The sequence below is a fragment of the Acomys russatus genome, chromosome 20 (genome assembly GCF_903995435.1).
Source record: "Acomys russatus chromosome 20, mAcoRus1.1, whole genome shotgun sequence".
Taxonomy (NCBI): domain Eukaryota; kingdom Metazoa; phylum Chordata; class Mammalia; order Rodentia; family Muridae; genus Acomys; species Acomys russatus.
The window spans coordinates 13390859-13535037 of record NC_067156.1 but is presented as its reverse complement, the minus strand read 5'-3'; the positions used below and the strand labels follow the sequence as shown (position 1 = coordinate 13535037).

At 42.2% G+C, this 144179-nt stretch overlaps 2 protein-coding genes across 2 annotated transcripts; both read right to left on the bottom strand.

Annotated features, from left to right (window-relative positions):
- Nucleotides 1-39745: 39745 nt before the first annotated feature.
- Galnt1 (polypeptide N-acetylgalactosaminyltransferase 1) lies at nt 39746-119502 on the bottom strand. The gene is made up of 13 exons (XM_051163091.1): nt 119486-119502; nt 91203-91257; nt 84796-85035; nt 76270-76444; nt 66729-66895; nt 62332-62539; nt 59281-59451; nt 57495-57612; nt 54995-55175; nt 53390-53529; nt 45605-45703; nt 44235-44369; nt 39746-40357 (listed from the first exon to the last, which is right to left on the bottom strand). Exons 3-13 carry the CDS (start codon nt 84932-84934, stop codon nt 40211-40213), a joined length of 1680 nt encoding a protein of 559 aa, XP_051019048.1. The 5' UTR covers nt 84935-85035; nt 91203-91257; nt 119486-119502; the 3' UTR covers nt 39746-40210.
- Nucleotides 103301-104001, bottom strand: LOC127204753 (40S ribosomal protein S2-like). Its single transcript, XM_051163976.1, has 2 exons — nt 103959-104001; nt 103301-103830 (listed from the first exon to the last, which is right to left on the bottom strand). The coding sequence occupies exons 1-2, from the start codon at nt 103999-104001 to the stop codon at nt 103301-103303; spliced, it is 573 nt and encodes a 190-aa protein (XP_051019933.1).
- Nucleotides 119503-144179: the final 24677 nt, after the last annotated feature.

Genomic DNA, 144179 nt, shown 5'->3' with positions numbered 1-144179 from the left:
GCCAGGCTTCTTGGTGAGGAAAATCAGCAGTTATTCTGTTTCGCCCATTGTTGACGGTGTGCATATGGTGGTAAACTATGAATAACTAGTCCTTTGAGTTAAAAAATAATAATAATAATAAAAAAGGAGGCTACTGCCTTGCAAATTCTGCCTCTGTAACGTGTCCAAAGCATAAGCTCACTGAGTACCATCATATAGTCCTTTCATTAGAGCCACGTTAGCGTGAATGACCTCGTGGTCACACATGGTAAAGTAAGGACAATAGTGAGCTTTGAATGTTCACTTTCATTTTAATACAACTTTGCTTACTCACAGGCTCACACCATCTACTCTGTGTTGGTGACTGTTGAGGAAGTGGCTTGCAAAATGCCTGGAAATGTACAAACCAGCCCCAGCAAGCACCGGCTGGTCCAGGACAGACTGACCTGCTGGCAGCCCTGGCCACAGAACAACCCCACAAGACAGAGGACAGTTCCGTGGAGAGACACTTAGAGGTAGGACAGGAAAGACAGCAGGCCAGGGAGCTGCAGGAGTTTTAACCAAAAATAAAAAATGAAATAATATACAAATAAAAGCTCATTTAAAGCCTTTCATTTGCAAGTGTCCCCTGAGCTAGGATGGCCAGACTAAGACAACAGTTAAAAGTAAAAACTGAGCAGCGCTGCCACCCAGTTAGTCAGCACTTTGAAGGAGATGCTATTGTGAAGTTCAGAAAAAGAGCTCAAGAGCCTATTTAAATGCAAATGTGTCACAGAACCCACACAAAGTGATACATCTCCCAAAAGCTACCAGCCAGCCGGCCTTTCAGCAGCCTCTGCTCATAATAGAGTTGTTATTTTTCCAATCTCTGAAGGGCTCTGTGTTACTTGAGTACAGTTGGGGTGGTTTACCTGGGGTAGGAGAGGATCTGAGGGAAATTTTGGGCTCTTGTAGGGCAGAGCAGGCATGAGTGCCCTATGCTGGCAACTAGCACCCCCGGGGCAGCACTTGGACTGAGGAACTCCTGGAGGTGACTCTGCATCCCTGTGTTACTTCTTTGGTCACAGTGCAGAGGAGAGCGGACTTACCCAGACACTCCCAGCGGGAGGCTCAGATTCCCCGACCTCACTGACTGGCCACCCACAGTCTCTAAGGCTGAGGGTCTGGGATCCACAAAGGACTAAGCCTGCTCCGAGAAGGGACAGGAAATACCCAAGTCTGTGCCCTAGGTTAAGAGAACACTGCACTGCACGTCAAAATCCCAAGAACCCACAGAAAACTCAAAGAAACACTTGACTAATGCAAAGGGGACTGTGTCTGAGACCAAGCAAAGCCACCTAGCACAGTTTACCCACAGGGATGGAGTTATAGGGTGCAAGCAAGCGTGATGGGTTGAGGTTTTAGAATCTGTTCAACAGTGTTCAAGTCTGGATAGAAATGTTGCCCAAAGGACTATGTGTTAAAGGCTTGGTCCCCGCTTGCATTGCTGACTGGGGATGGGATTGCTAGGACAAAGGCTTATGGGAAGTTTGAGACCTTTGGGAACATGTGTCCTTGAAGGGACGAACAGGGTCTGAGTCCCACTGTCTTCTGATTTTTTGTTTTGTTTCATTTTCTCCTGGGATGGGGTGAGCAGCTTGCTCCATTATGCAATACATCCTTTGTGGGGTGTATTGACTCCCCAGAGAACCAATAGCAAAGGGCCAAGGGAGCATGCACCAGGACCTTCAATGCCATGAGCCACCTCCACCTTTTCACTCTATAAGCTAGTTATGTAGTTATGGCCGGGAGTGAGGTGAGGTGGGGGGGTGGGGGGAGGCATATGATTTGTAACAGCAACAGAAATGCAACAAAACAGTATGTGGTCAATCCTGGTGTAGAGTTTCCCAAATACAATTAGCATTGGCATGGCTTCTTTAAAATATGTTATTTATTTGTGTGGGGTGGGATATATGGAGGTCAGAAGACAGTGTTGGTTCTCCCCTCTGTCAAGAACGCTCTGTCATCTTGCCTGCTCTGTGTGACTTCACAGGGTAGCCATGGGAGAGTAAGTAATTTGCCCTAGCACAGTACCCTTCACACCTAACTCTGAAGACTCCATTTACCTCCATGGTTTCTGGCCAAGATCCTAACTTGGGAGGAAGAGTCAAAGAATAGCAAAACCTTCACCATCCATTTGTTGCGGTTCATTTAAAGGTATGGCCTAATAAATGTGTATTATTAGGCTCAAAACTCCCCCAACTTGCTCTCACAATCAGTAAAGACACAGACACCTGATGTATTTGAGAATAGCCTATTTCCACCTGGGGCAAGGCAGATAGTAACCCCCTAAACTCCCTTCTATCATCTTTCACCCTCTATCCCATGCCATCTATTCTAACAGTTTTGATCTGAGCTGCTTCCCATCCATAATCCCAAAATACTTGCTATTTTTCCTCCTTTGGACCCACGTGGATGTTTCCTATCTCATGGCAATCCTCTTTTTTCGTCCTCCTTTCTGTACCTGTCTGCTTTTCCCAAGATCCTTCTCTCCCAAAGCCCACTTTGACCACACCTACCCCCCATTCTGCTCTGCCCAGGTTTAGGCTTTTTTTTTTTTTTTTTTTTTTTGGTTTTTCCAGACAGGGTTTCTCTGTGTAGCCTTGACTGTCCTGGACTCACTTTGTAGACCAGGCTGGCCTCGAACTCACAGAGATCCACCTGCCTCTGCCTCCCAAGTGCTGGGATTAAAGGCGTGCGCCACCACACCCGGCTCAGGTTTAGGCTTTTTAATCAGCCAATCAGGAACAACTTTTTAGGCAAGGTTACAAATGTCATTTTGAGGTGCATGCTCATAAAAGAAAGCAAGCAGATTTGGAGGTAGGGGTAGGGGTGGAGGTGGGGGAGATAATTAACAATAAAATGCAAAGCACCGGACCATGCCCCAACACTATTCATTTTTCTCTGTTTTAGGGCATGCCACAGAGGGTGGACACAGTTCAGGCCTGGAGTTGCTTTCTGTCAAAGAGTGGAGCCAGATTCAGGGTCCAACACTGGGCTTAGGTTGGTATTCAGGGACAAGAGTGAGCAGTTGCAGACAAGAGCAGCTTCCATGAAGCTCATCTCTTTGAAGGTTCAGCCTGCAGTGATGGTAAAGGGCTGACTGCTGAGGACAGAACCCTTCTGGAGGATGAACAGAGGTAACACTCAGCAAGGATGCCCAGAGCAAGCTGTTTCTACTGAGCTCTCCACATCAACACACACACACACACACACACACACAGTCTCATGACTAGGGATATATAGAATACTGAATGGACCAGAAAGATGGTTTAGTGAATAAAGATTCTGCCACACAACCATGAGGACCTGAATTTTGATTCCTAGCACCCATGTGATGGTCCAAATAGGAACATCCCTCATAATCTCATGTATTTGAATGCTTAGTCACCAAGGAGTGGAGCCATTTGAATGGATTAGAAGGATTAGGAGGTGTGGCCTTGCTGGAGGAGGTGTATCACTGGTGGTGGACTTTGAAGTTTCAAAAACCCATGCTAGGCCCAGGTTCTGCCTCTCTGTCTGGGAACATAACATAAAGTTCTCAGCTACTGCTCCAGCACTTGCCTGCGTCTTCCATGCTTCCTGCCATGACAATAATAGACGAAACCTCTGAAACTGTAAACCAGCCCCAGTTAAATTTTGTTCTTTATAACAGTTGCCTTGGTCAAGGTGTCTATTCACAGCAACAGAAACCATAACTAAGGCATGGTTTGATTGCTGTTAAGAGACACCATGACCACAGCAACTCATATAAAACAAAACATTTACTTGAGGATGGATTACAGTTTCAGAGTGTTAATCCATTATCATCATGGTGGGAAGCATGGCAGCATGTAGGCAGACATGGTGCTGGAGAAGGAGCTGAGTTCTACACTTTAATCCAAAGGCAGAAGGAGACTTTGTGACACACTAGGCATATCTTGAGCGTGGGAGACCTCAAAGCCCACCCCCACGGTGACAACTTCCTCCAAGAAGGCCACACCTACTCCAACAAGGCCATACCTCCTGTTAGGGCCAAGCATTCAAACACATGAATTTATGGGGCCTATGCCTATTCAAACCACCACAGCTTGCAATCAACAATCCAAAAATAAAATTAAGAAAGCAATTACACGTGTATTGTAAGAGAGAGAAAGCTCTTTGGAAGCTCAATAGCTGATCCTATAGAGTTGTAGTACCAGAGACTGGGGTATTGCTGTGACAGGCCTGGCCATGCTACTTATTAGAGGAATGTGGACTTGGGGACATTGGGTTAGGAAAGCCGTTGAAGCTGTAAGCAGGGCTTAATGGGCCACCCTAGTAGGAGCATAGAAGACAGCAATGTCGGGAGCAATATGGACAAGGGATGCTCAGCTCAAGAGGTTTCAGAGGAGAACAATGTTAGCAACTGGCCTAGAAGAGCATTCTGGTGATTTTGGCAAAGAATGTGGCCGGTTTCTATCTTTCTTCTAAGAATCTGCAGGAAGCTAAATTGAAGTGTTTTGGCAGAAGAGATTTCAAGACAGACATTGACTGTGCCTCGTGGTTACTACCATTCTTGGTCAGGTCTATAGTTTAAAAAGCAAGGGAAGCAAACAAACAAACAAACAAAACAAAACAGTACAAAATGTATAGTTTAAAGATTAAAAAAAAAAAAAAAAAGCACCATGAGGTTTAATGTTGGAGCCTTGGTTTGTGCTGAAAGCAATAAGGAAAAAAATGAAACAAGGGGAGTGGTGCCATCAGGGCGCTACCCAACCCTGCTAACCTTGCAACGTGTGAAAAAAACAGGCCCAAGGGCTTACTGTTCCCAAAGAGCAACAACAAAGGAAAACCTGAGCAGATGTAATTTAAGGATGGGGCCAGACTCTATCCCAAGCAGGCAGAGCTTGGCAGGCTTGGCCGTGTGGTTCTGGAGTTAGGAGTTCAGAAGGGTGTAGGAGTCTTAAGGGGTTGTGGGGTTTTCCTCTGAAGTCAAGGAAAGCAAGGTGTCTGTCAGCAGTGTCCCTGCGTGGAGTCCTGGAGAGGCCACTGTGCGAAGCTGCGAAGGCAAAGCCCGGACTTCCTTGAAGACCCCAAGATGTTAAAGAGTCCAGAGACTAGAGGGATGTCTGCTGAGGAGAGCTGCATATAAGGTGTGTGGTGGAGTGAATAAACATGCCTCTCCCCCATAGATTCATGTGCTTGAATGCTCAGCCACTATGAGGAGGAGTGGCCTTATTGAGGAGGTGTGGCCTTGTTAGAGGAAGTGTGTCACTCACTTTCCTGGTCATAAATGTTCCAGCTCTGCCCGGTGTGACACACAGTCTCCTTCTGCTGCTTTTGGATCCAGATATAGATAGAACTTACTGTGAGTTCGAGGCCAGCCTGGTCTACAAAGCAAGTCCAGGACAGCCAAGGCTACACAGAGAAACCCTGTCTTGAAAAACCAAAAAAAAAAAAAAAGGAAGAAAGAAGAAAGAAAGAAATCTCGTCTCCTCCAGCACCATGTTTGCCTGCACACTGCCATGCTTCCTGCCGTGATGATAATGGATTAAACCTCTGAAACTGTAAGCCAGCCTGTTGTGAAAATAATGTTTATTATTAGGCCTATAATTATTATTACCACAATATTTTCTAACTTGCTAGCAATCAATCAAGACACAGACATCTGTTATATTTTAAAATAGCCTTAGTTAACCTGGGGCAGGACAGATATTAATCCCCTAAACTACTTCCCATAGTGGGGCAGATATGGGATCCCTGTCTCAATCCCATGCCATCTGCTTCTAATAATTTCTATCAAGCTACCTCCCATCCATAATCCCAAATGCTTGCTAATTATCATTATCTGGGTCAAATCTCCATCCACGCTGGCCATGTGCTTCTCTTCCACCTATCCCATGGTGCAGCCTTCTCCTCTCTCTTCTCCTTTGGTCTGTCCTCCCAAGATTCCCTCTGTCTCTCCAAGCCCTGGAACCTTAGTCATGCCTATCCCATTTGCCCTGCCCAGGTGTGATGGCCTTTTTTTGGTTAAATAGGTTAAGTTCTTAGGCAAGGTACAGGTGGGGCAGAGACAGTAAGGAATACTTAGCATCAAAACACATCAGGCCAACGTCCAACACCAGCCCCAGTTAAATGTTTTGTTTTATAAGGGTTGCTGTGGTCATGGTTTCTTTTCACACACTATGGAAATCCTAACTTAGACAAGGTGGAACCAACCCAAGAGAAAAGTCCTTTGCAGTGAGCAAAGATGAGAGGACAGAGCCATATAAGGCCTTTGACATTAGACGTAAGGGTAGAGGATTTTGAATTTGCCCTATTAAATTTTGGACTTGCTCTGGTCCAGTATTTCCTCATTATGTCTTCTTTTCTCCCTTTGGGAATGATAATGTTTGGGGGTTAAGAGTTTCAAGATTGCATGTGGTCTCAGAAGAGACTTTTGGACTTTTAAATAGTGTTGAGACTGTGAAGGACTATGGGGACTTTTGTTTATAACGAGTTTATGGGAGGGGGCAGGTAATGGAATGTGGTGGTTTCAATGAGGAGGGCCCACATAGGCTCCTACACTTGGATTCTTGGTCAGTAGTTGGTTGAGCTGTTTGAAAAGGATTAGGGGTGTGGCCTAAATGAAAGAGGTGTGGCCTTATTGGAGGAAGTGTGTTACTGCAGTGGGCTTTGAGGTTTCAAAATCCCACGCCCACAACCAATCCCTCTCATTCTTCCTCTAACTTAATAAGATGTAAACTCTCAGTTCCTGTCCCACAGCATGCCTGCCTGCTGCCATGGCCCCCCACCATGATGACAATGGACTCGTCCTCTGAGACTGTGAGCAAGCCCCCAATTAAATCTTTCTTTTACAAGTTGCCTTAGTCTTGTGCCTCTTCACAGCAATAGGAAAGGATTTAAGATAGAAGTGTATTTACAGTAGTTTGAGAGGAGATAAACATACTAGTTAACTACCTGAGAGAGGTACCATGTTAAAAAAAAAAAAAAAGTCCACTAACACCAAGAAGTCACATAGCATCTTCATGTGGGAGAATGAGGCAGGATGTAGGCCCTATGAGGAGTAGCTTCTGGAAGGGAAAGGCTCGTGGCTGTGGTAGAGTGTGGAGAAATCTGCACAGGTGTGCTCCATACTGCAGCAGCTCATCTGTCCCGAGTGATGAGACGCCGGAGAGGAGACTCGTGGCCACTGGCCTCACTTTTGGAGACTCTATCTTCAGGCAGATGAAGGAACATCAGAGGAACCTCCTCGCTGCACTTTAGAGAGGCACACGGAAGAGACCTGAGGCGGGGAAAGCCAGGAAGAGCCTCCTTCTGAAAGCACAAAATACTCAGCATGACAAAGCACCAGATATGGGGGCACTGGAGCAAGAAATAGGAATACATTTAGCTAAAGAAATATAAGCCTTAAATATGAAAAATTACAAACCTTGCTGGAAGAAATTGAATAAGAGATTGAATAAGCCTGTGATTGTTGAGAGACAATTCTTTTTCAAGGGAGGGGAGTGCTACTTTAGGTCAGTCTCAGAAGGCTCTGCCCAGCAGAGCAGGGAAGGTGGTGGGACCTTCCTCACGCTGGCAGATCCACAGCAGAGAGCAGGTGGGAAGTAGGAGCCAGGCTCACAGCCTTTCAGGAGCTGCCTTAGTAACCTGCTTCTGTTCGCCTGGCTCCCAACTCCTGACAGTTCCACAGCCTCCTAAAGTCACCACCTGTCAGGGAAATGTGCTCACAACATAAGCATCTGGGTAGCATTTCAGATTCAAGCCACAGTGTTCCCAGACACCAAAGGCTCGTGGCATTCTCATGATGCAAAATGCATTTAGTCCAACTTCAAGATTCTTCCAAGACTTTCAACAGCTCCAACAGTGCTCAAAATCCCCACTCTCCTCTGAGACTCAAGGCAACTTCTTAATTGTGAGCCCTTGTGTATTAATCAGGGTTCTCTAGAGCAGAAACTCATAGATTGAATATATATATGTATATATGTGTATGTATATATATGTATATAGATACATATATACACACATGTATAAATAATTTATTAGAATCACTTACAGACTAAGGTCCAACTAATCCAACAATGGCAGGCTATGAACAGATAATCCAAGAATCCAGAAGTTCTACAATCCAGTAGGCTGGATGTGTCAGCTGGTCTTCAGTAGATGCTGGAATTCCAAAGAAGTGGGCTCTCAATGCCAGCGTGAAAGAATGGACTTGTTAGCAAGGTGAGGGCAAGCAGGAAAAGAGTAGAAACTTCCTTCCTCTATGTTCTTATATAAGCTGCCAGCAGAAGGTACCGAGGCCCAGATGAAAGGCATGTTTTCCAGTCTCAAGATCTGCATCAAAGGATTGTGACTTCCTACCTCAAAAGTCTGGACCAGAAGTGGATCCACCCACTTCAAACCACGCAACAATAATCGCTCGCAGGTGTGCCCTCCACATCTAGGTAGTGGTTCATTCCAGATACAGGCAAGTTGACAACCAAGAAAAACCATCGCACCTTGTAAAATACTAAAGCCAGTTACATATTTCCAGTACAGTGACACAGAGTACACACCCCTCCACTAGGAGAGCAAGACTGGACCAAAGCGCAGCCAAAATCCAGCAGGGAAAAACAAACGTTAAGTCTCGTAGCTCTGTATCTGGCACAGATACAGGGTGTAGGGCGGCATCATTTGAGCTGCGGTGACCTTGGTGCGGCTCCTCTGCATGTGGTACACAGGGACTCAGCCTTGGGCTAGCTCTACTCAATTCCTGCAGCTTTCCTGAGCAGGTGTCTCATGTTTCTAATGCCATGTTGGAGACATCCCGTGGTCTCTACTGTGATGTACACCTCACCTCAGCTTCGCAGATAACCCACTTAGATTTGAGGAGAGCCCACTTAGCTTTGCTGAATCTCGGGAGTTTGTCAGGCCTTCACGTTTTGTTTGTTTGTTTTGTGTGTGTGTGTGTGTGTGTAGGTTTTCTACTTTCTTTTTTAAGACTTTATTTTTTATGTACATGTGTTTTGCCTGCTGCCATGTATGTGCACCACACGTGTCACCGGTGCCCATGGAGGTCAGAAGAGGGGATTATATTTCTTAGAAGTGGAATTACAGATGGCTGTGTGCCACTATATGGGTGCTTGGAATCGGACCCGGGTTCTCTGTAAGAGTAGCCAGTGCTCTTGACCACTGAGCCATCTCTCCTGAACCCCTGTGTAAAGCCTCTGTCAGCCCCCCAACCTCAAGCTGTTGTCTATTCATATCGTTTCCCCTTTTTCAGAGTCATAGACTATTAACTCGACAATAGTTTAATATGAAAGGCATTAGCAGAACTTGAGCATATGATGTAGCCATACAACAGAATGCTGTTTGACAGCAGAAGGCGATGAAGTTCATCCTGTCGCATATGACAACTCGGGGAAACCCTGGCAACATCCTGACTAGTGAAGAAAGTTACGAGCTCCACACGCATCGTGATTCTTTGTATGAAATGCCTGAAATAGTCAAGTCCACGAGTAAAGCATGTTAGTGGCCACGTAGGGTGGAAATTTGGAGGGAAATGGGGAATGACCAATATTGGATACCGGGTCTTTGGGGGGAGTAATGAAATGCTCTAAAATTCATCATCGAGACAGTTGTACAACAACTCTGAATACATGCAAAGGATGTTCACTGTAGGCCTGTGAACCTTGTAGTGTGTGAGATATCCCACAATAAAATTGTATGGCAGTCCAGCTTTGACATCAAGTGGGGGAAACTGAGGCAGGGCATAGATATGGCTACTGGCTGGTGACCCTGCAGACTTTCTCTGAGGGCAATTTTGCAGGCTGGAACTGATTGCTACCGGCAACTGCTTCCACTGATAGTGGTGGACTGAGGGATCAGAATTAAATTGCTGATGATGGGCCAATGCTGATAGCTTCTTGGCAAAGCTTACAGCTACCATCTAAGTGGGGGCTAGGGCTGATGGCTCCTAGTGTGGGCTTTCCACTGGTAGTGACAAAGTGCCTAAAAATGAAAGAAAAAGGAGAGAAAAGAAAACACACACACACACACACACACACACACACACACACACTTGATGATGTAAGACAGATCCAGCAGGTAGGTTCCAACAAACTTCTTTCAAGTTTCTCTTACTTTACACACACACACACACACACACACACACACACACACACACACACCTTGGTGGATGGAACAAAGTCCGAAAATCGAGTTCCAACCCAAGCAGTCATTGTACATATGCACACATGTACATTTGGTAGGTAGGTGGAGCAAACTCTGAAGAGAGGGTTCCAACAACGTGTTTATCTCTCCCACATCTTATACATCCTAGCAAGATCTTTCAAGCAGTACAAAAATCACAATGCAGTCACATCCCATTTTTCTATAAACAAATGATTACAATGAATATACGTAAGAAAACCATGTTCCCCAATACCTTCACGTGGTCAAATGTTTTACGTATTATGGGTGAGAAACAGACATGAAAAACAACTTATTTCCAAGGACTAACATACATTTGTAACTAAGCTATTTGTTACATATTAACAGAGTATAAACAAGCAAGGGAATTTCTCAGCCAGCTTTTCTTTACTGGCAGGCTCCAATTTGCAGTTACAAAAAAAGAGTCAATTATCTTTGAAAAATAATCTTATAAAAACCTTAAAGGAGCTGGGAGTGGTGGCGCACGCCTTTAATCCCAGCACTCGGGAGGCAGAGGCAGGCAGATCGCTGTGAGTTCGAGGCCAGCCTGGTCTACAAAGTGAGTCCAGGATGGCCAAGGCTACACAGAGAAACCCTGTCTCAAAAAAACAAAACAAAACAAAAACAAAACAAGAACAACAAAAAAAAAACCTTAAAGGAATCACAAATCTAAACTCCTATATAAAAACACAAGCAGCCATTTCTACTTTAAGTCCTCAAAGTGCTCATCTACTCATCAGTATATATATATATATATTTTTGTTTGTTTGTTTGTTTGTTTGTTTTTGTTTTTGTTTTTGTTTTTCGAGACAGGGTCTCTCTGTGTAGCCTTGGCCATCCTGGACTCACTTTGTAGACCAGGCTGGCCTTGAACTCACAGCGATCTGCCTGCCTCTGCCTCCCGAGTGCTGGGATTAAAGGCATGCGCCACCACGCCCGGCTCATCAGTATATTTTTATTAAGTCATATCAGGAAGCTGAGGGCAAAAATAAGGATGAGAAATTAGTCACCTTGCCATCTGGCTTCAGGGAGAGAGTCACATCAGCTATGCTAATTGGGGTATTGTCTTTGCTCATCAACCTCAAAAAGCCCCTAGCTTTACTACTGAGAGTGTATGTTTTCTGTTTCTGTTAAAAATAAAAACAAGATTTTCTTTTAATACACAGTTGATAAAAATGTATTTTTTTTCTTAACTTCAAATTGTTTCCCAAGATTTCCTGCATCAGGACCAATAGCAAAAACATCTTTACCTTACCTTGCTGAACAATCTATTTTTTCAAATTCTTTCTAAGGGTAGTGACCACTCCTAATAATCTACACCTGCAGGTTCTTTTCAAGGGTGGTGGTTGAATCATTAATCTGCTCCAGCAGCAATGCCTGAAAGAGATTAAGCATTGTTATTAAGTTATATTGAGTTATATAATGATATTGCCGAGTGAGGGGCTGGAAGCCCCCTATATAGTACACACAGTTTCATATATTGGGAGGATTCTGAGGACTGCAAGAATAACAAGCAGAGCCATGCTCCATAACAGCATGAAGTCCTTAGGACGTGCAGTGTAAGTGCCTCACCGAGACACACCTATTGTGGGTATGCTAACACGTGGGCTGCATTCCACGAGTTCTAGAGCCCTTTGCTGTTCTTCTTGCATGGACCCTGGCAAAATTGTTATACTGAAACATGATGAATGTATGAGGGTTTGGAGATTCTACAAATATAGCTTTAGATCACAAATCCAGTGCTTAAAGTAATCATCGGACTAGGTGAGTAATGGCTTTATTATAGAAGAGCTTTGATGCTTTGTGACTTTTGGGGCCTTAGTAGTTTAGTACTGTCGTAGCATCTGTGGGGTCTGTTATTGTGGGATTCCTTTTTTTGTCCTTGATTTGGCAATTTATTCCTTTAAAAAATTTAATCAGTTGAAGCCCAGCATGGCAGTCAGTGTATGCCTCTAATCAGTCCCAGCACTGGGTGACAGAGGCAGGGGGATTGCTGTGAGTTCAAGGCCAGCATAGTCTACAAAGTGAGTCCAGAACAGCCAAGGCTACACAGAAAAATCCTGTCTCAAAAAACAAAAACAAACAAAATCAGTCTACTCAGAGATACATCAGTTTTATTACTCTGTTGTTTCCTACTAATTTTGAACATTTTTTGTTTTTAATTTCATTGAAGTCACTGCTCTGCTCATTTCTACAATCTCTCTCTCTCTCTCTCTCTCTCTCTCTCTCTCTCTCTGTGTGTGTGTGTGTGTGTGTGTGTGTGTGTGTGTGTGTATTTGTGTTTGTTTGTATGTATGTGCAATGTATGTGGAGGTGTAGGCAGAGGCCAGAGGTTGACACCGGGTGTTTTCCTCAATGACTCTCCACTTTATTTATTTATTTATTTATTTATTTATTTATTTATTTATTTATTTATTTATTTATACACGGTGTCCCTGAACCCAGAGATGGCTGATTTGGCTGCCTGCCGAGCCGCTGAGATCTGCCTGTCTGCACCTCTCAGGTTGCAGACTGTACCTCTATGGTCAGCTTCCACACAGGTGCTGGGGATCCAAACCCAGGTGCTCCTGTTTGCTCCGCAAGCACTTCCCCCCAAGTCATCCTCCCAGCACCCTCTCCTTTAATTTTTAAGACAGTACTTTGTTATGTAGTCGCAGCTTGCTTCAAACTTGTGATCCTCCAGCCTGCCCCTCCCAAGTGCTGGGATTATAGACATTAGCGAGCTTTCAATACGTTTGTTTGTATGGTATGTGCGTATGTATGTATGCAGGTACACGCTTGTGTGCGGAGGCCAGCGGTCAGCGTCAGGTGTCTTTCTCAATCACTGTCCATCTTTTTGTTGAGACAAGGCCTTCTATCGGACCTGGAGCTTATCAATTTGGTTAGGCTGTCTGGCCAATGTCATACGTACCCAGCCACTTGCTGTTTTATAGCACTCCACACCTTTCCAAGATCCCTAAGTAACCCCAGAGGGTCTAGTAGAGGCGATAAGGAACCAGAGCTACTAAGGACTACCGGCAGCTACACGTCTCAGCCGCTATTTCCTGGTGTACCGACGCCACCTGCTGGAAGAAGTTACCAAACACTTAAACATTTTTTTCCCACTTAAACATTTTTAATGGTAAGGACCCGATACTATTTTTTATTTGATTTTATTTTTTTTCCTGGCCTTTTGGGTAAAACGTATTTGCCAGGATGGAGGGGATATCCCGGCGTGCTTCAGTGCACGGCCTCCTCTCTGCTGCTTGTGTTGTTCGGTGCCAGCACAGCCCGTGCAGCGCGTCTTGCTGTGATGCTGAAACCTGCCATACTCAGCGCCACACAGAAGCCTAAAGCCGCCCATCCTACCCCCTCCCCCTCCCCCGGGCCGTAGATCCCAAAGCCGGCCCCAGGGACATTCTTTGTCCAGCAAGGCTGCACCACCTGAACCTCTCCAAGGAGAACATCTAATGAGGACCAAGTGTCCACATGACGGAGACTATGGGGCCATTTCTCATTCAAAAACCGCAGGATAGAAAGAGGGGGCGGGGCCTGGGCAATGGGTCCCGCCTCCAGGTTCCTGTCCTGACTTCTTCCTCAGAGGACCTCTTTCCTCCCAAGTAGCCGTTAGTCACAATGTTTCCTATCACAGTAACCGAGGAGTAAGTGTAAGTGTAAGTGCAAGTGTAAGTGTAAGTTACTAGTTTAGTTCCGGCCAGTCACCATGAGAAGGGTTCTGCTACATGCTCCTGCAGCCAGGGTTCCATCATGACGCTGCTGCCACGGCGCCATCATGCCGCTGCTGCCACGGCGCCATCATGCCGCTGCAGCTCCCGAGCCCCGACAAACCATCCCTCCCTTAAATTATTTCTCAAGCGTTTGCCACCCTGATGAGAAAAGTGACTAATGTTAGGTGCTCCGAGCCCAGGCAGGACATCCTATGAAACAGGAATGGTAGAGTCAGGCCTGGGAGATGGCTTCCTGGGCGAACCACTTGTTGGGATGCCCAGAGCTCACAGTAGTGTGTGCAACTGTTGGTCCCAGTGTCCCAAGGCCAAGATGGAGGGTGGACACAGGAAAAGTCTCAGGCTTGCCCCCCAGCTAGCCTGGTGCACATGGAGAGCAAGGGACTCAAACAAGGCGGAAGGCAAAGACAGACATAAGGTTGTCATGTGATCTCCACACTATACTGTAATGCCAGCACGCGTGCGCGCGCGTTCTCTCTCTCTCTCTCTCTCTCTCTCTCTCTCTCTCTCTCTCTCTCTCTCTCTCTCTGTCTCTCTCTCTCTCTCTCTCATACACATCATAAATATACACATTGGGAAAAAAAAGCAAACAAACAAACAAAAATCCCTCAGAATCTTTTAAGATCTGTATTGGGTGTCATCAGAGCTAGCCTGGGCACATGCCAGAACTTTATTCACTGCTGAGGGAAGTGTGGTTTCAGCCACCTGGTCAGCGACCTTGTAGAGATAGCATGCTTCATGTCCACCACTGTGGGGCCCTAGCATTCCCCAGATCGGGTGTGTGGACACATCTTCTGTTGTTCGCCGGAAGCCAGTGTTTTAGCTGCCTGCCTGGGGTTTCTGGTAATGGAGAGAAAGAGAGGGAAGATGAGCAGACAGCAGACACCCATAAACAGGTCTCAGCCAGCTGACAGCTAGAGAGAGCAGTGGGCCTGAAGACTCTGAGGCAAAACCCACTGAGGCCCCTGCTATATAGGATCAGGAAGTTCCACCTTTTGGGGCTCCAGTGAGCTAGGCTGCCCGGCTTTCTTGGCAGTCCAGGCACTGCATCGGGGGTGGTGAGAGGAAGGGGGCTGGATTCATCACCAGTGAGCCAGGCCTGAACACGCCTGAACACTGTTCTCAATAGCTCTCGGCAAAAGCCGGCGCTTCGGCTCTGGGTTACTGACTCAGGAAGGAGCAGGATTGGAGCAGGGCCTGTCTGCTTTAAAGTCCTTACTAAGGGGATGTTATGGATGCCGCCGCCGCCGCCGCCGCCGCCGCCGCCGCCTCAGGCAGCTCCTCTATCATCCTCACCCTCCCACACCCCGAATCTGCTCACACTGTGCCCTTGAAGGACAGAGCCTAAGATGCCATGCTGGGCAGCCTGAGGCATCCAAACCTACACGTAGACGGATCCATTGGGACTCTAGCTCCCTCTAGTGGCTCCTCTTGAGAAATCTCTGGGTCCGCAGAGAGGTCTTTGGTGTCTTAGAGACACGGAGAGGATGAGCAGGCAGGAAGGCCTGCTGTGTCTCCCAGGACCACAGCGCTATTTAAAACTCAGCAGGAACAAGTCTCCTCACGCCGCCTCAGAATCTACCTGGAAAGATGGTCCTTGTTCTAGACCAGCACTACTTACACTTTTCCGTTTGTGACTCCTTTCCACTCAAGAAAAAAATTTAAATTCTACTGGAGTTTGTTTGATTTTTGGTTTTTCGAGACAGGGTCTCTCTGTGTAGCCTTGGCTGTCCTGGACTCGCTTTGTAGACCAGGCTGGCCTCGAACTCCCAGCGATCTACCTGCCTCTGCCTCCCGAGTGTTGAGAATAAAGGCATGTGGCCACCATGCCTGGCCTCTGGATTTCTTTTAACCTTAGAGCACTTACTCTTTTTTCTTTTTAAAAAACTTTTTATTGAGTCTTTGTGCATTTCACATAATGCACCCCAATCCCACCCATCTCTCTATCCCTCCATATCTGCCCTCTACCCTTGCAAACCTTTCCCACAAAAGAATATAAATTAAAATGAATTTTTAAAAATTAAAAAATTAAAAGAAAAAGTCACACCGTAGAAGCTGCAGTGTGTCACACAGTATACTATTGCCCAAGCAGCTTTACTTGGAAATGTTTGCAATGAGTCATCAGTCTTGTCTGAGGCCTCTGGTTTCTGCTACACTATTAGCACTGGACTCTCAGGGGGACTCCTGTCAGACATCCTGCCGTTGCCCTGTGTCATGGAGACCCTGCAGCTTTGCTTCTGCAGAACTGGCTCCTTTATGAGCTCCAGCAGTGCGTAGATAGGTAAATGTTGGAGTGGGCCAACTCAAAGCCCTGGATCCAGGCCTGGATAGTAACTCAGTTGGTCGGCCTGCCAGCTCTCCTGTGTCTGGGCCACCAGGGCAAGCTCTCCTGCCTGTGGCAGCTAGCAAGAGGCTCTCCTGTGCCCAAGCCACTGGGGCATCTCCACTGCACTGCCCAGGCAAGTGCTGCGGCCGGTGAGGGGCAGAGCTAGCTCTCCCACACTGCTTAGACAAGAGGCAGGGCCATCTCACCCTTGCTCAGACCACTGCAAGGTCAGTGAGGGTGAGGAGCCAGTTCTCCACCACTCACACCCAGCACCAGGGCCAGCTCTATTGTGGTTCTTGGGCAAGGTGTGTGTGTGTGGGGGGGGGGCCTGCTCTCCTGAGTGCTACAACTGTCGAGCGATGTGGCCAGCTCTTCCACACTCATGCCACCAAGCCAGCACTACCAGAATGTCCTTTCTTCCTTCCTTCCTTCCTTTCTTTCTTCCTTTCTTTCTTGAGACATCTCTTTAGACAAACCCTTGGCTATCCTGGAGGTTGCTATGTAGACCAAGTTAGCCATGAACTCACAGAGACCCTCCTGCATCTGCCTCCTGAGTGCTGGGATAAAAGTCATGTGACACCATGCCCGGCAGAGAACTTATTCTTAATTTAACTTACTATATGTGTATTTTTGTGAACCATGGATGTGCTTTGTGCCCACAGGCCTGAAGAGAGTGTTGGGTTCCCTGGGACTGGAGTAACAAATGATTCTAAGCCACCATGTGGGTGCTGGGAACTGAACCTGGGTCCTCTGCATGAGTAGAGTAGTAAGTGCTCTTAACCACTGTCCCTGATGATTTTTAAAAATTACTTGTTTTATTTATGTGTGTGTGTGTGTGTGTGTGTGAGGAGGAGAGAGAGAGAGAGAGAGAGAGAGAGAGAGGAGAGAGAGAGATGGAGGAGGAGAGAGGAGAGGGAGAGGAGAGAGGAGAGAGAGAGAGAGAGAGAGAGAGAGAGAGAGAGAGAGAGAGAAGAACAGTATGGGCTCCTCACCACTAAGCCCGTCTTTCTGTGCCACGGATGATGACATTTACTCACACAGGAGCTTTGTCTCTTTAGCGGTAAGCCCTCTCTCCATTTTTCAGACAGAACTTTTTAAGACCAAACAAACATTCTCTATCCAGACATAGTGGCACACACCCACACCTTTAATGCCACACTTGAAAGCACAGTCAGACAGATCTCTGTGAGTTCAAAGACAGCCTGGTCTACATGGTGAGCCCAGGACAACCAGAGCTACACAATGAGACCCTGTCTCGAAAAACACCAAAATATATAAATAAGTAAACTGAACGTTTTAATACAATAAACCCAAAGATTTACTAATTTGTCACTTATACACAGAGAAATGGAAGTCAGAAAGTGTTTAAAAAGTTCTGTTTTTCTATAGTTAAGCTTTTGAAAATTTGACATACAATAGTATGTATATATGAGTCAATGTTTCAGACATTTTTTGGTGCTTTGTGGCTACAGGGCAAAGCACATGAGCTGTGTTCTCAGAACCAAGGACGCAGTGAAGCTGCACAACCAAACACTAGCAAACACTGCCAGACACACCTCAGATTTATTATTTGCTTGATTTTGAATTAATATCTTTTAAAAATATTCATTTTATATGTATGAGTGTTTTGTCTGTATGTATGCCTATGAACCGTGTGTGTGTGTGTGTGTGTGTGTGTGTGTGTGTGTGTGTGTGTGTGCCTGGTGTCCACAGAGGCCAGAAGCGGGTGTGGGTTCCCTGGGACTGGAGTTAGAAATGCCTGTGGGCCACCATATGGGTGCTGCGAATAGAACCCAGGTCTTCTGCAAGAACATGCAGTGCATTTAACCATTGGGAAATTTCTCCAATCTTTTGAATTAATTTTATGTTGTTTCCAGTTCAAAAACCATTTAATATTGCCAAATTTCCTGACCCCACCTCCCTCCCCCCCTCCCCCAACCCCCCCCCGGGCTACACACACACACACATGGAATTGCAGCCAATTTTAAGGAAGCTGTGGTCTAAAGGCAGCTAGGTTGCATCTATAGGTATTTCCTCCAGAGGGCGCTCTGCCTTCAGAAGTCTGGCTTCCTCCCCTTGCACCGGAGTCGTTCATCTTTAACAAACCCAGTTTCTGGATCTGAGTCACCAGGGGAGACATCAGTCACAAACAACTTTTAAGAGTTCAACTGAGGGACCTCCTGGATGACTTTTTTGTTTGTTTGTTTGTTTGTTTGCTTGCTTGCTTGCTTATTTGTGTTTGTCTTTCTTTTTCTTCGTAGTTGGCCCGGTATGCAGCAAGTCCAAAGATGGCGGAGATTGCGCCCTCCACTCTACACCCCTCTCCGCCCACAGCCCCTCCCAGTCCCATACTGAGGCTGGCACTCCTCTGGCTCCTACTGCACCTGTGTGCTCCTGTGAGGGTTTGTGCATTCCGTGAACAGAAACTGATTCATCTTGGTGTCTCCTGGGCCGAAGCACACTCCTCCCAGGTAAGGAGCCCAGAAAAGCACAGGAAAAGAAAAAAAAAAAGACAGAGAGCAGTTACTTCAAACAGATGCAGAAGCCTGGTGGGTCAGAGGGCTTTTCTCATGCTGAGGCTTCTCATGCTGAGGCTGGCCTTTGACCTTTTTGTAAGTTGTTATTATTATTATTATTATTATTATTATTATTATTATTATTATTATTATTTTATAAATATGGTGCTCTGTTCATGTGTGTCTGTTCTACTGCGTGAACAGATGTCAGATGAGGACTGGAGTTACAGAAATTGTGAGCTGCCCTGTGGATGCTGGGAATCAAACCCTGGTCCTGGTCCTCTGAAAAAGCAGCCAGTGCTCTCAACCGCTGAGCCACGGCTCCAGCCCTCAGTGTGCTCACAGCAAACATCCACAGGGGAAAGAGTCTAAGGCAGTAAGTGAGGTCCAGACAGGCCGTCATCTGGCCACCCGTGAACCCACTCCTCTTTCTGGAGTCGGCAGCTGTGCCCGAGCTGCTTACACACCCTCCATTCTAGTCTCTCAGGAGAGGATGCAGAACTTGTTCACCATGCTCATTTTTCTTTCATGTGATATCCCTGCGCGCAGTGGTAGACAGTACGTTCACGGTACTGTGTTCTGTCACTTACCAGTTTTCCGACGCTACCATACAAGAAGATTTGCTGATGCTTAGATCAGGTGCTGTGGCTAAACCTCTTCCAGGGGATCCGATCTCCATAAGAGGAGGCACGGTGATGTCTACAACTCTTGAGATGTTTTTAGTGAGTGTCTACTGTGTGCCAGGTGCTGGGGAACTTGAGCAGGTGTTCGACTCTGTGCTTTCCTGCTTTACTGAGGTGAGTTATTCCGCTGAGAAATGAAGCTGACCCAGGAGGCCAAAAGCATCGGATCCCCCTGGAGTTGGAGTTACAGGTGTTTGTGATCATGTACACACACACACACACACACACACACACACACACACACACACACACACATATGCACACACACATACATGCACACGTATACATACACACATACATGCACATACACACACACAACACTAAAAAATAAGTAAAAACAAAACAAAAACCACACTTTGAAGAGGCAAGTTCTAGTTGTTTGGCTGACTTTTCTCTGAAGATTTAAAATAATATCAGTAATTAGAGTGTACTTAGTGAATAAAGCTTCTTTTGGGAATAAAATGATCACAGTCTCCGATGAAAACTGTTTACTCCCAGTGGTTCTAAACATCCCTGAGTGTGTTACTACAAAGCTACGGAATCTGAGCTCGGGTCAGGACTTCCCAGGCCTCTTCTGAACATGGGAAAGCATGATGGAGCTGCAGGCCCCTAGTAACCACCTCATGCTGGGGCTTTTCATCTGAGAGTTCTTTTCCTTTTGAGTGTTTCAGTCTTAAAATTTTACTCTTTGAAAATTCCCTACACGGCTGGGCGTGGTGGTACACGCCTTTGATCCCAGCACTTGGGAAGCAGACTCAGGTGGATCACTGTGAGTTCAAGGCCAGCCTGGTCTACAAAGCGAGTCCAAGACACAGAGAAACCCTGTATCAGAAAAAAAGAAGAAGAAGAAGAAGAAGAAGAAGAAGAAGAAGAAGAAGAAGAAGAAGAAGAAGAAGAAGAGGAGGAGGAGGAGGAGGAGGAGGAGGAGGAGGAGGAGGAGGAGGAGGGGAGGAGGGGAGGAGAAAATCCCGTGCATGTATACAATGTGTCCTGGTCACGCCCACCTGTCACTGGCTCTCGTTTCCCCTGAACCCCCATCACATCTCCTTCCCAACGTCATACTCTCTCTTTTTTTTCTCACGCACTTTTTTAAATTGAAAAATAAAGTCATTCATATTACATCTCAATTGCTATCCCATCCCGTGCATCCTCCCATTCCTCCCTCCCTCCCGCTTTCACCCCACTCCCCTTCCCTATGACTGTGACCGATAGGGACCTCCCCCCCGCCCAGTATGATGCTAGGGTATCAAGTTTCTTCTTGGTAGTCTGCTATCCTTTCTCCGAGTGCCATCGGGCCTCCCCATCAAGGTGACATGGCCAAATAAGGGGCACCAGAGTTCATGTGAAAGTCAGGTCTCCAGTCTCCACTTAACTGTGGAGAATATTCTGTCCCTTGGCTAGGTCTGGGTAGGGGTTTGACGATGACTGCACGTATTGTCCTTGGTTGGTGCCATAGATCGGTCATGCTCTCTCTTTATAACTACTTATCCACCCATGTTAGCCCATGGAGCCCAATTAGTGCAGTTGGTGAACACATGCTATTCACTGTGGCATTTTAAACCAAATTCCCACCCTGGCCCAGGCTGGCCGGTAACTCACTATGTAGCCCATGCTGGCCCGGAATTCATAGTGATTCTTCTTTCTCAGACTCCTGACTACCTGGATTATAACCAAGATGCAGAAGAGGAATGTGCTAGAAACTGTAACCCTATGCTCTTGCTTTGGTGACCCCTTGCGCAAAGCTGGAATGAGTAAGCGAGACGAGAGAGGCTCCACTTGCAGCACTTAAGTACACTAGAGATACTCCGCCAAGCATCTCTGAGAACTCGGAAAGCCTGGTCCCTTCCTTCCGTTCTTTTAAAATCGGGGAAACATTCACACAAGCAAGTCTCAGCATCACATGTGAAAGCGGACATACTTCTGAACGTGCTAAGTTTAACAATGCCTGTTATTTGCTTTAAAAACTGGATAGGAATGAACAGGGTGGGAAATTTAGTGCTGTCAGTGTGGAGACAAGATCCAGCTCTTATGCTGTCACCCCTCAGCAGCCTGAGGCTGCTTCCTTAATCTTTTGGGGGACCTTGACTCAGGTCAAATGTGGATTCATATTCTAGAACCTTGGAGACATCGTTGGAGATTTTATTAAAGATAATTTTTTTAAAAGAGGTTTATTTATTTGTTATTTATACAGTATTCTGCCTGCCAGAAGAGGGAACCAGATCTCATTACAGATCATTGTGAGCCACCATGTGTTTGCTGGGACTTGAACTCAGGACCTTTGGAAGAACAGATAGTGCTCTTAACCTCTGAGCCATCTCTCCAGCTCTATTAAAGATAATTTAATATAGACTTTAAGCATGGGAGTTAAGAGAGAGAGAGGTAGTCACTCAGAAAGAAAGTAAAATACACCCAAGTGTGGTCATGTCTCTCTAGGGGAGGGTCACGGTCTTAGTATTAGCTGCATAAGACATTTTGGTGACTCTCTGGTTATATTTTAAAAGGTTGCTAAGAAACATTGTTTTCCTTTTCTCTAGTGGTATTAGTAGAGCGTGGCTGTGGAGCTTCCATGGGTGCAATTGTCATCTGATAATATAAGCCGGGAGCCTCTAGGGTGCACAAGGAGTTAGGTACTTGCCCCTTCCCTGTAAATAGGGTTCCTGGTGGGATTCCCTGGGACCTGCAGGGTGTGGCTGGGAAAGGGGAAGGCCTTAGTTAGCTAGCTCTCCTGGAATGTTGGTTTCTCAGCTGGAGAGAAGCTTCAACCAGAATCCGAGGTGAGGGGCTCTTTCTCCTCATATTCCCATAGGCTTTCTGGCCTGTCTAGCCAGCCAGCCTCAGTAGTGACACCATGAGTTATTTGTCCTGTGGAGTCATCTTGTTTCAGGGTAGCAAGGGGGAAAGCTCTTGGCTTCGGACATGACCTCAGCTGGAGAGGTGGCTTTGCTCCGAGTTGGGGAGCTGGTTGGGGAGCCCTGTGAAAGTCCCTTGAAATCAACATTGCTGCTGTGTAAAGGCATCTGGGTTTCCTTTCCAGTCTCCGATGCATCCTGTGGGCTCATCTTTCACGAGATGCAAAATGAAATCCTGAGCACTGTTTCGTTTACATGCTCACAAGTTACAGTTCCCCTTTAACACAAACTTCAGTGTCCCCAGAAACTTCAGTGTCCCCAGGTTCTCTGACACACTGGGTCTGGGCGAGGTCCTGAGAGAGCACTCTCTGACAACCTGAGCTCCCAGTGAGAAGTCTGAGCAGTCTCAGAGCGCCCTAGACTGCTCTGGGCTCTGCTATGAGGGAAAATCCTCCTGAGTTAATGGAAGGTCAAATCCCAGGACCCACAGGGCGGCGTCTCCCAGGCACCACCTTCCACAGAGATTCTATTCTTAGTGACTCCAAGGGGCCCAGCTGGAGGAAGCAGAATAGCAGGGCTGTTGAGTCTGGGGACACACAAGCCTCAAAATACAACCACAGGAGACCAGAATGTGCTACCTCAAAATATACTTCTGTGGTGTATTTTGAGTGGGTTATTCTGAGAACTGCAGACACCAAGTAGCTCTAAAAAGCTGTTGTGTGTGTTTTTTTTTTTTTCCTCAAAAGACTTTTACTTGTATGAAGGACAGCTACTTTAGGAAAGCAGTGTGTCAAAAGAGGGCCAAGGCTTATCAAGATAACAAAGCAACCTTTGCTCTCAACCCCCTACACTTCCTCCCTACTCCCATATTTCTTCTGTAGGATTCCATATCCATTCCTGTTCTCGGGGGTGGGGTGGGGGGTACCTCCATTATCTGGACCCTCTTTTGAGTCTGTTTTCTCATTGGAGACTCTCATGGTTAAATATATAATAACACATCAGGAATTTTTGTTAGCATGTTTTATGTCCATTTAATTTGTACCTCAAAGAGCCTAGATGGTGGGGTTGTAGCCAGTCTTTCCTCAACACTCACAATGTGTGAGTTGACTTAGGCTGTGTTCTTTCAACTCAAACAGCTACCACTTGTCCCCTTAAAAAACAGGGACTTTCCCCATGGTGACTGGAGCCTCAGGTGGGCAGGAAAGCTGACTGAACTGATGACTCCTGTGGGCTGTTGGATCCAGGACACTGTTGATAGGGCCAACCACTTTGAGATAGTGGGCGAACAGACCTGCAGATGGTATCTTCCATCCCCAAAGTTTTTGAGTTTCATAAAACTACCCCCTGCATCATGTGACACAGTCTCCGCTCCCTCAGAGAGACTGCAGCCCTTCAGTTGTTCTGATTAAGGAATAGCTTTGCTTCTGAAGAGGTTTGTCTTTCTTTACGTTCCTGTTGCCCAGATCAACCATGCTCAGTGGTCACCACAGTTGTCTAATTAGACTTAAGATTGGCTCAACAAATATGGTGGTGCACGCTTTTAATCCCAGCACTTGGGAGTCTGAATCAGGCAGATCTCTTTGAGTTTGAGGCCAACCTTGTCCACATAGTTCCAGGGCAGCCAGAGCTACAAAGGGAGACCCTGTCTCAAAAAATAAACAAATGAAAAGACCTGCTCAACAAAAGGGAAGCCATGCCAGGTACTGGAAACCTAGCCCAAAACCCAGGACTAGTGAAGTCATGGATCTTGGAGGAAAAGCTACATTCGCAGTTTTACTAAACCTTATAACATTGTTAACTACCCTCTAAATATCAGACCTTAGACCCACAGATAAGTGTAGTCTTCACCACACACCCAGGAAGCCTCTCTCCATAACAGGATAGATCATTACAGAAAACCACAATTGATCAAAATGCAGACATTTGGAGCCCAGTCCTGATGGCTACATCTATGACACAACATTCCAGGTCCTGTGACCATAGGAGAGGTAGGGTATATAATGGCAGAATCCTAATCCTCACTTTAGCCTCTTGACCTTCTTACTACAGCCTGAGATGCAGAGGACAGGATGTCCCAAAGCCATCACCTCAGGCCAGGAGAGGGGACTCCACAGACGGTCAAATGGCTGAGGACTTGTTGAGTTTGCTTGGTCAGATGGACACCTTCAGTGTCTCTTTAGGGAAATTCCTAGGTCCTTTTTGCCTGGTGAATTGTGCTTGGGCTCAAGGGTCTTCATCCTTTGGAGCTGAGGCAGTGGGCTTCATGAATCCTGCTTGCCTTTATTTCTGTTGAGATCCAAGTGAGCCTTACTGGCCCTTATAAGACAGGAGAAGGGGACCTACTTTGCCCTAGGGTATAGGATGAGCGTTATGCATTCCTAAAAGTAATCCAACATGTTTAAATACTATTAGTGTTAGCAGTAAATAGTAGTAGTTGTTGTTGCTATTATTATTATTATTATTATTATTATTATTATTATTATTATTATTATTATTATTATTTTGGTTTGGTTTTTCGAGACAGGGTTTCTCTGTGTAGCCTTGGCTGTCCTGGCCTCACTCTGTAGACCAAGCTGGTCTTGAACTTACAGAGATCTGACTGCCTCTGCCTCCCCGAGTGCTGGGATTACAGGCCTGCACCATCACTGCCCAGACAGTAAGTTATTTTTTTTTAATATATATAAATATTTATATATATTCAAGACTTATTTATTATTATGTATACAGTGTTCTGCCTGCATGTACACCTGCAGGCCAGAAGAGGGGATCAGATCACATTACAGATGGTTGTGAGCCACCATGCGGTTGCTGGGAACTGAACTCAGGACCTTTGGAAGAGCAGGTGGCACTCTTAACCATTGAGGCACCATCTCTCCAGCCCCCCCGACAGTAAGTATGTATTATTTTTTTGTAAATAAGCAAAAAAGACAATTGGACTTCCTAACTGGCAGCGGTTGGACTCTCTGCTGCTGCCCTGATGCCTTGAGCAAAACAAGTGCAGGTAAAATAGCCATGGGATCCCTTCTGGATACTCTACAGACCCTGGGGAACCCACACAACAACCAGAGTGCTCCCTATGGCATCCCATATGGACTTTCCTACAGCCATTTCCACCCAGGCCAGAAGTGAACTTCACCTGGAGACCCAGCAGAAGGACTGTTGTGACTCGTGGCTACAAAGAGACAATGCCATGCTTGGTGAAAGTATAATCCTTCATCTGCATGAAGGTCTACTGAGATCAGTATATCTAACCTGGCTATCTAAGCAGGCTGTTTGCATCTCTTAGAGACCCAGCTGCAGGGGTATGTCTGTGTTGCTACTGCTGGTGTGTGTGTGTGTGTGTGTGTGTGTGTGTGTTTGTTTGGTGTCTGGGTGCGGTTGCTTGTGTGCCTGAGTGGAGGCCAGAAGGCCCCATCAAGTGTCTGCCTCTATTACTCTGAGATGTAGTCTATCATTGAACTCAGAGTTGCCCATTTTGCCTAGATTGGCTCACCACTGAGATCCTGGGGTCTACCTTTCTCCTGTACTGAGGTGATAGACTTGTGGCTTTTATGTAAGTGCTAGAGGTCTGAACTCAGCAAGCCATCTCCCCAGACCTTGAGGGTCAAACAACCCTTTCACAGGGGTCACTTAAGACCATCAGAAAACACAGATATGCACATTATGATCCATAACAGTAGCAAAAATTACAATTATGAAGTAGAAACAGAAATAATTTAATGGTTGGGGGTCACCACAACATGAGGGATGTATTAAAGGGTCGCAGTGTTAGGAAGGCTGAGCACCACAGCCTTAGAAGCACCTCTTGAGTGCTATTTTCTTGTCAGCTTTTGGTGCCCATTACAGAGCAGGCTGAACTGGGAACAGCAAGAAAGAGGCCGTGGATGTTACAGCAGAGCACTGCAGAGGTGGATCTGGGGCTGTGCAGCTGGACAGTCTGCTAAGTCCTGATGAAGGGCAGGTGTTATCTGAAAGCTAAGGGACCAGACACAGAAGCAACTGTGAGACACGAGGATCTCTGCCACCTCTTTATCCAGGGAGCCCACTGTAATCACCAGAAGGGTCCTCAGAGTCAGCGAAGGAGGTCAAAGAGGAAGAGGAAATAATAAATGTGATAATAATGTCAGATAATAGAATGTGAGCTCTGCCCTACCGGTCATTGCTAGCTCCGAGGACAAAAGAATAGCTAAGGGCACAGGCAACCTCTAGAGGAAAGGAAAAGCCAAGGGAAAAGTCCACTCTCCCCCAACACAAAAGACCACGGTGTGGCTAACACCTTACTTTTAGCCCACATCAGACTTCTAGCCCACAGAACTGTTCCATGTTTGTGCTGTTTAGAACTGTGTTGTGTGGGCCTGGTTCACTGCCGTAGAAAGAGAAGGCACGGTGAAGGCAAAGGCCCTGAGAACACAGGTGTGATGTGTACGGGGGTTCTTAAAGGAGGCTCGGCATAGCTTCTAACAGCCACTCTCCCCCAAGCTCGGGAACGCTGCCCTATTTACAAACATTCAATGCAAGACCCCTAGGCAAGATGGAACAGGTACACTCCTCCCTACCTGTCCTGCTTACCCTTAGATCTTCTTCTAATAAAACAAACAGGAAGTCACCGAAAGGTGGTGTGGGGATACAGGGACAATGTGGTGGGGAATCCTCTTGGGATTCTCTGTCCTGTGCTGTTTTTTGCCTTGAGCATGTGGACTGGCTGCTAAAGAAGTCTGCCAGTGAGTACAGCAAAATGCTCCTAGACAAGCTCAGTGGAGGGACCGAGGACCAGGCAGCCGAGCAAGGCAGGCAATAGAAAGTGTTGAAGTAAATGAGGGAACAAAAGGCGTCTGAAAGGCAGTATGAGGGTGAGGTCTATGACCCTACTCTGCTCTTGTCACGTGGGGAGCCTGGGCTTTTTCTCGTAGCCTCAGTGTAACGAGCCGCACTCCCATCTTCATCCAGGGAGGTGAGAGAAAAGCCACATGGCTATCTCAACATTGACTTGAACGCAGCAGGGATCGGTGGAGGCTGAGCACGGAAACTTCTACACTCATTGGTGCAGAGTGAGGGATGCACACTAAGAACAAGCTGAACTAAGAGCCAGAGTCTCCACACGACCCTGTTAGTTACTTCTCCTGTTGCTGTGATCAGATACCCTGACCAAAGCAACTTGGGGGGGAGGGGTGTGGTTATTTGGCTTTGGCTCACTGTTCAAGGATGCGGTCCATGGTGGAGGGAAAGCCACAGCCACAGAAGCTGGAGGAGGCTGGTCACACCGCACCCGCAGTTAGGAAGCACAGAGTAACAAAGACTGATCCGGACACAGCCCATACTCCGGGACTATCTGACACGGCTTTGAGAATATCACTCATAAAACCACTTCGGTGAGCAATTATGAGCACCCTTAAGTGAATAGGAAAATAAGTAATGGGCTTAGCAAGTAACAGAGCATGTGGGAAAAGCAGGAGGTGTAAGGTGGGTGGGATATTTGAACTAAAAGCTGCAAGAATGGTACGGAAAGCTCACGAGATGTGCTTAGCAACATCATGGAGAAGACAGGGGAAATGGCCAGTGAGGCAGGACACGGAGCAATAGGAGTTGCCCAAGGTACGTAGGGGAACAACAACCAAGGCAAAGAGAGCCTGAGGTGCTCCTGACTATAACAAAAGAGCAACACTTGCGTCAGTGGAGGTGTGGGAGGGGAGAACTGTGGGCTGAAAAATGTTCAAAGGGAAAAAAAAAAAATGGCTGAAATAGCTCACATTTAGCAAGAGCCAATCCTACAGCCTTCAGGAGCTGAGCAAACCTCACTCTAGATAAAGGCAAAACAAAATACCTCAACCAACCAACCAAACAAACAAAAATTCATCAAGACATATCAAAATAAAACATTTGAAAAACAGACAAAGGAAACATTTCTTATCGCCAAAAAAAAAAAAAATGGCATCTTGTCTATAAAGGGAAAATGATTCAAAGGATAGCAAATTTCCCATCTGAAACCAGAGGCCGGAGGAAATAGCACAACATTTTTCAAGTGCTAAAAGAAAGAACTGTCAATTCAGAATTCTGTGCCCAATGAAGATACGCCTTAGGAATGCAGGGTGGATAAAAGTTTGTTCAGGCTAAAGAAAAACTAAGGGAGTTTGCGGCTCACATAACTACCCTATGAGACTGGCTATAAGAAGTTACTGGCACACAAAAAAACAACAGACCTTGAGTCCCCCTGACCCCCACCTCCTGATTTCATATATAAAAGTTATCTCAAAGCCAGGTACAGTGGCACCCACCTGTAGTCCCAGCTATTGGCAAGGATGTGTGAGGGCTGCTTGAGCCCAGGTGTTCAAAGCCAGCAGGGTGACAAAGTAAACTCCCATCACAAAAGGCAAACTAAATAATAGCCGAAGATCAGAATTTAAAAACCTAAACATAAAACCCTTCCACGAAAGCACAGGGGAAAATCATTTTGGTTTTGGCAATGGTTTCTGAACTATGACACCAAATGCGCAACAACCAACATTTTATTAAAAGTTAACACTTTTATCTTTGTAAGGATGTCACAAAGAAAGTGAAGACAAAGGCTGGAGAGGAACTGGCTGCCCTTCCAGAGAGCCCAGCTTGATTCCCAGCGCCTACATGGCGGCTCACAGCTGTTTGCAACTCCAGTTCCAACGGATCCAGTGCCCTCTTCTGGCCTCTGTGGGGCATGCAAATGGTGCACAGCCTTATTTGCAGGTAAAACATCCAGACACATAAAATTAAATACACACACACACACACACACACACACACACACACACACACACACACACAAAGAAAAGAAGCCAGCCATATAAAATAGTGCACTGCAACATCATATTGAAATGAAATATCCAGAGCAGGCAACTCACCTGAGGGAGAAATTAGTGGTTTCCTATGACAGAAGAGACAAATGCAGATTAGGGTGTGAGAGCTAATGGGACAGAGTCTCTTGTTCTAAAACTAATTATGTGAATACACAAAGAATTAAAAAAAAAAAAAAAAAAAAAACAGGGCTGGAGATTGGCCCAGGGGTTAAAAGCACATGCTGCTCTCGCCAAGGATGTGGGTTGAGCTCACAGTACCCACACTGGGCGGCTCACAACCACCTGTAACTCATGGTTCAGGACTCAATACTTTCTTCTGGTCTTGGTGTACACCTACACTCACACGCATAAGTGCGTGCCTATGCACATGCACACACACAGGAGCATACAGACAAAAGTTTTAAAAAGAAAGCTGAGAGTCTAAAAGGTCATCACAAGTGGGAGTCTAGAACTAGAAAGTGAAACAGAGACAACATTAAAAGCCGAGGAAACCGCCTGACTATGGTGGCGCACACCTTTAATCCCAGCTCTCGGGAGGCAGAGGCAGGTGGATCTCTCTGAGTTCAAGGCCAGCCTGGTCTACAAATTGAGTTCCAGCACATCCAGGGCTACACAGAGAAACCCTGTCTAGAAAAACTAAACAAACAAAAAAGCAGAGGAAGCCACAAAACTGCCAGGCTTACACCTAACATTGGTAATCACATTCACACTGTAAATAACCTCAACACAGCCATGAAAAGACAAAGACTGGCTTGGTGAATTTCAAATTATCCTAACTGATATAAGAAACCTGCTTCTTTATATGCCACACGAAGGTTCAGAGTTAAGGGATGGGAAATAATACACCACACAGACACTAACTGAACCAAAGGCATAACTGTATTATCAAATGACCGGACATTAGGAAACAGCTGGCTGTGGTCAGGGAGCTGAGTGTGGGCACTTGGGAGGCTGAGCATGAGACTTCAAAGACTTCAGAGCAAAAACAATTTCCAGAGACAGGCTAAACCACGATGGAAGAGAAGAGTCAATGTGGTAGACACAGCGCATGCTCACACAGAGCTGGGTTACAACCTAAGGCATCAACCAACACAGCTGCAGAAGCAAAGCTGACAGACCTGGACACAGAGGCAGACAACCACACATATGCCAGGAGACTCAGCAGCCTTCCTGTGACAAGTCATACAGCAACAAGATGGAAAAGTGACAAGAAGAACTCAACATCCTCCAGCAGATTCTACTGACATTTCTACAGCGCTTTACACAAGAGCATCACAGTGCATATTCTTTCTGAATGCTCATGGAATATTTGCCAATATAGACCAAACAAACCTCAACAAATATAAAGGAATTAAAATCACACAGGCATGCTCTGTAACCATGAGTTCAAATTTGAAATCAATACAGGAAAAAAAGTCTCCAAATACTTGAAACTAGGTGACACATTTGTAAATAATTCACGGACCAGAGGAAATATCAAGGACAAGTGATGAACTGAAAGGCAAGGAGAATAACACAATAAGACATGAGAGAAAAGCACGGCTGACCAGAGTCCCTTGTGAACTACAGGAAAAACATCAAGGGCAATCTACAATAAAAACATTGATCTGAACGACAATACAAACATACTGTGAAAAACCAGGACAGTGCTGAGACACTTATCTCAGCACAGTAATCTATAGAAAAATTCTATACCAGGTCTTAACAGGGTTTATTATAGGGATACAAGGCTGATTCAATCTCTCTCTCACTGTATTAGCTTCATATTGCTGCTATAACAAATTACTATAAAACAGCCACTTTAAAAAGCCGAGAGGCTGCTCAGCAGTTAAGAGCCCCTCCTGCTCTCTCAGAGGACTTGAGTTTGGTTCCCAGCACTCATGTATCAGGTGGCTCACAACAGCCTGTAACTCTAGCTACAGGGGACCCAAAGATTTTCTTCTGATCTGTCCGTGGGCACCTGAATGCACGCACGCACGCACGTGCGCACGCACGCACGCACGCACACGCGCGCACACACACACATCTAGAAAAGACAGTTGTTTATCTTCCAGTTGTGGAGGTCATAAATCCACAATGAGCTTTACTGAGATAAATGAAGGAATCAATAGGGCTATATTCCTTCCCGGAGGTTTTAGAGGATCATTTGCTTTCTTACCTTTTCCCAGTTCTTATGGCAGCTTGTGCTCTTTGGCTGGTTGTCCCCTTTCGTCTTCAAAAGCCGTAATAGCTACTTGACTCATGTCTCTGGCAGATGATATTGCCTCCTTCTTCCACAGGTAAGGACACACTATTATTACACTGGAGCTGCCCAATCTGAGATAACTTTTCCATTCTAAATCAGCTTATTAGTACCCTTACTTCAATCTGGAAGTCCAATCCACTCACTGGTGTGGAAACACTCTTCCTGTACACCCGCTGTCACTGTTCATCCTAACAGAGGTCTTCCACACAAAATGGCCAGAGTTGCAGCATTAAGTTCACCTACTTCCTGCCCACGAGCACGCTTCCTAGTCAGAGTTCTCACCACTGCTGTTAAACTTACCCAGTTTGGCTCCAGCCTGATCCTCAGGCCTCAGATCTTCCCTGACTCCTTACCATGCCTGCCCATACAACCTTGCTGGGCTCCCAGCATGCTCATGAGAGCTACCGCCTTTCCTCCAACTGCCTGCCACGGCTTACCCTTTGGGCTTTGGTCAAATCTCCCTCTTCAAGTAAACTGTCCCCTGCCCTAGGATGGCCCCTCTCCTTGTTTAGTGTCTCCATGGCTCAGTATTACTGTCTTGTTTTTAAAAAGTTTTTTCTTGAGTGCAGTGCCTGCAGAGGCCAGAAGAGGGCACTGGATCCCCTGGAACTGCAGTTATAGACAGTTGTGAGCCCTCATGTAGGTGCTGGGAACTGAACCCACGTCTTCTGGAAGAACAGCAAGTGTTCTTAACTATCGAGCCCTATCTCCAGCCCCTTATTATTTCTTTTTTTTAAACCTAGTTACTCCCCGCCTCAACTGCCAGCAGCTCTATGGGGACAAGGAGTTCAGTGTTCTGAATGGTAGGAGACAGTGTGCATTCTATTTAATAAATGACAGCCACCCACAAACAGCAGGAACAAGTTGCTGGCTTGATATGCTTGCCTCTCCTTTCTGCTTCATGTCCTGCAGGCTGCACTTCCTGAACAGTCACGCCATAATGAAGATCACAGGCATCCTTGCTTTGTTCTTGATTCAAATAGCGAGGTCTCTAGAGGCTGTGATTAAATATAATGCTGGCTCTGGTCTCAAGGAAAGTAACATGGAGTAGTTCTCAAAAGGCATGTTAAATACATGCGTTTCCCATGACTCCTTGGAGCTGTTTTGCCAATCCTCCCACGGCTACCTGACTTCAAGTCCTGTGCTGTCTCTACAAGCCAGACTCACAACTTCTCTCACACATCACTTGTTCACCTGCCAGTTTCAGTTATGAAGACACTGACCCTTTCTGTTCCTGAAATCCCCAGAGGAAACAGTACACAGCGGAGCCTCAAAGCTGAGAACAGAAAGGGAAGTTCTCTACTTTCCCCTCAACCCCCACTTCCCATGTGGAGGTCACAGGGCGACCTTAGTTCTCAGCCTTTAGGTGCCATCTACCTTGACTTTTGAGTCTCTTGTTTGCCTGGAGCTCATCAGCTCCTGGCCAGTGAGTTCTTCACCTCCTCAGTGCTAGAGTTACAAACGCATGTCACCCCATCTGGCATATTTTATTTTCTAAAACACGGTCTCTGGGGACTCAAACTCAGGCCCTTGTGCTTGCATGGCAAGCACTTTTTATCAATGGAGTTATTTTCTCAGCTCAGAAGTGACAAGTTCTTGATGTCAGTGAGGCAAGAGGTCAGGCCTCCCTGAGCTGATCCTAGAGTCAGAACAGCGTGGGGGTGGGGAAGAGCTCTATCCTCTGCAGCCAGCCTTTCCCTTTACTCCTCTTGACAAACAGAATAGTTTCTTGCTGGACGAAGGCCATTGCTCAACTTAGTTGTGGGCTCCCTGAGGTTCCAACACAGCCTTGTTAATACAGGCTTCATTTTTTTTTTAAAGTTAAGCTAATTTTAGGATATTTTTCCCCTGCCAAATCACTTTAAATATACCCAAAACTATGTATGTTATGACTGCTGACAGAAATAAATAGAAGCAACTAGCTGATCAACACGATTCACAGTTCAATCACTTCTAAATGTTGAGTGTTGGTGTTGGAGAGATGGCTTGGTGGTTAAGAACTAAGTGTAAGACTGGGTTGGGTTTCTTCCAGAGACCCAAGGTTGGTCCCCAGCACCCTTGTCAGGCAGCTCACAGCCATCCATTGCCCCAGCTCCAGGGATCCGATGCCTTTGCCCTCTGCATCCACATGCACATACCCACAAGCAGACATATAATTTAAAAAGAAATCTTTAAAATTTTGTTTTATTTATTGTATGAGTGCTTTATCTGCAGAAGAGGGCACCAGACCTCATTACAGATGGTTGTGAGCCACCATGTGGTTGCTGAGAATTGAACTCAGGACCTCTGAGCCATCTCTCCAGCCCTTAAAATGTGAATGTTGACATTTTTAGATAGGGTATTACTCTGTAGCCCTGGAAATCTGTGTGGACCAACTGGCTTTGAACCCACAAGGATCTCAGCCTCTGCCTCCAGAATACTGGGGTTAAAAGACGTCACCATTTTACAACTGAAGAAATTCCCTGTCTAGCTTGCTGTTCACATTGTTGCTGTCCTATCTTACAAATCACAACCAACTCCAAAGTCACACAATGTATTTCCTATACATTCTGGAAGGCCCTTTGCAATTTTAGGTCATACATTTAGAACTCTTGACTTACGATGTAGGATAAAGGTCCTTTCTTCCTACTAAGTGTATGATAAATCTCAAAATGAGGCAATGTTCTCATACTTTATGTGCATGGGTATCTTGCTTCCATGTATGTCTTTGTAACATATGCATGTCTGGTGCCTGCAGTGGCCAGAAGTGAGCATCAGATCCGCTGGAGCTGGAGTTATACAGTTGTGAGGTATCATGTGAATGCTGGGAATTGAACCTGGGTCCTCTTGAAGAGCAGCCATTGCTCACAGCCATTGAGGCAGCTCTCTAGGCACGCCCATTTTAGTTAAAACTGTTTTAGCTACTCTTTTTCTTTTCACATAGACTCAAGGATAATCTTATAAGAAATACTTTTAAAAGATTTTTTAAAAAACTTAGTGTTGATGCCTCCTATATGCAGGTGACCACAGAGACCAGAAGGCGGCATTGGATCCCTTGGGACTGAAGTTATGATAGTTGTGAGCTCCCCAACATGGGTGCTGCAACGTGATGTTGGGTCCTCTGGATGAACAGCAAGTGCTCTGCTAAGCCAGCCCCTCTATAGAAACTCTTTGAGGTCACAGAAATAACTGTACTATTACTATTCCATCTTCCAGTGTATGTGTACTTCTGCATTTATTAAGATATTTTCCATTAGCTGTGTGGTACTATAGTAAAAGTCCTGTGTCTGAGGTTGGGTTAGCATGCAGTACAAGTGGGCATTGGACCTAGAGTTATAGACAGATGAGTGATGCCACGTTGTCTTTCCCAAGAGCAGCAAGTGCTCTTAACCACTAACCCATCTCTCCTGATCCTATTTTTTAAATCTATGATACGGTATTTTCTTTAACATTGGCTACTAATGATGTAAAGTATCTTTAAAAATATTTTATTTAAAAACTTACTTTTTATGTATGGGTGATTTGCCATATGTATCTATGTATGTAGGTGCACCATGCATGTACCTGTTGTTTGAGGACCCAGAACAGAGGGTTAGATCCCCTAAAACTCAAGTTATGGTGGTTATGAACTACTATGTGGGTGCCAGAAATCAAACTTGGGTTCTCTGGAAGAGTATTCAGTGTCCTTACCCTCTCAGCCACATCACCAGTCTGGATTATCTTCTTAGGCCATCACTTGACATTTCATACCTTCTTTGGGAAGAGCCTATGTAAAAATTTTTACCCATCCAAAATAAATGGTCAATCTACTTGCATTCTAGATTTTCTAGTATTTCTGATAGAAACTCCTCCTTATCAGATATACGGCCAACTGGTGTTCTGTCCCATCCAGTGAAATGGTGCCCTTTATGGCCCCTTCCCCCTGTGGTGCTGCTAGGTGTTGACTCCCAGGGCCTCTCCACCCCTGAACCACACACACCGCTGATGGTGTTCTTGAAGCACAACTTTTAAGTTTTTATAGAATTCAATTTATCTTTTCATAAAAACAAAACAAAATCCAAAGGGCACTACCAGCTCTTGTTGGTGCTTTTAGCTTTTTCTCTGTTTCACTGTGTAGCCTTGGCTGTCCTGGACTCACTTTGTAGACCAGGCTGGCTTTGAACTCACAACGATCTGCCTGCCTCTGCCTCCAGAGTACTGAGATTAAAGGCTTTTGCGCCACCACGCCCAGCTTTAGTGCTTTTAGTTTTCTATCAAGAAAACTACTGTCTGTTTCCTTTAGAAAATGTATAGGGATAAGGATGTAGCTCTGTTAGTAGAGTTCTCGCCTTCCATGAATCAAGCTCTAGTATTTATCTATGTAGTCTATGTATATACGTACTTTTTCTGCATGTACATCTACACACCAGAAGACAAGTGTCAGACAGTTGTGAGCTGCCATGTGGGTGCTGGAAATTGAATTTAGGACCTTTGGAAGAACAGTGAATGCTCTTAACCACTGAGCCACCTCCCTAGCACCTCCACGCAACAAGTTAAAAATTCAATTCCCACGCCAGGCGTGATAGTGCATGCCTTTAATTCCAGCACTTTGGAGGCAGAGGTGGGTGGATCGCTGTGAGTTTGAGGCCAGCCTGGTCTACAAAGTGAGTCCAGGGTCCAGGACAGCCATGGCTACATAGAGAAACCTTGTCTCTTAAAAAAAAAGAAAAGAAAAAAATAACCAATACCGAGTACTGTGTAAAACCAGGCATGATGGTACATGCCTGTCAGTCCCTGCATTTAGAAGAGGAAGCAGGAGGATCAGATGCTCAAGGTCGGTATCTCTACTATGGTGCAAACTCATGGCCAGCCTCAGCTTCCTCAGGCCCTGTCTCAAAAGACTGCCATAGATTTAGTTCTTACATTATGTTTTGTTTTTTAATGGTATGATACAGGGAGATTACTTCTTGCTTAGTTGTCTATAAACCAGAAATCTTAAAAATACGATTCCATTAAATTTTCTTGGCAGTCTTGAAAATCAACTGATTGTACTATAGGAGGCTTTCTGGACCATCTATTCTGTTCAGTTAATCTTTATCCTTTAATTTACTCTGGTCCTATGATTTTTCCATAACAATCTTAGGATTTGCTTTCAATTTCTGCAAAAAACAAAAAGGCACTTGGGATATTTTAATAGGGATTACACAGAATCTGTAGAACAATTTGAAAAGTGTTGGCCAATGGAATTCTGTGGTTAGGTCTCTGGTCTGGTCTTGGGGTCTGCTAACAGTATTCAGAAGTAAAGGCAGTGCTGAGAATCTTGGATGGTGGAAAGTTAGATTTAAATGTGTGTCAAGCAAGACACAATGAAGAATGAAACAAAGATTCATCGCAGCAAAGAAACTAATTACAGATCCCAGGAAGTCCAGCGGCAAGAAGAATATCAGTAGAAGAGCTTTGGGAATGGAGTCTGTGAAATGGGTCCCTTCATTCCCTCTGGGCTAGCAGTTTACAAACCAAACACAAAGCTTCACTCCAGCCAGAAGTTAGTGGTAGCACATGCCTTTTTTTTTTTTTTTTTTTTTTAAATCAAAGCCCTTAAGAACTTGTGTATGAGTTCCAGGATAGCCAGGGATATATAGTGAGAGCCTGCCTCAAAACAAACAAACAAACAAACAAAACCAAACAGAACACTACCACCTCAGTTCCAGCAGGAAGATCTTTCTTCCTAAATTAACTGCTTGAAGTTTTTGCTAACCTCCCCCCCCAAGGCTATTTCTATCATTTACCTGTTTCTCCTACTCTATTACCACCCTTGTACTTGTAGAAAGTTCCAGAGCAAACCTTGATGAGAAATGAAAGGCCTCCCAATTTAATTTTTCTTCAACATTATCTTGGCTGTTCTACATTTACACACACACACACACACACACACACACACACACACACACACACACACACACACACACACAATCTCTAAAAAAAAAAAAAGCCTTAGGAAACTTTTGGTCTGTGAATCTAGAGACCAATTTGTTGGCAACTGGCATCTCAGCATTATGAAACCTTTGCATGAGTAAGGTCTATTCACCGTCTGCTCTCTAGTTTTCCTCAGCATGTTTCTACAGTTGTAGAGGGATACTACCTTCTTCCTAGGCATCTTGACCTCCTTAATGGTATTGTAAGTGCATACCTGAAACTCAGAACTACTTTAATGTATACACATACTGTTGAGTCTTGCATATCAGCCTCATACTCTGAAAGAACAATCCTAATTTACCAAGCCAAATGCTCTTTAATACTCAAGAAATCAGAGAACAGAAGATGAGCTAAGCACTTCCAAACATCTTTAGCTTCCAAAAAGAACCAAGCACCTTTCTTCTGTACACCTGCTCTAGGAGCACTCTAGAACCACTGCCTTCTAAATACCATCTCTAAAGAATATGTTAGCTGAGGAGTTCAACTAACTTTGGTGTGATTCTCAGAAGATGAGGGGAGCACCAAGTCCTTACAAAGGACTGTTTTCCAGCTAAAACAACAAGGAAGTGAGTACATGGCAGGATGGTGAACAAAACGGCATTTATCAAGATACCAATTAGGACTGAGAAACATTCAAAAAAGACTGTGAATGGTGTGAGTGAAAAGATCTGTGAGATTCAAATTTATCTTGGCAAGTTCGGAGGTCCGTGCTTCTAACCCCAGTACTTGGATGGAGGCTGAGGCAGGAGGGCTGCTATGAGTCTGAGGCTAGTCTGGCCTGCCGAGTCTTATAAACATAAAAACAAAACACATCTTTAGTTGTTACACTTCTGAATACTTCACTGGTCAAAAGAAGCCAATCTCATCCTTTAATTATTTTTTCCACTGCTTTTCTTCTCAATTTGATTCCGATAGAGATGAACATCTGCCTAATTCACATTCAGGCATGGTGAAAGGATCCATTTACCTTCAAGTAAAACCAATGTAAGGCACAACTACTCAGGAGTACTTTATGTTTTCAAAGTATTTAGGAATATTTTAATTAGAAAAATAAAGGCAATGAGATTATCTAATAGGTTCTAAAAGTACCCATGAATTAAGTCATTCACATCTCCCCACTTCCAAAGTGAGACAAAATCTTAAAATCACAAGGCTGTTAAATTTTTACAATAAGGAATAAGACCATCTATGTTAGGGTACAAACATCTGAAATTCTGAGCGTGAAAATAATTTATTAGACATCTGACTGTTCAAACCTTGTGTCCACTGGAGATAGAATATAGCTCACAGAGGAGAGAAAGTATTCCAGCCAACACCTGCTTCAGTTTGGATTGCACAGGGAGTGTCTGCAGCCATATGTTTGATGCTGAATGGATGAATGATGAAAATGGCGTGTACACAACGGGCAAATGTCACTGGTACTGAGACTGAGTCTTTGATAACCAAAGGAAAGAATACCACTAAATATAACCTGGCAAATAAGGAGCAGAGGGTATGCACTTCGGCCAATGGGTTGCTATGGGCAAATGGCACAATGAAATTTCTGTGAAATCAAAAGTAAACTTTAATCAACAGCAACTTTTAATACTTGATTCTGTTACTAAAAACCAGAGTAAAGAAAATCAATTAACAAAATGGAACGTAGGAAGTGCAGGACTGTAATATGGAATCATAGCTGCACTTCTTTGGCTCTCATTAAAAAATGCCAATTAAACACTTTCGGTCAATTTTTATTTTTTAAAAAAGCAGCAAATCAACATCACAACTCAAGGCTAACCTAAATGTCCACCTGGCAGTGAGGCACACCTGTGTGTGGAGTGGGAAAGATAAAAACAAAAACAAAACCCAACCCAGCCCGTCACATGTATCTGGAGATATCCAAATAACAACCACTCTTCCTTCGTAAGCCTTTTGTTAAGTGACTCACAGGGCTCTGAGAAGTTATTGCTGTGAAAACAAATTTGTAGTACAGTAGCATGAGTCTTGGTATTAAGCATAATCAGTTCAATTGAGTTAAGTTGAAAACATGGTGAGAAACTGTGTGGAGGTGGGAGGGCAGGGTGAGACAGTCTGTAAGCCAGCTGACCCAAGGAGAACTGAGACAACTCTAACTTTTCAGTTGAGACCAGGCATACTAAATCTCCATTTAAAAAAAAAAAAAAAAAAAGAAGACTTAATTAAAACTTGCAATTCCAACAGCGCATTAACCAAATAAAAATATTGTAAAAAGGAATTTGAACTATGTTGGGAGCTCCAACCCACCGTCCATCTCATTTTCAGCACCCCAAGGAAATAGAAGCATCCATGACTATCACAGATGAAAATAAAACAAATGTCACTGGAATCAATTTTTCCCCACTGAGGTATAAAATCTATATAGAAATCTGATACTATACTATTACAAATTGTACTTCTCATAATTCTGTTTTAACTTCCTTTAAACCCTGTTTGACATAAATTTTACTGTAAAAATGTTTTCATGATTCTGAACCTGGTTTCAGTTCTTTTCCACTTACTTTTCTATCAATATTTAATATTCCGGCTACTGATTGTAATTAGAGATCTCTTCTTCATGAGGCACAGTCAGCAGAACGGCTGATGTGCACGCAGCGGTGGAAGGTCATCCATCCAGAGCACTCCTGTGCCTGCTTGGGATCTGACGGCTACTGGCCACTGCTCTTGATGAAGGCTCTTCCAGCCTTGTAAACATCAGTGTGCGCAGTCTCGCTACTTTGCAGTCTCATGTCCTAGGACAGGAAGGCTGGTTCACAGCAAGTGAAAAGCTAGAGTCTGAGTTTTAATGGCTGATAAATCTTACATCCCACAGAAGAGGAAAACACTTTTCCTTTTTTGCTACTTAAGAATGTGGCAGAAATGTATGCTGAGGTAGCCCAGTCAAATCTTTCTTTTTTGTTGTTGTAATTTGGTCTCAGAATATTTCTGGAAGGGTGACATTTCGAAGAAGCCACTGCTGGGACCGGCTTCCAGTGCAGTCTCTAATGCTGGGCACCTGGCTGTCCTCTTCCGTGGCTTTATCCAGGCACTGGTTACTGTTCACATGCTGCAGGGTTAACTTCTGAAAGGGGCAAGGGGATACATATACCTTAACTAGAAAGTGGAGAAACAGCAACCCCCAACAACACCCCCCCCCCCCTCCACACCTTTTTTGGAGATAGCAATGCACTACTTGGCCCTGGCAACTGGCTGGCCTAGAACTTGCTACATAGACCAAGGCAGCCTTGAACTCCTAGAGATCCACCTGCCTCTATCTCCCAAGTGCTGGGACTAAAGCTGTGTGCCACTGCCAGCGCCCCCACCCCCCAAAATACACACACACTTTAGTTTCCTTAAAGTAAAAAGAAAATTCCAGGCCAAGTTAGTGACTAACTACTAATCTAGGTTCCTCCAACACACTTGTAAACAACTGCTGCTGCCATCATTTTTCAGTGATAAGGCTGTTTAACTCTATGATTCCAAACCTTAAACTTTTAGAAACTTGAGTCCTTCTCCAGACTCAAAATTTAAGAATGCTGGAGTGGCCGAGACCCAGTATAGTCAATCAAAACTTAGGTATCAAATCCAGAAGTCAGCCTTGTGGGGGAGGAAGGAGCTGTGGCACACAAAAGCATAGGAGCCTAGATGGGATTCCCAGACTTGGCAACTGGGCCCTTCTCACTTTTAAGATAAATATCACAATACAGCCCATATTCTGAGAGGGCTCTGTGAGGCAGTAACAACAGAGGTAAATTATGTGGTGCCTCGCTTGCGTAATCAGGGCGGGATACCGCCATCTACTCTGATGTTCGCACTTTAGATTTGATACCTTGTGCTCATTTTTAGGGCAATTTCTAAAGAGTGAATTCAAGTGATAATGATTCATGACGACTCTGATAATGTGTTCTCAACCAAAGACCACAGCGTGCTGGTGCAGGGTCCACACTGAGTGGTGCTCTAACAAGTCAAGTAACTGCAATGCTATCAACACACGTTTATCTAATTCCTTACTCATGTCTTGATTTTAATGTGATTCTTAAATCTGTAAGATCTCACTTAAAAATTTGTATTTTACTTTACTTTATATGTGTGGGTATTATACTTCTATGTGCGTCTGTATCCTACTTGTGTGCCTGGTTACTTTGGAGGTGAGAAAAAGGTATCAGATCCCCTAGAGCTGAACCACCATGTGGGTGATAGGTCTTGAACTTGGGTGAGAGCAGCCAGTACTCTTAACCACTGGGTCAACTCTCTAGCCTTGAATTATCTCATTTTCATGATGTCTCTTTTAACAGTGCCCCATCCTCCCCCCAGGAGACAAGGTTTCTCTGTGTAGTTCTGGCTGTCCTGGAACTCACTTGTGTAGACCAGGGGCCTGGAACTCACATAGATCTGTATATTGTAGATGTTATTCTCACATTGACCTGAGGCTCAGTATCATCTACTTTAATTCTCACAGATGCATGGGAACTGAGCCTCGACGAGAGCAGCTGTGGCTGTGACTGTGCTAGCTTTTCTCAGGCCACTCGGTGTGGCTTTGTGTCTGAGGATGGGCTTTGCAGTGTGACACAGCCAAGCAGCCAGAGAGCCAGGCTCTACAAGCATGTCACTTCAGTCTTCCCTTTCAGCTGAGACAAAACCAGTGCACAATTAAGGACCTATCCAGCATTGCACAATGCCCTATAAAGGTTAGGTATCCTTTTTCAGGCTCCTAGTCAGTATTACTAAAAGCAGAAAAAAAAAAAATCAATCACGACAAAACCTGATATTGGTTTTTTACACTGCACCTCAATTTGTAAAAACACACATTTCATTTACTTAGTTTGGTTTTTTGTTTTATTTTGTTTTTGATTTTTGAGGCAAAGCCTTGTTATGAAACCCAGGCCTCTGAGTGCTAGGATTCTAGGCATAAGCCACCAGGTCCAGGTTTTCTAGTTTTTCAATGCTCCATGTTGAGTACTAAAGAGCTCAGCACCCAGACTAAATGGCTATCAGCAGGAGGTACGCCCCCAGGAGGCCTAACACTGGTAACAAACTTTGCTCTAGATATTCTGTGGCATCTTAGAGAAAGGTACAGAGCTCCAAGGCTCCAACACTGTACACTAAGTAACACTGGCAACTCTCCAGAGAGAACATGATTCAGGCACTGGGCAGGCAAGTGACACACTTCTAACAGCAAGCCTTGAAGGGGAGGATAAATGCTTGCATTACTATTGCAAAGGTTACCTACAATATAGAAAAACAGTCATCTACTTCTGCCTCCAGTCTCTAAATGTAAATGGGTCTCAATTCCAGAAGAGACAGCACAAACAATAAAGGCCGAAGAGCTTACTGTCATACTATAAATCTCTACAGCACACATCAGAGACAAAATTTAACATGCATAGAAATGTAAATTTAATTAAAAACAGTAGGGCACTAAATGAAGACCTGGGATCAAGAAGCCCAGGTCTGGGAGGGAGGGAGGGAGGGAGGGAGGGAGGAATGGGAGGAAACAGGGGAAGGGCTACCCAATTGAGACGTAATATGAATGAATTAAAAAAAAAAAAAAAAAAAAAAAAAAGAAGCCCAGGTCTGCTGGGTGTGGTGGCGCATACCTTTAATCCCAGCACTTGGAGCCAGAAGTAGGTGGATCACTGTGAGTTCAAGGCCTGGACTATAAAGCAAGTCCAGGACAGCCAAGGCTACACAGAGAAACCCTGTCTTGAAAAACTAAAAAAAAAAAAAAAAAAAAAAAAAAAAAAAAGGAGAGAGAGAAAACCCAGGTCTGAGATCAAATTTATAGTATCTATCCACTGTGTGGCCAGGGGCAATTAACTTCTACACATGAAACAGAATCCTGGATATCATTTTTAGGGTACTTTTGCAATCTAAATTTTCATGACTTGAGGCTGCTATTGTGGATCACTGACACAAATGTTGCATTCTCTTTCCTATTGTTATGTTTTGATGGATGAAAGCAGGACAATTCTGATGCTCCCCCTCCAGAGTTTGCTCAGGCTACTGGGCTAGCAAGCTCGCTACCCTACGCTTTCCCTTTCCCAGTTATTTATTTAGAAATGCTCGATAGTAAACATCGCAAATAGTCAGCTTTAGCTGGAGTCTGCTTCTGTGAGAAACTAGCCTAAGACATTGTTAGTTTTATCCCAGGAAAAGCAACTTTGCAAGGTGATCTGGAAGTTTTAAATTTTCACATGTTCAACTAGGTTTTTTGTTTGTTTTGTTTTGCTTTGCTTTTTAAAATACTTGAAACCATCTCTAGCCTTCTACATTTCTAACTGAACATCCACTTTTCCCATACTCTCTGTGGCAGGCAGTAGATTGATTAGCCAACACCATTCCCACTCTCTGTGTCTTGGCCACCTCACACTCTGAAGACAAAAAACCCAAGCACTTGCTTTCCCTGTCTTTCTTACAGCTGTGGGTCCACTACAGGAAAAATCTACAACTTCCAAGAAATTAGAACAGCTTAGTAAGAGCATTATTTTCTTGAAAAAGAGTAACATATGTGGCAGTAAACAGTCCATCCTCCTTTCTTTCAGAGCCGAGATTACAGTTATCAGAGTGAACCCAATCCACACCTGAAACCCCTTACCTGGAGACTTACCTACCTAAGAAAAACATCATCTACTCGATGAAGCTACTACCTACCTAATACCCTGTTACATGCCAACACATTGAAAATAAGGAGCTCCTTCATTTAAAACTCCGTTGGTTGTCACAATGGCTGTGCCACTGGCAACTACTGTAAAGAAATAGATATTGTACACACTTCAAGGCAGGGGACAGTTACACCCGTAATAGGAATAGCACACATCTAGAAACAAGAAGAGAAGATGTGGACCACATCTGAAGCTGTATTAACGATGCTAGTTACTATTAACACATTAGCTACAAAATGTCAATGTGCCCAGTGACATGCTGTAGCTTTCCTTCCCATAGGCAACTGGGTAACTCACCACTGGGTCATACTCCCAGAGCTGGTTGCCTTTTAGGTGGTGGCATTTGAGCATGGTAACAGGGCCATTAAGTTTGGAAACGTCTAAACAAAGATCATCTGTTCTAATTTCCTTGTTGGCAGTGTAGGAGAAAACCTGAAAAGCAAACATGAATCAGTGTAAGCCTTAAAACTAAGAAGAAAGTAAGTCAGAATTTTATACGGCAATATTTCTACAGTGTAGCCATGAGACAATGAAAACATCAGGAATTAGCTTCAACAGACACAGGGGAGCACATAAGCAAATAGATACACACCAAAGCTCAAATTTACATTTCCTCTGGGCTACACTGAAATAACCTGGAACTATTTCAAGACACGACTTTTGTACATTGTTAAAGTAATGGAAAGATTCAAAAGCTACACCAATTTTACACAGAGGAAAGTAAAAACCACTTAGCTCTCTGTAGCCTGAGCATATTATTAAGGGTAGTGATTTGTTTTTCTAAAAATAACTAAACAAACTTTGTGCTCAGCAATGTTAATTCAGTTGTCATAGGGGCCTTTACAATCTTTTATTAAGAGAAAAAAAATCATTAAAAGCTGGCTATGTGGTGCGTGCCTGTAACTGCAGCACTCTGGAAGGCAGAGGCAGGTGAATCTCTGTGAGTTCAAGGCCAGCCTGGTTTCAAGAGTGAATTCCAAGGCAGACAGAACTACACGGAGAAACCCTGTCTCCGGGCGTGGGTTATCATTAGAAGGAGCGGGTAGATCTCTTGAGTTCAAGGCCATCCTACTCTATGCTGCAAATTGTAAGCTAGCCAAGGCTACACAGCCTCAATCAATAATCAGATTGAAAGCACCCTTCACCTAATACTCTTGATTATTTTTTCTTTTTCTTTTTTTTTTTTAAGATTTATTTATTATGTATACAATATCCTGCCTGCAAGCCAGAAGAGGACACCAGATCTCATTATAGATGGTTGTGAGCCACCATGTGGGTGCTGGGAATTGAACTCACGACCCTTGGAAGAGCAGTCAGTGCTCTTAACCTCTGAGCCATCTCTCCAGCCCGATTATTTTTTTCTTTAAAGATATAAAAATGTCCCCTGAATAATGTTATGGGATTAAGAGAGCAAAATAAACCAAATTAAAAGCTATCTGTTTTTTTTTAAAAAAGGATTTATTTATTATGTATACAATGCTTTGCCTGCATATATACACCTGCAGGCCAGAAGGCGGCACCGGATTTCATTATAGACGGTTGTGAGGCACCATGCGGTTGCTGGAACTTGAACTCAGGACCTTTGGAAGAGCAGGCAATGCTCTTAATTGCTGAGCCATCTCTCCAGCCCAAGCTATCTGTTTTAAAAGTTTACCTAAGACACTTACCTGATTACCTCCCATACCATGACAATTGAAAATTCCAACCTTTTCATTCTCTTTTCTAGCCATGTTATCTAGACATTGATTTGTTTCCACGTTTCGTATCTGTGGGACAATGACGACATCAGGAGTTAGAATGCTGGAGCTTAACTAGAGGAGAGGTACATACAGATACACTGAAAGTCACTCCTTTATTATTTCTTTAGTGGTATTTATATCCTGGGTGTAAATAACAGCTGTCTAAGTGGACTGCAGGCCCACTTGATAGGAGAGAACGCATCCCTGGTACAGTAAAGACCTAGCCACCCACACACACTCTAGATGAGACGAGAACCTATGACTACCACGTTCCTAACCCAGTGTTATTTCTAACTACATTCCAAATACTTATCTGGGTAGCTCTCAGCTCCCATTAAAGAAATTTCTTTTTGAGCAGATGGCACCATCACAGAAAGGCACAACTGGTCTAAACACCAAAAACACACTGCGATGTTCAGTCCCAATTGATATAACATAAGTCCTACAACAAAGATTCAGGGAACATCATGAAAGGAGCAGAAAGACTTTAATGGCCAGAGGACCAGGGCTCCTGCTCAAGATAGTATCTTCTATATATGAGAGGCAAGTTGCACCAATGACATTTCAACAATATGGTCACCTAAACATGACCTGCATAAAGACAACCAGCTGACGTGCCAATGCAGATGGGGGAAATGTCACAAGGTCCCACTTGTAGATGAAGAGCGATAGAGAGGGAGAATCGGCTTTCTCCAGGGACAAGCCCCTGATAGGTTATCCAATCTCAGCCAGTCAGTCCTAAACACATGATATATGAGCAACACTCAATGGACTCAAGTAGGGTATGTGTGTGTGTGTGTCTGTACTTACATATATGTATGTACAACAATTAAAGGGGGAGAAGTTCATATTTGAGAGTTAAGGGACACAGGAGGAGCTGGGGGGAAGAAAAGTGTGGAAATGATGCAAACACAGTACTTACATATGAAAGGTTTTTAAATTTTATATGAAAACTTTTCTAACTTGTTCTTACTTCTTTTATTCGTTCACTGTTCCTTTAGGGTTTATATTTAGTTCAAAAAACCTCAAATTGGAATAATAAAGCAATTTAATAACTGCTCAAAGACACATCTGACAGTAATACCTCTCGTGATGTCTCAAGAGACTGTGGATAGATATTTTCTGGCCAAAAGTACTTTGGAAAGCTGGCTTGTGTGGAAACAGCCAATGAATAGCACAAATTTACTTTTCCCATTAGACAGGTATCCATTCCACAAAAGCCTTTTGACTGAGTTATCAGAAGAGGAACATCAGAATACTGGTAAGGCACTGAGACTGCTGCTTAACATAAAGTGGATGCTACGTCAATGCTAGAATCATTAGAATAGCCCGAATCAGCGACTGCTCTGCCACACTAGCTAAACCAGGAAATGTCTGGGTTGTATTTCTCTGTGGTTGCTTACAATACTCAAAGGACTAACAACTACTAGCTATTATAATGAAACATTTATTTGGCTCCAAATCCTACAGTACAAACTTTGGAAGGCAGACTTGGTTGAAGACAGACATCCTAACCATATTGCCCCAGAAATGAGATTTTTTCATCTGGATGTGACCTGGTACAAAACGACCAAAGCCTGTGTTTCTAAGGCAATGCCAAGACCAGATGATAAAGTCTATGCCACTTAGCATACTAACAGGCTAGAAAAGGTAAGAGACCACTTTGCCTTGACAACCATCTATCATGGGTTGGACAGGTATCACCTTTTAATTTGCTCAAATTCCAGCCCAGCTAACTGTGTTTATGCATTGTCCAAAATTGGGTCAGCTCAAAGAAAAAGAAACCTTTTATTAGCCAGTCTAAAGGATTGGCTGCTCTAAATCTTCAGCCTAGATTTTCTCACTTGAAGGTACAGGAAAGGGGCCGGGGCTGAGGTTTTACTCAGCATCAGCTCCCTGGGCTCACCTACAGCCTAGGTTTCTGTCTACCCTCTTTCCTCAAACCTCGACCACCAACAGCCCTTGCCTTCACTCTCAATCAAGAATCTGCATTTACCCGAAGTCATTACAAGAGGATTTCTCAAGCATCCCCACAAACCTGCACTCTCATCTGACCTGCACTTGACCCCATCTCTCCTTTCTATTCTAAGGCATGACCTGCCTATGCTCCACCCTTTACATTAAAACAAACCCTCTCATCTGTGCTGGATCCCATCTCCTATCCATTTAAACGCATGATGCCTACAACTAGATCTTTCTCTCAAGTAAAATAACATGTACCACTGGAGCCAGTTTCAAGTAGATGGCTCAGGAGGGTTAAGTACATTCACACTGTTGTGAGACAGATCTCCAGAACTTTCCAGCTTACAAACATGAGCCACTTTACAAACCATCTCTTCGCTGGGAGGTGGTGGCGGCACACACCTTTAATCCCAGCACTTGGGAGGCAGAGTCAGACAGATCTCTGAGTTCGAGGCCAGGCTGGTCTACAAAGCAAGTCCAGGACAGCCAAGGGTACACTGAGAAACTCTGTCTTGAAAAGCAAAACAAAATAAAACAACAACAACAATAAAAAACAAAACAAAAAAACCCCTTTCTACCTCTATCAGTCCCTGGTAGCACTACTTTCTGTTTTCATGCGTATAACTATTGGAGGAACTTCACAGAAGTAGGATTATACATTATTTTTGTTACCAGCTTTCTTCACTTAAGTGAAGTATCTTCAAAGTTTATTATGAAGTAATATATGTCAGAATGCCCATTCTTTTAAAGGCTTAATAATTTGCTACTGTTTGCACATGCAACTTTCTGCTTACCACTCCTCTGTCTGGGGCATCTGAGTTTTCTCTGCTGTCCCTAAAACCCTGCACCCCTGGAGGTCAGGTGACCACACCACAGGACAGCTCTTATTTTCAGGGCTAATTAAGAACACTAGCACCGAGTCAGATGCCAGTCATGTAGTGTTCACTCTCTGAGGAACTGCATGCTATTTTCCAGAGTACCTGTACCATGGTATAGTCCCACCAATGGTGCAGAAGTCCTCATGGTCTCATATCTTGCCTATACTTGCTGTTGTTTTTTGAAAGAAATTTTCCTAAGGGGTAGGAAGCTGGCTTGGTCAAATTCCTTCTCTTAGGTCATTCTCATCAGCAGGCTTCCTTCTTTTTAAAATAGCAAATCCACTTAAATATTTATGAAATACTGGAATCTCAGTCTAAATGCCATCATAGTCTTAGGCAACAAAGGCTATGTCCATCATTCTCCAGGCTTCCTAAGGAAGGCTCTCAGCAAGGCTCTGACAGTGCCTATCGCATACACGGGGCCCCTTCAGGAGACAGACTAGTAGTACCTACAGGTAGAGGTGCATCTTACAAATACAGTTGTTGTAGCACATTCGAAACAGTATCTAGACAGCGTACAGTGGGACTCCATGTTCCCACCTAACACACCCTGCTTAGGTTTATAGACTGGCAGACAATTCATTCTGACTGGACTTAGGAAGCCAGTTAACGATGGCCATCAACAGGTACAAGACTTGAGCCTCTCAGAGCTCTATTTCAATTTTTAAAGCTTTTCTTGCATGTCTGTGCACTATGTGTGTGCCTGCTGCCCATGGAAGTCAGAAGAGGCATCAGATCCCTCGGGGCTAGAGTTACAGATGTTATAAGCCACCATGTGGGCACTAGAAATAAAACCCAGGTCCTCTGCATAGCGAGTGCTTAGAACCATTGAGGGAATCTCCACCCAAAGCTTTACTTCTTTTAGCACTGCTCCCAATTTTTATAAATGATAAAGGTCATCCACACCATTCTTACACAAATTTCCTTGTAACATGGGTATGTAGCATGGCTTCAAGGAGACCCAGACATTCTTAATAAAACTTTGAAGAATCCTGGTACAACTAAGGCCTCAGCCTGTACCAGACTCTGAAAAGTCACTGGGAAAACTCAGCACATAGTTTAACTTCATAAAAATAAAGAAATCATTTCCCTTTTCCCATAGTCTCCTCTAGCTATCATCCATTTCTGTGCAGTGTGAAATGGAGTCTTTCTTTTCTTTTTGCTATTTGCCACTACGTAAACCTGGCTAATTGACCCTGGAACTTTCATTCTCCTGTCTCACTGGGATTACAGAAACACACACCTATGCTCAGCCTTACATGGGTTCTTGGGATCTAACTCAGGTCCTCATGTGTGTGAGGCAAATGCTATGGTCACTGAGCCATCTCCCCAGCTTTCTCTCTTCATGCTTTTGTCCTTATCTTTTATTACCTGCCTACTTGCTCTTTTCTAGACAAGCGACCTTCCTACTACTCTGAAATATGCCAAGTACACCGCAGCAGCCTTTGTACTTACTTTTGCTTGTTCTGAAACTTTAAGCTCAGCAATGTATATGGCTTAGTTATTCTCTATGTTTCTGCCCACAAATTACCTTGGGGTGCCTTCCTCAACTATCCTAGGTAAAATAGCATGATTTTCATGCCCATCAGTCAACCTTTATCTCATCTGCTCTTGTCACTATGTGACATACTTATATTTTTCATTATTTCCCAAAGTAGACTATAGCATCAATAAGAGTGGAATTTTCACTATTTTATGCCATGTAGGCACCAATGATTATAAATCAATGAAGAAATCCCAACCTCCTACAGAGGTTGGACTATATATACCCTGAGTGTCAGGAAGACTGAAGGCAAAGATATGCATGTGGCCCTCTTGACATATACCCCCATGTGCAATTATGGCTTACAAAAGGACATCTAGATCACAAAACAGCTGGATTTCCCTCTTTACTTGGCTTTGTAATTTCTTCTATGTTAAATTTGTAATTAAAAGCACATAAAGATCTGCAGCAAACTGTAGCTGCCCTACATGTTCCACTGCTACAGTGGAGGAATAGTGGGAGAAAGGCAAGAACAAGCAGCACAGACATATTTCTGGGTCTATCAACCCAATGGAAACTGAACATTTTCAGAGGAGGAGGAGAAAGATAAAGCATAGTATTTACACTAACAAGTAAAAAAGAGGAAGTAAAACAAGTTAAAATTTACCAACTTGAAGAAATGCTTCAATAAAGGCTTAAGTAGTCAAAGACTAGCAGGAAGGTGAGGATAAGGAATAGAGCAAAAACTGTGCCTAACTGCATACAGCAGGGGCCAGAGAATGCACACTTTCAGTTTGTGAGTAATCTGGCTTCCAGGACAACTGCTTAGCCCTAGTGCCACAGTATAAAAGTGGTCCAAGGCAGTCAGGGAACACAGGCATAGAAACAGGGTAGATTTTCCCTGTAGGTACAAGTGTCTTATCCCTGCAGAGACAGTCAATGTGCCTATGTGCCTGACAGAACCTTTCCTGAAAATTTTCTGTAAACTCAATGATTACAGAGTCCCCCAAAGGATGTCACATATAAGGCATTTTAACTTCCAAGAGTGTCTCAGAAGAAAATTGAGTCAAATGCCAATCAAAGGGTTTTAGAGGGAGGAAGAGAGGAATGACTGACTACAGTGTGGTAAGGCAGAAGCCCGTGTCCCCTGCAAAAGACGTACAAAGGCAGGCAATGATGAAGGGCCAGTACCCAGAAAACATTTGATGCTAGCACTATAAGCACAGTGCTATCAAAGAGGCTCTTGAGGACAGTAACTTTCAAACTCATCACTGACAATAAAAAAGTCTTTTACCACACAGTCCAGTAAAACAAATTCTTTTAATACACTTTCATACATTTGTTCCTAGATTATTATTTTAAGCAGCTAAACTGATACTAAATCTATATTGGCTGTTGAAAATTACTGCCTTGAGCTAACAAACAGGATCTTGAGCAGTTAGATTACTAAGGAAAAGAGACCTCAAATCTTTATGGTTTACTAGGCTAGAGTATTCTGTTCTAGCGAAGGGCTTCAATGCTTTAGCTTCAAACACTGGGGGGGAGGGGCTTAATTATAGTGTAATGGATTCGTTAAGTGATGCACACAAAAATTTCTACAGTCTAGTAAGAAAGACCCAGCTGTTTTTTTTGGGGGGGTGGGTGGGTTCCTCTATTATATAGTTCAAACTCACAGAGATCTACCTGCCTCTGCCTCCCAGTGCTCAGATTAAGGTATGTGTCACCAAGCCCAGGTCCAATCCAAATTCTTAAACACAGAATAGAGGTTTGGCTAAGAGCCAGAACTGATAGCTAACTACCATCAGGACACAAGAAACCGTTTCCTGTCAGTCATTGTAACAGACAGCAGCATCTTTTTCATACTAGATCCCTGAGTACAGGCATGCACTGAGATAAAAAGTATAACTAATTTGCAAATTTGTCTTATTTATAAGCATTAATAAGCCAATTACTTTAAGAAAAAATAGTGTTGAATTCTAAGAGAATCAATTTAGGGAATCATCAGACACAAACATGATTTTCAGCACTTTCCCTACTTTTTTGTTTAACTCCTGAAGGAAAATAAACATGTACTCCAAACTTTTGTCAATTTATCTTCACTGAAATTTCTTAGGCTTTGATCTGGACTAACTCCCGAGTATTAGATTTAGAAGTACAGGTTCCAAGTAAACAGCTTAGCTTCTTAAAATAAGTCCACTAAAGACACTACTACATTGTAACAAAAGTCTTCTTGGTAAAATTCTTTTTTTAAAGATTTATTTATTATATATTCAGTATCTTGCCCGCATGTGCACCTGCCTGCCACAAGAAAGCACCAGAACTCATTACAGATGGTCGTGAGCCACCATGTGGTTGCTGGGAATTGAATTCAGGACCTTTAGAAGAGCAGACGGTGCTCTTAACCTCTGAGCCATCTCTCTAGCCTGGTAAAATTATTTTTTAAAAGATCTATTTATTTTCATGTACGTGTGTGTTTTACCTGCATGTGTGTATGTATGTGTATATGTATGTGTACCACGTGTATGCCTCATACCCTGAGGGGCCAGAAGAGGGCATTGTATCCTCTGTAACTGGAGTTATATACAGATGCCATGTGAGTACTGTGAACCAAACCCCAGTCTTCTGCAAGAGCAACAAGTGCTCTCAACTGTTGAGCAATTTCTCTAGCCCCAAGCATTTGTATTTTAATAAAACATAATGTGATAAAAAAAAATGTATTAAGATTTTGCTGGGGAAGTGGCTCACACCTGCTTAGCACTGTGGAAATTCTTGGTTTCACTTTCTAGTACGGGTGTGGGTGTGGGTGTGGAATGATGACAAAGACTTACCAAGATTTCATATTATGAGGCAGACTATTAGTTAATAAGAACTTACCCATACTTGAGGTTAGATACTTTTTAATAATGAAGATACTTTAAGAACCTTAGAGGAGTGGGGCACGGTGGCGCATGCATTTAATCTCACTACTCCAGAGGCCTCAGAGGCAAGCAGATCTCTGTGAATTTGAGGCCAACCTGGTCTACAAAGAGTCCAGGACAGCCAGGGCTCTGTGTAACAGAGAAACTCTGTCTCAAAAAACAAACAACCAACCTAAAAAACAACAACAACAAAAACCTTAGAGGTGTGCTGAGTGGTGGTGGCACCTGTACTTGCCTTTGATCTCAGCACTTGGGAGGTGGAGGCAGGTGGATCTCTGTGAGTTTGAGGCCAGCCTGGTCTACAGAATAAGTTCCAGGACAGTCAGGACTACACAGAGAAATGCTGTCTCAAAAAACAAAACCAAACAAAACACAATCTTAGAGGTTAGAAGCTTTACTTCTTAAAGATATAACAACTATATAGAATATGTATGTACATATATATGTATGTATATACATATATTTGTTTTACCTCTCCCAATGAGAAATAGTGACGTGGAATTTGAGAATCTGGGTAAATATTTTCTAGGTACCAAGAGAAAGGTTTGCACTGTAGTTTATGTCTCAGAGCAAGTCTTGATGATATATCTCCATAATCCACCTTTGTAACACCTGTTGAAAGAAATAAGTGATCGATTAGAGTTCTATTTGGCAACACACATCTGCTTACATGCTCATTCTCACAAAGCAGCCGAGTGGGAAATGGGGGATCTTAGGTGATGTATGACATTACAAGTGATATACTATGGAGCCACCTCCCAGACTAGAAAACAACAATAAGGCATGTGTTTTGATTTTTTTCAAAGAAAACTTAAATTCATTTGAGAATGTAATACATACTAATATTAGACAACAATAAACTATATAAGGATCAAAAATTTTAATGTACATTAAGGTAAAAAAATTTAAATTAAAATCTAGTTGGTGCAAATATTAAAACAGCACAACTATTTCCAGTTAGCTTTCTCTCATATAATTCACTAAAATGTGTTTACACCCACTTGAGTCTTGAAGTATTGTACTGAATAACCAAGGTAGAATACTTTCAGACAGACTTACTGCTGAGGAGAAAACAGACACACATAAGCCTGATTAGCAGATTAAAATTCTTGGAGAGAAGCTTCTTGAGGAATGCTATAGTCTCTGCACTAGCTTTGTGACATGAGATGATTTCATTATGTCCCACACAGCAGCATCAAGGGCCTGCTTACAGAGAATGCTCATTACTTGTTCTGAAGCGGTACTGTGTTGTGGGGCAGGGGATGCGGCTCAGCTGCAAGTGCTTATCTAGTGAGTATGCACGGAGCTCTGGCTTCAGTCCTCAGCATCACATAGAACAGATATCGTCATGCAGGCCCCTAATCACAGCACTTGGGAGATGGAGGCAGAGGGATCAGAAAAGCAAAGTCATCCTCAGCTACATAGTGAGTTCAAGGCTAGCCTGGGGTACATCAGAGCTTGTCTACACACACACACAAAGCATTTTTATGTTGGGGGGTGGGGAGCCAATGCCCAAAGAAAGTGCTTTGTGAGCAAGGAAAAGGGCTGAAAATTAAGATGAAATCTCACAGGAATAAATGTCAAATGCTCTAGTGAGGTAAAAAGAAAGAGACAGAGAGACAGACAGACACAAACGCACAACTCTAGGTCAGCAAAATTAACCAAGATATTTAGCATCACTGCTAATATCTCAGGCATACTATAACAAACATTTTCTGAACTATGATTTTTACTAATCTTTACAATAATCTTATCAAATCTTTGCTTCCAATCCTTCTAACTTCTCCTTAGAATCAGGAACAAGAAAGATACAATCTTGGGTCAGTGAGATTGCTCAGTGGATGAAGATTCTTGCTACCAAAACCTAAAGACCTGACCAAGTTCAATCCCTGGCACCCATAATGTGGAAAGAGAATCAACTTCTACAAGTAGAATTTGAACTATACATATGGGCTACGGCACAAGTGCCAATCCCCTCAGATTTGAAATAAATTATATATATATAAATAAAATATGCACATACATACATACAAAAAGAAAGGCACACTCCTGCATATATCACACAAAATACACTAACCTGGAGAAATTATATAGAAGAAATTCTTGAATTCATCCATCCATACTTCTGCAAGCCGCCTGTTATTCTTATTGATAATCTGTCCTGTCCCTCCTGGAAACGTGTAAGGTGTAGCTTTCCGAAACACATGACCGACATGGGAGCATGTCACAATTTCCAAAGTTCCTCCACACTGCCAAATCTGAAAAGGCCAGGACACAGTTTAGTAACAACCTACTAAAGGTTCCTGTAGTATTCGTGTGGTAATTTCTTTTCAATTGAACAGGGCTTTGGCTTTTATTTATAACCTTGAATAGAAAACCTGTAGTTATTGGTAAATTTTTCCCAAAAATGTCTCCAAAGTATCAAATGAAAGAGCAAAATAGACTGCATTGAACACGTACTTTAAAATTCAGAGCACAAGCCTGGCTATGGTGGTCTATGCCTTAAATGCCAGCATTTGAGAGGTAGAGGAAATGATCTTGGTGAGTTAAGGCCAACCTGGTCAACACAGTGAGATCCAAGCGAGCCAGTGTTACACAGTGAGACTGTCTCAAAAAAGAAACAACGAAGTTCAGGTCTCAGAGATCCTGCTTTGGTGTACAGCCAAAACTACCGTAGGATCAAGTGTTTTTTAAAATTTTGGTCAAAATCAGATTAAAATAGAGATTAGACAGGTTACGAATATATATACAGAAGAATGAGATGTATAGTAGCAACTCTCTAAATACAGATGATGCCGCACAGCATCATAAATTCAAACCGCTGAAGTACAATCAGCCTTTGTCAACAAGGGACACTATTTCAGGAAATGTCCCATATTACTATGTTTGTTTTGTATATATAACATGTTTGATGTGGTTTATGATTTAACACTCCACTACACACACACTCATGGTCATGGAGTATCCGGCCACATTCTTTTCTATTTCTGCCACTCCAAATTTGTGCCACTGGACTCATCACATAGAACAGACACCCACAATGGTTTCTTCCACAAGACAAAGACAGCATGTCCTGGTCTATGTGTTCAATCAATAAAACACATGGGAGAAAAGGAAAATGAAGTATCGGCTTATATCCTCCCCCCTTTTTTCTTTCTTGGGACAGGGTTTCTCTGTGTAGCCTTGGCTGTCCTAGACTCGCTATGTAGACCAGGCTGGCCTCGAACTCACAGCAATCCACCTGCCTCTGCCTCCTGAGTGCTGGGATTAAAGGCATGTACCACCACGCCCAGCCTCGGTTTATATTCTTAATTCAGTGCAACTGGTTCAAAATATATTTTACACCATAAAAGAAAATCTCCTAATTGCAATTAAAACTCACATTTCAAAGAACTTTGCCTTTGTTAAATATTCAGCGCAGTGTCAGAGCTAGATGGGTCAAACCTCTTCTTTTACAAGTAGGCAGACATTCTGTGGGAACAAGAGCCTCCTGCACCCACCTACAGCACACTCAGCTTGTCTGCGCTATAGTGCACTGTGTGTTAGAAGCTATTTAGCAGCACACATTACCATCTAACATGCTGATGTGTGAATATGAAATGAAAAGTCAACTAAGCTGAATTAACTGAAGAGTAATTTCAGAACTGCTTTGCTCTTTTCTTCCTTTTTGTGGTCTATGTGCATGCATGTGTGTGTGGTGGCCAGAGGTTCAAGTTGGGTGTCTTTATAAATCACTCTGCACCTTATTTTATTTATTTTTTTTGAGACCGGATCAGTCACTGAAATCGGAGTTCACTGATTTAGCTATGGATTCTGTTGTCCCTGTGTCCCCAGCACTGGGATTACAACATGTATTTGTCATGCCCAGCCTTAAAAAAAAAAAAAAAATTAAGCAGTTACTTTATTTGGTATGTGTATGTCAGAGATCAACTTGAGGGAGTCAGTTCTTTCCTTCTACTATATTGGTCCTGGGGACTGACTCAGACTGCAACAAGTGTCCTTACCTGCTGGGCCGTCTCAGCCTATCTATACCCAGCTTTTCTTAGACGGAAGCTAGGAATCAAACGCAGATCTCCATGCATATACGCATTCACTTTACTGGCTGGCTATCTCCCTAACTGTTGTCGCCTTTTATTGAAAAATATAAAACTGATAAGGTAACCGGATTTAATAAGAGAACAATTTTCAATTAAACAAGAAGTATATAACACAACATGATATTATGTTTTTACAAGAAGTATATAACACAAGGTGAAATTATATTTTTACAGTTCCATACCAGAGCAGCCTGTTTAAATTACAACTATTGCTGTTTGTTGCTATTGAATTACTTTCTTAAAATAACAGAGAACTGAAGGATTATGCATAGGTTTAACAGCTAGACTGTTAAAAGGTAACTGGATTATTTGTTGAAATAGTTTTTAACAATCTTCCACAGTGTCATCAAACTTTCTATAGGCTGAAGGTTCTGGAGTCAGATTAAACTCACTAAATTTTATTTCTTATATAGACAAGAATAATGAACACATATTTGTAGTTAAGTAAAAGATTTTATTTTTTTGTCAGAGGGAACTTACCCTAAAGGAAATTTCTAGGTTTTCTCCTCCCCAAATATCCATTCCAGCATCATATGTTCCAATTTCCTGAAAGTAATCTCTGTCTATTGAAAAAAGGCCTCCGGCCATTGTAGGTGTTCTGAAATTCAATCATAATACTATGCCATTAATTTTAATAATTTAAAATTTATAATCAGTGTTTGTTTTTAAAAGTTCTATAGGTCTACAGCTGTTCATAACTACAGACTAGTGCTTATTCTTGCCCTTTTCAGAAATGTCTATACACTTAAGAGTTTGGTTTTTGATGGCGTGTGTGTGTGTGTGTGTGTGTGTGTGTGTGTGTGTTAGACATGATCTGCACCCTTACTCGTGCTGTGTTAAGTCCTAAGTATCCTTCCTGTCCTTAGCACCTTTCTTGATCCTTGGTACCAATCAACTATCTTAGACTCCTTAAACTGAATGTACTTCTCATAATCTGCATGACTTGGCTCCACAATTCTAGTAAAGATAGTTAACTATTTTATTCAATTAGACTCAGGTTAGGGTTAATATGCCAGTTCTGAAGGGTAGCAAGAACTGAAAAAATGACAGGTTAAAACAGGATGAAAACAAAGAGACCTTCCCTAGATTTACAGAATCTTAAAGAAAAGGAGGAATGCAATACAGAATAACATTAACGTACTCCTAAAGGGACCACCATTCTGACCACCTGCGGTCTGTTTTCTGTCAAAGACAAGTCCAGGCATACACAGGGTGGAATGGAGGAAAAGCGCGTAGAACTAAGCAGAGCGGTGACAATGACGGGAGGGTTTAAATTAATGGGTATCGGTGGTGATTTCTGTTCACCACTAATTTCCATGAAGGATGGATATGAAGAGAAAAAACTGACTCCACCAGGAGAAAATAAAAGGTGTTGGATCCAAGGATAAGGCTCCTAAGTCCAGAAGTCACTGACACTATTCCAGGCCTCTCTAGGGAAGCAGCATTGTCCTTCCGATGAAAGTTGTAATTTCCAAAGTTTTCAAATGTCTAAGAGTCCTTGATTTAACACTGAACTGAACCAAGAGCGTCCTTGTACTGGTAAGAACTCAGGCTGGCTCGGGAAAAGAATATGAGTGAAAAAAACCCTTTGCCTTCTTCAAAACTGTATTTGAATTCATGGGAAAGCAGACCAGAAAAGCTGAGAATAGGAGCAAAGTGGAGAAAAGCGAAGCTGCAGGTGGATGTAATTAGGATAAATACTAGGGTGTCTGGGTACCTCAAAGTCTAGGTCATATCCTTACCAGCATGCTTCTTATACCTTCCTGAATAAAGACACATGGGATCAAGTATAATAAAAGACTATTAATGGGTATTTCTTTATCCCCTGCTAAGTCTAGCTATTTTTTAAAAAACTATATGAAACAAGCTTTTCTAACTTTACTAATCAGTACTACCATCCAGATGGTATGTATGCTAGTAAACACATTACAGTGCAAAACACAACTCTGAGCTAGTACTTTAACGTAAGGATATAACTGAGAAGTAGCTTGATAAGCACAGGTTGAACTTAGAGATCTGTAATGTTTTCATACAGGAAAGAAAATATATTTATGTTACCAGCATTTTTCTTGTGGACTGGGAGTTTACAGAATGAAAAAAAAAATCTAAGTGGAGGGGGAAATCCTTTTTAAAAATATGTGAAATACAGTTCTTGACAACATACAAGGTATACTCTTGCTTTGTGTTTCTCAAAGTATACCTTTAACCCTCCTACAGTGTCACAACTCTCTGCAATATACTATACAGAAAATGTCTGACAATTTACCTGACAGGAAGAGTGCGGTCACCTTTCCTTCTGTCCATCTCTCTTTGGGGAACAGGGTACCAACGAAAATTGAGCTTCCAATTGAACCCACCATAGGTCATGTCAGAGCCTGCCATGTACTCAAAAGTGTCATCGCTGATCACATCAATGATAGGACACACCACTGTTCTCCTGATGTCATAAAAGCAAATTTAAAATCTTCAAATGTTCCTACTTACTATAACAACTATACAATGAAACAATGGTAAAGGATTTTTTTTTTTTGCTATAATCTATACCAAATCAGCATCATAATCATTTGTTGGCTGAAAACCTTCTGTCTTTTTGCCTTTCTTCTTTTACACATACCCTTTACTATTTGCCACATGGAAAATATAAAGTATTTCAAAAATTCATATTTATTGACTACACAGAATCGTTTTTACACAAACATTTTGTTTATAAACAAGTCTATCATTTCTACTCTTCAGCTTTTTTGCCAGTGAGACACTAAGTATGTTCATGTACATAATAGTCTTCTGTTTCCAGGAAAAATGTCCAGCACTGATGCCACTTATTCAAGGCAACCTGCGTCTCTTTTCTAGCCATAGTATAGTTACATACATATTCCTCCCTATAGGTTTACCATAATGGTATTAACTTTGAAGTTGACTTCTTACATTTTTATTAATTCAACTACATTAAATAAATAACAGCTAAGAAATTTTTGTATTTACATATTTTTTGTTTGCTTGTTTGGTTTTTGTTTTTGGAGACAAGGTCTCTTTACATAATCCTGGCTATCTAGGAACTCACTATGTAGATTAGGCTGGCCTAAAAACTCACAGAGATCCTCCTGCCCCTGCCTCCTGAGTTCTGGGATGAAAAGTGTGTACCACTATAACCAGCTGAAATTTAAAATTTTAATTACTAGAAGGGAATTTTTCTCTCTCAAGCTTGTATTTCTCCATACAGACAGTGTGATCATATATTCATATATTTTCCAGTTGACTTTTTTTAAAACTAAAAACACAAGTGACAACAGCACTTTTGAAGGAAAGTGTCCTAAACTTTATAGAATGTGGTACCTTAAGACAGTTTATCAGTGTTTAAAGAACTCTTCCCATGGGCTGATGAGAAGGCTCAGCAGGTAAAGGAACTTGATCCCTTGAGTTCACTTCCTAGGCTCTACATTGTAGAAGGAGAAAACCAGCTTCTGAAAGCTCTCCTTGACTTCTGTGTGAGCACCATGGCTTTTTCCCTTATATTCTTTTCTAGGCCAGCAAGATAGCCCAGGAGCTAAAAGTGCTTGCTTCCAAACATTATCAACCTGAGTTTGATTCCTGGGACTCACACAGTGGAAGAAAAAAATCCAACTCCTGCAAGTTGTTCTCTGACCTCACACACACATACTTTAAAATTAAATCATAGGTCTTCATTTTTTTAAATTAAAATTATTCTAGCCTCATTAAAAATAGTTCATTTTCCTACTTTTTGTATATTCTGCTGAAACAGCTTGGCGGCAGCTGTCCCTCTCTTCCACACAGACGTTGATGTGTGTGATCCTGTTCTCATTCTCACCGGCTATAGATTTCAGCACCCCAGCTTTCCACAGGTATTTGCTGTTAAGATTAATAGCATGCCTCACCATGAGTAAGGCCTAGGCTTTGCTCCTGTTACTCTCAACTTGTATACTTATCAAGGGACAAATAGTACCCCAGGATTCATCACAGACACCACAAATACCAGCTAGCTTCACTAAACAGACGGCTTTTTTGTTTTCACTTTTGTGATTTACATTTTTTTCTACTGTATCAACTGTACAGTGCATTTTTTAAAAAATCTGTTTTTGTACTTATCCAGCACTTTAACTTTATCAGTTGAAAACTATTCAGGATATATAATCCGCCACACAGCCCAAAGTGTAAGTTATTTTGGTTGCCATTTTAGTCAAATCTCTCCTATACATCACACACTGCCTTCTCTGTATGGGTCTAAGATCATGTTTCTAAAGTTTATGCATTACCTTTATGCAAGTATTTCCTAAACCAGTCACTCTTTACTTATAGAAAAATATTTAAGAAGGTGTTTTATCCTTTTGATTCTTCAGGGTCTCTATCCTCTGGTCCAACACTGGTTTGTTTTGTCTATGAGAACAGGCAGCTGTAGTACTGCCCTTTGCTAACAAACAGGGTAAGTGAAGTGGCCTTAACCTCTTCATTCTCCACTGCGCTAATAAAAGTCTACTTTATAAAATCTAAACCTTAATGTTGGTATAGACAGCTTCAAAGTCAAACTGCCATGGCAAACAGAAATCCAAGTAATACAAGTCAAGCAAACTGACGTCACCTCTATCATGACACTTAAGGACCAAGACATTCAGACAATCATTTGAAAAGTACCTAACATGAAAGGCAACGACCCTAGATGCACTGCAGCAATGTTCATTCTATATTAATAGTATTATAGGATTACTTCATACACAACTTAGTATTTCAGGACACAATGTGCCTCTCTTTAGCCTTGTGCTACAAAATGAGAGCTACAGTCCCAGAGAAGATGTCAACGAAGATGAGATGATCTGCATGCCCAGGGGTCACCTTTGATAGCAGCGGCACGCAAACTTTCCCTGAGTTCACTGTCTACCTGTTCTGGTCCTATTTCGTCAGCAGATCACAGAGTAATTATTCTACAACATGCTGCCTAATTCATCCCATTAGGGTAGTTTGTACATTTGTTAACTGCCAGACTTCTAAAATGTGGTCTTGTTTGTATTTGTACTCTTGAAGGCATTCTAAAGGCAATTTGAAAAGATGGTACTTTTGTATTTATTTAAAAACGAATCTTGCAATATACTGCAGAGTTTATGGTTAAGTACTAAGATAGGCGAGGTAGCGCATGCCTGTAAACCCAGCACTTGTGGAGACAGAAGCAGGCGGATTGCTTTGAGTTTGCAGCCAGCCTGGTCTACAAAGTGAGTCCAGGACAGCCAAGGCTACACAGAGAAACCCTGTCTCAGGGGAGGAAAAAAGATTAGGTACTGAAAACAAATCTGTAAGTCCAGAAAATTACCTGTCATGCTTGATGCGGGCTAAGAGAGGCTCCAGCCACCCTGCTGTACACTCACAGTGAGCATCTAAGAAGGTGATCACTTGGCCTTTGGACACAGCAGCTCCTTTTAATCTAGCTCTGATCAACCCGGAACGTTGTTCCATTCGAACTACATGAACTGGCACTTTGAGTTTTTTCACATAACTCTCTAGAGGTCTTTTCAAAAAGTCTAAAAATATAACAAAGCAAAAGAATGAAATGAAAAAGGCATCAATTTTAATCACCCAAATGTAAAGCGAGTCTGATCTGCAGCATTCCTTCAATATATACATATTGAGAGAGCACTCCTAATTAGGCTCCTTTCTCATCAGTGCCCTGTCTAAAGGAAGCTAACCTCACCAAGGTATGAACTAGCTGCCTCTATCTTGCACATGAATACTGACAGTATCCATGGCTCAATTATCGCCCAGTGCAGGCATGTCACCATGCATTATCTACTAGCTTGACAATTCTCTTCCTAATTATGCTGAAGGATCTGCAATAGAAGGAACATAGCTCAGCCAGGTAGGGCAGCACACATTTGCAATCCCAACACCTGGAAGGAAGAAGTGGAGGATTTTAAGAGTTTCAGGCCAGTGCATGCTACACAAGAAGTTCTGAGATCCTGTCTCAAAAAAACAAAACACCAATACCCACCCCAACAGATAGACAGACAGGCAGGCAGGCAGACAGACACAAACACACACAGACAGACACATACACACCAAAGGAAAAAAATATTAAATCTAAATCACAACAGAGAATAGAAATAATATGTCACAGCTATTATAGTTTTAAAAATTGTGAGATTTCTTCCAAGGCAGAAATAAAGTGTCTTACTGATCACTACAGTCTCTGACCATAGATTTAGCAGGAGGCAGAAAGTAAAAAAAAAAAAAAAAAAAAATCTCATAAGGGAAAATGATAGATAGGAACTGAAAGGCAAAGAAAGATCCTTTCCAGGCAAGTGTAAATTACGAACTATTGATGGTGATGGGACCACATGTCTAACTAATGCGTGTTAATAGATATGCATAATCTTTCTAGGTGTAACAGGGCCCCAGATCTTAGCCCACTGACTCCATGATGGAAGTACCATTCAGGGTGTAAAACTCAGCATGTAGACAGCACCATCTACCAAAACTAAAACAAAGATCTAGTCTACTCAGTCCACACAGTTCTAGGAAAGTCTCAAAATATAATAGCCTTGCATTTTGGCTTCTACAGTTTCAATTCTGGCTAACTGTTCTTGTTAACTGAAATATGTCAACCCACAACGTGGATTTTGTGTTTAAAAGCTCACCCTGAAAAAATCTCAGTACTACATTGGCATCTCGAACATGCAGTGTATTAGTTTGCCGGCTAATAAAGACTTAAAGGCTTAAACTCATTCCAAGTAGTCTTCTCTGGTGGATACCACACAACACAGGGAAGGAAATATTGATCTATAGAATTCCTATGACTGGGCTGGAGAGATGACTCAGAGGTTAAGAGCACTGGCTGCTCTTCCAGAGGTCCTGAGTTCAATTCCCAGCAACCACATGGTGGCTCACAACTATCTATAATCAGATCTGGTGCATGTAGACACAACACTATACATAATAAATAAATCTTTCCTCTAAGACTTCTGCAATTCAGAGAAATCATGGTACATGATTAAGGGGCTACTTAAATACTGAAGGAAGGGATCCAAAGTGCTTCCTACAAGATGCGGTGGGAAGGACAAATGAAAGCAAAATTATTCTGTTTGGTAAGATCAGAATGAGATACTAGTAAGTCATCAGAAATCCAAAACCCTCCAAAAAGACAGAGAAATATCAGATTACTCAGCTCTTTTTCTGCTAATTTACTTCCTAATATTTGTGCTAAAAATGCATTTAAAAATAGCACTATGACTTCATTAACTAAGTCACAAGGTAAGAAGAATATAATCAGATTCTGAGTAAAGAGGTATGAACAATGCCAAGCTGAGAAAAACATTTTTTGTAGTAGCGCTGAGTGTGTTTGCAACTATTCCACATACAGTTAAACTTGTAAAGCTGTGTTGCTACACATACTTTAGAAATGATTTTTCTAAGCTCAGAATATTACATGCATTTGATCAAGGTGGCGTTTGTTATGGCCCAGGCTTATCTAAATTCAAGCCTCTCATTTCACAGTGGACAGAGCCTGTATGAGGACTGGCCAAGCAGAGTGGGGAAACCTGTACTTCTGGTACTTGGTGCATGGGGCAGAGGAATACAGATCTCAAGTTTGAGGCCAGGCTGGCCTAGGCTTTGTAGCAAGACACTGTCTCAAAAAAAAAAAACAAAAAAACAAAAAAACAAAAACCAACCAACCAAACAAACAAACAAAAAACCCAATTCCAACAAGCTATCAGAATATAATAGAAGGGCCACTAGAGGAACACTTATTCTGGCACAATTGGATGTCTTGAACTAAGCAGAATCACCTGTTCCTGGAGCATGAGCCATGTTCTTATATTTTAAATCAATCAAAGTTGATTGTTTCATAAACAGGTTTTTCTAAAATTAGTTTAAAATAAGCCTTAAAAACCAAGCAATCTAATCCCAAAGTCCTATATATCTGAAAGTTATTAATACTGTCTTATCTATGAACAATAAGAAAGTTTTTAATGCATGATTCTGTAGCACTGTAACAAATTTCCTTGGCATTTTTGAAATCTTTGTGACTTTTATACAATGCATGCTAAGAATTGTGCATCTTCAGTTCAGACCTCATTTTATAAGAAAAAAAGTCCTTTAAAGGTAAGTGATGATTAGAAACCCCTCCTTAGATAGTCTGCTGACTGCTGTCCTATAAATAGATCCCTAAACATCTCTTCGACACACAGCATGAAATTGTCAAAATCTTTGTCACTTGCTATTACTGCTGAAATTTGTCTTGTACATTTGTTCACATATTTTGCAGTGCTTTAACTGTTTGGAAGTGCTGACTTCAAAGGTTTTGGAGGAAAGGCAGATTTACTTCACATTTTTGTGTTCCCACTGGCAATATTCTAAGATTAAACTGGAAATATACACCATTTCCATTCCTTACAAAAGGCACAAGTCAGTTCTAATGAAGTTGGTGAGGTGGCTCAGATGGGTAAAGCTGCTTGCTTCCAAGCCTGACCATCTGAGTTTGATTCCTGGAACCTATGTGGTGGTAGATGGAAGGAAAGAACAGACTCCAAAAAGTTGCACTATGACATCTACCTCAGCATGTAGGCACTGTGCCCATTTTTCACCCACAGCCCATCTATTTAGCACTCACGAGGGTCAGGCGTTATGCTGGGATTTCTCTGTTCACATGGGAAAGATTTGGAGAGAACTATAGGAAATAGATTCTTACTGCTCCTCATTCCTCTCCCTTTCTCCCTCCCTCCCCCTCCCTCTCGTGTGTGTGTGTGTGTGTGTGTGTGTGTGTGTGTGTGTGTGTGTGTACACTTGTGCAAGTGAGTGCAGGTGTTCAGAAAAATACATCAGATCCCCTGGAGCTAGAGTTACAGGTAGTTCTGAGCCTCCCAATGTGGATTTTAGACTTGGATTCTTTGGAAGAACAGCAAGTTCTCCTAACCCGAGCCATCTCTCCAGCCCCCATAGCTTTCTTAATGAGTGCTAAGCTTCTTAGCCCATCATTTTCACATCATTGCATGGAATCAGCCTTTTTGCCTGTTCTCTCATTCTATCTGCTGAGATGATTACAGTAAATATTATACCCTTTCCTAACTGTGCCCATACTATGTATATTTAAAAGCAGTTATATTTAGACATGTCATACATATGGGGGTGGAGAGATGGCTCAGGGGTGAAGAAGACACAGACACAGGGTTTCTGATTTTAGCAAGTGCTGTCTTTTCTATAGCTTCTTTGATGTAAAATCTCCAAGAAGGATTCAGAATATATAATGGTGGTTACTTTTAATTAGTGTACCTTTTCCTAAAAGAGTGTTTCACGAAACAGATTAGAATATTCTAAATCTGTGAAAAGTTCTGATATTCTCAGAAGGGTATCCAAACAAGAGATATGACAGAGATTTGTGAGGACAGAGTCAGATTACACACAGCATTTAAATTGTGCTTAATCATCTTATGCACCTAACTACAAATCATTCCTAATATTTAGAAAGAAAGGAAACAGAAAAGCCTCAGAGAGCTACAGGTTTTTTCTGTTCTACATCAACACCACATTTTAAAGCATGATTTCTCTTTCTGCTAAGATTAAGATGCAGCACAATAAAACACTACCTATCATACCTACCTGAATGAGTTTAAATGCCAAGAAGTTTTAGATAAACTGGAAGTTTACATACAATCATTAGGTTAACTGTTACTACTCAAAGGTCTGCTATCACTGGCATTAAAACGCAGAATTTACCTCTTTCACTGGCATCATCTACAAGAACGATCTCTTCTATCATGTGCCTTGGTGAGCGATGAATGACACTATGGACTGTTCGCAGAAGTGTACTCCACGCCTCATTGTGGAAAACAATCACCACACTCGTTGTAGGAAGGTTATCTGGATACACCTTTGTTTTACACCTAGAGACAAAGCAAATGCCTTTATAAAAGTGACCTTGAGACACTACAGTAAACTGGACGTGGTGGGGCACCCCTTTAATCCCAGCACTCGGGAAGTAGAGGCAGGCAGATCTCCGTGAGTTCGAGGACAGCTTGGTCTACAAAACAAGTCCAGTACAGCCAAGGCTGTACTGTACAGAGAGATCTTGTCTCGGAGAAAAAAAACAAACACTACAGTAAATTAATCTGTACTAGAAAGTTGATAGAACAATAAAATTTCTGTTAATGGTGATATTCTTACCGGTTTTCCATTTAAGTTTTTATTAATATTGCATATATAATAAGTAGTGCTGATATAAAGTAATAGATTTAAATAAAAATTATTTTAAAGATACCGCCTATATTCTTTTTTTGTTTGGTTTTGTTTTTTGTTTTTTGTTTTTTTTTGGTTTTTTCGAGACAGGGTTTCTGTGTGTATTCTTGACTGTCCTGGACTCACTTTGTAGACCAGGCTGGCCTTGAACTCACGGAGATCAGCCTGCCTCTGCCTCCCAAGTGCTGGGATTAAAGGCGTGTGTCACCATGGCCCGGCCGCCCACATTCTTAAAATAAACTCTCCTGATGAAAGTTTTGGGTTTGATTTTTTTTCCCCCTCTAAGCAGGGGCTCATTAAGTATGCTTGGCTGGCCTGGGACTTGATAAGCAGAACAACCTCCCCTGGAACTCAGAGATCCTCCTGCACTCCATCTGGTTGGGTTAGTTCATTTTAATGAAGAACGAACTAAAGCTATATTATCAATTTCAAACTGCACTTCAAGAACCAACGGGTTAAAAAAAAAAATCAGAATCAAATAACCCTAACAAAACCATAACGTCCACAAAGTTAAAAAAAAAAAAAAATTACATTTACTGAATGCCTATCATGCCCTCATTCTGTAAAGCAAAACTTGGAGCCACCTGTCACAGGTGAATGCGTTCTCTTGAGGTTGTTATAAAAGGTAGAGCCAACCTTACATTCCTCTGCTCTCCTGTCTAAGTCTCATTTGTACTCTAGCCATGGTGGCATCTGTGATAGGAAGCCATCTCCATGCTGCAGCCTTTGCACTTTCAAAACAGTAATGTAGAGAAACCTCTTAACAAGCCTTGGTGGTGGTATTATGATTATCATAATTATTGAGAAAGGACTAATACGGTGTGTGTGTGTGTGTGTGTGTGTGTGTGTGTGTGTTTTGCCATGCACGTGTGCAATGCATATTAGGGAGAATTCACAAAACAAAGAACTAAAGGTGAGCAAAAAGGCCACTGTAACGGAGCAGCATTCTACTTCCTAGTAAGTATCATATTCCATTATGACAACCTCCAGTATTAAATATAAGGTATTTTTTAATAAAATGTTTCATAATGGCTTAACAAAAGGATATGAAAGGGCTTAGAGAGAAAAGGAAAATCTTTCATTTTTACTGAAAGATATGGACAAAATGCTGACAGACCTTCACTGTGTAGCTGAGTAACATCTAGGAAGGCCACACATAGATGAGAAAGCACTGAGAGGCTTCCTTTGTTCTCTTTCTGCTGGACTTTGTAGTGGAAGTTTCTTTTAAAATTCAGTTATGTTATGTAGACAGGTTTTTGTTTTAATCCCAAGTTTGGGATATGGAGCTGATTTTAGTTTGTCCACAGCTGGTAACTGTCTTGTGGCTTGGAGAAGGGAGTGGTCTTTGCCAGTTGCAGTTAGTAGAATTCTGAGGACTAGAAAGGGTGTAATACCAGTGCCCAGAGAGAGAAGATTCTCAGAGAGAAAGGATGCTTCTAGGAAACAGTTGGAGGAGAAAGAAGGCTCCTGGTTTGTTTGCTGGACTGCTGTCTAACCTGACAAGTGAGATTGGTATTGCCCCAAAGAACCCAACTACCCTAATTTTGCCAGAAGTAGCCTAAGAAACCTACACCCCCTCTCCCCATCTAACCTTCTTTCTCTCCTAACTAGTGTTTGAAGGTATTAGGAGGCATAAGGGGTGGGTTGGAAGATAGGAAGAGGCATAAGAAACCAAAATTAAAGTAGATTTTAAAAGGACGCGCTATGGGACTTGAGCATTATGGAAGAGTTCTACAGTTTGGAAAACAGTGTTTCTCAAACTTTTGACTTTTGGTTCCTTTACTCATTTGGAAACTGAGGATTACAAAGTACTTTTGTTTGTGTGAGTTCTCCCAATATATTCATCATATTATAAAGTAGACTTTTAAAAATACAAGAATCAATAAAAACATTTGACATTAGATATCAAAAATGATTCATCGCTGTCAAAAACTGTGCATTTATCTACTCATGGCTTCCTATCCCTGCACAAGTCTTGTCACTGACTGCTCTGTAACAACAGGACTGGCTCGGTTAAGCAGCTTTCCTTGTAGCTGGTGTAATGTCAGCAGAGAATGTTAGGGGAACACTTTAGAGAAAGAATTTTGCCTTCTGGTTTGTGTGAGTGTTCACATGCTTCCTTCTCCCTTCAGCAGGAAGGATGGAGTGGAATATGTTCAGCACTCAACACATCCAGTGAGCTACAATAAAGCTTCCTTACAGAGGTCCCACTGAATTTTAGTAGCACCCCAAAAGGTAGATTTTTCAGGAAGTCTCCTAGGTATCCAGCAACTGGTTTGACAGGTTTGGCAATGTGTACTCTGGAAAGGTAGGTTTTTGTTGTTGTTTTTGTTTTCAAGACAGGGTTTTCTCTGTGTAATAACTGTCTATCCTGGACTCGCTTTGTACACCAGGCTAGCCTGGAACTCAGAGACCCAACTGCCTCTACCTCCAGAGTGCTGAGACTAAAAGCACATGCACCACCATGCCCAGCAAACAGTAGTTCTTATTCATCCATTCTGGCCTTGATTTCTTGTGCAAACGCACACCTGCTGCACTTCCTGCTTGTCAGGCGTGACTGCCAGTTCCCATTCTGAACATCACCTAGCCTGACTAGGGAAAACCAACAAGCTTTTCTGCTATCAGTGAACTGCAATCAGAGCTTCTCTAAAGAGGTGCAAATTACACCCATAGAGGGCTCCCTTCCACAATTTTCTTCTTGATACTTTCCTTCAAGTCCTAAGGTATCTATTATAATTCTTAGCCCCTTGTGATGATTTGAATGAGAATGGCTCTCCACAGACTCCCATATTTAAATACCTGGTCCTCAGCTGGTGAACTGGAGGAAGGATTAGGAGGTGTGGCCTTGCTGAAGGTGTGTCATTGGGGGGTGGGCCCACACCAGGCCCAGTCTCACTCTGCCTCCTGAGTGGGGATCAGGACATAAGCTCTGAGCTATGCTCCAGTGCCATGCCTGTCTGCCATCACGATCCCTTCCACCATGACCATGGACTAACCCTTTAAACTGTAAGCAAGCTCCCAATAAATGTTGTCTTTTATAAGTTACCCTGTCACGGTGTCTCTTCACAGCAATCCAACAATAACCAAAACATCCTTTATGGCCAGACCCATTACAGTCAATAGCTTTTACATTAAACTTTCCCTACTCAAACTATTATAGGGTCTTTCCTTTGCCTAGCTATAAAGTTACCAAGCCCTTCAAGCTTTTTTGTGTACTGGTTGAAAAATTAAGAGCAAAACGGGAAAACATTTTGGTATTATAAAAATGGTTCTCACCTTGCAGATTCCTTGAAAAGGTCTCAGAGATAACAAAGTCACAGGACAATCTAAGAAGTACTGCTGAACAGCAAGCATATCCTTTTGTCTGAATTCTTTTCCCTCAATATTATAGTGAGTATATTAACACCCACACTATGAATTATAACAGCATATTTATTTTAAATTTTACTTTATTTCATGTGTATGGGTGTTTTGCCTGTGTGCATGCATATCTGTGTGCCATGTGTGCACCTGGTGCCCGCAGAGCCAAAAAAGGGCATTAGATCCCCTGGAACTGGCACTGCCCATAGTTTGTGAGTAGCCATATAGGTGCTGGGAATTGAAGCCAGGTCCTCTGGAAGAGCAGCCAGTGCTCTCAATGGCTTTCAAATTTATTTTTATTGTTGTGTACTATCTGTGCTATGAACATATATAGTAATTTATTTTTCCATTCAATATTGATACACACTTCTGAATCTGCACTATTATGTGTAGTGGCAGGAAACAAAGAAAGAAAAGCAGTGGGAAGTCTACCCACGGTCTGGGAACCAGAGGGCCTCTGCTCAGAGAAAGGATTTCTCTTGTCTGTTAACTGCTGCCATTTCTGTGTTGCTTATGCAAAACTGCCTGAAAGCTGCAATAGTAAAGGAGGGGACAGATGAAAAGAGAGAAAAATAGCTCCTCTTCAATCCTGTGTTGTTCCTTAGACAAGCAAAAATGAGGTTTCTCCAGGGTTCTTTTCTTTTCATGGTTAGAGTTCAAGGTCATTCTAACACTCAAGGTACTGGTCTGCAAAGGTCCTGCCAACTAACTTTTAAATAGGATCCTGAAATTAGGACTTTTACAGATGAGAAAACTAAGATTAAAGAAATGAAGACACTTGGTCAAATTAACAGCTAGAAAGTGGTATAACCACGTATCAAATCCAACATTTATGACATCTGGCACCTCGTTATCCATATATGCCAAATACTGCAGTATTATATGAAAGAACCCAGAAAAGAGGGTTTAAATCTAAGTAAAAATATCTATCACATATACTCTAATCCTCTTCTCCATGTCTCACTGTTAATGACCTACTAAATTTTGTCAATTACCAGCTATTACCAACAATAATGTAACATTCATAAGAGGCCTAGAGACCTAGCAAGCAGTGATAAGCACAGTTACAGAACTCTCCTATATGCACTCAGGTTAGGGTTGCCTGAGATTAGCCGTAAGAGTAACAGCACAGTCACAGAGAGCAGGAATCCAACTTCATTTGGGTCGCTCACTAAGTACACAAGACAGGTCTGATTTTGACAACTATTTATGTATGTCGTTTCCACAGACTGCTACACAATTAGTACTCAGTAAATGTTGGCACTCTTACTTCTTCAACATGTGTGAGTGAGCTGCATAGAATAGACTGGGCTCTAACGTGGTATTTGTTGTAGGGCTCCTTTTCTAAGGCCACACATTATAAAAACTCTACATTGACTCTAGTTCTACTTAATCATTCTTTTTTGTGTTTTTTCGAGACAAAGTTTCTCTGTATAATCTTGTCTGTCCTGGACTTGCTTTGTAAACCAGGCTGGCTTCGAACTCAGAGATCCACCTGCCTCTGCCTCCCTGAGTGCTGGGATTACATGCACGTGACACTGTCCCTGGCTCTACCTAAACATTCTGGGCATTTTTGTTTTGTTTCATTTATGTGCTCTTTTTTAATTTAAGGGTGCTCTATTTGCATGTACACTTGTATGCCAGAAAAGGGCATCAGATCACATTATGGATGGTTGTGAGCCACCATGTGGTTGCTGGGAAATGAATTCAAGACCACTGAGCCATCTCTCTAGCCTCCTATGTAACCATTCTTAACACTGAACCATGCCATTCTTTCCTCTAGTGTCTGTCAGGAAATATTATCTTGGTAGCTCACAAAGCAGTAAAACTTGCAGGATGATCCAGAGCAGTTAAGCTTATAGTATAGAAACAAAGGGTCTTTTGGATTTAAAACTGTGGTGAGCAAGTCACAGGCTAGGGACACTATCTTTCCATTTACGGAGCTGCTCTGAACTGCAGATGCTGGCCAGCTCCAGTGTGAAGATGAGCTAATACTAATCTGTATTTCTGACTTGGCATCTCACTCTGAATCCTCTTTGGAAGTGAAGTTCTCTCAAGAATCCCCAGTGAACATAGAGCTCACTCTTGGATCAGAAGGGCCCCCTTGACCCTAGGTACTAGATAACACCTCATGGTCACCCTTGTTAACATCCCATTTTACAGATAAGGATTCCGGGATACAGAGAGTCTGGTAATCCTAAATTAGTAAATGCCAATGCCAGACTGGAGACTATGTCACTATCAAGGTATCATATACAAGTTGGTCCAGAAAATCAAACTGGAGTTAATGGTGAAGCAACTGTATGTGAGAAATGCCCATCACTTAAGTAAAATATGAATGTTTAGATCAAAACTATACTACGGATATGAGCACGATGTGAATAACTAAAACCAAGTCACACCTTGACCATTACAGCATGCCCAGATGCTATGCTAAACAAATAAAAACAAAATGCACAGCTCCAAAGCAATAGCCAGAAGCTGAAATTTCTATCAGCTCAAACTGTGCCCATCGGCAAAACAAGAAAGGTGAGAACAAAATGAAAACACTATTGAACAGAAAGCTAGACTAAGTTAAACTTAATGAAGACTTCGCTCTAACCAACTGTGTCCTAGTTGTGCACCTGTGCTTGGGTTATTCAGTGCAGCTCACAAAAGCGAACCAGGCAGGAAGGTCTCACTTTAAATGAACTACAACTGGCATGTGGGCTCTCCTCACACATTAGCAGCATCACTGCATTCCTAGACAACTCCGTCAAATTCTCTCACTTCTCAGATTCCTAAAACCACTCTTGCCCTCCTCACTTAAAACTTTGTTTCCAATTTCACAAAATAAAAGCTTCCAGAAGTAAATTTCCATAATGCCACCAACATATATACACCATCCTGTAAGTTATCTGCACTATTAAAATCACGCTTTTTCTTTTATCGAGGGCATGAACGATCTGTTCTTGTCTATACACTCTCACCCAATGCCCAAGGCTTTTGCTTTTAACACTTGTTCTTTTTTTAAATTTCCCTCTCAACTGGGTCATTTCCATCAACACACAAATACTATGTTATACTCTCTTCCCCACGTGCCTCGCCTCATCATAGCTGCCTCATCTCAGATGCACTGCTATAAAGGGCTTCACATTCCATGCATTTCCAAACTGGTATTATGAAGTATAGCAAAAACAGAGCACAGGAAACGAATTTGTTGGGCTCATTTCCCAGAACTGCAAAAACAAAACAAACACACCCAACAAATGTGACTGAATGAGCTAGCACTGAGCAAAGGTCCATGTAGCTATCACAAAGTGAGAAGAAAACAGTGTCACATCCTCACAAACTACCGTGCTGCTGTTGCCATCTCATTTTTCCCTAAAGGAAAAATTACTATTTTGCTATTTATTATGTTGGTCAGATTCGTCCTTGGAATGACATGTAGCCTTTGTTCACTTCTGCAACTACAAAGCGTCCTATCTATTTATTGTTTGTTGTTGAGAGAGGGTTTCATTGTATGGCCTGGCTATCCTGAAACTCTCTGCAGAACAAGCTGGCCTCGGAACTCAGAGATCTGCCTGCCTCTGCTCCTACCCCCAGTACTGGGATTAAAAGATTAAAGGCCACAGCAGCCTGGCTCAAATCTCTCATTTTTCTACTGGGCTATTTTTCTTACTAATGTGCAGGAACTGTATTTCTGGATTTGAGCTCTTTACTAGTTCTGAATGCCACAAATAATCTTCTTAGCAATAACTTGATTTAATAGTCTTCTTTTCCACTCTCTTATTTAATAAACAGAAAGTCTTTAAGGGAGTTGCTTGTACAAATCAGTGGCAGAGCACTTGGCCTATAATGAACAAGTCCTTGGGTTTGATCCCTACCTAATGTATCAATCCCTCCTCCTCTTTTTGGTATGTGCATCTTATGATCTGTTTACAAAATCTTTTCCAAGTTTAAAGAGATATCTTATGTAATCATTAGTGGTCTGCCTTTGTATTTATACTTATAATACACAGAATACAGACTGGTCTCTATGCTGGAAACAAAAGTACAATTTCTCTTCTGTTCTTAATTACATGAGAGTCACACAATGAAATCTGTTGCTTAAAAGATTATCCTTTCAGGACTACATATCAACTAAGTGTTCATACATGGATGAGATGTGAGATTAAACTCCCTATTTTGTTCCACCAATCTATCTTGTTTTTATGAGACTTTCGTATCTTGATTACTGTATCTTTTAAAGGAATCTTGCTGGGTAGTAGTGGCACACGCCTTTAATCCGAGCACTTGGGAGGCAGAGGCAGGCGAATCTCTGTGAATTCAAGGTCAGCCTGGTCTACAAAGAGATATCCAGGACAGCCAGGGCTACAAGAGAAACCCTGTCTTGAAGATAGATAGATAGATAGATAGATAGAAAGAAAGAAAGAAAGAGAGAGAGAGAGGGAGGGAGGGAGGGAGGGAGGGAGGGAGGGAGGGAGGGAGGGAAAAAGAAATCCAGTTATCCAATCAACAATCAATTTATCAAATTATAAACAGACACACACTTATGACTAGAACTACACCAAATTAACAAATAAATGAGAGAATCAACATCTTTATAAAACTGATCATAAACATAGGATATTTTCTTCATTTATTTAGGTATTTCATTTTTTAAAACATTTTTAAAAGACTTTATTTATTATTTATACAGTATTCTGCCTGCATGTGCGCCTTCATGCCAGAAGGATGCACCAGGTCTCACTATAGATAGTTGTAGTCACCATGTGGTTGCTGGGAATTGAATTCGGGACCTTTGGAAGAGTAGACAGTGCTCTTAACCTTTGAGCCATCTCTCCAGCCTGGCATTTCATTTCTTAATAGTACTTTAGAATTTCCTTGTATGAAAAGAATAGATTCCCCCACATTTGATATATCCTAATAATACCTAAAGAGTGATATATTTTAAATATCACCTAGTTTTTGCCCCCCAAACTAACATATACTAAAATCTCTTCCTTAATAATATAGACCCCAAAACAATTAACCTTCCTAAACACTTACAGATTATAATCCTCTACTGGCAAAGTGTTGTGCAGAGCAGAAGTCTAGACTCTCTTGTCTTCCATAGTAGAAAAAGTGTATCATTTCTGTTTACAAGGGTCAAAGTAATGGTTGTCTCTGGAGTTGGGGAAGTAATAGGAAAGGAAAATAATGGGAACTTTCTGGGGTTATTATCTTGGTTTGGATAATGCTATGCAGCTGTGTAAATACACATAAGAATTCAGTTAAGGTATATGTAAGACTACACTGGGGCTGCAGAGATGGCTCAGAGATTAAGAGCACTGACTCTACTCTTCCACAGGTCCTGAGTTCAATTCCTAGCAACCACATGGTGGCTCACAACCATCTATAATGAGATCTGGTGCCCTCTTCTGGCCTGATGGTGTACATGCAGGCAGAGTACTGTATACATAATAATAAATAAATCTTAAAAAAAAAAAAAAACCTACACACTTCACTACCTCAAGTTACATACACCTAAAATCTATCTGTAAAAGGTCAAACACATGAATATTTTTGTGTTTAGAATCCTCTACTAATCCATTAAGAGAAATCATTTTCTTAGTTCCCAAGTCAGTAGAACAGTAACATCCATTCAAATGCAGCCAGGACACACTCTGCATGTACTTACCCCTCTAACCTCACATCTGGTAAAGATCTGTTGAGTGCAATCATCTCACTTGCCATTAAATTGAACTGATTGATTTTAAACATCTCTTTCATCTTTTCTTGATCCTCTTTAGGAATGACGACTGGTTTCCCCATTTCTCCAGGACCTTCATGAGGCTTCTGCACTGGCTCTAGAACTAAGAAGAAGGAAGAAGCTTAACTGACACTAATTTCATGACAACTTACACATGCTTTTGAATAACAACATTCAAGCTAAAACTGTGCCCTCAACAAGCATAGCCTCTTCTGGGCCCTCCCAGCCTGGGCAGTTGCCCCATGTTGAAAAAGTTACACCGGCCTCTAAGCCTTATTCTATTTGTTCAGAATGTTAAACAGCTTTGCAGATACCTACAGCCTTCCTAGACTAAAACAGCATTCACTGCTATCCGTTTCCTTTCATGGAATTTAACCCAACTTTCCAAGCCTCCTGGCTACTCCTCAGCACTTCCTTCTTTGGTCCAATGGCCGCCACTTCCATCTATTTGTGCCTCGGCCTCCCTGCTCTCATGCAGGCTACTTCCTCTGATATCCCCTTCCTGACTCTATCTTTACCATAGGAAACTGCTCTCCATCTTTTAAAGGCAATTGAAATGGCTTCCGTTTCCTTTCTTTAAAAAGTTATTCATTATGCTTATAACTGAAATCCCCAAAAGCCAAATCTATGTTGAAGATTCTACATTGCTGGCTGACTGATCAGAACTCAGTGACTAAGGAATGTTGCAGGTTGAGAGCTATCTTTAATCACTTTTTGACTACCTGATACCTTTGAAATATAGCAGACTACTAACCACTACCAATCCAAAAGCTAAGAATATCATTAGATACCTACCCAATGCAGAGTACTCTCTACTTTGTTGTACAGTGCCTAACTGTTGATGCCACCAATGGATCTGGCAAGTGTGCTGATATGTAACCCTCATATGTTCTAGGACTTAGAGAAGCTCATGTCACCACTTTCACAGTGAAAGACCAACTGAGGCAGTACAAATCCTAATCCATGTTCCCAGGCACTGCCACATAAGTTGTCCTTCCAGGACTTCTATGTCTCTCATCAGCCACCATCTCTCATGACTACTAAACTTAATGAAAGGTCAGCACACTAGATCATGGCTCTGACATGTAAGCTATACTGAAGATTAGTCATGTTTTACAGGCACTCTATGCTGAACTAATGTGTAGGTTCAGATAAAAATGCTGGATTTTATTAGACATTCTAGTAAGCATGTGAGGTGGAGCTCCATGAACAACAATGCCTAAGTAATGCTATGTAGTATCAATGTATTGGGAACAAGAGCACTGTTCCAGATCATGAGCATTTTATAGACTCTGCTCCTCTTCTACGCTTTTAAGATAAAAGAAAGAAAAGAAAAAATGTCGAAAGATATTTTGGGCTATAGAATATTTCAAATGTAGAAGATATTGTATTAAACTGCTCATCTGCACAGGTTGAATTAGAGAATGCAGTGAGAGCAAGAATGACATAAAAATTAGTTTTGTGTATGATTATTTTTTTAGATTTATTTATTTTTATGGGTATGAGTGTTTTGCCTGTATGTATATATGAGCACCATGGGCATACCTGGTGTCCAGGGAGTCAGAAGAGGACATCTGATCCCTTGGGATTTGAAGTTACAGAGGGCTATGAGCCATTATGTGTGTTTTGAGACTTGAACCCAGTATTCTGCAAAAAACAAGTACTCTTAACTGCTGGGCCATCTCTCCAGCACATTACTTATTTTTAAGCCTGAAGCTTTATTCTCTAGTAGTTGGTGTGTTGTTTTGTTTTTTTAGTGTTCTGTAAATGTCTCTACACAAAAATGGTAATCTTCTTAGATCGACATCATCTGCCCAAGTGCTAGTCAGTAGGGACTGTCTGAAGTGTGGTATAAGGCAACTATTAATATACTACAAAGCAAACACTATCAGCAGGCCTGCGGATCACTGAGAAGAGAGTCTTCCTTAGAGTCATCAGCTTATAAAATCAAGAACTGAAACCACAGGCTTGCAATTGTTATGGAACTGCTGGAGCAGCTCAGTATATAAAGGTGTTTACCACCAAGCTCAATAATCTTAATTTGATGCCTAGAACCCACATGCTGAAAAGGAGCAACCCAGTCCAATGTACACATGCCACACACAGCACTCACTATATAGATAGGTACAAAATAAAGACTAAACTTAAAATTGTTACAGGTTCCTGAAGGTCCTACTAATAAGTTTTATTCATGTTTAATCTTGAGGATTCTGCAAACAATGGGTAGAACTTGTGCTTGGTAGGGGTTTTGGTTTGTTTTTGCTTTGTTTTGTTTGACCTTGGACATGTTCTATGACCAGCAGATCTGTAGGGCAGAGGTTTGCTCTGTTTATTCCTCGAAAATAAGCTTTGTTCACTTTCTCACATATCTTTAACACACTAATTTAGTGAATGAAAAACAGTGATAGCTAAAAGAAGGAAAAAATAATAACAATAGACTCTCCTTAAAACTGGAAATATGGGTGGGCGCAGTGGCGCATGCCTTTAGTCGCAGCACTTGGGAAACAGAGGCAGGCGAGTCTCTGTGAATTTGAGGGCAGCCTGGTCTACAAAAACTATTCCAGGACAGCCAGGGCTGCACATAGAAAAGGAAGGAAGGAAAGAAAGAAGGAAGGAAGGGAGAGAGGGAGGGAGGGGGAGAAGGGAGGGAAGAAGAAAGGAAAGGAAGAAAAGACAGGAAGGAAGGGAGAGTGGGAGGGATGGGGGAGGAAGAGACAGAAAAAGAGGGAAGAGATAGAAAGAAAGAAAAGAAAGAAAACTGGAAATGAGGAGACTGGAGAGATGGCTCAGAAGTTAAGAGGTCCTGAGCTCAATTCCCAGCAACTATCTATAATGAGATCTGGTACCCTTTTCTGGCATGCAGGTGTACATGCAGGCAGAACACGGCATACCTAACAATAAATAAATAAATCTTAAAAAAAAAAAAAAAACTGGAAATGAAGTTGGCAAAGTGCTTCCCAGAAAGTTGAGTAGAGGAGCATGTAGCTGCAATCACAGTGCTGGGGGGCCAGTCAGGAGGACCCATGGGGATTTCTGGCCAGATAATCTTGCCCAATAGATTAGTAACAAGTTAAGAGACCTTGTCTCAAAAAAACAAAACATTATCTGGGCCAGTTGTGGCACTCACCTTTAATCCCAGCATCTGGGAGGTAGAGGCATGTGGCTCTCTGAGTTCGAGGCCATCCTGCTCAAGAGTAAGTTCCAGGACAGCTAGGGCTACACAAAAAAATCTTGTCTCAAAAAAACAGGTGGGGGGGGGGGGGCGCATGACTAAGACACAAAGCGATAAAGGAAGCTACCAGACACCAACTTTGACATATGTGTGCCACACCATAAATACAAGCATACACATATGTATACTCCCCACAAACTGAAGTATCATGTGAAAGAAGGAAAACATCACAATTGCCCTTTATTAAGCTTTAAAATGTCACTGAAATGACAGTACAGGGCCAGGCGGATGGTTAAAGTGCTTGCTACACAAGCTGGAGCATGGAAGACAGCAGCAGCAATTAAGAACAAAACAACAAAAATCAAACAAAATAGCCTCAAACAAGGAAAGGGGGCGGGGAAAAAACTCCCAAGAGTTGTTCTCTGACATTGTCACATATACGATGGCACGTAGGTGCACACACATAAAGGAACAGGAAAGGCCGGAGGGAAGAGAGGTAGCAGGGCTTTGTTGAGATCCATGAAGTGAATGAAGGAGCTCCTTCCACCCCCACCCTGTTTACAAAACAGTGATTTTTACAAACTCACTTTTATTTTTTCAATCTGCTCTATTAAATGACTACTGTTCAAAACAAAAACAATGGAGTATGAGTTATATCTTTGGCCCTAGGTAGAGAGATGGAACACTCTGGACTGTCTGAAAGATGGGTCTGTCAGTCATCTAAGGGGAGAACTATGTGGTCCAGAGACTTTAGGAACATGACAAAGCCCATTTAAAAACAAAACAAAACAAAGCTGCAGGTGACCACAATGGGATGACTAGTCACTGGCCACTCTAACCCCCACCCCACACATGAGAGTTTCCTACATTGCACAATGGTCTTACTGGCCACTCTCAATGTCCTATTTTGCAATGGTCCTTTAGCCACTGGCTATTCTCATCTCTTGAGGATGGCTCCGGTTACTTTGTAACAGACTATTTACACTACTCTGTGTGTTCTGTCTGAATTCTTTCAACCGAGATTTTTTTAAAAAGTTTATTTATTTATTATGCATACAGTGTTCTGCCTGTATATGCGCCTGCAGGCTAGAAGAGGGCACCAGATCTCATTTTAGATGATTGTGAGACACAATGTGGTTGCTGGGAATTGAACTCAGGATCTCTAGAAGAACAGCCAGTGTTCCTAGGCTCTGAGTCATCTCTCCAGCCCTCAGCAGAGATCTTAAAAGCAGAGGAGCAGAGGAACACCATAGCTGCAAAATATGAAGTTATTCAGTGTGTTTTCATCAACTCTCAAGAATATAAAAACATATCCCCAGATTCACTAAGAAAAAAGTTATATAATAATTTCCTTATTGTTGCTGTGATTTCAAGATGAAGGTTTGAATATTTGGAACTATAGGACTCAAGTAATGTAGTTTAAAAAAAACAAATCCTGCCTACTGTCTGCCAAGTACGTGAACCTTTAAGGGGTGGGACTAGCAAGTGAGTATGTATCCATGAAGAGGATATTCAGATACTGTGGCCCTCGCCCCTTCACTGTTTCCTGGCCATAACAGGTGGGCAGCTTCCTCTACTACACATTCTGCCTTTGCCTTGCCAACACATTCTAGTCTTGTCATGGCTAACAGCAAAAGTGATTTTACCTTTCATGCTTGTCACAGTGGCAGAAAGCTAGCAGTGTTTCTCCAAAGTAATGCTCACCCACTGCTGATATCCTTCTCAGTTCAACACCAGACACCCCCAGGCCATCACAAAACTACTTCTTCATCTGTCTTCCCCTTAAGATATAACTCAAACCCAGCCCTCCTAAAAAGCCCACCAACCTCATAACCTTTTCTGAGAGGATTTGCATTCATTTTGTTCTCCACAGGCAAACTATTATCACCTCATTTCATGCTGTTATATCAAACCCATTTCTCTATTACTTTGTACTTTTGTACAACAGTTAACTCCTTTTCTTTGAAGTCTATGCTACTGGTGGTTCTCAAAACCATTATTAACCTTAGGATCTTCAAGAATGAGCCCATTCTTGTGATTTTCATACTGTGCTGTCTTACCTGCTGATGATTTCCTCTTCCCTCTTTCCACCAAAATACTGCTCTCTCAATATACAAAATACAGATTTTTTTTTAGCCTCCTTTACCTACTTCCTTGTGCTGAGGTGTCAAGAAACTGCGGATCTATTTTTCAATAGTGTACTTACTAACTGCTTTCCATGCTTATATTCTTTGAAATGGCACTTACAAGGGCCATCAGACACACCTTATTATGAAATGTATCATAAACAATTTATCTTGCCAGACATGGTGGTACACACCAGCAATCCCAGCATTTAAAAGGCTAAAGAAGAAGAAAATAGAAAAAAAGAAGGAAAGAGTGTGGTGTGTGGATGTGTGAGAGGGACAGAGGAGGAAAACAAACATATCTCTCTAATATTGCACAAAACTTATTCCTGGGCTTCTAATACCCAGAGTCTCATCCAAGCTGTTCTTCCTGGGGAGTCTGCCTCACCAATCTGTTTAACCAAGGAAACATAAGAGTCCACTTAAACTTTTCTTTCTTCCAAACTTTGACGAAGCCTCCAACTAGTCCTTGCTACCCGTGTCTCTCGTCTCCATTTTTTTCTAGCCACATAGTCACCAATTCATTCAAAAGTTCCAGTCTTGTGAGATGATGTAAAGCCCTGCCTGAAACCCTTTGAGGTTTGGCCACTGCCTGTAGATATGCCAAAAGCCACAGCATGCCACAAGATCCTCTTTCACCTTAACAATGTCAACATGGCAGGCACCGTGCTCAGCTTTGACAAGTTTCTTGAAGAGAAATTTCTTTATTTTATTTGGTTTTTCGAGACAGGATTTTTCTGTATAGCCTTGGCTGCCCTGGACTCGCTTTGTAGACCAGGCTGGCCTCAAATTCACAGCGATCTGCCTGCCTCTGCCTCCCAAGTACTGGGATTAAAAGCACGCACCACCACGCCCAGCTTGAAAAAATTCTTTTTAGATGCATTTATTTTACTTTGCGTATGAGTGCTTTGCCTATACATTATTCGTCAAATTCCCTGGAACTGGAATTATAGATGGTTGTAAACCACTGTGTAGGTGCAGGGAACTGAACCCAGGTCCTCTGCATGAGCAGTTAGTGTGTTCTTAACTGCTAAGCCATCTCTCCAGCACCTATCAGAGTTTTAAAGACTTTCTCCAAGTGAGTTTTCATGTGCTACAGAATCTCTATTCTTTCTTGCTTTTAAGCCTCTGCATTCCAGACAGAAACCATAGGCTCCCATTCTAACTGACAATTCACTCAAGTAGGGTGAAAGAAAGGTAAGTTATTCTGTTTGGGAAAAGAACGCAAGTTTCATACCAGTGAGAAGTAACGGTTGTCCTTTGGTCTAGAGGGAGCAGGGTGTAAGCTCTATCAACAGTCGGGAAGGCAGTGTTTTGTCACTCAGCAATGTTATACAGCATCAGAGCCATAGAAATAGTGCCGCATGGACTTAAAACTAGATTGATGGGGTGAACCTAGGTGTCACTAACATCCTGTTCTAGCAACTAGGCAGAACTGGTTTTATAAACCTACCTATAAAAATTATGGCTAAGCAGGTAGTTACCAACACTAACTTTTTGATCACAAATTTTGGAAGACCAAGTATCTTCCTCCTTATAAAAACTGAAGAGTCAAAAAAATTTTGCACTGAAAGAATAAACCACATGTCATTTCTACAGAGAGTAAAAATGCCAAGCCAGGCATGGTGGCACACACCTTTAATCCCAGCCCTTGGGAGGCAGAAGCAGGTGGATTTCTGAGTTTGAGCTAGCCTGGACTACAAAGAAAGTTCCAGGACAGCCAGGGCTACAAAGAGAAACCCTGTCTTAAAAAAAAAAAAGCCAACACAACAAACAAAACCCCTAAATTTTTCATGTTCTCTGCCAAAACATCAGCATTATCTATGTAAGTATTTTATGTTTTCCTTGCTTCCCATAAGACTAATGATCTCACTGTAAGCTATTTCTATAGCTTTCCTTGAAAGATAGTTAGAACTATCTGAAGTATGAGCAGAAAGGACTCCCTGGTCTCATGTACACACTTTGTTTGTTAGATTTTCAAGACAGTGTTTCTCCGTGTAGCCTTGGCTGCCCTAGACTCAAGAGATCTGCCTGCCTCTGCCTCCCTGAGTGCTGGGATTACAGGCATGTGCAAGCACACCCAGCTAGTCTCTGTTCTTTTAAAGACTTCTTCCCCTAGAGCACTGGTTTTCAACCTGTATCAAACAACCCATTCACAGGGGCCACGAAAGTCCATCAGGAAACACAGACATTTATGTTACAATTCATAACAGTAGCAAAATTACAGTTATGAAGTAGCAATGAGATAATTTTATAGTTGGGGTTCCCACACAGCATGAGGAACTTTACTAAAGGCATTAGGAAGGTTGAGAACCACAGCTCTAGAGGTTGTGATAGGCGAACAGGAAAGCTGATATCTGCTAACAAAGTTTAAATCTTCCACTCTGCATTGCAGCATTAAACCAATTTTCAGGACAGTTTTGATAATTCCAAGTATGAGATTCCCTATACTTGTTAGTAACATAATTTGTAGAAAAGTAATTACATTTAATATTAAATTTAAAAACTACGCTGTGCAAGTCAATGACACTAACATTCAACTGTCAGAAGAACCAACCACAACACTGTTAAACATATAATCACCACATAGAACTTAGAAATTACAATTCACCCCTACTTGGATCTACCCAATGGACAGGACATTTTCCACAGTTAGGTGGAGAGCAGGGACTGACTCTGACATGAACTCCGGTGCTCCATATTTGACCACCTCCCCTTGTTGGGGAGGCCTGGTGGCACTCAAAGAAAGAATAAGCAGGCTACCAAGATGAGACTTGATAGCCTATGACCATATAGTGGGGGAGGAGGTCCCCCTCGGTCTTAGACCTAGGGGAGGGGAATAGGGTGAAAGAGGGAGGGAGGGAGGAGTGGGAGGATACAAGTGATGGGATAACAATTGAGTTGTAATCTGAATAAATTAATAAAATTAAAATTTAAAAAATAAAAAAATAAAAGAAACTACAATTCATCTTAAAATTTAAATCTATATATAAATCTATATATTATCTAAAATATACTTTAAATTTTTTACTTATATAGATCTAAATTACATGTATAAGTATAAATATTAAAGAAATAAAATATAGAAATTTATTATTCATATTAGTAAAAATGATTAATATACTTAAGAAAACAGTTATATAAAATGCCACTCACCATCTCCAGCAGGAAGTCCTCTCTCCTTTTTCTCATCACATTTGTTGCACTCACTGAAGTAAAGCAGCAGAAACATATCCAAAAGTACCCAAACCAAGGAGGTGGCTAGAACCACCTTGCAATATGCAAATTTTCTCATGGCACTTTAAGTCAAATGTAAAATTTTAAAATATATATATAAATATACAAATATCATGAAAATCATTCCAATCTGGTTTCATCAGAAACCACAGTCATACCCTATAAAGAGAGGGAAAAAAAGACTGTCTTAAATTCAATACCTAGGAAATGCATGATATGATTAAATCAATATCATAAATGTTAAGATATGAATTAATTTCATTAACAAAAAATTCCATTATTATATAAATAACTCTTACAGAGCAATATCCAATAAAAAGTGGGTGAAGGATGTAAACAAGTCTTTACAGAAGAGAAATCTAAATAGCCAATTAAAACTGTACTTATTTTCTGACTGTTCTACTGAATTCTAAGGCAAAAGCCACAGTTTAAAAGTCACTATTGTGATCACTGAAATATTTCTCTGAATTACTGTCCCAAATTTGGAGGTCAGGAGAACAAAGATGACTTGAAATACTGGTAGAGACTTTTAACAGGCTCAAGTGCCATCTACTTGGGGCATGCAATGTTGAGTATACTGACTAGCGTATCAGTTTCTAAAGTTAATCAACTTGCTTGGCTTCTAAGAGTACCTTAAAATTTTGTGTTTCTATTTATAAAATAATATACACTAACTATAAGGAATTCTTCAAATACAGAAAAGTAAATTCTTAAGCTGCCATAAACTACTGTCGCAGTTATAATCTATTAAGTGGCTAAGTATCCTTTTAGTCATCCAGAACAGATGTACCATAATTCCACACAGGTTTCTATTATTTTGAGTACCATGTGGCAACCATATCTCAACACAGTTATGAACAAATTTACTTAGGGCAATGATTACCAAACTGTTTTTGACAAAGGGCCAGATGGTAAACTTCTTTTGAACTCTGGTGCTGTAGGAAGAAAGTAGCCACAAATGAATGCAGCAGCATTCCAAACACTTACTTAGGACAATGAAATTCAATTTCATATTACAAATCATTTTTATTCAACCACTTAACAATGTGAAGAAAACTCTTCTTCGACCCTAAGTCGTCATAAGAATTCCAGTATGTAGTCTGCATGCCCAGCCAGAAGGAACACACACTTTCCTTATGATTAGGAGTCATAGCCACACTCTTGTCAGAAATTTTATTTTTGGCGGTCTCGGCGTGTAACCACTGTCTTTTGTTGTTGCATATCCGGTTTGTTTGTTAAGACGAGGCATCAGCGTTTAATCCAGGCCGGCTTGCAACTCCAGATCCTCCTGCTTTCTCTCAGCCGTGCACCACCACACCCAGCTTGCATTTGGTATTCTCCTATCTCTGCCACTGATGGTGGTTTTTCTTTTCTTTTTTTTTTTTTTTTTTTTTAGTTTTTCAAGATTCGAGACAGGGTTTCTCTGTGTAGCCTTGGATGACCTGGACTCACTTTGTAGACCAGGTTGGCCTCAAACTCATAGAGATCCGCCTGCCTCTGCCTCCAGGAGTGCTGGGATTACAGGAGTGTGCCACCACACCCAGCTCATGCTGTTTCTTTCCTCGCATACCTATTGAAATCTGGCCCGATACTCTATTAGGTAGTTTGTTTTATCTTTTTCTTTCTGTGAAATTCTTTATATAATGTTTGTCCCTTAAAAGCTCAATGTGTATATTTTCCAATTTCACAGTTTACCTTTAATAAAGAATATCATTTATGCTTCAAAATTTCTTAAGAAATACTTCTACCTCGAAATCATCACTAGTAATGTTTTTGTGTCAAACTTAAAATATTTTGCCTTTCCTGTTTAAGTAGGGGGCCAATGTCATGGTCTCACAAAATGATACCTTCTCAGATGTTCTTAAATAACAGGTCACCCTTTCCTAAAGGCATGCAGTACTCACCCTGTTGTAAACTAAGTCTGTGAGGCTTTATGTTCTACTCCACTGACCTGTCTGTCTCTTCATATCTAAAACTGCTATCTGAATTATACTGACTAGCTTATTCTTGGTACATGGTTTAAAAAAAAAACACAAGTCTTCTCACATTCAACTATTAAAAAACTATTTTAAAAGGTGCATGCCTTTAATCCTGGCACTTGGGAGTCAGAGGCAGGAGGATCTCTGCGTTCAAGGCCATCCGGGTTTACAGATTGAGTTCCAGGACAGCCAGAGCTACACAGAGAAACCCTGTCTCAGAAACACAAAACAAGTATTTCATTTTTATTGTGTTTATTTATGTAGAAGGATGGGTGGAGGTCAGAGGACAACTTGCTGGAATCAGTTCTCTCTTTCTACTAGGTAGAAGGGTTCTAAGTTCAGAAAATAAGTAAGTTGTCTTTGAGGACCTGGACAAGAGATGGGGGATGGAACTCAGGTTGTGAGGCACAGGAGCAAGTGCCTTAACCCACTAAGCCATCTTGATGGTCACAGTTCTCTCTTTTTTTTTTTTTTTTTTGAAACAGGGTCTATGTAGGACCAGTTCTCCTGGAAGTTGCTATGTAGACCAGGCTGGCCTCTGCTGTGGGAGTGGAGAGATTAAAGGCAAGGATCTACACCCAGCCTTTCACTTTTTCAGGAGTGCCTTGCTACTGTTTCTCATTGGTTTTCTTTTAAAATTTTAGATTTTTAAGCTCTATTCCAAAATCTACAGTAATTCAAATTAAATTAAAATAAATCTACAAGCAAGCAATGAGCCATTATCCTTATGGTTCTTCAAAACCACAAAAATCCCATTTCTCCACTTATTTAGGCCTCTGTATTAACAGAGTTCAATAAATCTCATAATTTTGTTTCAAGTTGCCTTCAGAGATTTTAAATATGTTCTTCTACCTAAGGGCTGGTTTATAGAAATGCACATGATTCCTCTTCCTCCTCCTCTTTCTCCTCCTCATCTTCTTTTCCCCCTTTTCTTTTTTGGGTTTTCGATGCAGGGTTTCTCTATGTAGTCCCGGCTGTCCTAGAGCTCACTGTAGACCAGGTGTCTCTACCTCAGAGACCCACCTGCTTCTTCCTCCCAAGTGCTGGAATTAAAAGGTGCACACCACCACGCCCAAGTGAGAAATGTGCTTGATTCTTGTTTATTGATTTCCAATTCAGCTACCTTGCTAAGATGTCTAGTATAATATAAACAGGGGAGGTACCTATAGCATCTTGTTTTATTACTGAGCATAAATGGTAGATTTTGGTTTTGTAAGACAAAAAATATAGTCACGATGATTTACTATTTAATTATTTTAAATGATATTCTATTTATTGCAAAAGGTATTTAGTATGGTAGAACAACTCTATTATCCCAGAAAAATGGAAAAAAGAAATGACAAAGACCATTTTTAAAAGTTGATTTAAAAAACACACAGGAATTAAGCTTTAAGCTTTAAAATGATTTCCTAAATAATTTCATTATTACAATGCACAGTAACTAATTTTATCATGTATTATATAATTGATCTTTTTTTGAAGTTGCATTTTAATTTCAAGTCCTACAATTAAGCAATTTTAAAACTATGAGTTATTTACTTTCTGTAAAACTGGTTTTTCTGTAAATTCTATTCTTAAAAAAGGCTAGTATGTGGCAGTATCATACTAGAACTCAGGCATGTGATGCTCGCACATGAATTCATTGCTAGAGATACTGTACTTGTCTCCACCATTCATACCTGAGGACACCATGTCTGTGTGATTCTCACAGAAAGAGCACCTGGGAACCTGTGCCTCCCTCACCTCTCTCATAAGCAGCTCTATGCTGCATACCTTTTGTTTGTTTTTTTAAGGCAAAGTCTCACTATGGTTGGCCCAGGACTCACAATCCCCCTCCCTAACTTTCTAAGCACTGTGATTACAAGAGTAAATATCATCACACCCGGCAAAAATGTTCTTTCTGTCCTCCCCAATAGTGCTGATGATGGTAAAAAAATAAATAAATAAAAGCACTCTACCATTAAGTCCTCCCAAGCTTTAAGACAGGCCTTCTCCTGTGTGCAAGTAACGGTTACAATCACAAGAGTAGAGCACCACACCCAGCACGTCTCTGCTATCTGCCACTCCATCTTTTGCTATGATTGATCTTAGCCATGGAGACGTGTGAGTTTTCTTAACAAATCAGTAGCAACTGAGACCATTCAAAACATGTGACATTAAAAATTTGCTTTACCTAAACCGGCAGTGGTTGTGTATACCTTTAATCCCAGCACTTTGGAGGCAGAGACAGGAGGATCTCTTAATTCAATGCCAGCCTAGTCTATAGAGCAAGTTCCAGGAGAGTACACAGGGGAACTCTGAAACTGTGTCCCCCACACCAAGGGAGGAAAAACCAGAACAAGTTTGCCACAGCACCTACTTCTTTGTCAGAAGATAAATAATTATAATTTTAAATGAAGAAATCAATGTATAGAGGTAAAGTACATATAACTGGCCTGTAAAAGAAACTTTTTTGTTTTGTTTTTGTTTTTTGAGACAGGGTTTCTCTGTATGGCTTTGGCTCTCCTGGACTCTCTTTGGAGACCAGGCTGGCCTCGAACTCAGAGATTCCGTCTGCCTCTGCCTCTCAAGTACTGGGATTAAAGGCATGCACCACCACACCCGGCAGTAAAAGAAACTTTTATTTGCCTGTTTCAATTGTCTCCTAGACTGCCTCTGTGTGCTAAGCTAGGCCTAGTCCTGGAAGTGTCTAGCCTCTGTACAATCTAACCTAGGCCTAGAATGCTTTCAGCCTCTGAGACTTAACTACTGAATAAGCTCACCCTTTCTTGCTTCTAGTGAGCTCTGGGCGGGCTGGTCTTGAACTCAGATCTGCTTGCCTGTCTCCTGGACCAAAGGTGTGTTTATATTCCAGCTGGATCACAGGACCTAGGTCTTTGGATGTGATCTCTTGCCAGAACAGCCATGTTCTAAATTAAAATTCCTTTACAGAGACCTGAAACTGCTATCCTTAGAAAGGCATGGTATGCAACTGACCCTTAGCTCAAATCAGGGAACTTGAAATAATGAACAGTTCTCTACAGTGATATAAAACTTTCTCTAAATGACAAGTGTGCCCTACTGTGCTTTAACTCTACAAACAATCTTCTTTTCCTTCTGTGTTTCTGGGATTTTAGCATGTGCTAGATACAAGGTACCAATACCCACTAAAAACCTTGGGCACTTTTACTGGGAATTTTACCAACAAAGTAGTTTCTGACATTTCCTGGTAGGCAAAAGTTCACATGTTGTCACACCTGCCAAAGAAACTAAGCACACCTGCTGCCCCTCGGGGAGAGGAGGCTTGCACGCTTACTCCTTGCTCCTGTGGATTGTGACCTTTTGCTGCAATGTATCTACCTCTGCTGTCACTATTGTGCTGAAGCCCCCAGGCTAATCAGAAGATCTGGGGGTGATCTTAGGAACCCCAATACAAGTGATACATTAAAATAAGGAAATGCTTACTTTCAAATTTCAATTCTAACATTTATGTGACCTTAGAAAAATCAATTTACTTTATTTGCAACAAACAACCAAACCCATTTGGACTCTTGTTTCTTTAAAAGAAAAAATACACTCACCTTCCATTTCTGCTGCAATAATATACACAGTAAAGAGCGAGCAATATTTCTAAAGGTGCTTTCTTAGATATTTAAAAAAAAAATCAGGATTCTCTTGCAAAAGCAAGGATGCAATGAAAATGACTCTCTGAAGTACTCCAACGAGAAGCTCAAAGACAAACTTTACTACAGTATCCTCAACACTGGTACGGATGTGATTTCCCAGTCACATGAGAAGATCATGGGTAAGTGTAGTTCTAGCTAAAGAATTATTTTCTAAGCCTGGTCTTATTTAGTCTTCAGGATGACTTGCTAATAAGAAATACATATAAATGTACTTACTAATAAAGTAGTACTGGGACTATACTTTATTGCTGCTTCTCAAATTTTATTTAAGTAAGACCATATTACAAAAGCCTTGTAGTGCTGAGCATGGTGACACACACCTTTAATCCCAGCTTTGGGGTGAGCAGGGAGCAGAGGCAGGTGGATCTCTGTGATTTTGAGGCTAGACAAGACTACACAGAGAAATTCTGTCTAAAAACTACAACAAGGTGGGCATGGTGGCACATGCCTTTGATTCCAGCACTCAGGGAAGCAGAGGCAGGTGGTTTGATGTAAGTTCAAGGTTAGCCTGGTCTACAAAGCTAGTCCAAGACAGCCAATGCTACACAGAGAAACAAAATACCTTAAAAAACAAACTCTTCTGATACATGAATATAAGGCATAAAATCCAATAGGTATAAGTTTTTAAATCCATGGAAAGTATAACCTTGAAATCACTGATTCCCAATTATTATCAACTTACCTCAAAGCGGCTTTTCAAATGAATTCGCATCACAAATTCACATGTCTCACATCATCTGTTGGAAAACAAATTTCCTAAAATCAGTCTATTTCAGAGTAACTCTTTCCTCCTTCCTTACCTCCACTATTCTATATACTACACTGTAGGCCAGCTGCCCACCTGAACGCAAGGGCCATCCATTATTCAGCTACTTCCTCACTGCTAAGTATAGCACCTGGGGCATGCACACTACAGTTAACTTCTATTTTAAAAGCAAGTGAGTTAATTAATAAGATGTTACTCCAGTTTGGTTTCAACTCCTCCAACTCCAGCTCCACAGAATCTAGACTCCCCTTTTTGGCCTCCAGAGGTATGTACACACACCCACACCCACGAACTTTTTAAAAGGAAAATGAATAAATGACCTGTACAACAGATAAAATTAATAAAGCAGCACTATATGTCAATGAGACTATAGTGTCAAGGAATGAGAAGCACCATTTTCAGTACAGGTACAGCTTGTTCCATTTAGTTAGCTGTAACACGTTAAAACAGGACACATTGCTTAGGGGCCAAAAATTATATTATAAATATAGAATGATGTACCAAATGCATATTAGTGGCTATCTCTGAGGAGAGAAAGAAGGGCTTCAAAATACTGGAACTTTTTTTATATGAAGGATCTAAATCTTGGTAAACTAGCAGCTGTCCACTCACTCCATGAATACTTTCCTATTCTTTCATCAGACTCAAACTGCTACCTAGCTCCAAGTGGCAATTTTATCCCCTGACCTTCCTTGCAGGTTAAGGTGGCTGGTAAGACAAAAATCACAAGTCACTAGCTGGGGTTATCAAAGTGCTTCAAAGAGACTGACTGCACTGGAGGACACAGGTCCCGTGACCCTGATGCTGTCGTGATCCTGCAGCTGAGACATGAGCACCATGGATAGAACAGAGCAACGAAGACTTTCTCAGCAATCATGTGGTAATCTTGAGAAGACACAAGCCTGAGAAAGAAAAGGAGCTGGTTCTTGGCAACACACTGCGAGATCTGGAGAGGAGAAAGAAAAACTTCTACCCTGTGTAAAAGCACCTTTACTAAAGGAAGAAGGAAAGCAGCATTCTAAATGCAGCCAAAGCTAGTGCCAACTGCTACAAGATAAAGTAAAATGTTAAGATTTGGGGGGAATGGGTGAATTCATCTTTTGCTAATCGGACTTCTATATAGGTTTTGGATATTTATTAAAAACAACAAACACATTTATGTCTCAGTTTGAACAGAGATTCTCAGACTTCACCACAAATCAAGCTAAGCTTAGAGGTAATATACATACATAGAGCTCCAAGACAGCCAGAGTTACATAGAAAGTCCCTGTCTCAAAAACAAAAAATTAACAAAACCTACCTGCTCTTTTAAGAACTATGCTTTTTGTCCCTAGATGAGAAAGAATGTAGTCTACTGAAGTTTCCTCACTCTTTCATAGTATCAGAAAATGCTATGTAAGATGCCAAAGCAGGTAGCAATCAACTGTCTACCCTATGACACCTAGGAATCACAACCATGAGCAGCCCGGCAAGGCAACCGTAAAGGTGTACTAGCAGTTCTCATAGCTAGGCTGTAACCAACAGCTGTCCAACTGCACTTAAGGCCTGCTTAATAGGAGAGAAAGCATGCCTAGAAACATGCCTGACGCTAGTGAGGCCTAGGTCTCAGGAGAGAGCTCTACACTGCCACTTTACTAGAGCAGCACAATTCCTAAGTCCATTCTAAATACCCATTTTATACCCACAGGAAGTACAGCTCTCACCCCTCATCAAAGAAGCTCCTTTGCAGTAGAAAACTACAAGCTGCCAAGATACAGAAACAACTGACCATGGGGTGCCCACCCCCAATTGATATATTTACAGCACAATCCCTGTACTTATGGCTTGAGAAACATGGCAGAAGAGAGTAGCAGAAATATTCTAAGAGTCAAAGGGCTAGTGAGGTGGCACATGCCGATGGTCTCAGTACTTGGGAGGCAGAGGCAGGTGGATCTCTGTTGAGTTCAAGGCCAACCTGGTCTACAAAGCAAGTCCAGACAGCCAGGGCTACACAGAGAAACTCTGTCTCAAAAAAACAACAACAAAAATCAACAACAGGACAGTAAGTCCTCTGTGAGACTGTGTCTCCTAGAATGAAAGGGAAGCTACACTAACAGTACTGCAAAAATATGGCTGTCTAAAGAGGTTCTGAACAATGACAGCACCAATATAAATGCTAACATGGAAAGGAAAATTCTCAAGGGGACCCCCTCCTAAGACCAAAGGAACTACAGGAATGCTGAGAAAGGGTGAGTTGGTCATTCCCAGGGATGAGGCTCCTAATTGGTCATATAATATCAAGTGGTCAGCCGTGAAATCATGTACATACAGGCAACACTAAACAGACTCTGCACATTGTATTTGTATATTTATATACGTGTATATATTTAAATATATAAATATGTATAAATACACACATTTATATACCCATGTACACACATACCCACACCCACACCCACAAAAAGAAAAAAAGAAAAGAAAAAGAGAAAAGAGAGGACTTAAATTTGGGAGAAAATAATATGAGAACATGGGAGGAGTTGGAGGGAAGAAGGGAAGAGGGTTGATTTGGTTGTTACTGACAATCTGACACCAGCCAGAGTCACCTGAGAAGCTTCAGTTGAGAAAATGCCTCCAGGATCCAGACTGCCTGTTGGCAAGTCTGTAAGACATTTTTTTGATTAATAATTGAAGTGGGTAGGCCTAACCCACGGGAGTGGGAGAGTGTGGGATGACAGAGGGGATGTCAATGCTGGTGTCACTCTTGGGCAGGTGATCCTTGATTTGCATAAGAAATCAGGCTGAACTCAGGTCACCCCACCCTCGCACTGGGGGAGAAGGGCATCAAGCTCAAGACACAGGGCACCACTACAATGAACAAATATGTGATGGAAAGATGAGAAAGACAGAAAAAGATTACATGCACCATGGAGAGAGGCAAAACTGGAGATACAAGAGGATGCATCGGCTTTGAAGTCTGGGCTGCTGTGAGTGGCCTGTACCAGCACCTAGGCCTTGGTGATGTCCCAGTCCATGCTGTCGGCAAGGGCCATGGCTGGATCCGTGGTCCTACTGCAGCCAGGGTCTGTGTTGATGCCTGTGGACCACCACCAAAGGCCATGAGAATGTCCATGGCACGGTGATGTCTGAGGGCCCTGTCTGGGCCTGTGAGCCTAGGATAGCCAGGACTGTATTTGTGGTCTATGCTGTCACCAAAAGCATATGGAAGCCCATGGTTTATGTTCTTGCTGACTACAAAGACCAAAGAAGCTACCTTTGCACTGATATCAATGATTGCAGACATATAGTTGAGAAAGAGGGACATGAAAGGCTTCTGTGACAACCCCTACCCCTACTCCCATCCCACCCCCCAAAGAGTACCAGCCTACAGGAAGTCATCAAAGAGAACTTTTTTAAAAAGTATGAGAAGGATGCTAAGATTAGCTCTCCACAATAGATGGCAGGGGTGCAGGACGGGAAAGACTCAGTTCTATTTAAGGGGAGGGTCACTAGAGTTTGACCATGCTCCACTGAGTAACACAGGTTGAACTTGCATTTTCCCCCTTTTAGTAGGGGAGGTAACAAGGGCTGGGGGTGGATGATATGAAAGGACTGGGAAATGAGTATGATCGGGGTGTATGATGTGAAATTCCCAAAGAATTAATAAAAATATTATGTTAGGAAGGAAGGGAGGGAGGGAGAAAGGGAGGGAGGGAGAAAGGGAGGGAGGGAGGGAGGGAGGGAGGGAGGAAGGAAGGAAGGAAGGAAGGAAGGAAGGGAGGGAGGGTAAGCCAGGAGGAACAAGGCAATAAGTAGTGTTTCTCCACAGCTTTGCCTCTTATCCAGACTTCCCTCAGTGACGGAATATGATCTGAGAAATAAACCTTTTCCCCAAGTTGCTTTTGGTCATAGCGCTTTATCACAGCAATAGGAAACCCAACTGCGACAGTCAGAAATGATGTAAATTTTAATTAAAATAAAAAATTATTAAGAAATAGGGGAGGGAGACCCAAGATGGCGGTACTGATCACGTCTGATTAGCAGGAAAACCAGGACTGCAGAGCGACCTAAAGACCAAACTGAGAGCTATGAAACACCAGTGCTGCTGATTCCCAGCACCAACTGCTTCAGCTGCTGTTCCTCATCAGAACAAGAGAGCTCCCAGGACAGCTTCAAGAAAGCTTACAATCCCAACTGGTCCAGCATTTCAGACTGTCCCACACAGAACTCTAATTAAGCCTGGAATTTCTCAACATTTAGAAACTGGACCACAAATGTTATTCCTAGCTTGTTTAACCATTTCCCCAATTTTATTTGGGCCCCTACAAAGGTATTATTTCTCCCAAATCAGCTGGAAGAAACCTTTTCCTTTAAGGAAGGTCAGGTAGGTTTTTGTTGCTTTCTTGGGCTATAGAGGGTTATTTTTAATGGGAGTTGGTTACAAGTTATTATTGGTCTTATTTAGAGAGAAAACAAGATTAGACTCAGCAATGTCTCTCTTTTCCTTTATCTTACATTCTTAGGTTTGGAGATAGGAGTTGGAAAAAAGAAGAGGGAATATAGAAATATATAGGGAAGATAGAACAAAAAGTAGATTAATGAATAACTTACTGCCTCAATTGTCACTCACAACATTATTTTTAATTCACTGGCATAGAATTTTGTATACAGATGAAAAACAAGTTTAATTTTAGATCAGTGGTACAGAATTCAAATGTAAGATTATTCTTCACACACACTTTACACACACACACACACACACACACACACACACACACACACACTAATATGAAGTATTGTACCCATATAACTCAAGTATAACACAAGGTTTACTTCTAATACTTTGAAAGTGCTATTGCAGGCTGTTTAGGATAAATAAGTTATACAAGTTACATGCTGGTTGATCAAATCGTCATGCCAATTATAGTCTACATTTATCACAAGAATATATATCTTAGGTGCAGCAGATAGATATGATTCTATAGGAAGACAAGGTAGGATAATTAGATAAGATCTTCAAAAACCCTCAGAGACGTACAGAATATGGCATTTAAACATGTTTTTTATTATTTTAAAGACTCACTGACAATGAGACAGGTTAACTTTTGGCAACACTCAGCCAAGGAGGATGATGAGCATCAAAGAACCTCCTTATGGAGATGGCTTCAAATGTGGCAAACAAGCCACTGGGAAAAATGTCCTTGTTTCTACCACAGAAAGAATTCTGCCTAAAAAAGGGCAAGCTTGGATGCAGGCAGAGTGAAGGGCCAAACTCTGCCAAGACAAGATAAGCAAGTCCTCAATAGTTCCTGCCTCACAAATATGCCTGTCAGATATATTAAGCCAGAAGGCTGAAGAAGATGTTCTAACATTATAGAGAGCTTTAGGTGACTATTCAGGTAACAAAATGTCTCCATCACCTTCTCATTTGAAAAGCTACTAACGGGCACTCCCGACATACTTGGGTAACCAAGTTTATTCCTTCTCAAGTCTCTGATGGAGATAAAGACCAGGTAGCTCAGTTTTACAATGAAGCTTAGTTGTTTAGGGGTTAAGGTGTTTTTAGATCTAAATAGATGTTTTAAGTTGATAATGACAATATGTGATGGAGATTGATTTACATTCAGAATTTTAGACGCACCGAGATAGAAAAGATGTTTTTTTCAAGGCTGTCAAATGCAAACAGCCAAAGCCACTAAGAATGTGACTTTATATAATTCCTGATTGTGTCATGGTTCTTCTTGCCAGAGGTAGTTTATTGTATATAAGTGTAATAATACAAATGTATATGTAAAAAATAAAAAATGTTTAGTTAATAAAAAAAGAGAGAGAGTTAAAATTCTGGTATTTTTATTCTTTCATGCAAGAAGAATTTACACACATATGGATATGGTGCGAGGTAAGAAGGTAATTTCCACACTGAACATGGTAGTATGTGCCTGTAGAGTCTAAGGTCAGTCTGGACTATAAAGGAAGACCCTGCCTCAACAAAAAAGAAAAAAGAAAACCCCTGTTTCATATAACTAAATAACAGTATCAATACTATCTAAAAAGTATTCCATTTCTGTATATAACCTAAAACACTAAATCTTCCATATGCCATGTTCTAAGTATGGTCAATTCTGTTTTATACTTTAACTTCCCTCTGCTATCTATCTAACTGTGTCAAACACTATAGTACCCTATTATTAAGGTCTTATATTATTTTTTGCTTTGGTTTTCCTGGCAATACTAGGGACCAGAACCAAACCCAGGGTTTTTGTCAAAACAGTGTTGTCAGCGAGCTATATATACAGACTTTACACTAAGTCTTAAAAGCCACACTAAGTCTAAAAGCATTTGTTTCTGAAATATCTTGGCCTTTCTTTTTCTTTTCTTTCTTTCTTTCTTTCTCTTTGGTTTTTCAGGATAGGGTCTCTTTGTGTAGCCCTGCTTGTCCTGGACTCACTTGTAAACTAGGCTGGCCTTGAACTCACAGAGATCTGCATGCCTCTGCAACCTGAGTGCTGGGATTAAAAGCGTGCACCACCACCACCACCGGGCTTCTTTTATAATTTTTCTATTTAAGGATATTGCCCTTCCTGCTATCATTTGTTGTTGGTTGGTTTTTTGTTGTTGTTGTTGTTGTTTGTTTTGGTTTTTTTTTGTTTGTTTGTTTGTTTGGGGTTTTTTGTTTTTGGTTTTTCTAGACAGGTCTTCTCTGTGTAGCCTTGGCTGTCCTGGATTCGCTTTGTAGACTAGGCTGGCCTCAAATTCACAGCGATCCACCTGCCTCTGCTTCCTGAGTGCTGGGATTAAAGGCGTGCGCCACCACTGCCCAGCCTATCATTTGGATCTTAAATACCCCCATAACAGTCTACACTTTAAATCTTGACTACACGCCAGTTTGCTATTAGAAAGTAGTAGAACCTTTCTAAGATGAGAGACTAGTTGCAGCCGGTAGGTCATAGAGGGAGGGGTACCTTTGCACTAAATTCCTGGCTTCTTGGCTTGGGTTTTATTTGTTTGTATTTGTACTATTCACATAGTGTGAACTCTGACTCCAAATCCAGCTGGAGTGCACCGATACCAATAATTTCTCAAGGACACTATTTCACCCTCCCAGTGAACACAAGGTAAGACAAACAACCTGCTGTGGTAACTGTTCCCCACTAGCTCCTGTGTTTGAACACTTGGTCTCCAGCCTAGAGGAGGAGGTCCTAGAACCTGGGACCTGTGTCCCAGCTAGCAGAGTGGGAAGCTAGGGCAGGCCTATTTGCTCCTAGTGCCTGTCCAAGTGCTTTGCTTTCTGGTCATCTATCACTAAGGGGCTAAGCCACATGAGCCCTCTGCCATGCCGTCCCACTATAAGAGACTGAACTGAGTCAAATGACCCTCTCTCAAGTTCCTTGTGTCAATTGTGCTGTTACAGGAACAAGAAAACTAACACACCCTTCTCCCTCACTTCACTTTCAATCCCTGTACCCTAGAACAGGTTTGCTATTGCATCATAGTTTACTCACTGATCCTTTCTAGGGAATTTCAGCTTCACACACAAATAAGTCTCTGGATAGTCTCACCTTACTCAATTTCTAGACTGTCCAGCCCTCAGTGGATACCATGTAAAAGGCAAAGCTCCAAGTTTCTCTGGCCCTAAAGAACATCAGCAGAGCTGCAGATGTGAACACCAGGCTCACTTCCCTGGAATCATGGTTTCCTTCCCGGGATGCTCTCAAGTCTCTAGCTTACATGTCAGCTCAACAATGAACTTTTAAACAAGATTTCAAAAACTCAGCCTCATTTTTTGTTTGTTTTTGTTTTTGCTTTTTGAGACAGAGTTTCTCTGTGTAGCCTTGGCTGTCCTGGACTCATTTTGTAGACCAGGATGGCCTCAAACTCACATTGATCCACTTGCCTCTGCCTCCCTGAGCGCTGGGATTATAAGGTGTGCGCCACCACACCTGGCCTCAATATATTTTTAATTTGTATTTATTTTTATGCGTATGGGTATTTTGCATACAAGTATATCAGCATATCGTATGTGCACCTGGTGTCCAAGGAGGCTACTGGGACTAGAGTTTCAGAATGTTATAAACTGCCCTGTAGGTGCTTAGAATTGAACGCAGGTCCTCCGGAAGAGTAGCCAGTGCTTTTAATCCCTAAGCCATTTCTCTAGCCCAATACTTTTAATATTTTATAATGCATGACAAATTTTTTAAAAGTCTAATATTTGCCACACTGCCAAAATCAGAAGCTTCTATAAGCTCTGAACAGTTAGCTCACTAAATATTTATCCCCCAAAGAAATTTATCAATACTACTTAAAGCCAAAGAAAACTGGTTCACTTAATAAGTATGGTCTAAACAAACTTGTAGGCACTAAGCACACATCAGTAAACTAAACAAAAATGAATACATTCAAAGTGCTAACGCTGGATAAAATTAGAGTACCAATCGATAAACACAGTAATTGGAGTATACTATAAGGCTTATAAGGCTTAAGGACAGCAGGAAGAAAGTATCAAGGAGCCAAACAAGAAAAAGATGTCACATATTTGTGCTGAAGTGGTAGTGTCAATGGGAAATGTCTGACTCTCATGTGCGAGCCTCTGGTTCAATCTCTAGGAGCACAACACACATAACTGATACTCTAGGCTATGATCCTACACAAAGCAGCCTCTACTGAAGCACTTACCCTTAACATACTACTCACTTTTAAATTAACCATAAGATTAAAAAAATTACTATTTCCTCTTGGTATGAGGTCTACTCCCTTTAAGGAAGGGTGGCTCATAGAGACGCTAATACTGGATGGCTCCACCCACTTCAAAAAATCCAGGGCACATCTTAATACAAACACTTGGAAATGTTCCTCAAAAAGTTAAAACAGTCTCAGCCAGGTGTGGTGGTGCACACCTTTAATCCCAGCACTCAGGAGGCAGAGGCAGGCAGATCGCTATGTGTTCGAGGCCAGCCTGGTCTACAAAGTGAGTCTAGGACAGCCAAGGCTACACAGAGAAACCCTGTCTGGGGGGGGGGGGGGGAGGGAGTTAAAACAGTCTCTATTCAAAAATTTAAAGTGAATGAAATTTTAAAATAAATGATAAAATATATAATAGCATAAAAGTACTTAATATTTATTGAAATAATGGTTAAATGAACCAAAATAACTTCCAGACTTCTAAAAGTAATTAGAATTTAATTAGGTCACTATTAGTCAATTCCTTTGGTAATCTTGTCTAATTTTCTAATTACTTTTTAAGAGGATTGCTTATTAACTCTTTAAAAATCAGGCTTCTTTTCTCTTTGCATAGCAAAAGAACATAAATAAAGCTATTAAATTAAACCAGAGAGAGAGAGAGAGAGAGAGAGAGAGAGAGAGAGAAGAGAGAGAGAAGAACGGATGAAGGGAGAGAGGGAGAAAAAAGGGGGTTGGGGTGGGGGCCTCCAGAGGCTGGGGAGATAGTTAAGAGCACTACTGCTTTTCTTGAGAACTTAGGTTAGACTCCCAGCACCCACATAGGGGTTCACAAGCATCTATAACTCCAGTTTCAGGAAATTCAACACTACCTTCTGGCCTCATGGAGGCACGAGGCATGTACATGGTATACAGATATGTAGACAAAACACCTACATACACAAAAAAAATTTAGAAAGAAAACAATGAGAATAATTGAAGAAGACACTAAATGACAATGCCTGGCTGCTACACAATCCCTCCCCCAGCGGCTCCCCCCAAAAACAAAACAAAACAAAACCCTCCAAACCCAAAACAATACTCTGTGACCTCTATTTTCAATGCTTTTCTTTTCTTTTTCAGTTTTTGCGTCTTTCTCAAAATCTAGATAATAAAACTAGGCCTTACGTATTTGGTTTTGTTTTCTTTTCTTTTCTTTTTTGAGACAGGCCTCGCTGTGTAGCCTTGGCTGTCTTGGACTTGCTTTGTAGATCAGGCTGGTCTTGAACTTACAGCTATCTGCCTGCCTCTGCCTCTGATGATATTAAAGGCATGTGCCACCACACCCAGCCACATTAATACTTTTTTAATGACAACAAAGTAATAAAGATACTCTGTCAGATAAAACAGCAAAAATAAAAAAAATTAAATTTAAAAAGAAAAAAAAAAACAGGGTCTAAAGTGTCTAGATCTTCAAAAGTTGCAAACTTTACAGGAAACTTTTGCTGTGATTTCCTATTTCAAGACAAAACATTAGAAACACCTTCATGTAGCAATAGATCAAAATGAAAGTGAACTAGGCCAGGCATACTAGCATCTTAACACAGCACATGCAGTAAACCATTAGCAGTACCAGAACTTACAGCCCTTCCAAGCTCTAGTCTTGCCCTAGCCAGATGCTGTCCTCCTGTCTCCAGACTATGAACATTCCCTGTTGCCTAAGTTTGGTTTCCCACACTTTCCTCACTTTTATAAACTCTCAGATGTATACAGAGCAAGTTAGCTTCTAAATATCTGTTAGAGGGCTGGAGAGAAGACTCAGTGATTAAAAGTATATATTGCTGTTGTAAAGAACTGGGTTTTTGGTCCCTAGCACTCAACATCAGGTGGCCTGTGACTGCAGCTCCAGAGGATCTGATACCTCTGGCCTCTGCTGGCATCTGCATATATGCCTGCATATATCTTGCCCCATAATTAAAAACATTTTTTTAATCTGGGTCTGGTGCCACACACCTTCTGAGTTTGAAGCCAGTCTGGTATACATAGCAAGTTCCATACAGCCAAGGCTACATAATTAGACCTGGTCTCAAAACAAAACAAAACTAAAGGAAAATTTTAGATATTTAAGTTACAAATAATTCTATAAGCTTATTGAAAAATACAGTAAATTTTCTTTCTGATATACAAAGCTAGAAAAGTAAGCCTCAGAAACAAAATTAACATGTTTGATTAGAGGGGTGATTTTTTTTTAAACTAGGAAAACAAACCAATAATTATTTACTTAAAGGTAAACAACTTTGGCAAAACATTACTACTAATATTTCAATGCTATGGTATACTAAAGATCCACTAAGTCAAACACTGTAAATTAAAGCATGGTACAGGGGATAAAATCCCAACAACATGCTCAAATGTCTCTCTGACCCTCATGCTCCCCTGAGAGTTCGCAACTCCAATTTAGGCAAGGGATAAAGAGAAAGGAATGACTCCTCGCTCCCCAGTACATTTGCAAAAATTCAGGACAATTTCCTTAAGGACCAATCTTATGAAACTGTAGTCCCAAGTTGAGAAGTAAAAAAAAGTGTATCTAAGAAGGAACATTCCATAAATTAATTTTCCAGGCTGGCATGTCAGCAGGTGACTGTTCGTTATTTTACTGTGTGCTCAGAAAAAGCTTCTCTGAAGAGTCTATTGAGGCGATGGGGAAGGAAGGAGCCAGCCATGGGAAGGCTTCTGTGAAGGCCTTTGAGACAGCCCAGCTCTTGCCTCATACCTAACCACTCCTGCTGCCCAAACATCTCATACTTTCTTTTTCTCAGTCTTCACATTTGTTATTTCCTCCATCTGAAAGAACCTGTGTTCCAGGTTAATCTCAGCATCTGGGAGGGAGAGGCAGGCAGATTTCTGAGTTTGAAGCTAACTTGGTCTACAAAGTGAGTTCCAGGACAGGCACAGCTACAGAGAAACTACCTCAAAAACAAAACAACAAAACTAGCAAAATCAAAAAACCTTTGCTGGGGTGGCTGATATGCTGCTAGGACTCAGCCTAATTCCTACCTCTCTATAGCAGCTTCATTCCATTAATGTCAACATGCAGCTGTACTTCTATATGTCAAGTTTACTCATTTGACTGAATTTCTGGAAGCCATGCTTAAATTTTCAGTGCAAACCAGTGTCTGGTTTAAAGCAATAAGTGCTTAATTACTATCAGACAAATGACTAAGTCAAAAGAATTACATTTTTATACTAATTGTAACTACTTTTACCTCTAATCTTTGACAGGTTAGAACTAAGTCTCTCTCTCTTTTTTTTTTTTTAAACAGACTTAATTCACTTTATTTTACTTGTATTAAAAACCCCTATGTGATAGCCATAGCTAAAGCCTAGGTCCTCTGAACAGAAACTCTGGTGTGAGTTTTTACAAGATGGTCAGTGAACTCCTGATAAGGAGACATGGTGAACACAGTCTCTTTCCAGAGGTCAGAGGTCAGGTAGCTGTAGGTCTTGGAGATGGCATCAAAGGTCACCTTGCACAGAACAATATGGGGCTTGCCAATCTTGTTCCTCCAGTAGCCTCTCCTAACAGGGACAATGGAAAGTTTGGCCAAGATGATGGCCCCTTGGATGTCAGTGGCTACCTCCTCAGAGCACTTAACACCAAGACCAATGTGACCGTTGTAGTCCCCAATAGCATCAAAAGCTTTGAACGTGGTCTGCTGGCCAACCCATGTCTCATTCTGCACTGGCCTGATCTTTGTAACCTCATCCTTTAGGGATGCACCCAGGAAAAAGTCAATAATCTTGGATTCCTTAATGGGCAGGGAGAGCAGATGAATCTCCTCCAAGGACCTGATCTTTATGTCCTTAACCAGGCAGCCCAGCTTGGTGGCGGGGATCCACTCCTTGTCATCAGCTTTATCTCCATGAGCCCTTCAGCCTCACTACAACCTTGACCCTTAAGACCACTGCCGAGTCCTCTTCGGAAGCCATCTTAGCCTCCTAATCTTGGGCCCCTAGGTTCTCTGGGCTCTCCCACTGCACCTGCATCATCCATCATTTGGTATTTTCTTGAGGAAGACGCCATCTATTCATCACTACCCAGTGAGTCTAACACTGGGCTTATATATTATATATATTCCATAAATAGTTGTCAGATTGCCCAAAGAATTTTAATCTGTAAAATACTTTGTACTTTTTCAAAGCCACCTAGTAAACCCAGCATAACCAGGAATGTCCCCCATTGTGTGTCTCCATTGGCAGTGGAAGGGACATATATCCACATCAGAGTCTCAGTTCCCAAGGTCAGTATTTAAAAGGAGAATCTTTTTGTTAGACACTAGAACTGTCTTTATTAATGCCAGCCAAAACCTGAAAGTCAAATTTAGCATTCCAGCTGGCAACTGCACATAGTAAGTACAATGGTAAAAGATAATCATATCCCTTAACTGCTGGCTCCTGTTTACAACACAGCTGTTTACAACACAGCTATCTCTACGGTACAACAGCTCAACTAGACAGAAGTTGGTCACCTTACAAACATCCTTAGCCCATTTCACTTGCTATCAATAATTTGTTTATTCAGATGCATTTCTAGACAGTCTCTTCAGTTGAATATCCAATGTATTCACCTGAGCATAGAGTGCTGAAAGGCAAGGTCTAAGCTGCTGTCTACACACTGCCTACAAATTAGCACAACTAATAAAACAAAACTGAGCATGGCAAAGTAACTGTTAAGAAGGTCACCATTCATATTTTAAAAGTGATTAAACTATGAGTCATACTTAAGCATCTAGCTGCTTCAATTTATTTCTATGGGTAGCCACAACTAGTTTTACCTGTGTTTAAAATGATTTAGCAGAAGAAAAAGCTAGCTACTAAAATTAGCTTAACTTGAAAATAGGAAAGCCGGCATTAACAGAGATGTATGCAGCAGTGTTTAACAGCATGCACTGCTGGCTGGCTCTTCCTCCATGTGTCCTACAGACAGCAGCGTATAATGCCGCATAGACATCATCCTCAGCTATCAGATCAGAGACACTATCAACAAAAGCCTTTTGCTCATCTTCATTCTCTGAGTCTCAGTAAACTAAACAGACAGCTCTAAAATAAGTAGACAGGGCCAATAAATTCTATCTCTCACAACTTACAGGGAAATAAGAAATAAACCAGCACATTTATCAGTGGGGCCAACAGTAACTACGGGAAAAACTGTTTACTTAGATATTGGACTGTGGTTGTCAGCCTCTCTCTACTACTGAACAACATCTCCAACCCCTCCAACAACAACAACAACAACAAACTTCAAAATTTTGTTGGATAACTGGGAAATATCTTAATATAAATGTCTTTGGAATTACTTATTTCACCTAGTTGCCATTATTTTTACACAGCCTCACTGTGGGAAACTAATAGTAATTACAGGGATTCCCTAGCAAACTGGCCGGCTACTCTGGGTTCAACTAAGAAACACTGCCTCCCTGGAGATGTCAGAGTCCACATTCTCAGTCATATGTATGGACTCACATACATACAAACACTCACACTCAAGTCCAAGCACACCACATGGACACTAATAATTATACTTTCAGTATGCCTACAGACTTAAAGGTAACAAAACACAGGACTGGAGAGATGGCTCAGTGATTAATAGCACCATCTGCTGTTCCAGAGGTCCTGATTCAGTTCCCAGCAACCACAGGCTAGCTCACAACCATCTATACTAGGATCTGACGCCCTCTTCTGGCATGCAAATAGAGTACTCACATACATAAAGTAAGTAAGTAAATCTTTTTTTTAAAGTAACAAAACACTCAAAGCCATATTTTAATGTTTGAGTCCCACTGTACAGTAATAATAACCAACATCAAATTATATATATTATTACACATCCTATTCTATAAAAGGAGGCTCTTGAATTAAAGGAATTCTAAAATTTCTTTTGAGACAGACTTTTTGGACCCATAAAACATATAGTCACATGGGGCTGCCTTAGAAGGAATTTTGCATTTGATTTAACAATCTGCTAATATTATCTTGAAGTGTTTTTGTTTTATTTTTTTAGACAGGATTTTTTGTGTAGCTTTGGCTTTCCTGGACTCACTTTGTAGACCACACTGGCCCCTGAGAACTCAGAGATCCACGTACCTCTGCTTCCCAAGTGCTGGGATTAAACGTGTGAGCCACTGTGCCTGGCTGTCTTGAAACCTTCAATAGTTTAAATAAAGGACTCATTTTTTGTATCTTTCTGAACGTACAAATTATAGCTAGTTCTATTCACTGGTATTTAAACACTGTGATTCCAAAAATGTATACCTGCAAGGTTCTAGGCCCAATAGCAATTTTAAAAGAAAACAAAATTAAAGTGACCTGCTTTCCATTAGTTTCAGAATAATGACTTCCAAGAATACAGTTAAATTCTTTCCCTTGCCAGATCCACAAATCACTTTTTTCCTCTCACAGTAAACAAATGACTATACCAAGTCTTTTTCTTGCGGACAGTTTTCAGACTGACATGCTTTCCCTCCCTCTCACACCAAAAGGTTTGTTATTAAATAATAATTTTGCAGGGCATGGTGGTGCACACCTTTAATCCCAGTACTTGGGAGGTAGAGGCAGGGTGATCACTGTGAGTTCCAGGCCAGCCTGGTCTACAAAGTGAGTCCAGGACAGCCAAGGCTACACAGAAAAACCCTGTCTTTAAAAAAAAAAAAAAACAACCCCAAAAACAAAAACAATAAATAAATAAATATTTAAAACTCAGGACACTACAGTTGGTGAATCCCTCTGGGGGAAAAAAACAAACAAAAAAAACCCATGACTTCTGAGCCAGGTATAGTGACATAAGCCTGAACTCGGAGACTGAGGCAGTAAGGTCACAAGTTCAAAGCCAGCCTGAACTACAAAGCAAGACTCTGACTCATTTTTCTTCCTTCTGCTTCTCTAGAAAAACAAACTCTCTACAACTCTGAGCAAGCATACTCGAGCTCATTGTGTTCAAAGACGCTACACAACTCTGAGCACAAGGTACTACGCAGCTGTCATGACACTTTTGCATTTACCCTACTCTCTTGCCCAGGGCCTTTCAGCCACACTGATCTTCCAGTTCCATTCAGACCACACCCTCTCCTGTTACACAGCCTCTGAACATACTATTCCTCTTACTGAGAATCCTTTTGCTAGTACTCTTTACATTAAAATGTTTTGACTTCAGAATCTCCACATAGATGCTATTTCTCTATTACTTACTTTCTAACTTTGTATGCTTCATTGAATTATACGACCAACAAAGACAGAAAACATGTTTTGTTCACTATGTATTCATAGCACTTGGCCCACAGAAGAAAATAAAAATATGTCCAATCTTTTCACTGTTGTGGGCCCCAACTGTAAGTATTCCCTTAGATTTATGCCTTAGCCCTCTTAGCCTCTCTCTGTTTTCATCTCGAGACTAGACTTCTCCCAACAAGGTCCAGTCATTCATATGTCACCTGCAGTTAGCTCCACCTGCAGCTCCTCTCTGGCACTCATAATGGTTATGTCTCAAGATACTCACTGAGTGATGAGGTGGCAATCCAACAGCACAGTGCTTGACTAGCACTCTGTGAGTTCAGCACTGAAGGAAAAAAGAAAACTTGAACACATTAATTGCTCCAGTTGTAACACTCATATTTTATTCCCATGTTGTTAATGATGGTAACCCTTCAGAGGTCAAGTGACAAAATGCTCTTTTACCCACCAGTAATGCCTGATTCCTTCTCTAAAAATGTTCCTGAATGTTCCTGCACTGTGACATGGAGCCTCACTTCTTACATATGGGCTTTTGAAATAAATATTTATCTCCAGGTATATTCTAGATCAATTCCAACCATATCATTCAACGTCTTCATCGATCTCTGTAGTGGCCCTTCATGCTTTCCAACCATCCATAATACACTTCTACTTGGCATTTCAAAGGCCCTCTCAACCCCATAGCACATACCTGTCATCCCAGCACTTGGGAAGTGGAGACAGAAGACCATGAGTTCAAGGTCAGACATGTACATAACAAGACGGGCGGCCTGGGCACTTGTGTCCCTGTCTCAAACCTCTCCCCAGCCCTCCCTTTAGTCTCTCTCAATCTGGCCTAAACTACTTTAGCAAAGCAATCTAGTTTGATAGTCAAATCCACAAACTCTGGAGCAAGACTGGCATGTTAAAAGATGAAAAGGGGACTAAAAGCACTGGCTATTCTAGAGGATTAGGGTTCAATTCCCAGCACCCACATGGTGGCTCATAACCACCTATAAAACAATTCCAGGGGATCCAACAACTTCTTCTGGCCTTAGCAGTAATGTGTAAAAATGTGGATACACATGCAGACAAAACACTCAAACACATTAAAAATTTTTAAAAATGACAAGGAAAAAGATGAGAATCACAGTTCTACCACTTAATCTATGCATGTCCTTTAATCTTATAAAGACCAGTTAATGTAAGTAGATCACGTAGAATAATGCTTGGCACAGTCCCAACACTATCTACAGTGTTTTACAGCCACATTTTCAATTATCAACTTGGACCATAAACTATCAAGTACAAAATACAATCTAGTAACTCAAGTGTGAATGTGGTTCCACCATCATTGCAAACCATTCCTTTTTATAAATGAAAGTGTGACTCAGGAGGCAAAGGCTGGCAGATCTCTGTGAGTTCGAGGCCAGCCTGGTCTACAAAGTGAGCCCAGGACAGCCAACGTTACACAGAGAGACCCTGTCTCAAAAAAAAAAAAAAAAAAAAAACCAAAGAAAAGAAAAAAGAAAGTGGGGGAGGGGGGACAGAAAAGAAATGGTAACATTTAAAAACAACAACAACAAAAATCTAGCAAGAACTGGGCCACCTAACCTAACAGACAGTCTTCAAATCATTTTTCAGGTCCCCAGAAAGGTCTTGTCTACGGTCTGATAGAGTTTGGACCCAAGGACAGGCACAGCTGATCTGCTTCAGGTATAGTTTCAGAAGATGACAATCTATCACAATGGAGTGGGTATACTAGTTGATGACAGAGGAAGCATGTGGGAGGCTCCATCACAGCAGGCTCCCAGAGAGCAGAAAGATTAAACAGAGCTAGAAGCAGGCATGATTTCCAAAGCCCTTCCCTCTACTGATATGCTTCTACCAGCTTCTACCGCCTTCAAAATAGCACAAACTGCAAGGCCAGCACTCAACACATAAGCTTGTGGAGGACACTTCAGACCATAACTATGCCTAGAGGTCTTTACAGACCCCAAAACAGTGTGTCATCAAGAGGTCAAAAATAACAATTATTATAAAAGAGTCTTATAAAAACATAATTATTGTATAACTATTTAAGTTACTATATTTGTGCTTGTTTGTTTGAGTGAGGGGTGTGTACCATGGTATATATGAGGTCGGATGACAAATTGTGGGAGTCAGTTCTCTCCTTCCACCACGGGAGTCTTAGGGATTAAACTTGGATGCAGGCAAGTGCACCACCATCTACTTCAGATCTGTGATACACGATGTAAAAACAATCACAGAAACTTGTTTGTGTTGTTGCTTCTCTCTTGGTTCATGGCCCGTCTGCGGACTTCTTTCTAATTCTTTCAAAGTGATCTTCCCAAGCCCTACCAGATGAACATATACAAACCTCGTCTTCTCATGTTTACCTGTAATATCCCCAAACTGTCAGAAGCAAATATCCTAAAGAGCCAATATTTGACATTTCCACTTCCCATGGAGTAACTTTTTTCAGTACATGTAAAATATGAATTGCAAGCAAAAGAAAGCTGCCATATACAATTCCTATGTTAAAGGTTGTTTTAGTTTGCATGTTTCTGAGTGCTTACTCTCCGCTTCCTAATGGACTAGGTACCAGGTTGTCGTCTAGGGACTACATTTTGACTACTGTTGCCTAGTGTTAGCTGCTTCTTTTGAAAACAAAACTTACTTAAAAAAAATTTTATTTTGTGCATGTATATCTGCATACATTCCACAGTGTATGCATGGAGGTCAGAGGACTCATCTTCTACCATATGGTAGAATCACATTGACCTCAAGCCATCAGGCTTGGAGGTAGGTGCCTTTACCTACTGAGCTCTCTTGCTGGGCCATTTCTTTTTAAAACATTAAAACGTAAAACATTAAACCAGTGATTAGCCATCCAGTTCAACTTTTCTCCTGGTGTTTTCCTTGTATTTATATTCCTATAAAAATTTTAGTATTTTTAAGGCAGACAGAACAACAGTAGTGAGAGTTGAGAGGACAGCTCTAATTTAAGGTGATCTTTTTTTTTTTTCTTTAATATTTAGGCTGGCTGGTCACACTGCACCCACACTCAAGATACCCAATATGAACAGGAAGTAGAGGGAGGCTATACAGTCTCAAGTCCCACTCTCAGTGACCCAATTCCTCCACTGAGACAACACTTCCTGAAAGTTCCATAACTTTCCCAGTGTCACTAGCTACAGAGCAATAGCTCAACCTATGAACCTATGGGATACATTTCACATTGAAACCACAACAGGAAGCACAGTTCATCCATATCAGCTTGTTACAAGGCATCTCACCTGCCCAAGACTGGGTAAGCTCTCTGTTGAGTCAAATGGTGAGCCTGTACTTCTGAGTCCTCATAATGCTGATAACAAGGTAGCAAACAATGTTTCCCTTCATTTCCTCTGCTGAAGTGATACCCCTCCAAAACTCAGTGAAAACAGAAAGCTTAACAGAGAACATAAGATATCCCCCCCCTCTCTCTCTCTCTCTCTCTCTCTCACACACACACACACACACACACACACACACACACACACACACACACACACACACACACACACACACACACACACACACGTCCAAATGATAGAGTTCAACAACTGAAACAATAGAGAGCTGGGCGTGATGGCACACACCTGCAATCCCAGCACTAGGAAGGCAAAGGCAGACAGGCCAGCCTGGTCTACAAAGTCCAGGACAGCCAAGGCTACACAGAGAAACTCTCTTAAAAAAACAAAAACAAAACAAAACAACAACAACAAAAATAAAGAACACTAATAGATGTTAAAATTATCAATTTTACAATAGCCTTGACAGAAACACTTCAACAATTACAAGGACTCTCTAAAAAATACTAAGCAAATATGTCACAGATGAAGACCCAAACAGAAATTTAAAAGGCTGAAAAAATTTTTAAAAATCTAGGTAGGCAGATTCAAAAGCAAAATAAAAGGACAGAGGAAGTACACAGGAAGCCAGCGTAGTACAAAGTATCCAACCAGAACAAAAGGAAGACCGAAGAACAATGGGCAAATCACAGACAGTCTTAACCTGTAACTAAAGATCTACTACTGCTCATGCCAGTCTTACAAGAAAGGGAAGCAGAAAAATATTAAGGCTAAAAAAGCACTCAAAAATTAATGAAAACTTCCTAAATTTGGCAAAAGACATAAACCTCAAGATTCAGGATGTTTTGTGAACACCAAATAGGATAAACTCAAAGAAATCTATACCAAAAGGTTCCATAAGCATCAGAAGATATAAAACCAAAAGAAAAAGTTCTGAAAATAATGAGAGAAAAGAGGCCATAACTAAATAGGAAAAGTGACTTTAATGAGAGCAAATTTCTTACCTGAAACCACAAGAACCAGAGGAAAGTAATGTTTTTCAAGGACTGGAAGAAAAAGTTATCAGTATTAAAAAACCTCTACCCATAGAAAGCTGAAAGGGAATTGATAGCTTTGTACAAAAAAAAAAAAAAAAAAAAAAAGAAAAGAAAAGAAAAGGAATTTCCACAGACCTACCTTAAAACAATGATAAAAATTCTTAGCCAAGCATGGTGGTGGACACCAGTAATTCCAGCACCCTGGACATAGAAGTAAAAGTATGGTCAAGCTCAGCTTGGTCTTCATAGTGAGTTCTAGGCCAGCCTGCGCTAAAGTGAGACTCAGTCTCCTTGCTCTTATCCTATCCCACACCACTCCCTGAAAAGAAGTTTAGGGGGGAAAAAAAAAAAGGAAAAAAGTAAAGAATTATACCCAAACAGTATAGATCAAGATGAGAAAGAAAGCTTAAATGCTGAAGCAATCCACAAGTCTCAAAAAGAAAAATCAGGAAGCAAAAGTCAAGTGATAGGTGTATGCCCTAATATAGTAATAATTATATTACATATAAATAGCCTAAATGTATCAGTGAAAAATAGAACCTGTCTGAATAGATTTTAAAACATGATGTAACTATAGCTGTTTACAGGACATTTACTTAAAATATTTAATCAGTATAGGCAAGTTGAAAGCAAAAATATAAAAGATATATCATACAAATAAAGCATAGGAAGTTGGGTTCAGTGGCACACACCTGTAATCCCAGTACTTGGGAGGCAGAGGCAGATAGATCTCTATGAGTTCGAGGCCACTCACTCATAAAAACTCACAGAAACAGGAACAGTGGGAAGTTCCTCAGCTTGACAGAGAATCTATGGAAAACATATAGCTAGCATCAAACAAAAAGATAAGGAATGAACACTTAGAAAGATGTATTTTCTTACCACTCCTCTTTAACACAGCAACAAAAACTTTAGTCAATGCAGGTAAGCCAAGAAAGGGACATTTAAAACCCACCACTTAACATTCCTAAAGTATATTTGTATTTTTAAAATCCAACAACAACAAAAAAAAAAACTAACAAAATTTAAGACATAGATATAGTAACAGAGTACTTGTTTGGCAAACATCATAATGCCATAAACATATATATAGTGACCACAGTAAAGATAATAGTTTGTTCCAAATTGACTGGAGTCTATCAAAATGTCAGCAAGATAGATGTCTTTGTAAATATAAATTATTTTACAATTTGTATGAAAAAGCAAAGAAATTTGAGTAAGTATTGTTTTGAAAGTGAGTGTACTGGGGTAAGATGGAAGGTCAGTGTACAGTAACCAAAGCTGTGTGGTACTGGCAGACATACAAATTAATGGGACAATCACTTCAGACATTAAGTATATATAAACAAACATAGCTGCTTTTGAAGCACACAAAAGCAATTCAATGGAAGAAAGGCAATCTTCTCAGAAAATGGTACCGAAACAACTGAACACCCACAGGTATTAAATAAGCCATGACCAAAGTCCATGCCTTTCCCCAAAACTAACTCAAAATGAATTATGTATAAAGCATATCACTTCCCAGAAAAATATACACAGGAGGAATTCTTCAGGATCTAGATCTTTTAGAGTTATTGAGCTTGACCCCAAAACTATGGCCCACAAAATAGAGAAGCTAGACTTCAACAAATAAAAAACTTCTGCTCCACAAAACATCTGATGAACAGAAGGAAAGGCAATCTGTAGACAAATCAGATCTGACTAGACTAGTATCAAGAATACATAAAGCACTCTCACAGCACAGTAGTAAAAATACACAATCCAGTTTGAAAACAAGCAAAAGTCATTTCCCTGAAGAAAACTTACAGATTACAAGATGCTGAAGGGACGTAGCTCGGAGGCAGATTTCTTGCCTATCACAAGTAAGGCCCTGGGTTTATATGAAGGATCATTTAAAAACAAACATATGAAAGGCTCAACACTATTCGCCATTAGGGAAAAGTACATAAAACAACAGTGAGCTATTACATACTATCAGAATGGGTAGTATAAAAAACAGTGATAATAAACAATGTGGTGAAGATGCAGAAAAGCTGATCATTTGTGCTTCACTGTAATAAATGGAAAGTGTTACAGTCACCTCAAAACACAGCTCCCATGCCACTTAACTAACCCAATAACTGCACAGCTGCCCTTTTATCCCAGAGAAACAGAAATACAGACTTATACTCAAACATGATGGGCCTATAATCCCAGTACCTGGGAGGTAGTCAGAATTAGGAGGTCAAGGTCAGCCTGAGCTAAAAAGCAAGCCTCAGGCCAGCCTAATCTACGTAAGACTTTGTTTCAAGGGAAAAAAAAAAAAAAAAGAGAGAGAGAGAGAGAGAGAGAACAGAACAAAACACAAGAACCTGTACATCAAAGTTTATTAGCACTTTTATTTGTAATATCAAGATCTGGAAGTAACCAGATGCCCAAAACTTTTAAATGGTTAAAAGAATACATTTGGTACACTTTTCTTGAATTCCAAATGTGAACATTTCATATCTCCTGTTAGCTCTTTATCAATCCCCAACACTGAATTAAGAATGCATCCATAGTATGAAATGCTATTCAGCAATAAAAAGGTAGCAACTATTGATAGAGTTTAAAACCTAGGTAAATCTCTCTTATGCTGAGTGGAAAAAGTAAATTCAAAGTATAAAATTCCATTTATAAATTTTTCTTGAAATGATAAAATTATAGAAACGAAGAACAAATTAGTGAGTTCAGAGTTTATGGAAGGGTGGAAATAGGACAAAAGTATGATTTAAAAGCAATATAAAGGACTGGAGAGATGGCTCAGCTGTTAAGAGATTTGCTGCCCATGTAAAGAACCTGAGTTTGGTTCCCTATACCCACAAGGAGGTTCCCACCACTTACTCCTCCAGTTATAGGGATCTGATGCCTTCTTCTGAGTTCTGTAAGCACTGCATGCACATGCAGAAGCACACATGCATATATACACATGCAATCATACATACAAAATAAACTCTTTAAAAACAGCAACATAAGGAAATCTTTTGAGATGGAAACCCCTGAAATGTCACTGTACCAGAGTGCTACTGTAGGTTTAACACTGTGCTATAGTTTACAAGATGACACCAATGGGAATGGCTGGAGAAAGGATACAAGGGAGCTTCTTGAATTGTTCCTCAGAACTACAAGTCGACTACAGTTTAACTTGGCTGGCTGGTAATGGAGCATGCCTTTAAAGCCAGAACCTGGGAAGAAGAGGCAGGCGTGCAATGAGCTCTGGTCCAAGGTCAGCGTTCTACAGAGCTAGTTCCAGGACAGCCAGGGCAACACAGAGAAAACCTGTCTTCAAAAACTAAAAAACTTTAATTTAAGGGGCTAGAAAAATGGCTTTGCAATTAAGAGCACTGGCTGCCTTTGCAGACAACCTAGGTTTGATCCTGGCATCCACATGGTATCTCACAACTGTCTGTAACTCCAGGCCCAGGGACTCCATGCATTCCGGCCTCTGGGAACAGCAGGCACCCAAGTACAGCAAAGACTTGGAGGCAAAACACCCATACACATAAACTAAATTTTAAAAGAACATTAATTTAAAAAAACAACCAGACCTTCCCTCAGCCATTTATCAATCCTTCCTCCTGACACAGAAGGCACACAGACACAAATACCAAATGCTACGCCTACCCTCAAGCACCACACACTTAGGTAGAGTAAGTACAGCATAAGTCAACAGTGAAGGGCTCCATAAAGGACAGGTAATGTGATCCAATCTCTGAACAAGCGGCAGCACTTCATAAGCACGAATGGAAATCATATATAAAGATACAAAGCTAGAAATAAGCACGACGCCTTTGAAGAAAGGAGCATGTCAGTGTTGTGAGGTAACAAAGATGGAATAAGCCCACAAGCCAAGACAAATCAACTGCCACTCAGAGAAGCCCTCACTTTTGACCTGGTGACCAAAAGCAGTAACTCCATCATCCTCTGCAGCACTTGCTGCATCAAGTCTAGACTCATTTGACTGTTGCTGCCCTGTTCTCTAGTTACCTCGAGTCTGCTTTGGGAACTGTCATACACTAGTCACCCAATAAATGTTAATTGAATAAATGAGCATGCAGTAAGCATCTACTCTTAGTCCTACTCTATACAGCTGCTGCATTCTTTCCCTCTATTTTACCCAAGAATGAGAAGTGTGTGTAGTATGTTATTCGTCCGCTGTGGTGTTATTTTCCATAGAATGAAAGCCTACTCCGAAGACTGGATGATTCTATCTGGTCTGTGGGAGTTACCCATAAACAAACCACCACCAACAAATGCCTAGTACAGTGGTTCATGCTTCTAGTCCAGTTGTTTTCAACCCGTGGGTCGCGACCTCTTTGGGATTTTCGAATGATCCTTTCACACAGGTCACCTAACCATCAGAAAACACAGGTATTTACATCAAGATTCGCAACATATGAAGTAGCAATGAAAATAATTTTACAGTTGGGGATCACAACAACATGAGGAACTGTATTAAAGAGTTGAAGCATTAGGAAGGTAGAGAACCGCAGCATTCCTAGGCTGAGTGAGGCAAAAGGATTACTTGAGCAAGCAACAAACCTGTCTTAAGAATGCAAAAGAGAGCAAAAGAAAAACTCCTCCAGGCCAAACTTATGAAAAACAAAAGACAGGTATGAGAAAAACAGCATGTTGGATTAGATTCCAAATCCAAATGAAGTGTGGGATTGAGCTTTTTTAAAAAATCCCTTATGGGGGGGCTAGAGCGATAGCTTTTCTTTAGGGGAGGGCCGAACGGACCTGACACCGTCTGTCTCCACCAGCCCTGCATACATTAGGTGCACAGACACAGAGACACACAAAACACCCACATATACATAAATAGATAAATCTTTAAACACACACATACATACATAAAACCGGTGCTAACATAAGTATAATTTAAATTTATTAATATGACTTCATGCTACTGAAGAGATAGGCAGACCTGCTGGCTGTATAATCTCTGCACTTGGTGGGCTAAAGTAAGAGTGACTGCAAGTTGGAGGTCAATGAGCTACACTGCAAAGGGGCTGGCTACACACAGTGAGAGCTTGTATCAAACCACTCCCACCCCATAAAAAAGTCAGGCTTGCTGTCTCAGGTTATAATCCCAGCCTTTGGAAAGGTGAAACCAAAAGATTTCTGTGAGCGCAGACCAGCCTAAGCCAGAGTAAGAGACCCTGCGTCAACGTAGAAAAAACAGTAAGGAAGTCGTGCCAGGAGTAAAATGCCACCCAGGTAGCTACAATCTCCAGAAGAAACACTAAAAATATCTTACTTTTAAATCTGCCTGGTGCTGTCACCAGATGCCATCAGGGGCTTGGCTGACTACCAGTCTTACCTACTGAAGACGCTCATTCATTCACTCAGTTCACGTCTACCGAGCACCTACTACTTATCAAGGACTGTAAAGTCTACATGGCTAGGAAAGAAAGCTATGACAGTCTCTGCTCTCCTTTAGTTTAAACTCCATCGAGGAAGTTAGACACTTAAGTGTTTGCAAAAATCATGAGCACTTCCAGAAGTTGTACAGTCCGCTGCTTAAAACAAATGGTGCTCCCAGGCCGTGGAGGCGCACGCCTTTAATTCCAGCCCTGGGGAGGCAAAGGCAGGAGGATCTCTGTGAGTTGGAGGCCAGCCTAGTCCAGGACAGTCAAGGCTACACAGAGAAACCCAGTCTCGAGAAACAAAGCAAAACAAACAAAACAACAAAAAAAACAAATGGTGCTGAACAGATAACTTGAAGAGCACCAACAGTTCTTCTGGAGAACCCAAGTTCGACTCCCAGCACCGACACGGCAGCTCACAACCAACTGTAACTCAAATTGCAAGGGATCTAAAGCCCTCGGGCATCGACGTAGTGCATAGACATATATCCAGGTTAAAAAAAAAACCATACACATTTTAAAATAATAAAATTAAACAGGGCCCAAACAAACCAAGGAGCATTGTCTAAACCCACTTATCATTCATTGACTTTTGAATAAACGCTTCTCAGATTTCAAACCACAATTATGGATTCCTAATAAAAACAGACACTAATTCAGTCAATATGGATGGGTGACACAAGTATTTCTGAGACTCCCCAGGTAATGAAGATATTTCCAGTCCATGAACCACATTTGAAAGCAGTATCAAGGTGCTCAGGTACCATTGAAAGATTTTCAAGCTAGCTTGTAAAATGCAAGCTCTATCAAGGCAAGCACACTGTCTTTTATTCACCACAGTATTCCTAAGCCTTAAAACCAAACAGACGCGGCACTCAATAAATATTTACCAGATAAATTAATGGATATATGGTCAAGACTAGCACAATTTAACTATAGTACACTTGGCTTTTGAGTGCTTGACATGTGGCTACTGAGTCAAGGGCTGAACTTTTTAAGTTTAAATTTAAATAACCGCATGTGGCTAGTGACTGCCACTCCGGACCATCCAGGTCTACACAGATTCAAGGCAAAGAGCCCTAAGACAACCAAAACCCAGCTCTGAATCCCTACTCTGCAGCTTAGCGTGTGGCCCAGAAACTTCCTTACTTCCTGGGGCCTCAACTTTATTTATAAAAATTAGGACAAGATCTCCTGCTTTCTACAGTTCTTGATACGATCCTAAAAGAAACGTACTACTTACTATTAAACACAAAGTGTGGTGTAGGTGACATTATCCGTCCTCCAGAAACAATTTAAGAGCGCAACCACTATTCTGCCTTTTGCCCACACGCACCAAAAATGCCAAGGGAGTTTGGCTCATGAGTGACGCTGAAATAAGGCCAAGGTCATAAATTTGGGGGCGGGGGGACGGGGGTCTTCTCTGCAAGTAAGAGCAGTGACGATGCAAGTCATTCCCGATTCCTGGTCAGTCTCTCACGACATTGTGCTGTGGGTGAGTGGCCTCTTGTTCATTCATTCCCATCGCCAAAAAGCCCGCTACTTCCCAGGCACAGACCTCGGCCCCGGGCCTGGGCTTCCTCCCTCGTCGCTCCAGACCGGCCGGGGTCAGCCGGGTACCGCGGCTGCAAGTCCCACACGGCCGAAGCAGCCAGGAGCCATGTTTAGATCTACCTCAGTCAATAAAACAAACTTCCGTCTAGCGAAGAAAAACGGTTTCTAACTCAATGTCAAACTAGGACGCCAACTCGCAGCTCTGCGCGGCTGCCCGGCAGAGGGAGACGCCGCGCGCCCGGGCGGCCCGGGAGTCCCCACCGCCGGACCCTGCGCCCCCGCCGCGCGGCCACAAAGGGCCGAGGACGCCGGCGCGCCCGGGCCTCCGCCTCGCCCCGCTCCCCTCCCCTCCCGCGCTACCGGCCGGCCTGCGGCGCACTCACCTCGGCCCGCGCGGCGGCAGGCGCTCCTCAGGCCGGCGCGGGCGGTGGCGGCGCGCTCCCGCGGGCCGCAGCGCGGGCGCTCCTCTCGGGCCGCCGTCCGCCGCGCCGCCTCCTCGGCCTCTGCCGGCGGCGCCCCCCGCGGGCGGGCGGGCGAGCGGGCGGGCCCGGGCGGAGCTCCGCCTCCGCCTCCGCCGCGCCCGCCCCCAGCCTGAGCGCGGAGCGGGCCTCACGGGCTCGGCGCGCTAGTTCCCGCCGCGCCTCATGCAGCCGCGGCCGGCGCTCGCCCGGCGTCTCTCTCTCGGCGCGGCGCGCTCGCGCGCAAGGCGGCCGGGGCGCAGTCCTCCTCCCGGGACTAGCTCTGCCGCGGCGGCCGGTGCGGCTGCGCGGGGTGGGGGAGGCCGGGGCGGCGCTCACCGGATGCCCGGCCCCACCCCACCCCCGCAGCAGGCGCCCCCTCGGCTGCGGCCCGCTGCGCCCCTAGCCCCCGCCGCGGTTGGTTCCGGCGTGCGGTCGCTTCCTGTCCCACCCGCCTTGAGACGCGGGATCGGGATGTCGCGGCGGGGGCCTCGGGCCGGAGAGGATGCCCACCTGTGTCCGGACAAAGACGGCGGCAGCAAGTAAAGCCTCGGGGAGCAGGTCGCGAGAGGCAGACAACGAAGGCGCCTTCGCAACGTTCAGGCCCGGGGCTGCCGCACAAGGCCACGCCTGATGCGGAGCCACCTGTGGCCGGATGAGTGGTTCGGTCGAGCCTGGCGCCAGCGACTGGTTGCAGGACCGAGGGTGGGCGGTGAGGGGAGGCCACCGGCCCGCACCGCCGGAAGAGGCCGTCGGACCTCGGGGACCAGGAAAAAAAAATACCGCCTTTTCCCCCAACCCCCTAGAATAGGGGGTGCTTGCTGATGCCTTCCGCCCCTTTCCCTGGTGAAGCTGACCTCACTACTCATTCTCAGAACCCAGCGTGGCCTCCCTGCTCCGTGCCAGACAGAACCATGGGCCTCAGTCATCACCCAGGTGCAACCAAACAACCGCCTTTGCGTTTTTCTCAATAGCGCATTGAGAGGCTTGTATCTTAACTGCTTGCCAACCACAAAGCTGGGAACTACACGATAAGGTCTCTCATAGACGTTAATGGCTCCGTTTTAATCTTTTAGATCTGTATTGTCAATAGATTGAGAGTAGAACCTTGTGCGGGGCCTCCGGGCCTCAGAAAATGACATTAAAACTACCTCTACGGTTTTACCATCTTGTTTTACTTATCTACATGTACCAAGTACTCTATTGGGAAGCAAATCCACCTCTAGAGTGCTGGGATTACAGGCTAGGCAACAGTGCCTGCATGGCTAAAAGGTGCCATTTTAAAAATACTAATGTAATGTTTTGAAACCAAGTCAATCATTAGCCTGTTAAGGGTCCACAAGGAAAACTATATTTTGAATAAAATGTGGACTTTAAAAGAATAATGTATCTATAAAAAGACCCATAAAGATACATTAGGCTGGAAGATTTGCAAGCCGTGTATCTTATATAGAGTTTGTGTTCACATTATGTTAAAGCACTCCTCGTACTCAATAAAGAAAGCCAATAATCCATTTACAAGTAGATGAAAGAATACATATTTTACTAAAGATATTTAGAGGATTACAAGTGATGTTCAGCATCATTAGTCACTTAGGGAAATGCAAATTAAAACCACAATGGGAAAACTTCACACCCACTACAATGACTGCAATTAAAAAGTATAAACCCAGACAAGAATGGTTGGTGAGGAGGTGGACAAATTACAACCTTCACGTATTATGGAACTGTAAAACAGTGTAGCCTCGTTAGAAAGGTTTTCTGGGTTCTCAGTTACACACAGGACCCTACAGTTACTTCCCTCAGGAAATTGAAAAGAGGGTCTTCCGGCGTGTTCATAAATATTCACAGTGTCATTACGTAATGGCCAAAAAGGAGAGTTGTTAGCCGCATGTCCAAGACTTTCTGAAAGATCAACAAAATGTACATGAAAAGAAACAAAGTACTCATTAAAAAAAAAAAAAATTATACACTGAGGTACTTAAAAAACAGAGAGCCAGAACTGGGCATAATGGTTCATTTCTGTAATGCCAGCTGTTGGGTGTACCCGCAAGAGGATTGGGAGTTTAGACAAACCTGTTACGGAGCTAGGTTGAAGTCAACGTAGGCCAAAGGAGACCTTGTGCCCAAGCAATTCTAATAAGCTAAGTGGAAGAGACTAATGCAAAAGAGCACAAACGTGATTCAACTTAAATGCAACATCTAGAAAAATCCCACAGTTGGTGATTGGCAGCTGCTTAAGGCTGGGGGCAGGAATGTGGAGACTGACCATGATCTTTGCAGAACTTTTTGTAGTGTTGGACATTTTCTAAAACAGTAAGATGTGTGTACACATTGTAGATAAACCCAAAACAACCCAATGCTGGTATGTCAAATGTCCCAATAAAACAAGTTTTAAAGATTTCTTGTGTTCCTCTAAGAAGCCTAAAATAACAATACCTTTTGTATCTCTTTACAAATATTGTTTACAATTAAGATGCCTAGAGTCAAAAAGAAAACTGTGTGCTGTTTGCGTTTTATAATGTAATACAATGCACTTTTCCAACCAGGAGTGGTAGGCACACACCTTTAATCCCAGCGCTCAGGAGGCAGAGGCAGGTGGATCTCTGTGAGTTCAAGGCCAGCCTGATCTACAAAGCAAGTCTAGGACAGCCTTGGCTACACAGAGACACCCTTAGACTTGGTTGTCTAATCAAGTACATTTACTCCTTTGTGACCTCAGTGCTTACCACTACAAGTTATTTAAAAATGTGTCTTGATTTTACCCATTAAACAGGGTAGAAAGGGGGCATCTTTAAGGGCAGAAAAGAATTAGATGTTTCTCCAGGGTCAAGATTTATCAAGGAGTAGGTGAGATGACACAGATCAGGTTAGCTGAAATAACAGACGAGGGAATCCTAAGGAAGGAATAATCCATATAATTTTCGCCTATGTTTCTCTCCATTGTTGCTTCCTATTTACACTGTGCCCCAGAACTCAGATCCCCCCCCCCCCCACACACACACACACACACTGGTATGAGCCTCCTCAGGAGGAGGACTGTCTTTGGGCTGGATAAAACTACAGGACAGAAGCCAGGTGTGTTAGCACACATCTGTAATCCCAGCTACACAAAGAACCCCTGTCTTGAAAAAACAAAACAACGACAACAAAAAGTCAGGTTGTGTTTTGCTTTTTCCTTAATTTGATGGATTTTCCAATGAATTGTTGCGATTTCCACCACTGTAAGTTGTTCTAGTCATTTGTCCCCAACTAGCCAAAAAGCAAGGAAATGGTTCCTGTGAAGTGTCTTTTTAATGGAGGGATGTGGGAATGGGATGATTAATCTTGACAGGATTCAGAATCTCCTAGGAGACAGATAACCCTCTGGATGTGTCTGGGAGGAGTTCCAGGAAGGACTGACTGAGATGAGAAGATCCCTCCGCAACCACCCTTTTCTATGCTCAGCCCTATTCCATATGCTGAGGTCCCGGACTGAATCAATATGAGCAATGGAGCATCAGTGTTCATCTCTCACCCTCCTGCTACCAAGCCTTCTCCGCCACATAGGACTGTGCTGTCAAACTGTAGAGCAAAATAAACCCACCCTCCCTTAATAAGTTCACCTTCCTTTAAGTTACCGTTATCGAGCATTTTATCAGATAAACTAGAAAACTTTAAAAGGATGCTTCCTGCTGCAGAGTAATCTGCTAAGAGCAATTGGCCACAGCGATAGGAGGACAGGGAGAAAATATGGGTTATACAAAATTGTGTATCAAGCACCAATAGGTGTGGCGGAATGACAAAGATGATGAATGAAAGTGACCAGCAAGTTGGTCAGGCTGTGGCAGGACTTTAAACCCAAGCTACTCCAGGCAGAAGCAGGAGGATGGCAAGTTCAAGGACAGCCTATGGAGTTATCAAGACCCAATCTGAAAAACAGAAGGGCTTAAGGCATACTAAGGGGAAGTAATCAAACTAGCCTGCAGAGCCAAGTGACCTAAGTATATAAAACTGAACAAAACACTCATCCAGATATTACCCAGCAAGCAGGAGTGGCCCGGAGGGTGCCTGGCGAAGGTATGGGAATCTGGGTTCTCAATTCAGCGTCTTGACTGGGCTAGTAGAAGTGAGGTCACATTTTCTTTTGTTTTTCTTGTAGCGTTTGGCTGGAATAGGCAAGTATTGTCCAAAAGAAATTTTCCGTGTACCTACATTGCCCTTTTCCTGGCCCTCTGCCTGGAGAAAGAAGGCATTTCTTACATTTTTAAAAGGATCTGCCTGCTTCTCCTGTGCTAGTTCGGGATATATGAGGCAAGAAGAAACTTTCAGGCAACTGGTTGTTTCTCAGGTCCCAAGATCCCCAGTCAACTGCCTTCCTCTCTCTCCTTTTCTGAGTCTCCTGTTTGTTTCATATGTAATACCCAGAGCTTTGGGCTATTCTTTTATATGTAGAAAATAATTAAATTTATTTGGGTAATATAAGATGTGCACTACTCTTGTTTTATGCAATATGCTTACACACACACACACACACACACACACACATACACACACAAACACACACACACACTAAATGGAATAAAGCCAGACAAGTCATCAGTATGTTTTGTTTTGTTTTCAAATAGACCAATGATTGAGACAGAAGGAGAATGGAGATAGAAGTTGCATACAAAAAGCATTAAGCATTAAGGATGGTGAAGTAAGGCCAGCAGGCCGGTTGGTTTCTTTCTCTCTCCTTCCAAGCCTTGCCGAAGAGTCTAGTCAGCTTGGAACACCCTCCTCAAACCAAAATATGGAAGAACAGCAGTGTCTCTTCAAAACATTGGAGGAGGGGGAGATGGAAGCAAGAAAGGTTTACCCATTGGCTTCTCGGGAAAAGACGCTTTTCTAAGTTTCATCCCAAACAGCCCAGTTCTTTTGTATCTGCTATTTATAAAATCGTTGAGCACAAATGGGACCAGGAACTTGTGAGGATTTTTCAGGAATGTTTGTGTTGCTGATTCTCTTTCTCCTTCAGTGAATACACTTTCATGTCTCACCCAGTGTGCCTGGCCCTCTGATACTGTTCTGTAAGCTCATCGTTACAAAGATATACTACAGGCTTTGTCCAGCTTAGCCCTTTTCCTTATTAAAAGGAATCTTGAATGGATCTTAGAACTTCATCTGAAGAGAAGAAATGCTTTGGATATAAACACGTAAGACCACATGAAGTGAATACTTTCTAATGGTCTGTACTCAAAATAAATTTAATTTTTTTCCCCTCTGACTTCAACAATTCCAAAGGGAAATAATGAGCATGCTTGCGGTCAGACATTTTCAGATTAAGCTGTACTAATAAGAATGTTGACATGTGGGAAATAGAATTTTAAAATTCTAGTCTTGGATGGGATTAGCTGTGTACCTTCTCACTTTGGAACTTGGGCTAAGGAAGTGGCTATTGCTCAGAGCCCAGAGTTCCCATGATAGAGCCATAGTTCCAGCGGAGTGAACACAGAAATTTCTTCTTTGGTTTTTCAAGACTGGATGTCTCTGTTTTATCCCTGGCTGTCCTGGAACTCAGTCTGTAGACCAGGCTGGCCTTGAACTCACAGAGATCCATCTGCCTCTTCCTCCTGAGCACTGTGATTAAAGGTGTGCGCCACCACAACCCAGTGAACACATTATTTTAAAAATTAATTTATTCGGATTACAACTCAATTGTTATCCCATCACTTGTATCCTCCCATTCCTCCCTCTCTCCTGCTTTCACCCTATTCCCCTCCCCTATGTCTGTGACTGAGGGGGACCTCCTCCCCCACTGTATGGTCATAGGCTATGAAGTCTCAACTTGGTAGCCTGTTTATTCTTTCTCTGAGCGCTACTTGGCCTCCCTAGCAAGGGGAAGTGGTCAAATATGGGGCACCAGAGTTCATGTCAGAGTCAGTCCCCGCTGTCCACATAACTGTGGAGAATGTCCTGTCCATTGGCTAGATCTGGGTAGGGGTTCAATGTTTATTGCATGTATTGTCCTTGGTTAGTGCAATAGTTTGAACAGACCCCTTTGGGCCCCGATCCACCCATCACAATGTTCTTCTTGTAGTTTTCTAGGACCCTCTGGCTCCTTCTATTTCCTCATTCTCGTATATTTCTCTTACCTAGAATCCCAATAGAATGTCCTCACATCTATCCCAATCTCCCGGTAAGTGAAGACTTTCATGGGATGTGCCTTTTGGGCTAGTGCCCAATTATAAGTGAGTATATACCATGTGAGTCTTTCTGCTTCTGGGTTAACTCACACAGTATGATCATTTCTAGTCCCATCATTTGTCCACAAATTTTTGGATTTCCTTGTTTTTGTTAGCTTAGTAGTATTCCATAGTGTAAATGTACCACAGTTTCTTTATCCATTCTTCAACTGAGGGACATTTAGGCTGTTTCCAGGTTCTGGCTATTATGAATAAGGGCTGCTATGAATATGGTTGAGCATATGTCCTTGTTGTATGGTGGAACATCTTCTGATTATATTCCAAGGAGTGGAATACCTAGGTCTTGAAGAAGCCCTTTTCCCAGTTTTCAGCGAGAGCACCAGATAGATTTCCAAAGTGATTGTACAAGTTTGCATTCCCACCAGCAATGAAGGAGTGTTCCTCTTTCTCTGCATCCTCGCCAGCATGTACTGTAACTTGAGTTTTTTATCTTAGCCATTCTGATGGATGTAAGATGGAATCTCAGAGTTGTTTTGATTTGCATTTCCCTGATGACTAAAGACATTGAGCACTTCTTTAAGTGTTTTTCAGCCATTTGATAATCTTCTGTTGAGAATTCTCTGTTCAGTTCTGAGCCCCATTTCTCAATTGGGTTAGTTGGTTTGGTGGTGTTTAATTTCTTGAGTTCTTTATATATTTTGAATATTAGACCTTTTTCAGATGTAGGGTTTGTGAAGATCTTTTCCCAGTTTGTAGGCTGTCGCTTTGTTCTGTTGACAGTGTCTTCTGCCTTACAGAAGCTTCTCAGCCTCATGAGGTGCCATTTGTTAATTGTTGACCTTAAGGCCTAAGCTGTTGGTTTTCTGTTCAGGAAGTTGTCTCCTGTGCCAATGGAACACAAGATATTTTTAAAAGCCACTCTTCAATTCTGCCCATTGCTCCTTCCTGTTCATATTTATTGTTCAACATAACTCACATAGCCAAATATAAAGTCAGCAGGTAGGATGTGCCTGCCATGCTTGGAGGCACAGCAGAAACCACAGGACAAGAACCTTACACATGATATATATTTCTGAAGGAAAGCAACGAACTGTGACTCACAGGAGCAGTGACCCACTCTACAGTACACAAATGCCTGTCAAAGACCACTTATCAAAGGTAAGGAGTTGAACTCACCTGCACCTCAGACTGTTGGAGTTGTATGGTTGGTGTTTCTTAGGCTGGCTTACTTGGCAACCTGAAATGACTCAGCTTTTCATTATTAAAAATAAGGATAAGTTGGGCATGATAGCACACACCTTTAATCTTAGCACTTGGGAGACAGAGGCAGGTGGAGATCCATTAATTCAAGGCCAGCATGCTCTATATAACGAGCTCCAGGCCATCCAGGGCTACATAATGAGACTCAAAAAAATAATAATAATAATGCTGTCAGGGCTGATGGTGTGCTTAGGCAGAGTCCCTAACATGCACAGAGGGCCTGCATTTAATCCCCAGTATTACACAAAAGCATGTGGAGTGACCGACACCTGTAATCCCAGGACTGAGGAGGCAGAGACAGTGTTGGGTCCAAAGGAAACTCCAATTTCCCAAACTCCAAAGAACAGTCCAAACAGCCAGAAATGAGCTCAAACTGGACTATAGAAAGATTTCTGGCAGTTAGATAAAAGCCAGCATTCCCCAGGAACGTGTGAAGCCCAGTCTGACCACCAAAAGGATTTGTTTCCCTTTCCTCCTGCAAAGGGGGCAAATGGCTCTCCAATTAACTTTTACGAGTAGCACCAATCAGCATATCAAAATTCATGCTAACCTTCAGGCCCTTCAGCTCCTACTCAGAATTTCAAAGCCCCAACACCAGTCCCCAGACTCTGTCCCTTCCCTGAAGCTACTCACTCCTTTTTTTAACCTGCTATATTCTTATTATGCTCCTGCCATTCTGTCATGCTCTCTCTATTCTCTGTCCCTGCTATTTTCCCCTATCGCTATTCCCACTGTGCTCTCTCTCCACTCTCTTGCAGATAGGCTTGATCATGTCTAACTGCTGGCCAGGTTCAGTCTACTTCTTTACCTCTCTTCCCTGGACTCTTCCAGATGCCTCTGGCTTTCTCCTTCTCATGTTTACAATAAAACCTTCCGATACCACGGAGCAGCCATGTAGGGAATCTATACAGACAGGAGGATCAGTTCGCATGGATATTCAGGTGTCTTAATTCTTCTCTTTCCTTCTCCTAAGTCCTTCATCTTAAAAGGGCGCAATATCAGGTAAGAGCTTTCTCTAAAAGGGAAAAGAGTTGCCTGCATTCCTAGCTGCTGCTGATACCACAAGTACCATTGGGTCTGCTGGATCGTACGGTCCAAATACTAGAGCAGCCTCCACAGCAGCCTGGACATGTTGAAAAGCCTTCTCCTGAACCAGGCTCTATTCAAAGCTAGCACATTTCCAAGTCACTTGGTATTTGGATCCGAGTAACACACTCAAGTGAAGAATGTGCTGTCTCTGTAATCCAAACATGCCCACTAGACACGCTTCTTTCTCAGTGGTGGGAGGGACCAGGTACAATAACTTATCCTTCGTGTCAGAAGGAATATCTCTCCATGCCCCACACCACTGGATTCCTAAGAATTTCACTGAGATAGGTCCTTGAATTTTGGTTGGATTTATTTCCCATACTCTGATGTGCATTCATGTTACCAGCAAATCCAAAGTGTTTATTCCCTCTTGCTCATTTTCTCTAATCAGCATAAACGTCATCAATACAGTGAACCAATATGACACTTTGTGGAAAAGACAGATGAACAAGATCCTTTCAAACTAAGTTCGGACACGGGGCTGGAGGGTTAATATATACTTGAGGTAAAACTGGAAAGGTATGCAGTTGGGCTTACCAATTGAAAAGCAAATTGTTTCTCATGGTCCAGGAGATGTGTTAATCTGATCTGGTAAGGACACCACATCTGGTAAAGCAGCTGTGATTGAACTCACTTCTTGATTTGAATTTTTAATAGTCAGCTGTCATTCCCCATGAGCCACCTGGCTTCTGCATTGGACAGATAGGAGAGGTAAAGGGTGATGTGGTGGGAGCCACCACCCCTGCATCTTTCAAGTCCTTAATGGTGGCGCTAATGTCTGCACTTCCTTCAGAGATGCGACACTCTTCTTGATTCACTACCTTCCTCGGCAGAGGCCACTATAAAAACTTCCATTTAGCCTTTCCAACCACAATAGCCCTCACTCCATAGGTCAGAGAACCAATGTGAGGATTCTGCCAAAGTCTAAGAATATCTATCTCAATTATACATTTCCTAGTACCAGGTTGGCTCAGTTGGGGTTACCACTGCTGTGGTGAAATGCCATAATCAAAAGAAAATTGGCAAAGAAAGAGTTTATTTGGCTCACACTTCCACATCACTGGTCATCATCAAAGGAAATCAGGACAGGAACTCAAACAGGGCAGGAAACTGGAGGCAGGAGTCTACACAGAGGCTAGGGAGGATCCCTGTTTACTGGCTTGCTCCCACAGAAAGGCTCCCCAAACTTTAAACACCCAATGGCTTTTCTAGCCCAAAGTTCCAAACTCCTTCCACAATCCTCCCTAAAACAATATGATCAGGTCTGAAAGTAATATCCCACTCCTGGTACCAAAATATGTATTAGTCGGGGCTCTCTAGAGGAACAATGATATATATTACATGGCTTACAGGCTGTGGTCCAACTAGTCCAACAGTGGTTGTCTATGAACAGAATGTCCAATAATCCAGAAATTGTTCAGTCCACAAGGTCACATGTCTCAGTTGGTCTTCAGTATATGCCAGAATTCTAAGAATTGAATTCTAACACCAGTGAAGAAATGATGGACTTCCCAGCAAGAGCAAGCATACAAAGAAAGAGAGGGCTTCCTTCTCCAGCGTCCTTTATTTAGGCTACCAGCAGAAAGCATGGCCGGAACTAAAGGTGCATCTTTCCATTTCAAAAGATCTAAATTAAAGGTGTATTTTCCCACCTCAGAAGAACCAGATTAAAAGTGTGTCTTCCCACTTCAAATGATTTAATTAGGAAACAAAATGTACCCAGCCATTTGGGTTTTAATTAATTACAGATACGGTCAGGTTGACACCTGGACTAGACGTCGGCCCCCTAATAACAGAGCTGTCACGTCAGCAGTTTCTTTACTGTTCTCCCTCACGTACACAAAGTAAATCTTCCAAATCTAAGCTCAAATAGTTTATCATTCACTGTATCCCATGTGATTCAGAATCATGCTACATTTAATTTGGTATGTGTAAGTAGAGTTTTAATTTTAAGGGAGTCTCTCAGTTTTTCCCTTGGCAATAAAATAATCCTTTTCATCTTCTCATAAATTAATAACAAATTTTTTCTTCTATTTAAAAAAATTTTTTTTCTTGAGACAAGGTCTCCCCTTGTATCCCAGGCTAGTCTCAAGCTTATAACTCTCCTGCTGCCTCAGCCTCCCAAGTTCCAGAATTCCAGGTGTGAGCTGCCATGCACGCCTGCTGCCTCCTTAACTCCTGTGTCTCTGCTGAAGTAGGTCCAGCTTTCTTATCAAATCCACTCATCTGGAAGCCTTCTCGGTACTTGTTTAATTTGAACAAATTGCTTTGCTTCTGCTGCCTGGCAATAGCCTGAAGGGCTCTTCTTGCTGCTGTTCTGAGAAACAATAATTTCTTGGATTCTCTGTCTTCATCTGTTTTAATTCTCATTTTCCCAGAGCGTGTGCTCATATTGTTTTAATTACCCGTCACGTGTCGAGCCCATTCTCTCTGACTTGCAGACTGATAACTTGGCTGCTCATGGCACTTGATGTCCCAAGCCACTTTCCATTAGCCTTTCCAAGGTGTTGCTCCATTGTGTTTCTACATGAACCCGGAACATCCAAAGGCCTGTGTGATTCTCATCCTCCTTGCAAACGAGTTGTTTCTATTCCCAGAAAGCTCTTTGGTGGTTTCCCTTTAAGACAGAGTGATGACATTTTATAACAGTGTGTGTGTGTGTGTGTGTGTGTGTGTGTGTGTGTGTGAGCGCTCACAGCTCTTCTTTATTAGGTGGTTATATAACAAACAGGCTTTCTCATGTGCGTGGTCAGCAGCACTTACGATGTGCAGAGCATGCAGAAGCAGCACAATTATTTCTCAAAGTTTCAATACGTAAGGATGCACTAATCATCTACCCAAGGAATGGACGAGTAAGTTCTTCTTGTATTGTAAACTCTTAGTAAGTTTGATTGACTTTGTTATTTATTTTGAGTCTGGTGAGATGACGTGTAGTAGGGGCCACTTACTTTTCCGTCTTTGGGTAAAACTACTTCACAGCTTTGTGAAAATAGAACATAGACAGCCATTTCTTGTCTCTTTTGTTAACTTAGAGTTACTTTTTCTGCCAATTCTTTTTCATTGCTCTCACTTTACAGTAATTAAAAAATAAATTTCAAAGTATATCACAACAGGCCATTGTAGGCTTCACCTTTTCCAAGCCTCTTTTCTTTGGGGTTCTTTAAATGCTTAAACCTCCCTTCCAACCGGCCAACTCTAGATGATGAGAGAGAAAAGGGGTTAACGGGAACAGGAGAAGTAGATCTTTTTGAATTCAGGTCCTGGGAGCGATTCCCCCGGCACAGTCGGCAGGACTTCAGCAGACCAGCAATTCCACCAAAGTTGCTGCTGGAACCTGGAACAGCAGCTGGAACCCGGAGCCTCGAAGCCTTCGCTGGAGCGGTCCTCTCTAGGAGCGTCTCAAAGTGGATCGATGAACGGTCAAACAATACAAAGGCTGCAAAAGCCCTCTGCCTCCTGTTTTGGCCTCATATATATATATATATATATATATATCTCCTCTCTGAGTCTGGACTAAGATGTGTTTTAGCTGGCAAAAACCAAGCCGTCTTACCCCCCACGCCCCAACGAGGTGGTTTGACTTCTAAGTGGATAAACATCACCTGCTCTCTCACAAGTCTGTCCCCCAGCCCATGCTTGGGATCAAAACAAAAACATGTTTACATCCACTACAGGCCATCTATTTAGTAAACAACTACAGAAGGTGAAATTGGTTCTTTTCCTTTCCTGCTTTTCATCTGCAATAAGCTTATCGCTGTTTCTGTCTTAGGATCATGGAAATTGCATCTTGTTTTGCTTTTTCCTTGTGGCTATCCTATATGTGGCCTCAGACTAGATTCCTGCCATCACAGTAAATAAGAACATACAACAGGACCTTTTAAAAGCAAGTGAGAATAAAAGCTTTACATGAAGCCAGGCGGTGGTGGCCCACGCCTTTAATTCCAGCATTCAGGAGGCAGAGACAGGCAGATAGCTGCGAGTTTGAGGCCCGCCTGGTCTACAAAGTGAGTCCAGGACAGCTGAGGCTACACAGAGAAACCCTGTCTCAAAAAAAAAAAAAAAAAAGCTTTATGTGATGGAAAAAATCTACATTCCAGAGGGTCCTAAACTAAGTAAGTCAAGTGTGAACCACGCTTTCAAATGCCGTGCCTATCACGCCTTCACCCCCAACCCCTGTCTCCAATGAAAGAAAACAACTAGCTAAGTAATATTCTTACAGACACTGATCTGTTGAGTTTTGTTTGTTTTGACATTTTCATGCATACGTTTAAATAATCTGTTCTGGTCACATTCACCCCATCCCTCTAGTTCCCCTCTGGTCAGTCCTCTTCTGCTTCTCATCGCGTTCCCCTTCTATCTCCACGTGGGTTTTTTGTTTGTTTGTTTGTTATGACCTAGTGAGTTTTATTAGGAATGCTCACTGGAGTGTGGGTGAAGGTCTGCTTACAGGACCACGTGCCTTCACCAGTGACTACACCACTGAAGAAAACATCTTTCCTCTCCCACCACCTGCCTATAAAACTCATGAGACCCTTCCCCTTCCTCACTGGGATGTTAACAGGCCATATCTTGTACAGGATAAATTACTTCAAGTATGAAAAAAGAGCATCCTATTTAAAAATTTAACTTTTTATTGATTCCTTATGAATTTCACACCATGCACACTAATCTCACGCATCTCCCCATCCCTCCATACCCATCCTTGCAAGGCCCCCTCCCCCACAAGAAAATAAACTAATCAACAAACAAACATCTCACTGTGGAAGTTGCAGTGTGTCATGGTGTGTCACACAGAATATACCCTTTTGCCCAAACAGCTTTACTTGCAAATGTTCATTGTAGTGAGTTATTGGTCTGGTTCCAGGCCTCTGGTTTCTGCTATACCATCACTACTGGCTTCTCACTGGGACATCCTGTTGTTGCCCTGTGCTGTGGATATCTTACAGATTTGGTTCTAGAGGACCAGTCCCTTCATGCCCCCCAGCAGTTCATAAATGGGGTAGATGTTGGAGTGGGACAACTCTCAGCCCTGCATCTGGGCCTGTGTGGTAGCTGAGTTAGTCAGCTCTCTGGTGTTCACACCACCAGGGCCAACTCTACAGCACTACCAAGGTGGGGGCCAAGGACAGCTCTCACACTTTCATGCCCTTGGGGCCGGCTCTCCTGGGCCTGCACCATCAGGACCAGCTCTACTGTGCTGCCCAGGAGAGGAGCAGAGCCTGCTCTCCTAAGTGCTGCAGCCAGTGAGGGACGGGGCCAGCTCTCCTGCTTTCAAGTCCTAAGAGCATACTTCTTTTTAAGCTATGAGATAGATCTCTTAACATCATCTTCCTCAGTCTTTAGCATGATTTATAAGTGCTTGGAGATGTGTGCTGCTCCATTTTCACCCAGTCCCAAAGACCTTCCAGAAAAGTCTTTGAGAATTTTTAACCCCACAGTTATGAAGCTAAGGCTTCATCTTGCAAAAGGGTGAACTGCAAATGGCCAAACAGTTGCTACCAACCCCATCCTTAGAAGGCATCGCCAGGGCCAGAGGCCTTACAGTGTATGCATTTCTTTTAATACTTGTTAGTAACTTTGGCAGCTGTCTGTCACTGACTCAGTTAGATAAAGCATAATACTACATTTTTCCCTTAGGGAAATTTCTCAATATGTTTTCTCAGACAAATGATCTCAAGCAAATCCTAAAGTTGAGAAGCTGAATTAATAGTAGATATTTTTAAGTGTATAGTGTATTCTACACTCCAGACATGCAGCCACACTCTTATGTATGCGCGCACACACTGGACTTCTCACTATAGAGAGGAGAGTTCATAACCAGAAGGCATTGCGAGTGCTGCTTCTGATGGCTGATTGGTTAGAAAAACTTCCAGCCACGAGAAAATGAAATCAATGATAGGATCTGGGGCACCAGGGAGACTGTGGGGCTCTCAGGCAGTGTGCTTCCTCGGGCAATCCATTTTCCTCACTGACATCCCAAGCATGTGATCATCCACTCAGATTTGAATTTCTCAGTGGACGATGGGAAAGTGATTGACTCCAGGGGTCACCTGTTTCCTCTCCCTCAGAAACTGTTTCCTTAACCAATGACACTAACACGGTGATACCCCCGATTTCTGTGTGGCATTTCTCCTGTGCTTTCATTTTCAATTTTCTCCACTTTGTGTTTCAAGTGTGTCCCCCCTACAAGTGGCATTTACATAGATTTTTGCTCTTTCGCTCTACACCAAACTTTTCCTTAACTGAATTTATTCTACTGAGGATTGTATTTGGGGGATGGAGAGATGGCTCAGTAGATGAAGTGCTAGAAAAGCAAGTGTGAAGGCCAGAGTTGGGATCCCTAGAAGCCTCTTAGAAGCCAGACAGGTATGGCAGCTACCTATAATCCTAGCACTCAGGATTCAGAGAGAGGGTCCCAGGGCAAGCTGGCTACTTACACTGACCAGAACCAGTGAGCTCCAGATTCATGGAGCAACTGCACCTCAATCAATAAATGTGAGCACAGTGGAGAAGCCTCTAGCATCAGCCCTAGACCTACACGTGCCCATACACTCATGAACATCATGCACATACATGTGCATGCATACCATATACACATGAGGAAAGAACTGGTTGACATTTCTATTATGCATTTTAGGGTCTTTGTTTTTCTTTTATTTTTTCTCTACTTAAAAAATATTCTGCTTTTTTGTCATCCATTATTTTCTTTTCATCCACACATAGTTTAGAGATTATACATTCCATGTCTGTTTATGATGGAAAAGTTTGTTTTACTTATTTAGTGTGTGTGTGTGTGTGTGTGTGTGTGTGTGTGTGTGTGTGTGTGATACACAGCACAATGTGGAGGTCAGAGGACAGTTCCAAGTTGTGGGTCCTCAGGATTAAATTCAGATCGTCAGGCTTAACACAGGGTGCCCTAACCCACCAAGCCACCTCTTGGCCCTCTGCTAGAAAATTAACAACCTTTGGGTGTGCTGACTGTGCAAGAAACGCTTCATCATTTCTTCTCATATCTCAGGCATTCTCCCTGAGATCTCACGATATTTATCTGAATCCTCCAGTGTGAGCGTGGGAAGTTGTATCAGCACTAGACTGTCTCTGTGTGTCAGGACATGCCTTTATTTAATCTGGAAGTGTTTGATGAGAACACAGTCCAGGATGAATGGCTACCTTGGCACACTGAAGATATCTTTCCACCGTTTCCCCCGTTGTTATCATCACTGCTGAGCAGCCGATTACCAAATGAATTTCTACTTTCTAGCCATAAATTGATTTTTATTTTATTTTTCTGACAACTTAATTTTTTTTTTCCATTTTTGGAAAAATTACATATTCATAGTAAGTTACAGGGATGGAGAGACAGCTTGTACAAGCAAATCCAAATGCCCAGCACTCATGTGAAATAGCCATGAATTACTCCTGTGCACATAAACCCCACTGTCTGGATCTGGGAGTTTGCTGGTGAGCCAGCTAGACTAAATTGTGAGCTTCAGAGTCAGTGAAGAGACTCTGTCTTAAGGCTTGCTTGAGCTTGCTCGCCCTCACACACATTTATACACACACAAGTTACAACAACATGGCAAGGAGGCCTTTTGGGATTTCCTCCAGTTTTTCCAATTGGTTATGTGTTATTTAGCATATCCTAGTAAAGAGGAAAGTGGCTATTGAGTGTCATTTGTGTCTCATGTGCAGATTCCTGTAACCACCTCTGATTTCAAGACTCAACTGTGTCGTCACCACAAAAATATTCATGATGCTAGCTATAACATCTAAATCCCCCACTATCCCTCATCCTAGCAACTACTAATTTGCCTTACAAAATGTATTCTTGCGAATGTCATATAAATGGAATTGTGCCATATGTTGTCGACTGAATTACATCCCAGAATCTATATATTGAAAGCCTAACTCCCAGTTTGACTGCAATTGGAACTAAAACCTTTCTGTAATAATTAACGTTAAATGATGAAACATCAGGAAGGCCCCCCCCCCAATCCTCTCTCTCACACACACACTCACCCCACGGAGAGACACAGTAAGATGGCAGCTCTCTGTGATACAGCCCTTGCTAGCAATCAGCTTCCAGATTGTGAGAAAATAAATGTTTGTTATTTAAACCGCCCAGTGTGTGACATCATTTGCAGCTTCTTGGTTATGCTAATGCACTGCCCATGACCTTTCCCTGCACCCCTAATTCAGCCAAAAAGTCATGAAATCCACTCAGACTGTGGAGGACATTTTAATAACTTGTTCCTTCTGGTTGCTTGCAAGCCATCCAACTGGGTTTTTAAAGAGCTTCAGTTTGATTTTGCTGTTCTGGAGATGGGTACGGTGTGTCTGAGAGATGTCTGTCTTCCTTCCTTCCTTCCTTTCTTTAAAAATTCTTCTTGAGCTGGGCAGTGGTGGCACACGCCTTTAATCCCAGCACTCTAGAGGCAGAGGCAGGCAGATCTCTGTGAGTCGAGGCCAGCCTGGTGTACAAAGCAAGTCCAGAACAGCCAAGGCTACCCAGAGAGACTCTGTCTCAACAAACAAACAAAACTCTTCTTGAGGCTTTTCCTGCTTCCTGGCTGCTGAGGTAATGGCTCAGTGCCTGATATGCAACCACGTGGAGCACAGGGACCTGGACCTGCATCCTTGACATCCCCTTAAACCTCAGATGCGAGCAGCTATAATTCCAGTATTTCTGGTGTCCGGCAATAGGTGCAGCTGGAAGGCTCGCTGGCCAGCTAATCTCTGAAGACACAAGCTCCGGATTCAACGAGAGACCCTGCCTCAAAATACAACAAGGAGAGCAGTTGAGGAAGATTCCCAACGTGGCACTCTGGCCTCCACACGTGCACACACGGACACACACAAACACATGCGTGTACATACAGTATAGAACATCACACACACGGGGATTATTAAATTATTCTGAGAAATAATTATTATTCATCACCAGATATGGCCTCTCTTTCCTTTCCATTTGAAACTCTGAATAGACAGACATATGTAAAATGTTCTCATTTGTCCTCAGTGACCCTGAACTAGTATAATTTTCCTCTCTTTGTATCACCTTTGTAGTCTTCTCTGGGTTGTATCTAGATATTATATATATCTGAATATCCTCATATTTATATTCCAGTTTATTTATTATTTTAAGTGATTTAGTGCATTTTACTGAGTTTTTTTTTTTTCATCAGTGATTCACAACCTGTGGGTCTCAGTCCAGCAGGGGTCACATATCAGTCTAGCAGGGGTCACATATCAGATATCTTGAATATCAGATATTTATATTACGATTCATAACAGCAACAAAATTACAGTTATGAAATAACAACAAAATAATCTTATGGTTAGGAGGTCACCACAACATGGAAAACTGTATTAAAGTGTCGTAGCATTAGGAAGGTTGAGAACCACTGTTTTACGTCAATTATTACTTTTATAACAACTATTTGTTATGATATAATTCACATGCTTATAAGTTAACCCTTTTGTTTGTTTGTTTGTTTTGAGACAGAGTTTCTTTGTGTAGCTTTACCTGTCCTGGACTCACTTTTTAGACCAGGCTGGCTTCGATCCACCTCCCTATGCCTCCCCATTGCTGGGATTAAAGGTGTGCACCACCATGGCCGGCTTAAGTTAACCCTTTTAGAAGTCCACAGTTTCTTAGTATATTCACAGGTTATGTGTCCATGACCACTATCAATGTCCAGAACATTGTCACAAGCTCAGGAAGAAACTTGTGTCCGTTATCTGTCAGTCCCCATTTCTCTGACCTCCCAAGCCTTGGAAATGATCGATCAATCCTACCTCTGTAAATTTGTCTTTTCTGTAGAGACACACTTCTAAAATTTAGGATTTTGTGTTTGGCGTGATGCATTCAAGCTTTATCCACACCCTCGGTACTCCACTCCATACTACGGCAGAATACTGTCCCAACGTACAGCCCACAGCCCACATGACCTTTCTGCTCACCAGTTGATAGGCACGTGGGCTGCTTTTAGCTTTCAGCTGTTAGGAATTATGCTGCTGTGAACATTCATGTACAAATTTTTGTGTGAACATATGTTTCCATTTCCCTCGGTTATTTTATATCTAGGAGTAGGATTGTTGGATAATATGGTAACTCTATGTTTAATCACTTGGGGAGCTGCCAAATAGTTTTCCAAATCGGCTGCTTGATTTAACATTCCCACTAGCAATATGTGAGGGATCCAATTTTCCTACGTCCTTGCCAGCACTTATCTTTTCCATCGTTTTTACTACAGCCATATCCTAGTGGGGGTGGGGGGGGGTTGTATATCCTTGTGGTTTTGATTATAAATTTTCTAGTAACTAATGATTTTGAGTATCTTTTCCTGAGGTGATTGGCTATTTGTATACTTCTTTAGAAAAAGCTCTAGTTAAATTCTTTATTTTTAAACTGTGAGGGAGGAGTATATGCACATAAATTCGGTGCCCATGGAATCTAGAACAGGGTGTTAGGTGCCCTGGAGCTAGGGGAGAGTGTAAGCAACCTCATATAGGTACTAGGGACTAACCTTGAGTTCTCTACAAGAGTGGAACCTACTCTTAGCCGTTGAACTATCTCTCTAGTCCCCTTTTACCCACTTTTAAATTGGGTCATGCACTGGTTAATTTCCCTTGTCAACTTGGTGGAGTAATAGTCGCCTTGGAAACATACTTCTGGACACTCGTGAGGCTGACTCCAGAAAGGATTAACTAAGGAGAGACAATCTACCCAGACTGTGTTCAAATACATCGCATAGGTTGGCATCCTAGAGTAGGAAAAAAAAAAAAGGAGAAAGCCAACAGAGCATGATGTATCGCTTACCTTTCTGTGCCCTGTACAGTGTGACTAGCTCTTTCATGCCTTGTGCTGTGATGGGCTGTGCTTCCCTAAACTGTAAGCCAAAAAAACACCTTCTTCTTTTATGTTGCTCCACTGAACCATAGCAACAAGAACAGTAAGCAGTAGTAAATGGCTGTCTATTACTGAGTTACAAGGGATTTCGTAGTGCTCTACATACAAATCCCCTTATCAAGTTTATGTGACCAGGTACATGACAGAAACAACCTCATGGAGGGAGAACTTACTTGGGCTCATGGTTTTAGGGAGTGCCAGTCGATCACAGCGAAGGAGGCAAGGCGACAAGAGCCACACCACTGTGGTGACGTGAATACGGCACTGCTTGATCACATGCGTTCTCCAGAATGCAGACAGCTCAAGGTAGAACCAGAAGTGGGTATCACTGTCAAAGACTGTCCCTTAGTGAACTGTTTCTGCCAGAAGCCCCACTTCCTCAGGGTTTCCCAGTCTTCAAAACAGCACACAGGCTGGAGACTGGGCTTTTAAATCAGGATCTCCTGTAGGTATAGCTCAGGTTTGAAACGTAACAATTTTATTTTTATTTACTCTGTGTGTGTGTGTGTGTGTGTGTGTGTGTGTGTGTGTGTGTGTGTGTGTGTATGTGTCTGTGTGTCTGTGTGTGTATTTGTGTCCTGTTTGGGCATGTATTGTGTGTTCATGTGTGCGTATGGGCACATGTGAATTGTGTGTGTGTGTTTGTACATGTGTGTAAAAGACGTTAGTTTAGAGTATATTCCTTGATTGTCCTAAGCTTTATATATTGTGGTAGGGTCACTGGTTTGGACTCAGAGCTCATCAACTCAGCTTGTCTAGTTTGCTCTGTGGATCCTCTGTCTCCACCTCTTGAGACTGTAGGTGACTCACTGTGTCTGTCCAGCATTTATGTTGGTAGTGGGGATCTAAACTTCAGACTTGGGGCTTTTATGATAAGTGCTTAATCCATGGAACCATCTCCACAGGCCCTAAAGCTTCCCATTTTGATGAAACCCAGTTTACCGACTGTAGAAGCCATGAGGTTCTCATGTACAGAGATAAACACTAGAGAAACCAGGAATGTTATACACCCAGGCTGCTGTCTTCAATGGAAGGGGTGTGTGCCTGTTTTCCACCTGGAAGGCTGGGAGGCAATGTAGTTAATAGCCTGGTACTCTGCACTACCTACATGACCAGGCCACACCCAAAGCCCTCAGAATATTATGTGTCCCAGACTCTTCCTCTCTATACCTTTATCTTGGGCATTGTTTCTCAGTCAACAGAGCCCATGTGACCATGGGGCTATTCCAGAAATATTCCAGACTATTCTCTTTATGATTGAATCATTTTTAATTAACAAATGGAGCTAGGGATGTAACTCAGCAGTAGAATGTGTGCTTGGCATACCCACATCACTGTATTTATTCCTTGGCCACTGCCCACCAAAGCAATAAATACAAATGGGGTTATTGTAGATTCTCAGTTTAATTTCATTCATCCCAGCCTCTACTCTTATATACACCGTGTTGTTACCATATTCCTAGAATGATATTTGAAACATACGAGTTATTCAACAATGTCTTTCTTTTTCCAGGATGCTTTGGGTGTTCTGCATATCTTCATCTCTTTGTAAATTTGGGGGTTACTGTACTATGGTCACTAAGATCTTGATGGGGCTTGTTTTGAATGTGTACACCAGATCTTTGCCGTTTTAACATCAGCCTCCCAATCCGTGAGCATCGGCAGTCTTTTTACTTGCTTATCTTTGCTTATCTTTCAGTGCTCTCTGGCAGTTTTCGTTGTACAGGGTTTGCACTTCTTTTAAAAACATATTTTTAGGGCCCAGCATGGTGGCACACACCTGTAATCCCAGCACTCAGAGGCAGAGGCAGGCAGCTCTCTGTGAGTTCAAGGCCAGCTTGATCTATAAGGTGAATTCCGGGACAGCCAGGCCTATGAAGACAGACCATTCCTCCAAAAACAAACACATACTTCTAGGGTTGAGAATGTAGCTCAGTAGTAGAACATTCACCTACCATGCATGAGATCTTGGATTGAATTCCAGAACCAAACAGAAACTCTATTTCTAAGCATTTAACTTTTTGGTTGTTGTTGTTTTGGTTTTTTGAGACAGGGTCTCTCTGTGTTAGCCTTGGCTGTCCTGGACCTCGATTTGTAGACCAGGCTGGCCTCGAACTCACAGCGATCCACCTGCCTCTGCCTCCTGAGTGCTGAGATTAAAGGCGTGCACCACCACGCCCGGTGCATTTAACTCTTTTTGATTTTAAATGTAATTTTGTCAATCTTTTTTATCTTTAGTCGACTATTGCACACTCCGCAACTTTGTTATACGTACTAGACCACTATTAGTCTATTGTCTTAATGTTTCCCCCTCCCCATTCTCTCTCTCTCTCTCTCTCTCTCTCTCTCTCTCCTCTCTCTCTCTCTCTCTCTCTCTCTCTCTCTCTCTCTGTGGGGGTGTGGGGTGCAGGTGCGTGTGCGTGTGTGTGTGTGTTTCTGGAGACTGAGCCTAGACAAGTGTCCTGCCACTAAGTTATATACAACTCTCCTTTTAAGTTTTTATTTTTGATATGTGGTCTTACTAGGTTACTGAAGGCAGCCTTCAATTCTTCCTTAACGCAGACAAAGGTTGAACTTGAGACCTTCCTGCTTTAGCCTCTTGGTGATCTGGAACGACAGACCCTGTATTACCCAACCTGGTTTGAGTCAGTACAGATCATCTTTTACTTTCTAAAAATTTGTTCATTCCCTTTTGTTCGCCTAATTGCTGGTATGCAACTCTCCTTATGTCCTTACATTGGTTTTGCTACTTAAAAGTTGGCTGTGATCTTTTCTTTCCTTGCCGCTCTTGGTGATCCAGGCCTTTCTCTTCTCCTCGCCATCAATCTAGCTATAGTTTCATCAAGTGAAAACAACAACAACAACAAAAATTTTTCCAATAGATCAGTAAGACTTTTAATAGCAACACTTAGTCCAAAATGACAATAGACTGGAAATATGTTTTTAGGTGACAGTTTTGGAAGAGGCTAGAGGATATTAACATTAAATAGATTATGGTGGCACCATGGGGGGAGGGGAGTTACAAATTTCCACCTGTCAGAATTAGGAAGAGGCAATGTACATATGCTGTTATTAATGAGATTCAAGCCAGAGAGAAGTCTGTCTTGAGCTCTTTTGCCTGGTTCTTGAACTATTATTACATTTCAGCATATAAAACCAGATTTGGGTTACTTCTAAAATTTCATTTTCATCCATTTAGACTCATACACCAAACTCCCCTCCACAGACAGACTCAGTGATAAATGATAAAATTTAAAATTGTTTTAATTTCACACCTGTGCTGAATATTCACACTGGCACTTTCCCTCTAGCCATGTTTTGCTTCCTTTTGAATTCTGTGTACAGAGCAACCAAGCTTATTGCACACCTGACAAGTTCACTGAGTAAAGTCTCTGTGAGCAGAATCTGCTATTGTCTACCTCTTGCTCCCATTGCATCATTGTTTTCCTTAATACTTAAGAGTTCCCTGAAACTCTGTGGAACTTCTTTGAGTCCTGACACCTTCTTTCATGAAAGATTTTGCTTAGTTCTGTGGGTGCCTGAGGCTGCTTTCCACTTCAGGCTGGGCTTTTCAAAACCTCCTGGGTAGTTTGAATTCAGGCCGAAACCTATATTTGTAATCCTGCTGAAGATTACACATGCTCAGGAATCTATTCCATGGCAGATTTAAGACAGACAAGTTTCCTTGCTGTCTTTTTCTTTGGGGTGAATTAATTTACAGTTTATCATTCCATCAAGGATGTACCCCTTGGGGTTCTCAACTTTATGCAAGGCATATCCTTTTAAGACTCTGACCGTCAGGCAGGCTTTAAATTTTAGCTTCTGTTTGCCATACTCTGCAGTGGCATCCAGTGAAGGCTCAAGCTCAGCAAGGTTGACCAGATGCCTCAAAGTGAGAGCCAACCCCAAGGCTAACTTTCTTATCTGGGCTTCAACTTTCATTCCATTTTTGTTACAGGAACCTTCTTCACTGCCTTGCAAGCTCTTCAGTGCATTTTCCAATTGTGTACTTCAAATGTTATTCAGGGTTTTGGCTGTTCTCGAGGGAGAGATATTTAAAGTATAGTCTATGCATGTTCACTTGGAGTAGTTAGATGACATGACGCCTAGGTCATCTCTTTAACTTATTCTTTGTTGTTGTTTTGTTTGTTTTTCGAGACACGGTTTCTCTGTGTAACAGTCCTGGCTGTCCTGGACTCCTTTTGTAGACTAGGCTGGCCTGGAACTCACTTGAATCTGCCTGCCTCTGCCCTCTGAGTGCTGGGATTGAAAGCACGTGCCACCATGCCCAGCTTAATTTTATTTGTGTGTGTGTGTGTGGGAGGGTGCAGATAAGCCTTGGGACCAGGGGATCCAGCCCAGAGCAAGCAAGAATAAGGTCTAGACATGTCCAAATCTCAGGCTGGAGAGATGGCTCAGAGGTCAAGAGCACTGTCTGTTCTTCCAAAGAGCCTGGGTTCAATTCCCAGCCACCACATTGTGGCTCACAACCATCTACAATAAGATCGTGTGCCTTCTTCCAGTGGGCACGCACACTTGTGGGCAGAATATGTATAAATAATAAACAAATAAGTCTTTAAAAAAAACAAAGAAAAGGACATGTCCAAATCTCAAAAAACTAATCTTGAGACCATCAGGAATAAGGACTGCTCCCTCCCTGTTCTGGGCCTGCATGCCCAGTGCATGTACCCTTGCAACCCCAGCTCAGTCACTCTTGGAGCAGTCATGTAACCTGGTGACCAGGTTTCAGGTTAAATTTTCTTCTTCTTCTTCTTCTTCTTCTTCTTCTTCTTCTTCTTCTTCTTCTTCTTCTTCTTCTTCTTCTCTACTCCTCCTTCTCCTCCTCCTCCTTCTTTTGTTTTTGTTGTCATTGTTTTTCTGAGATAGGGCTTCTCTGTGTAACAGCCCTGGCTGTCCTGGAACTTGCTTTGTAGACTCAGGTAGCCTCAGACTCACAGAGATCCACCTGCCTCTGCCGCCCAAGTGCTGGGATTACAAGCATGCATGACAATACTTATTTCCTTATTAGGAATGTCCAACTAACACCTGGTGTTTCTCTCCATGGAAATGAAGTATTCCCAGTACCTCAGGCCCAGCCAGTGGCGTACCCTCACCCTGCAAGCCCCTACACCCTTCCCCAAAGTTTATATTGCTTTTATTTCCCCCAATAAAGGAGAGCTTGATTGATTTTATTTAATCAATCAGACCTGCTTCATTAAAAACCATCGCAAAGAAGGCTTTTTCTCCCCATACTCACCTAAGCCCAAGATGCTTCCTAACCTACCCACTGGGCTAAATTCCGTTCCTTCCAGTCCAGTCCAGTGTGCAATACCTCTGGATGGCCTGGAAGCAGAAGCAGACTAGACAGACAGAACTGGGGCGCCTGCATGCTATACTTGTAGAGGCCAAAGGAAAACTTTGGGGAGTCAATTTTCTCCTTCCACTATGTGGGTTCTGGGAATCAAACTCAGGTTGCCAATCTTGGCAGCAAGCAACTTTACCCCCTAAACCATCTCCCCAGCCACTATCAGCTCTTTTGTTTTGTTTTGTTCGGGAAACAGTGTCTCTTGGTCAAAAGTAGTGGTGCACACCTTTAATCCTAGCACTTGGGAGGCAGAGGCAAGAGGATCTCTGTGAGTTTGAGGTCAGCCAGGCCTACACAGAGAGAGCCTGTTTCAAAAACCAGGAAAAAAAGAAAGAAATTATCTCAATGCATTGCCCTGGCTGGCCTGCAACTTACTTTGTTGACCAGGCTAGCCTTGAACTCACAAAGATCCTT

Excerpts from the sequence above, each read along its gene's own strand:
- Galnt1 (XM_051163091.1), bottom strand. The coding sequence starts at position 84,934 with ATGAGAAAATTTGCATATTGCAAGGTGGTTCTAGCCACCTCCTTGGTT. Across the intron at positions 76,445-84,795 it reads AGGACTTCCTGCTGGAGATG|TTCTAGAGCCAGTGCAGAAG; the intron begins GTGAGTGGCATT and ends CCTTCTTCTTAG. Across the intron at positions 45,704-53,389 it reads ACTATTTCTCATTGGGAGAG|ATACGAAACGTGGAAACAAA; the intron begins GTAAAACAAATA and ends ATTGTCCCACAG.
- LOC127204753 (XM_051163976.1), bottom strand. The coding sequence starts at position 104,001 with ATGGCGTCTTCCTCAAGAAAATACCAAATGATGGATGATGCAG. Across the intron at positions 103,831-103,958 it reads CCAAATGATGGATGATGCAG|CTGATGACAAGGAGTGGATC; the intron begins GTGCAGTGGGAG and ends ATGGAGATAAAG.